This window comes from Rhyacophila brunnea, unplaced genomic scaffold, assembly GCF_057557595.1.
Source record: "Rhyacophila brunnea isolate RB1 unplaced genomic scaffold, BYU_Rbru_1.0 scaffold_16, whole genome shotgun sequence".
NCBI lineage: Eukaryota > Metazoa > Arthropoda > Insecta > Trichoptera > Rhyacophilidae > Rhyacophila > Rhyacophila brunnea.
The window spans coordinates 28,154,818-28,263,201 of NW_028232816.1; the positions used below are offsets into that span (position 1 = coordinate 28,154,818).

Below are 108,384 nucleotides of genomic sequence, written 5' to 3' on the forward strand. Positions count from 1 at the left end.
ATAGGCTAGGGATGGCGAACATATGGCACGCGTGCCACTGGTGGGATGATTTTTCATGGCACGCGAATGTTTCATATCGTCTGTTAATACAACCTCCACATTGTGGGGGGAGGCACATATGATCTTCTTAGGATCGAACATAGTAAAAAAATAATATATATAAATTTTGTAGGTATAAGTTCTTCTAATAATATGTTTTATGTGATTGTTTTCAGGCAAAGAGAATAATAGCAAGAGTTTATCACTATATGAAGTTTGAGTCAGATAATGGAGTATCGAACATCGATGATGTCATATTACGGACTTCCTTGGCGACTGACATACCAGTGACAAAACTGAAAAAAATTCTGGCAAGCAATAAAAAATTGGCAGCGTTGCCCCCTCCAGTTCTAAAGGAACAGACTGACGATGTCGACTCCAAAGCGAATGTCGAGAGCGTGGTTCGAAACACTCTTCGAAATTTCCAAACTGATTATCAAGAATTCCCAACCCCAAAAAGACTGATTCAAGTTTTGTCCGAGAAACACAATTTGACAATGTCTCGAACTCGCCTGTGGAGGCTGATTAATAAACTCGGATTCACTTGGCAGAAAACGGTGTACGGAAAAATATTAATAGAGGAATTTAATACTGATGCTGAAAATGTATTTGTGAAGTTTCCATTAGTTATGTCTGCCGATGAAGATCATGTTCCTGTTGTAGAATAACATTAAACTAAGACTATATTGTTAATAGTGATTATATTTTAATGAAGGCTGAACCATTTTCGTTGTATTTTTAATTTAGGAATTGAAGATTGAAGACATACAAGTGCACCGGTGACCATTTTGAAGAAATGTACTTCAAAGTTAAATACCTACCTATTTGAATGTAAATTCTACATAACTGTTTTTATATTTTGTAAATGAGGTCTTGTTTTCAAACAGGTGCGCCCGCACACAATGGTAAAATGGTGAAAACTGCTCTGACTCTTTGTCTTATAATATATTATTATAATATTACTTGTATTGATTTGTTATTATCGGTAACCGGACAAAACAGAACAGCCAGGGGAAAAATGAAACATTAATTTTTGTGGAATCTATTTAGGTTAGGTTAGGTTAGGTCATTATTTCGTTGTACCTAGTCACCCAATCATTTTGAACATATTATATTGATTGAGATGGGATATCCTAAGCTTGCCGGCAAAGTGCCGTTAATTTGAGGCTTTCTAGCGATTAAGAATGCAGAAATTAGGTATATAATTTGATTTATTATGGCGTATTGAAAATCTGTGCTATTAAAAATCTATCAACATAATAGAAATAGGTAGAGACAATTTCAATATTAAATTTATATTTTTCCTGAAAGGTCATAGTTATATTTATCGTTGTTCTGTTTTGTCATGGAACCCGTAGGTATTATGCAACAATAGACTGTTACATTTCTATTGTGATATAAGTTTTAACGGGTTTCTGTATATTTTGGAAAATTGTGTCTGAAATAATATCATATACTCGGTATTCTGATGAAATTAATAAATAACTTGACCAAACAACCTATTAACCTCATTGAATTTTTTTTTATTTGAAGTATTATGTTTTTGTTGAAAATTTTATTCTATCTGTTGCAATGACATTATTAATGGACAACGCACTCAGTACAGTAGCTATCAAGTAAATTCGCGCATGGCGACATTCGCACATGTATAGGTAGACGTCACGTGACAAAATTTTGCAATTTCCATTATGCGATAACACGCATTGGGAATTTATAACAATATCACCTTTATTGTAATGGCGTTAGAACGTGTTTCTAGTGTCAATGTTCATTTGAGCGAACGATATTGGTATTAAAATATGAACTATGCCATTCGGCAGACCCGACAAAAAGCATTGGGAATTTATAGCAATATCGCCTTTATTGTAATGGCGTTAGAACAGTGTTTCTGGTGTCAATGTTCATTTGAGCGAACGATATTGATATTAAAATATGAATTATGCCATTCGGCAGACCCGACAGAAAAGTGAGTCATTTTTATTTCCAGACGCTTCGTCCATATTAATGTCATTGATCTGCTGTAATCAAATATAAGTAATTACCGTAATTAAATATGAAACAGAAAAAAACATTTCAGATGTGGGTGTAAACAAAGCTGGATAATGTAAGATATTATGAAGACAAGACTATGAATAAATAATTTATATTAAAATTATTTTAATAAAAATATTTATATTTTATCAGTGCTATTAATACATTTCCTCGGTGGAGTAGTGATAGTGTTTACCTCTCAAGTCACGAGTGCGGCGTGGATTCTCGAGTCTGAGAAAAATCGTAAAATATTATTAATTATCAATATTTAATAATATCTATGTTTAATAATATTAATAAAAATGAATTTATGAATGTACCTAATATTATACCAACGTTACATATTTTAATGAAAAAATATATAGAGCTACAAAAGACCAGTGTGTCGATTTTCAAGCAAATCTTTTGTATTCTTATGTCCTTTTTATAAGAAATATGAAGTACCCAAGATCCACTATAATATAGTCAGTCCGTGACAGGAAACTTAAAATTTCGATTGCAGTGCTAGTAATTATTGTTCATAGTACTTCGAAGGAGACGATTGTTTCATATTGAAATAAAATAAATGGTACCTAATACGTTAATTTTATTGATTCGAACGAAATATACAATCGAAAATCTTCATTTTTTGCTTTGCATTCAAACGTAATCAATAGATAACTAGCACTACTATCGTAATTCGCAATTTAGTGTCACGACCTGAATATAGTCTGTCTTGATGTGCACCATACATAATTCACAAAATAAATTAACAATTCGTTAATTTTTCTCTACCTCCGTATATTTTAATATAATGTACCTATCAATTAGGTCCTCCCAGAGTAAATCTACAACTAAAATTCTAGATTCACCCTGTTTCCTTCCTACTTTTTCCGCGTACTTTGACAAGATAATAGTTAGGTATATTATACAATAAAAATTAATAATTGTAATATTGGTATTGTGTAATATGTTTGATTCATGAATTCGGTGCAGATTATTACGAAATTATATGTAAACGAAATTATATGTAAATAAATTTTAGCTAATTGATTCGACACAAACAGAAAATTCAGATGCACAAAACGTTGATCCGACCAAATTAAAATTTGGAGTGATTTGGGCATTGGTTAGTAATTAGGGCACTGATACCTACCTTGTTTTAAAACACAAAAATTGATAGCCAACATTAACGCAATTTGAGTGTATTTCATGTAAATACTACTAGGTAGTTAAATTCGTCGTAATTAAGCAAGACGCCCATAGCTTAATTATTGGTAAAGTACATTGTCGCGAATGCAGTATTGAAAAAAGAAGATTTTTGCTAGTAGGTATATAGGTATCTGAGGTGTTTCAAATTATGTATATTGATTATAATAATATAATATTCTATCAATAAATAATAAGGTAGGTATATTTTGTAATAATATAACAAAGATGACGTTTGTTTGAAAAATATATTATTTTATAGCACACTCTGAACAGGTAATTATTAAAAATTTTTGATAAATAACTAATCATTGGTATTTATCGTAACAAATATAATTATTTATATAAGATTTTTATCATAGTATGTGCTGTAGATTTAACTTAACAATATCTTGATTTGTAAATTAAAACTTAGAATTTATAAACAAACTCCTGGCCCACTAGGAGGTTGAGCTCGGATGCCTCGCTTGTTCATGCGGCAGTAGTGCTCTTCAAGACGATATCTTGCCTTAGAAACGTCGACGACATTCTCACTGGACCACAGTTTTTCGGCTGTGGCGCTGACTCTGGGGAAAATTCTGTAAAGCATTTGAATAAAAACAATTAAGTGAATTAAAACTTATTTAAATCTAAAAAATATCTCTATAAGACTACATAATAATAATTTGGTAGAGTATACGTTTTATAACTTTGCTCTTTTTTGCACATTTTACTACACTGATACACCACCTTCCCTGAAACGATATTATGATAATTAACGATAATAAATGGAAAAAAAAATATTTTTAGAATATATTACATCATTTTCATCCTAGAACCGGAGTGCAAAGTTATGAAGCATATAATTCAATTACCTAATTAAATCCCAAAGTATGGCTTGGGCCCAGAAGATTGACCTAATAGCTCGAGCAAGTGGCGTATATCCATTTCTCATTAAAATAAAAATCTGTTTATACAACCTCATACAAGGTAGGTATATATTATGTTCCGTTTAGGATTGAACATGGTGATGTAATGTCACTATAACTATATTGCCCTGCTAAGTAAAAAGACAGTATTTATGGTTTTAATGAAATGAGAACCCAAGTTATATTATGTAAAATTATTGGATTGTTTTGACATAATCTCTAAATATACAGTTGTTAGAAAACATCCCAATTTTTGGATGGTTCAGTTCTGGATTAGGTTCCAGTAAGTTAAAATTGAGGGACCCGACGATAGCAAGCGAGGTTTCACTGAGGATTGATTGCCATTCCCAACGAGCCGTATGATGACACTGCTTTGTAGCTGCGACTTGCCTTCTCGGAATTCTGTCAGGTCATACTACTTCAGGTAAAAGGTTTTTACATAAAATTACATCTAATTTTTTATGTTCAGAAACATAAATATTATGAAACTAAACTGCTAATCTCCTAGTTATGAGACTGCCAGAACTCGCTTCCAGGATAATCCTTAAAGAGGGGTTAATTTAGTAAATCCAGAAAAAAAATTATAACATAGTCTTACCTGGTGAGAACATTATCGTCATCTACAACTTCACTCCACATGCAAGCCTCACCACCTAGAACGAGCTGTTTTTGAGCATTGGTGCCAGGAAAATCATGAGGATCACAGTCGTAGAACTTCTCCCAATCTCCTCCGTTTGAGAGATGGTCGAGGTACCAACATGAACTCAGAAGAGCTGGAAGACCTTGGTCTGTTATCTATAAATTTTAATAACATCGATATTGGGAATTACTTCACAAATAATTCTACATTTTCAACCAGTAGTACATACATAAGAGGGAATATAAAAAAATCCATGTCTAATTTCTTATACAGTCGAACTTGGTTATTACGAGGAAGATGGGACCGACTGAATTTGCTACTTATAAGCGTTACTCGTTATATCAGAGAATAGGTATTTTTAAATGAGCGGTCACATAACACAAAAAGTCACAATTCAAATAAAAATACACGATTATTATAATTTTTCCCCGAAACAAGCACGGCATTCATAAACTACAAAAGAAGTTGTTTATTGTAATGAACGCTGGTAGGTACCTAATGACTTCACAAACCTTGGATTTTTTACATGAAATTTCAACCATATGCGTGTATACTTCTTCAATATTGTCAGTGGAAACACCAATTATGTAGGTACTTAGACACTTAACTAGTGTCATAAACGTAATCCGATCCCGGCGGCATCCTGTCCAGTCAGATTTTATTGCTTAGGGTCGAAATGTTTGTAAACGATCGACCCATTAACAGTTTTAAGAAAATTTTTGACGATATTTTAGCTCGGTATATCCGATAAGGAGCTCGTTATAAAAGTGAATAAATGTATGGAGAAAATCATAAACTAAAATGTCAATGAATGTTTCCTCATTACATCCGAGATCACGCTATATCCGTGATCGTAATAACCGAGTGCAACTGTTTATGATATCTAGCTGATTTCCTATGTGGCTATTGGAGGTGGCATCTGACAAAAGTCAACACCCATTTTGAGAATTGATATTTGCCGAATCTTAGGGGTACTCTGGCATAGTCGTGCCACGCAATGCTCCAGTTAGTTTTTATTGACAGATGCATGAATTATTGAAGACTTATTGGCCACGAGAAGATGAGTCACTTGGCTGGGACATTTGCAATCTTCTGCGCCATTTTATAACATCGTGAAAAAGCGTCCTTCACTATATAGAACCATCACCACTAGGGAATCCAATCCCGAGCCAAAATTCTGATCTCGGGATTTCGGGATTACAATTTGACAATCCCGGGATCCCGGGACTGTTCCCGGGATTGGCATTTTTTTCCATTGTTAATATAAAATTTTTATATTAACAAATAACATTGATAAAATCGGTCAAAAATAAATCTAGTATAATTTATACTATTTAAGACATTTATTGTGAATATTGTATACTTTCAATCTTGGAAATACACAAGTTTAATGGAGTAAATATTATTGTAATATAAATAATAATGTGAATTTAAAATGAGATTGCTGTTTCTGATAGTAAAGACATAATGAATGGATTAGCGAGATTTCAAATAATAGGGCAAATAATCATGGCGTACTTATGGCCTTTCCGCATCATAAATCTAATTAGTCAGCCAAATATGAAACTGCCGTAAAACGTATGATATCATGGTAGAATTACTTTGTTAAAAGTGCGAAGCATTGTTTTTTCCCAATCTTTCTCATTTTTAATAATTCATGTGAAAAAATAAAATGAATCGGCAACCTACACATGGGTATAAATCAAACTTCATTCGAACTCAGTTTATTTCTAATGTAGTTATTTTTTATTAAAAGTATTTTTTCTGTTTTATTTTCGCTTTTATTTTCCATAAAAATTGATAAAAAAATCAATCCCGAAATCCCGGGATTATGTTTATCAATCCCGGGATTCATAGGTATCGAAAATAGCTCGGGATCCCGGGATTGGAATCCCTAATCACCACCACTGTGCGTTATATGGTATCACAGCGACTGTTTCAATGCTTGGAATCCAAGATTATCGCTTTATAGCAAAGGTGGAATCAGATTATACTACATGGAAAAGCCACCTTCCTAAGCAAATGAAAATATATCACTTACATTGTATAGCAACTCCCGCTGGTCTCCGGTCCAAGCGTGCACGACCGTTCCTTCAGGCAAGTTGACTCCATTTATGAAGACTTCTTGCCACACGATAGACTTTGCCTTAAGACTATCTGCTATGTCCACTATCTTTTGGATGTATACCTCTTCTAACTTTGCGTATGTTTTTATATTATTCGCCAACATGTAGTCAGTGATATTTGGATTACTCTGCCTATAAAAAAATAGCATGCATAGATATTTGTTAGAAAATATCGGCATTAATATATTATTAGGTACCAAATTAAGAACATAAACAATGGAACATCTGTATTAACAACATTTTGAAAGAAACTCAGTTACGGTCTCACTTTGGAGGTTGAATATTATAAATATGAGGTTATCAGTATTCCGGAGTTCGGTTTCGGTTATATTTGCACCTCTTACATATACAGTATTCCACTTAATACAATAGTAAACAATTCTTAATTACCAGCAGTCAAAGTCAACTTCGTCACCTCCAAGGTGGATGTATGGTTCTGGGAAGACTTCCACCACTTCTTTGAGAAGAGTTCTCATGAATCCGTACACGTCATCTCTGATGGGGTTTATGGGACCAAGATCCCCATTTGGTTTTCCATCTTTCCCGTAGCATTTTGTCAAGATTTCTGGATATGCCACTCCCCAAGATCTTGTGTGACCTACATAAAGATTTTTGTTTTTACATTAACAATTCATTTCAATATTATTCTCTCTGCAAAGAAATATTTTCAATCGGTATTGAAAATCACAAATACATCCTTTGGTCACCATTTTATAAGGCGTTGCTTATATTATGAACACTCGTTCAGTGTCGATTGATGCAAATAATACATCCAATTCATCGCATAAACCAGTCATAAAATTATGAACTTATTTATACTGACAACTAAATATATGCCTATTTCTCACAAATTGGGTGTAAAATATTCTTCTTTTGCCATATCCGCCCCTTAACTGGAGCATATGGACACCATGCGGCGCCTCCAAGAATCCCTGTCGCTCGCCAGTCTTCTTGCTTCGTTCCAGGTCAAACCAGCATCCCGTAGCTCCGCCGTATACACTCTGTAGATTGTATTCTACAGAGTGGGGCCTTCCAGGACGCCGGAATCCGGTCAGCTTGAAGAACAGGCAAACCAGGTTGAAGTTCTCTTCTGGCATCCGCAGCACGTGACCGAGCCAGATCCAATGTTGCCTCTTCACTTTCAGTGTGATGAGAGGCTGCTTATTGCGTTCTCTTATCTCCTCGTTGCTCCTAAAATCATACCACCGCACACCCAGTATTCGTCGCAAACATCTGTTTTCGAAGCTCAGTATACGGTTGCTCTGAGCCTTCATAAGGTGCCACGATTCGCTACCGTAAAGCAGCACCATCAGAATGCAAGCGTCGAATAGGCGGCATTTGGTTTTGACCGAGTACAATCGTGAGTCCCAGATATTCCGCATCGAGTTGAATTTTGCTCCAGCCATTCCGTTTCCAACGTTTCATAATTTTTTTCCTTTAAAGTTGATTGTTATTTTTTCAGTCAGTGCATAAGAACTCTACGCTACTAAACCAGCGCTTAATTTTTCGAAAATATTATCATTTTTATGTGTATTTTTTAAAAAAAAGTGTGTTAGATTCTTTGTGCCCTGTCTAGCTCAGACGGTCATATTAATTTTTCCACGAGATGGAGTGATAATTTTGTGGATTTTATGAACCGGAACCCGATCCGGTCCATTTCGAACCCTGAAATAATCACGCCACTACCAGGGCTCGAAATGGACTGGAACGCACCGGAGCACCGTTCCGGTTCGTGAAATCCCCAAAATTATCGCTCCGTCTCGTTGAAATTAGATAACTATATTAATATTTTTGGCGAATTATTGAGCGTCCCAGTTCGTAAAATTTTCCATTTCGAGCACTGGCCACTAAACTAGTTATTATATTAATATCTAGTAGGTATAGTCAATGTGGTGGATTGGGTTTAATAGTAAGACCGTGTCACCTCTACAGGCAATGGTGTGTTTAATTTCATATTAAATTGCTTTATTCTTAATTACTCTTACCAGGTGTATCGAATTCTGGCAACACTCTTATTCCTCGAAGGCGTGCATATTCAATTATCCCGCCAATATCGCTAGGAGTATAGACAAGTTGTGGATCGTATGCGCCTCTTTCACTAAAATAATAATGATACATTCATTAAAATCAATATATAATTTATTGAACTAGGCACCATAGCAATATAGATCTCGCTGCAGCGCAGGAGTTATACCAATTAATACCGATCTATTATAAAGCCTACACAGAAAAACAACATGGCAGCCAGATTATATGCATACTGTACAGCATACTGTATGGAAAATGTGAAAGCATTTAATTTAATTTTAATATTACAATTTTATGTGTCATGTTTTATGTGTCAAGTTGAGATACCCGGGGTTCCAGCGGCTAGCTCAGGTGTCCATCGAACCCCGGATTCACAAAAAAAAAGAGTTAAACGATTGGAGTGTAAATAAAACACGGCCTTTCATGCTCGTAACGTGGTCTTCTTATATTTTCTTAATTTTTAGTTTTACAAATTATATTTGGGATTTTTACAGTTGTAGTCGTCAGGTCCGTACGATTTGAAAACCAGACGCTCACTAACTTTTTTTCTCTTTTTCAAATTTCGCGTACCCACGCCGTCCAGCAAAAATGACTCTCGTGATTGGCCAAATTTTATCGCGTGATGCTTTTGATTTGACGAATCACGAGGACCACCCCGGCGCAGGCGCGTGGAAATTTTAACGTTGCCGGCAAGCGCTGCAAAATTTATTATATATCAATACTTATATTTAGTCTTAAAATTATCTCTCTCATCCATCATCATTTATACTTTTTTAAGTCAAATTAAATTTATCTTAATTACACCTCCGCCCAGTATATGATTTTCACACACCGGACGAAGGCCTTTACTTATGAATAAAAAAAATTACGTAGTTGAGCAAGGAATCAGATTAGATGTTTTATGAAGCCGTTTCTAGAGATCAGGGTTACGTTTCGACTTATGACTACTAAATGATTATTTTACACCGGGAAAAGCCCGCCTGTAACAGGAGTGTATCAAAGTGACGTGATTATTCTGGATTCGAGGCCTACATGCAGGAGCGCACACAAGCGGGGGTTAGAATAATGGAATATTACTTTTTCTTATAATCATCATGAGTGAGGATCGTGACACGGATGATTTTCCTACCGTATTTCTGTAATCACTTGATTATTTCATATTCTTTAAAATAATCTGCAAAGATTTAAGAAAGATATACCACAGCGCGCCATCTGTCTTGACGTAAATAAATGTCGGATTATGTGTGAAGGAATTGTGAATTTTTTCCGAATGGACTTTACGTCACGTAATCTCAGTCAGTCTAATGAATTATATGAAATATGGTAGGCTCCTATCGCAGAGCCTAAAGCCTTCACGCATGTCATGACTGCACTTTGTCCAAAATAATTAATAATTAGATAACTCTCTATGGCGTTTAATCAATATTAATAAATATAGATTGTTTTTAAAAATTAAAATAAATTTTATCTAATGATTTAATATATAAATGTTTTGAAATATACGTAATTTAAACTCATCGCTCAATTTTAAGTCGACAGTGAGTTTTTGAAGTTTCATTGAATTAGTGTGTCGTTGTCATTAGTGTGCACCTATTCATTAGTAGTACTATCGTATTACCTATCTTGTTATTTTTCGTAAGTATACCTGGCAAGTGTGCTCTTTTTCTCAGATATCAACAGCCTACCTCTTTCCAAAAGTCACCTGCACTGCATTTGAAAGGGGAGCGACAATTTGAAATCGAAATCATATTATATTATCCTACCAATTAGTGTTAAACCGGAATTTAGCAGATGCGCGAGTATGTGGCATATGACAGAATAACCTCAATCTTACCTTAGAGGTGGGAACATCCTGCTTTCATATGGGAAACTCTGATCATCAACGATGTGCCAGTGGAAAACATTCAGTTTGTTAATGGCCATGCCGTCTAGGATGTCGCGAATGCTTGACACAGAAATGAAGTGGCGCGATGTGTCAAGTAGTAGACCACGGTGGGTGAATCGAGGATAGTCTTCAATGGATGTGGCGTTCAGCACCATGTCCTATTACAAGGTTTAAAATAATACACAATTAGATGAAAACATTAAGGCAATGTCTTTACCTACCAGAGGCACCTAGCGGAAAAACACGAAGCTTGCAATCTGAGACATTTTTTTTTGGATAATTTACAATTTCAACTGTAATAAATATGTATCTGAAAATATTAAAAAGAAACATATTTTTTATTTGAAATCAAAGATAAACTTAGGTACAATTATTGCAAAAAAATGTGAATTTGTTATATATTTTATTATGTAATATATTTTATGGTCATATTTATTATTAAAATATCTATCTCAGATATTTTTACTAATTCATAGTTTTAATGTTTTTATATTTCGTCGTCATACAAGAGAAAGTGACCAAGTGCATTTTTTACGAAATTGGTTTTATTGACTATTTGATATCTTACTAACATAATGGTTGTCTGGAAAAAATGACCAACTGAATTTCAGCCTGGAAACACTATCTCGAATTTATCAAAATGACTGCATTAAGGCACATTTTTTGCCAAGCAAAATTGACTATTAGACACATGGTCATTTCTTTTTGTAATCTTTTACAATAAGAAATGACCAAGTGACAGTTTTCCTTGTAGTAGTTATTCTGTAGTAGTGAAGTTAGTCATTTATTTCTTACGAAACGTTTGACGTATCAATTTTCTCTTATTGTAAAGTGATAAAGTTCATAAAATGATATGTAGAAGTAAATTCATGGTGGAAATGTGTCAAAAACCAATTCGGAGGTGAGTTGGATTCTATTTGTTTTCCATTGTATAAACATAAACATTTTTAGAGCAGCTCAATCCCAACGAAATAAAAATAAAAATAGTGATACCATATGCAGTGAATGAGTTAAGAACCAAATTTAATGCCGCCTATTTGACGCTTGCATTCTGATGGTGCTGCTTTAGCGAATCATGGCACCTTACGAAGGTTCAGAGCAACCGTATACTGAACTTAGAAAACAGATGTTTGCGAAGAATACTGGGTGTGCAGTGGTATGACTTTATGAGCAACGAGAAGATAAAAAATCGCACTAAGTAGCCTCTCATCACACGAGAGTGAAGAGGCAACGTTGGACCAGAATTTCAACCTGGCTTGCCCGTTCTTTAAGCCAACCATATTCCGGCGTCATGGAAGGCCGCTAAATACTATCTATAAAGTGTATACGACAGAGCTACGGGATGCTGGTTTGACCTGGAACAATGCAAGAAGACTGGCGAGCGACAGGGATTCTTGGAGGCGCCTGGTGTCCATATGCTCTAACTAAAGGGCTGATATGGTCGAAAAAGATCTTAAATTACTTGCTGCCAAAATAACGAAAAATCGGTATGAGCGTGTCAGACCAGGACACATTCTCCATAAAATATTCTTATAACGACGACGTTCAAACCCTGTCAGTGTTTGGGCGAGGTCGGCCACTTCTTGTTCCCCCATTAAAATACTTATTCAAAGAAGAACTCAATATAACCAGGCCATAGAAAGAGATATTTTGTAAAGCTGTGTGATACTGGAGCAATTCCTCGTGATTATCATGGATGGTACAGATAACGTATTTTTTTACATTAATTTATTTTAATGTACTTATATTTTTGTGACTTTTGTACTTTTTCGTGTAAAGCAACTGGGTATAGGTATTTTCCATAGAAAATTAAAAAATTGTATTCTATTTTCGCCATTCTATTCAGAATCCACTCAAAATAAAGTCAATTTAAAGAAAAATACCTATCCTTCATTTTTGTTTTACCTGTATTCCAAGAATGAAAAGTGACTATCTGCAATTTTTCCATTAATTCATGGGTGGTAAAACTGACCAACTTCATTTCGTATTTTTAAAAGCTAGAACAAAAGTGATTTTTTCAAATATTATAATTTCATTTTAAAAGTAAATATCATATCTACACCCACAAAAATAATCAGAAATGTGAATGCAATATAAGGATTTTTTAGATTGATTACAAATGTTAAAATGGCTCTCCTGAACAATTTACTATTTTGCACTTGGTCACTTTCTCTTGTATGACGATGATTTATTTTATAAACATCGATTTTTATAAAAATATAAATGTGTATAACTTGAAATTCTTTTTATTTATATGTTATGGCACTTGTATGATAGATAGCCCGGTAAGTAAGACGTGTTGTGCTTACGACAACTGAACGAAAATTGAAATGGGGGGGTAAGACCATGTTTGAACATGTACTGAACCGATATTTTTTCCGGTTAGGTTCCGGTTTTAGTTCTGACAAAAATAACGGTTTTTCCGGTTTTCGGTTCAGTTCCGGTTCGAAGCCCTGGTTGAAAGTGCTTACCTGCTACGTATTATCAGAAATTTAATTAAATAGTTAAATATGTGATAAATATCACAATATCAATGACATCTAACAGGGATTATTTATAACAGATTTTAATAAACATAATTATTATTATAATGTTATCGAACGTTCATAGATGCCTAATTAAATACGATTGTATGTCAGATTAATGTAAGTATATAATATACATATTGATTAAAAACATAGATTCTAACAATCATCTTAATCAAAATAACAAAAATATAATATGGTATTATTGAGAACTATGACTGATGTTTGATAAATGCTCGAGTGTTTAGTTATCGATATTAGTACAGATAGAATGGAAGATTAGCAGTAATTGAAATGATTTAGAAGCCCCATAGATAATATGGTGTGATTTCCTAAAGGTTTTTAGTATGGTTGGATTGGTAGCTACAGAAAAATTAATTTAAATACTTTGGCAGCATTGAAGCCCAGCCTCCACCCAGGTCAATTCAAAGCCGCTTCCCTCCAGTTTAGGATGCCGAAGATATTTAAATCTAACTCGACATTATCCCTACATCTTGTACGATATCGACCCGGTATTCATTTGCCTTCTAGCTTCCCAAATGTTAGTGTCTTTATCATGGGTGCCATGATATTTAAATTCAACTCGACACTATCCCTCCACATTATACATGGTCGAACAGGTCTTTGTTTGCCTTTCGGCTTCCCGAATATCAGTATCTTTGTCATGCGTAACAAGTCCATTCTGTGTACATGGCCAATTTACGGCTGTGTGTCATTGGTGGGTACGAATATATCACGCGGCACGGTCCGCTCAAATGAGCACAATGCATTTTCCGTGCTTTAGTCATGGACCTCCGAGCTATACATGAGAACTGGTCTTATTAGCGATTTGCACAAAATGCGTTCAAGGGTCGGTTCAATGCGTCAGAACATAGCACCCTCATTCGACCAAAGTGAGATATGTTCCATAGTTTGTAGTTATGTTAGCGAAACTGCAGATTTTCATACTGTTTATTAATTTAGATAATCTCCTATATATTATCGTCTCTGTTCTGGCAGAAAACACTAACTGGAGAATACTAGTTTTGAGTAATTTGACTTTGAAGTTGTTAAAATGTTTGAAATGGTCTATCATGTGAGTTTATTAAGTAATCATAAAAAGGATGACTTTAAAATAAAGACTGTTTATTTATTAAGAAGGCTTCCAGGCGGTAAAGTTTGAAATAAGGAACATTTTGGTATAGCTAACTCAATATGTCAGTTTTTCGAATTAGTGTCTTCTGCCAGAACAGTGACGTTATTATCCTACATCTTTTCCAGGTTTTGGTGAGCGATTGTGTGCCTTATTCGTCATGTCCGATGGGTTCAAAAAAATAATCGGTTCTCGGATCGCTTAAAATGGGTTTTCCATAGTTGACACCCGCATCGTTAATTTCCACACCAATTGAGTGATTTTTGTTCATTTCTCGATATATTTTCGATCGACACGTGACTTTATTGACAACTGATTATGTCGGGGAATTTATTTTTTCACAATGTTTGCAACACTCAAACCAACTCACCAAAGATGGCCGCTTTAAATTTAAAATGCGTTTTAACCGATGTACAATCAATTTTCACAAACTAATCATAATAAGATTAACCGATAAACATATTAAAACTGATTTATTTTATTTTTATGAATTAAGTTCTTTGTTTTAAGTTAAGTTTCTACACATCTGACGGAAAGAAAATCTTTTGACGCAATGTATTTATTACACTATGTATACTAAATTACATTATTTTAATTTACTCAACACATATTTACTTATCGGATGCATTCAAGTAGCTATAATTTGAATCCAGCACAATTTTATAAAACTCAACATAGTCACAAAAAAACGACTTTTAAAAACTACCATCTGTCATGTAAAAAATGAGAGCTGATATTATTTACGTCTTATAATGATTTTAAAGATGCACAGCACTATATAATAACTCACATTTATAACAAATACCTATAGATAACTATAATTATTCAAATAAACAATAATATTTATACAAATTCCCATTAAAACTGTTTATTTCATTTCATCCGCGGGCGCATGTATCGGCATTTTAACGATCACCAAGGAATAATATTTCAAATTTTGATAATGTCACTTTTTTTTTTTTTTATATGGCTGTTGAATGATAATTTTTTTGAACCAATGAAACTTATATATATTTAATTAGCTCATATAACTCAAAAATATTTAAAAGGTATTCAACAATAATTGGTGTTATAATATACATATTATTTAAATCATCATCAACCAGGATCAATCCACTGCTGGATGAAGGGTTCCGCAACCTGATTCTACTACTAGCGGTTAAACAAATTTGTGATATTATGCCTATTTCTATCATCGTTATCAACATCGACCTGAACCAATCCACTGCTGGATAAAGGCCTCCCTAGCCTGATTCTACTCCTTTCTGTCATTTGAATTGCTGTATTTATCAAAATCGGTGATATTATATTTTTCAACATATTCATATCGTTATCGTTATCATCATCATCATTAACCAAGATCAATCCACTGCTGGATGAAGTGTTCCGCCACCTGATTCTACTACCGCGTGATATTATACCTATTTCTATCATCCTTATCAACATCGACGTTAACCAATCCACTGCTGGATAAAGGCCTCCCTAGCCTGATTCTATTCCTTTCTATCATTTGAATTGCTATATTTATCAGTGACATTATTATCTACCTATCTATATATAATGCCATTATTATCACGAGTCTCAATAAATCCACTGCTGGATGAAGGCCTCTCTACATTGATTGTATTCTTGACAGTATTGAATTTCTATATTTATTAAAAATGCTAATGTTATTTATCTACATATTCATATCGTCATCATAATCATCATCATCATCAACCAGGATCAATCCACTGCTGGATGAAGGGTTCCGCAACCTGATTCTACTACTAGCGGTTAAACGATTGCTATATTTATCAAAATTGTTGATATTATATTTACCTATTCATAATATCGTCATTATCATCATCAACCAAGATCAATCCACTGCTGGATGAAGGTTATCCCAACCTAATTCTACTCTACTTGGTCATATAAATTGCTATATTTTTTAAATTTGTGATTTTATATACCTACCCATTTATATCGTCATTACTTATCGTCATCAACCTGTATCAATCCACTGCTGGATGAAGGCCTCTCTACGTTGATTGTATTCTTGACAGTATTGAATTTCTATATTTATTAAAAATGGTCATGTTATTTATCTACATATTTGAGGGTGGAAGGAGTCCGCAGACAGTGCAATGTGTAGATAGCAGTTAAGACAGTTAAGAAAATCTAAAAATTACAACATTTTAATAATCACAAAATTTTAATATATTTTATTCAATATTTTAATAATCAGCAAAACGCTGCCGTGCGAACGGACATATGATCGTTTTCCGCCGGCCGAAGAAATGCTTACGTGTCGGGTGTCATTCGCATCACAGGAATGAACGAGTAAATAGTGCATTCCTGTCATTGTGTCGTGAGAAATCCATTGTTGGATTGATAACGTTTGTATCTTAATCAAATTTCGCAGACAAAATTCCAGGAAGCGATCCGCAGTGTAGGAACAAAAACAATAATTTACCCACGCCGTGGATAGCATTTTCTTTGTCTACTTTCAATATAAAAACAGATGTTGCAATCCAACAATAGATCAGTACTTTAAATTCGTTCGTCTTAATCACACGCTTCTCGCTTCAACGTTAAAATAATTTTTATTACAAACACTATCGTCGTAAATCTAATTTATAAACTTTGTATTGTACAAGCTGTAATTTGAATTTGTAATTTGTGTTAAGGGATAATAAATTTGGGGAATTACTTTTATACGCATCAAACCTTCTGATTCTATTCATTACCTACCCCTCATCACACCATCCCTTGCCTCATATTCATAGCATCATCATAATCAACATCGTCATCAACCAGGATCCATCCACTGCTGGATGAAGGGTTCCGCAACCTGATTCTACTACTAGCGGTTAAACGATTGCTATATTTATCAAAATTGTTAATATTATATTTACCCATTCATAATATCGTCATTATCATCATCAACCAAGATCATTTCATTTCAAAACATATCTGTTTGGTGGTAATTATTGTATGCGACGATTATTGCTACTGTGATGTTCTGAGGGAATGAGTTAGCAATACTAGTAACTTGTAGTAATTAATAGTACCTACCAACGTGTGCTCTAATAACGTTTAGTAACGTCTGTCTACCTACCCTAAATCGCAGCGTTGCCAAACTGATTTGATCCAATTGCTTATTTGAAATAAATTTGTTAAAGTAGGTAACATCTTTGTTCTAAAATGGGTAAAAAATCGCCTGCCAAATCTGCCGAGGGCTCAACGATTAATTCCACTTGTCAAAAGACGCCTTCGTCTCTGACAACAGTGACCGTGACAGCAGTTACGTTTTTGGTGACCATCATCACAGAGGTTACGAAGGCTTCCGCAGAACTGGAAGCCCTCAAAAATGTCAGTCGGTCAGCGAAGGAGTCGATATCGAATAGTCTGGGCGTAATCAGGCTCGCGTGTCAGGCTGCAGAGCTGGAAAAACGCGAGCTTGAGAGCGCCCTCATCAAATCTAAGGCGCGTGCTGAGGCGACCAGAGATCTGCTCAATCAAGAAAAGCGTCACACAACGCAGCTCTCAGCTGATCGCCGACCTGTCACAAGAATCTTTAGTGAAGCACCTGCGCACACGAAGAGTGAACTGTCACCGCAAATCCTTACCCCTAAAAATTCGCGTAGTGCTGGCAACATTTCGCTGCGGCCAGCACAACCGCATTCAGCCAGTTCCGCAAGACCCGAAACTGTCATTCCCAATAGACCCGTACCGGCAAAGCGTTCCTTTGCGGAAGTTTCCGGGGCTACACGATCTTCTAGGAAGCCTGAGATTACACCTGTCTTGGAGTTCCCGGCTTCGACTGCAGCTGCATCGGGGAAAGTTCGTTCACGTCATGCTGTGATTTTGACAAGCAAAGACTGACAAAGATAGAAAGACAAAGATAAGACAAGCGAGGAGGTTGAAAAATGTATCAGAGAAACGGTGGACGTCTCCGGTCTAGGGATCGCTGTCGTGTCATTGGCGAGGGCGACTCACAACAAGTGCATCGTCAAAGTCATGAGCGAGGACGACTCCCGGAGACTGGTGGACGCTGTCAGCGGCTCGGAGGTTCTCACCGCATCGGTCAGCTCACTAAAAAGGCCGAGGGTTGTCCTAAAGGGTATTGAGGAAAATTTTGATGGGGAACAATTGATAACTGCACTACGTTATCAAAATGCCTTCATCAGAACGTCACCGAACGATTCCTTCAGGGTTGTGTTCAAAACAAAAGGTCGCATCCAGGGCAAATCCAATTACATTCTGGAGGTGGAGTCCTCCTTGTATCATCAGATGGTGGAAGTTGGTGGCCTGAACGTTGGTTTCCAGCGGGTTCGAGTGCAGCCATGCTCTAGTGTTGTGCATTGCACGAAATGCCTGGGGTATGGGCATACTGCTCATACTTGCAAGGAAGCCTTTGCGTGTCGGGGATGTGGGAGGGACCACAAAATTGCGGAGTGTCCCAAAAAGGGAAAGTTGACATGCGTCAACTGCGTCCGGAAAAATAGGCGGCTCCATCTGACGGCTCCGACGGGTCACAGCCCTCTATCGCGCGCATGCATATTGCACCGCCAACAAGAAGCCAAGTCTACTTCCGCAACTGACTTCGGAAACCAATAATGGCCATACACCTAAAAGTTGCACAAGCGAATCTTGCATGGTGCGAGGTTGCCACAGTCTCTTTCATCAGGTATATGGAATCTAATAACGTGGACCTGGCTTTAATCCAGGAACCGTACACTGGCAACACGGGTTAAATCCGTTCGTCGCTTTTTTCAGGTATCATTTTTCAGAAGCCGAGCAGTCTGTATCCAGTGAAGGCAGCTATTCTTGTGCGTCGAACGTCATCTCTAACCCACTGCATTTTACTTTCCGAGTTTAGCTCATATAGTTGCGCTGTTGTAGAACTCGACTACTTAGGAGAAACGCTACTGGTCGGATCACTGTACTGCGCGCCATCGGTGCACATCGATGAATCGCTGACCGGCATGAGCAGGCTAATGAACACTTCAAAGGGTCACAGGCTGTTACTCGGAGGCGACGTAAACGCAAAGAGCATCTGGTGGGGCAGTCGACGTACTGATAGCAGAGGCACAGCCGTGTCAGATTTTTTAGCACAGCACGACCTAAACGTATTAAACGAGGGTTCTGTCCCAACGTTTGAAACGATCAGAGGAACTCGTAAGCTGGAAAGCTATATTGATATTACGGCGTGTTCCAACGCTCTGCTCACCAGAGTTGAAAATTGGAGAGTATGTCGTGATGCAGCGTTGGGATCCGACCACAATGCGATTGTTTTTTCATTACAGGCCGCAGATAGCTACGCTGCAAACAAAACTTCAAATGTCAATCAACAGCGACCAGGTTTGTTTAAGACGTCCAAGGCTAACTGGATAGATTTTGGGCTTGCACTTATTTCCCAGATTCAGGATCGCGGTATCACTGTAGATAGTTTGGATAGCGTCACAGACGCACATGAGCTCGAAAACATTGTCAAAGAATGGTCATTGGCGAACGAGTCAGCATGCGAGAGCACGATGGTGCGCTCTTCGGGCGAAGGATTTCAAAGAAAAAGTAATCCATGGTGGAGTCCGAAACTGGATACACTGAAGACGGCTTTTAGAGTAGCAAGGACAAAATTTCGAAATTCAGGCGTGGTTCGACGGCCGTTCACTCGACAGATTTTTGAAGCCGCAAAGAATAAGTATGAAACTGCAATTGCGGAAGCGAAATTAGAAAGCTGGAAGAGCCATTGCTCGGCTCAGGGAAAAGAGAATGTATGGTCTAGTCTTCAGAGATTGCTCAAAAGTAAGGCGTTCAAACCGCCTGAAACTCTGACAATCAACGGTCGCATGACCTCTTCGGCTCTCGAATCTGCAGAGGCTCTTCTTGCGTATTTTTTTCCAGACGACAGTATTGCAAACGAAACGGAGCAACAGACATTGATCCAAAATGCGGCCTCGATTCCTTCAGAGGAAGATGACGACGAGAACTTCACTCTCGAGGAGGTCGAAAGAACAATGAGGCTGTTCAATCCAGCTAAAGCTCCGGGACACGACAGTTTCACGGCGGATATCTGTCTCAATTCATTCTTAACTGTTCCTAGCATAGTTGTCGCTCTTTATAATGCTTGTTTGCGAATTGGTCATTTTCCAAAAATCTGGAAAGTAGCTAGAGTGGTGGTCATTCCCAAACCGGGAAAGGATGACTACGCTAACGTCTCGTCATATCGGCCCATCGGATTGCTGCCCGTGTTCGGTAAAGTACTCGAAAAATTATTTATTAATCAAGTTTCCTGGAAACTTCAGACTAAACATCTGCTCAGCGAATACCAGTACGGTTTCACCCCTCAAAAGAGTACTGAAGACGCGCTTCATGCAGCAATTGATAGAATCAGGGGGGCTAACCGCGATGGTCAGCTCGTAGTGGCGGTATCTCTTGATATCAAAGGCGCGTTTGACAACGCATGGTGGCCATATCTTCTTCAACAGTTGAAATCTAAAAATTGTCCCGCTAACATTTTCAGGCTCATCAAAAACTATCTATCCGACCGAGAAGTCTTCGTCGAATATGCTGGAGCATCTGCTACCAAAGAGACATCATAGGGATGCATACAAGGTTCGTCTTGCGGCCCTGTACTGTGGAACATAGTTCTCGACGATCTTCTCTCTATGCCGTTTCCTGAAGGTGTACACGCACAGGCCTTTGCTGATGATGTATTGCTGATTATGGAATCCAAAGAACTTGGTTCTCTAGAATCCATGACTAACAGCGTGCTGGAGAGCGTCGAGGCCTGGGGAAGGAAGGTCAAACTGTCTTTCTCCGCGGAGAAAACGAAGGCCTTATTCTTTACTAGGAGGCGCGTCTCTCCGCCTTCGCTGGTGATGAATGGGCAACCTCTATCTTTTTCTAGGGATCTTAAACTTTTAGGGGTTGTAATCGATGAAAAACTAAATTGGTCAAAGCATGCGGACAGCATCTGCAAAAGAGCCGCGGTGACTTCGCTCAAACTAGCAAGAATGGCCAAACCCACATGGGGTGTATCTTCTGAAGCTCTTCGAATTCTCTACACTTGTGCTATTGAGCCTATGATCACGTATGCGGCCAGCATATGGCATGAAGCTGCCAAACGGAAAAACATAGCAAAAAAACTCAATACGGTTCAGCGAGCACTAGCGATACGAATATGCAGAGCTTACCGAACGGCTTCGCTCAATTCAACGCAAGCTCTAGCAGGACTTATGCCTCTAGATTTACGTTTAAAACAAATCGCTCTCATTTACAGAGCTAAGAAGGGCGAGGAGGGCCTCGCAGGTTTTCTGCCTGACGACAGGCTTTACGCAAAACTGGTGGACTATAGAAGGCTGCCACACCCGGCTAGACTATTTTCTGAAGTGGTTTCTTATCCTGCAACGTTGGAAAGCAACGAATGCAATAACATGCCGATTTTCACGGATGGGAGCAAAATTGATGGCGGTACTGGTGCAGGGTTTGTGGCATACATTAATGGCGGTGAGATAGCGGCTCGTAAGTACCGCCTTGCCAGCTATTGTACGGTAATGCAGGCCGAACTCTATGCCATCCGATGCGCTCTGGAGTGGGCAGGCTCAGATCCAATTCAGCGAAAGCTCACCGAAAACCATAGTATTTGTATTTATTCGGACTCCAAAAGCTCAATCCAAGCAATTGGAAATCCGTTGTCTACTAATCCGATTGTCTTTTCTATTCACAGCGAGTCCGCTCTACTGAGACGGCGCCACCCCGAGGTGCACTTCAAGTGGATAAGGGGACACACCGGGATAGAAGGAAATGAAAGAGCTGACAAATTGGCTCGGCATGGTGCCTCTGAACCCAAGACCGCGGTAGCTTATGACAAATTTCCTCTGAGCTACGCGAAAATTACAATTTCAGACATGGTGAAAAACGAATGGAACTCACGATACATAAACTCATCGACAGGGGAGTTGACCCGAAAGTTTTTACCTTCAATTTTAGCAGCACGAGACGTCAGGGTGCATAAGGGACTGTGTTTTGAGATGACTCAGATTCTTACAGGTCACGGAGTCATGCGAGCATACCTGCACCGGTTTAAAATAACATCTGATGGAAAGTGTCCATGCGACGACGGAAGCGACCAGGACGTCTTACATTTACTCCTAGATTGTCAAATCTTTAGCAAGGAGCGGCACAACCTGAACTTTTTATTACAGATGGCAGATGCGGACATTCGAGACCTTCCGGGGACCATGGCAAACGAGGCCGGAAGAGATGCCCTTTTTAATTTCTGTATTGATGTAATAAAAAGAATAAAAATAATAAATGGTGACATGTAAAGATGATTCAGATCCAGTGACTGCAATCATATAAGATAAGATAAGTATATACTTAGAACATTAGTCCAATGCGACATTTCTTTTACCACGGGAAAAAACTCGACTACAAATCGCAGTCCTCAGTTCCCAATGAATACGACAAAATATTCATCAGAATCACCTCCGCCTTGCGCTACTAAGAATTTTCCAGGGTTTTTGCAAGGCGGTATCATAGGCCCTGGCCGAATTCAAATCAGCAATACCCGATGCGGGTAGAAGAACAGTTTTCAATAAGGCATATTCTCTCAGCCGGCACAATTTTCATTTGACTAGCATCAAGTAGAGTAGTTTGCGTGCCAAAGTCCTTAAGAAACCTCGATAGTAAATGCGAGGTATCCATAAAGGCATCTAGAAAAAAAAAAAAAAAAAAAAAAAAGATCAATCCACTGCTGGATAAAGGTTATCCCAACCTAATTCTACTCTACTTGGTCATATAAATTGCTATATTTTTTAAATTTGTGATTTTTTATACCTACCCATTTATATCGTCATTACCTGTATCAATCCACTGCTGGATGAAGGCCTCTTTAAGCTGATTCCACATCTTTAGGTCTTATAAATTCATATTCTTATCAGAATTGTTCTATTCCTCTCAGATATAATACGTATTGCTTCATTGTTTATCAACATTTGTCTCGATATGAATGTCCCGCACCGGGAAACTATATTGTTTAAAGCGTCAATTATTTTGAGCGAATTTAAAAGCGGGCGATTCAGCTACTGCAATTTGATGATTACACACAAAACTTTCCATTCGCTGAGAAGCCACAAGCCAGCGACTATTTTGACAGAACGTAGTTCGTTTTTTTACCGGGAGGTTGCTACTGCGCAGATGCAGTAGGCCCACACGCCGGCGTGTAGCGTGTAAAGTTGACAGGCTTTCAACGTTTCTCGGTAGAGTGTTTACAACCTGCTTGTTAGCTTGTTCGATGATTACACTGGGCGACTTTACAGGCAGATTATAAATTCGCCAACAAACAGCTCGTAAAGAAGCTCAATGTAATTGACGCTTAAGGTTAATTTTTATTCAAATTTTGATTTTTTAAATATTATTCTATGGCTGCAAGCATTTATTTTTTATAGACAATGAAACAAAATAATGTTTAAATTTATTTTTTACACTGCTAACCTTCTTCTATTATCTCAATGGGACCCGAAGGAGATTAATATTACGTTATATTGGATCGCTATTTATGATAATCACATAATATATTGCTTTATATTCGAATGATTGAGATGTACCTATACTTATTTAGCATATTTAACTGCACATACCTACACATATATTGTATTAAAATTAAAATGTCAGTGGTAGCACTCGGCAATTGCCAGCTGTTCTGCTAGGCGTAGCAGCCTAAGGCGGTGTTAGACGATATTGTGAAGGCCAGACTCCTGAATAGACTACGCATATGAGTCCAAATTAATATTGGCAGTGACGATTTGCAAATCGTAAAAATGACAAATTAGCGAAATGTCAAACTATCTGACGTGAATAAAAAACCTATCCCGAAGGGAAAACTATGGCGCCATCTATGCATACTTCACAATTATATTAAAATCCAACACCGCCAGCTGGCTCAGCTAGTCTCCTATATATTATTATCCTAAGAGATTTTGGAAAACGCACCAATTTTTTTTATTTAAATACCATTTTGTTGATTTTTAAACTATTTCAATTCATTTTTTAGAGTCCCGAATCTACTTCCATTTGAATCCGGCACAATCTGATAAAACTCGACACAATCACAGATAAATCCATTTTTAAATCGCGTTTTATAGCCGTCACCATACATTTTCGCGTCTTGCTGTCCGTCTACCGCAAATTTATTATAATCTCGCTTAATACTTTCTATATAATCGATATTTCACAAATCACAATGATAATTCCACAAAACTATTCAAATCTGTAAGAGGCACATTGGTGTACTATTAGTTTTAACAAAAAATAAATGCATATTTCCTCACTAATTACTACGAAAATATAATCTAAAATCACTTCACTGTTTTTTATCTGTCAAACTAATAGACTAATGATTGTCATTTGTTTTCTTTCGCGAACCGCCTATGACAAGTTTATTTGACGTGTCAGAATTCAAATTTAGAATTTGCAGGAATAATCGAAAAAATGTGACATTTCTATTAGCAACCGTAAATAATCAATTTTAATCAAGACATTTATTGTAAGATGAAGATAATTTTAATACTGCTATCAATAAATTGAATAATTTCATACTTACGAGTAATATGTTACTTCCATATAAAATAGATAGGTAGTTATCGTGATTCAGTAATAATTTTGTATTATTTTTACATAATAATTATATATAAAACTACAGTAACCTTTCTTCTTCTTTTATATAATTAGTATCTATTAATACTCAATAAAAATTAAATTGCAATAATGTTTCTTTTAATAATGACATTATGCATGTTGTTTGCTATTTTATTTTTTATCAGTTCAGTGAAATATATACTTATAGTCAAATATAGTCGATTATGACCTTTTTACGACACAATTAGGTACAATAAGTAAGTATCTGCTACTTTTTCCATTTTTGTACATGATATATATTATTATATACATGTATAATTATTTTATTATTTCCCCACAGAGATAATTTGTTAAATAATTATTTTAGCATGTTGGAATTTATTCATTAGTATACACAATCGCCGCTGAAGTTCTAATTACATTTAATTACCACAGTTAAGGTGATGTCTCTAGGTAAAGTTGATATCGAAAAATAGCTAGAAAAGTTTATTAATCGGTAAATATATATTCAAAAGTAATGAGAAAAATAAAATAAAAAATTAAGATGTATCGTGGAGTTCTATATACCAAAAATACGTGTCAAATTCGGTACATTTCTATCGGGTGGTAAGAATGAATGACATAAGATTTATTATCAAAATTACGATAAAAATGTACGTAAATCTATTACCTAGGGAAACGCTAAACGTTAATTGGAATTTATTATATCCTTATATCTTTTTTTTCAAATTTAAAAAACATCGATTTGGAGGTTAGAAAGCATGCAATTAAAATCGAAACATCTCGGTTCAGACGTAATTTATCGCAAAAAACGATTAGCGTTTCTATTAAAAATATTATTTAATAATTTTTAGGCTAGTTATTTAAATTTAATCTTGTATTTTTGTATATTAACGAATCGATTGTAAATAAAATGAATATTTGACAAGACTTTATCGACATATGCTGCTAACGCGGAAATAAATCGAACTATTTTTGAAACAGTACTTGCATAGATTAAAAAATACATACACACACACATACATTGAAAATAAAGGTTCGCCAGGTACGAAGACAAAAACTGTGTTAATTCTGCTGTCAATAATTTTTGTTTGCGATATTGGAGCATATGTCAATGGACTACATATATCAACCTCCACTTTCTGAAATAGTGTTGTGTAATTATTTCAGATATTTATTACTGTTTTGACGTACCTACCTTTTATAAAGCGATTTTAAAATAAATATAGTTTCATAATAATATAAAGAAATCATACGAGCGAAAATGCCTAAGATACTTCTGACACACATCAAATTTAATCTTTGTCTAGTAACTGTACAATTTATCCATATAAATGTTAAGTGTTTAAAATGTTATAAGTAAAAAAAAATCGTCTATTCACGTGGTAGTCGCGAAAATTATGAACAATATACAATGTTAAAAATAATAAGAATTGTTAAAATTTCTAGTCACAATATTATTCAAAGACAAATTAACCCGATCAAAACAGCCTCGACAAACTTCCACTTCACTAACTTTTGTTCTATATGTTTATCCTGGATACAGCGGCAAACACATTTTGAAAATAGCCGATATACTGGATTATTTGTTAGTTTGGGTTAGTTTAAGTTAGATTAGGTAATCCTTACAAATAATCCAGTATATAGGCTATTTTCAAAATGTCTTTGCCGCTGTATCCAGGATAACCGACCTGTACCCTAACTTTAATTACATACATACTATTGTATTATATTTGGGCCATCAAACGTTCATTCCTGTCTACGGCCTTAAAATTATTATCTACGTGCATATATAACTGTATGCCGTCCTGTCAAAAAGTGGAGGTTGATAATTTAGTATGTAGAAAATAGAAGTTATTATTAGTCTCCATAAAATATAGGGTAAACAATTCAGTGAATGAACACATAAGAGGTGAATTTGAAAATAAATTAAATTAAAAACGATTAAATGAACTAAGAAAATTATAACAATAGGTAGGTACAATAAATTGTGTATAACCGTGGTATTACTAATTTTATGCCGTGATGCTTTGATAGTTGAACTTTTCATAATATTTGGATCACTATTTAGTTGCTCATTTATCTGCTACATCATAAAGTCGTAAATATTGTTTTTTTATGAAGCAATCATAAATACAAAAAATTAAGATCTACTTTTCAATCATAGTAGATGCCTAAGAATATGGTATAGGTGTTGATAATTTTTAATTATTTATTCGAGATCTTCAGGGAATTACAAAAGTCCACACCTAGAAACCACTGGGCCAATAAGGTTTCTTTTTATGTCTCCAAATCCATTTCACTTACACATTTATAGGTAAAATAAATAAAACTATCTTTTATTTTATCTTGCACTGTTCTTTAAAATCGACATTAGATTTTTTCAAAGAAATAACGTTCTGTCTTTTTCTTAGAATATTATGTAATCAGTGGTGCACTTACTTCAAATTCTAAATTTTTTTCTTACGTTTTACAATTTTTTTTTAATTTGTCACTTATATTGTCCTTGGGTTTGCTTATCAAGATTTGTTCGCATGTTTATTTACGTTTTTTCTTACCTCCAACTTCTTTTTTATTCAATTCGTTGCGTGTCTTACTTTATTCTTATCTCAGATATAGTTAGTTAGTTAATACAAACCGTCCACTCTGTGGAGGCCCATATGAACCCATTAGGATCGGACATGGTTGAAACGAAATGAATTGGGATGTCTATATAATATCGACATTGTCATAATTATAACTACAGTCGAACTCGGTTATTACAATCTCGGACATAGCGAGATCTCGGATGTAATGAGGAAACAGTCGTTGACATTTGGTATATGATTTTCTCCGTACATTTTTATTCACTGCTATAACGAGATACTTATCGGATATACCGAGCTAAAATACTGGTAATGTGTTGATCGTTTAAAGACATTTCGACCCTAAGCAATAAAATCCGTTCGGACAGGATGCCGCCGGGGACAGATTACGTTTATGACACTAGTTAAGTGTCTAATTGTTGTTTTCGCCGACAATAAAAATACCTATTCTCTGATATAACGAGTACCGCTTATAACGAGCACATTCAGCCGGTCCAACCTTCCTAGTAATAACCAAGTACAACTGTATATTCCTTATTTTGTTTAATAATAATTCGAATGGCATTTGTTTTGCTATTCATTTCATATCATTCTTTTATTCCACCTCTAGTAGAAATTCGATGTAATTGTCAATTGTACAAGATTAAACTCAATCTTATAAACATTTGTACTTAAATGTTCATTTACTACTATAAATGAATTTTACTGTAGAAAAATATTTATATTAATTCGTATTGACAACGTAAAAAAATCTGGTTCATTGACTGGACAGGATACCCTTGTATTGCCACTGTAAAAAAAACTACGGTAAACAAAATGTAAAAATCATAAACACTTTAAATCAAATCAAATAAGACATGTTAGAATTGTAAATATTTTATGGGGAAATATGAATTGTAAATATTTTTACATAGGTAAGTAAATATATAATAAATTTAAATGCATTTTTATCAAGCTTATGATTTTTAATATGTGGCGACACACAATATTTTATTTTATATTTTATTGCCATCTGGTTGCGATCGACGAAAGTTTTTAGTAACACATTTTTAGAAATTCATGGTAGATGCCTGTAGATGCCTTTAGATGGCGTTGAAGTCACATTTGATCGTAAATTGAGGCAAAGAATTCGCCTTAAATAACACGTTAAGTATATTTTTTAAAGGACAATTACTCCAAACGCGCCAGTCGCGGTGTTAAGACTTATGCCAAGACTTATTATGAGAAATAGTTTTTACATTTTTTCAATCTAATGGGATCTTCCCCCATTGAATAAATAAAACGTATTATAACGCAATAATCTAAATGCATGAAAAATAAGTCTATCCTGCAGTGGCTATGGGTGGAGGTAGGGTGGATCCACCATAGATAGTACAGACTAAACTTTGTCAGTTATACGTATTTGTTTATATTGAACTAAGACTATAATTTACAGATGGTGTTGGTTAGTTTTTAAAATTCAACTGGGAAAACCAAGCCATAATACGCATCTGTCTATAAAATATTTCAAATTATTGTGTTTTTAAACCATACATCATTTTAGATATTTAATAGATAGAAAAATATTATTTACTACTACTGCAATATATAAACATATTAGGTATATTTTATTAAAATGTCAGTGGTAGCAATCGGCGATTGCCAGCTGTTCTGCTAGGCATATCAGTCTGAAGTGGTGTCAGACGATATTGTGAAGGCCAGACTCCAGAATAGACTACGCATATGAACCCAAATTTATATTGGCAGTGACGACTTGCAGATCAGCGAAATGTCAAACTGTCTGAGGCGAATGAAAAGACATCCCGAAGGGAAAACTATGGCGCCGTCTATGCATACTTCACAATTATATTAATATCCAACACCGTCAACCCGTCGGCAGGACCTAGCAAGACAGACTGTCGACCGCTAGCTGGCTCTGGTAGTATATTATAATATTATACGGTTTAACTTACCCTTGATTCTCTATCAAAGTAAAGCAGGTGGACAAATGATTCAAGACCCCTCATTATTCCCCATATCGATTTACTTTGTAACACCTTGGAGTTGTCTCGTGATGGTCTGATGATTTTTAGGGAATCTGTAAAACAAAACATTGTTCTTTAATAATTATTGTTTATTTTTTTTTATTTTTTTTTCGACCATGTCCGATCCTGATAGGATCATATGGGCCTCCACAGAGTGGAGGTTTGTATTGACAGATTTTTGTTTTTTTACGAGAAATGGATGTCAGCCACTTGCTCAACCTATTAGGTCCATTAGGTACATACATAATAATATTATGTACATATTATACAAACATGAAACATCTTTTTTTCTAAAAGTATTTGCTTCATCTATTTTGTGACATGATTTGTGATCAGAAGGTCCATCCAACCATCCAAACATTGAACAGTTTTAATTATTTATATATATGACTCAATGGCGAAGGGTGGAGGTAGGCTGTTAAGATTCGACATAAATAGTGCACACTAAACTTTGTCAGTCATACTTATTTGTTTTCATTGAACTAATAATACAATTTGCTGATGGTGCTGGTTAGTTTTTAAAAATCAATTTAACCCTGCCTAAACCAAACCATAACCACTATTACTAATATGGCTTGGATTAGGCAGGGTTTAGTTAAATTTTAAAAACTAACAAATACTATCTACACATTGTAATCTTAATCCAATGAAAACAAATAGGACTGATTGACTCACAACGTTTTGTGTGCACTAGTTATGGCGGATCTTAACAGCCTACCTCGACTATTCGCGATTGGTTGATATCGACCCCGAAACGTCGAGGGAAGAAGAAGCAAGAACACAATGTGGTAACCCAAAAATCTATTACAGTAATAAACAACCATGAAAATCTCCACAGTATATAAAGGAATCATTTTATTAAACTGATTTTGAAGCTATTTCATGTATTTTTTACTGATTGTTGGAGGCAAAGAAAGATGTGAACTACATTTAATTAATGCATCAATAATAAAATTGGTTTCGCTTTACTTTTATGTAGTTACACATTTTCTTTAATTCTACCTAGTACATGTGTTTTTAATTAGCTAACTATATTGTTATTCAACGAATAAATCAAAATTGAATAAAATATAACGGCCCACGTGCTCGTCGTAGGTCAAAATTGAGTTTTTATTGTATTTTCAAACCATGATCCTGGACACTCCTTAAACGTTGTAGATAATCTATTTATATAATTTTGAAGCCTTATTATCCTTTATAGTTATTTTAAATATTTGATGACTGCATAAAGTATTTTTGTTACATAAAATAGTATTCTTTTAAACCTCTCGCTCTAATGTTTTAGAATATAGTCATATTTCGGTACATAACTGTGCAGTGGTGTTAAGATTTTTTACGTTTATTAATTTTTAAACGCATTTATAAAACCATTGTATTATTTATTACGAGATAATTTTTGTAAAATATTCACGATAAAAAATTATATTGATAATCTCTGTGATCCCAAATTTGACAAGAATTAGGCATTTTATTATTCAAAAAATCGGCAAGATTAACACATTTGAAGATGATTCTAAAGATATTTATTATAAACTATGTCTTTGACCATTCAAGTGTAATAAACATCTTATGAATAATGATTGCTTTATAATAATTATTGACCTAAGAATAAGGTAGTGTTTTTTTGAAATACGCCATTTTTTTTGTCATTCCCCAGTGGTTAAGCTACAACATACGGCCGTAGCCATAAGTTGACAAACTATAATTAAAGTAGGGAGTAAAATGATATTGACGCGCGTGTTTGAACATGTACCGTATAAAAAAAAAATAAAAAAAAAATCGATTAGGTACATGTTCAAACACGCGCGTCAATATCATTTTACTCCCTACTTTAATTATAGTTTGTCAACTTATGGCTACGGCCGTATGTTGTAGCTTAACTACTAGGGAATGACAAAAGAAATGGCGTATTTCAAAAAAATACTACCTTATTCTTAGGTCAATAATTATTATAAAAAAATCCTTATTCCTAAGATGTTTATCACACTTTGAATTGTCAAAGACATAGCTTATAATAAATATCTTTAGAATCATCTTCAAATGTGTTAATCTTGCCGATTTTTTGAATAGTAAAATGCCTAATTCTTGTCAAATTTGGGATCACAGAGATTATCAATATAATTTTTTATCGTGAATATTTTACAAAAATTATCTCGTAATAAATTATACTAATGGTTTTATAAATGCGTTTAAAAATTAATAAATGTAAAAAATCTTAACACCACTGCACAGTTATGTACCGAAATATGACTATATTCTAAAACATTAGAGCGAGAGGTTTAAAAGAATACTATTTTATGTAACAAAAATACTTTATGCAGTCATCAAATGTTTAAAATAACTATAAAAGATAATAAGGCTTCAAAATTATATAAATAGATTATCTACAACGTTTAAGGAGTGTCCAGGATCATGGTTTGAAAATACAATAAAAACTCAAATTTGACCTTCGACGAGCATGTCCCCCCTTAAGTTCAAGTAAGTTACAAACAAAAAAATTTGGAGTGATCCGTGACGTCGGTTACTTATAATAATAATATATAACATATGCAAAAAGAATGATTGACAAGTATTGAAGTAATACATTTTCTTACACTGCTCATCCATTCCGAATAGTGGCCAAAGCTCACATGGCTCCGTCAGGTTAACAGTGAGGATGTCCATGACATCCCTCGAAGATACAGGCTTCGCCTTCGGCTTGCTCAATCTCTGTTTATATTTGGCTTGTGACCTTCCATAGGCCCCGTTCTTATAGACCCTGTTCAGCCGTGATATAATTCTTTTGTATCGATTGAGAGTGTCGCTTAAAAGCGGACAGCTGACTCCGACATTCTGAAAAAAGAAGGATAATATTACCTACTTATCTTTTGTTCATGTTGTATATTCAAATAACGCGTGCCTCTTGAAAAGATTTATAGTCAAATACAGAGTTATCGCCGTTAAGTTAGCGGCCAGGGCTCGAAATGGACCGGAGCGCACCGGAGCGCCGTTCCTGTTCGTTAAATCGGTAAAATTATCGCTCCGTCTCGTGGAAAAAAAATTTACTTACTTAATAGAAATATACTTAATAAATAATAATAAATATAATAATACTTAATAGAAAATCGAACACACTTATTTTTATGAAATACACATAAAATTTGATAGATATGTAAATATCTTCAGAAAACTGTCGAGCGCTCCGGTTCGTAAACATTTCCATTTCTAGCACTGAGTTAGCTTAACTAAGATGTTAATGTTATAAACACATTGTTATGTTCATTTTGAACATAACTAACTTTCATACCGCGGGCAACCCCGACGATTATCCATGGTCACGTCGATGGAGCGTACGCGATTTGACAGATGTCGCTGATGGAATTTCCTTCCGCAACGGACGTCGCGAGGTGTGAAACAAGCAACTTGGCTTTTTGATTCTGACCGTCGTCTAGTATAGTCGTGCTCCGCTTGAGTTTTACCCAACATTTATAATGGACGTCACTTAACGGAGCACGATGCAGCCGCAGTGTTTGAAGCCTCTGATCGTTCCAGTTTGGTATTTTAAATCTATTATTTGATTCACCACTCTCCCAATGTTTCTTTTCAAACTTAGCTGCTTGCATTTATTTTAGTATTTCAAAATTTCAATATCGAGCCGCTTAATAACCTTTTAATGTATTTCTAATTTCTTGCTTTTGCTATAATATAGTTTCTGTCAAGTATATAAATTGCTCTTTTATTTATTGATCCCACTTTATTCCACACTGCTAACCGGTTAAGTGCCCAAAGCGTCTTTGGACGCCCTAATTACACCAACTCTTATGTTAATTACTATCAATTAACTAATTGCGGCATAGAAAGGATTAAATAATTATAATCTTTCACGGTCTCAAGATCGTGTGGCGCCCAGGACTTTATTATGTACATCTTAAATCATAGATTGCACGTGCCTTCAGCCGTGTAATCCTTCTTGTTTTCTAATTAAATTTTACAGTTGTCAGTTGCGAGGTTGCAGAAGTAATTATTGGTCGGCTTGAAAAAGATCAGGTAACTCACGGCCCTTCCTTTTGTTTCTCTTGTGTCTTATGCTCTCTTGCTATTTAACTATACTTTATTCTATTCTATCCTATCTAGAAACTCCCTTTTATTTTGTGATTGTGACGACAAAGATCACAATTACAAAATATTAATATATCAACATCGTTAGTTTTTCGCAGATTTTCACTGATTTGGCCAGCATAATGTTAAACGTTGTAAAAGGTAATTTAAGTATTATATGCATTCGACCATTAAGGACAATTTATTTACGCCGACTGTCTGGCCTGATGGATGTTATGGAAGACTTGACGGGAAATGAACAACCAAGAACTATTGTCCGACTAGAAGATCTCTTCAATAACAGGACGTCGCTGTAGTCACATATATAGAAGACTTCTCAGTGAGGTACCTGTCATGGCGGCAACACGTGTTTAAATAATTTGTCGGCTCTCTTTTTATCGGCTTTCTTTTCATTCGGCAATAAACCATAAGTTTACTAATAATAATTCTTACATCACTCCTGATCGTTTTAGACATATTTGGCTGCTACGGTGTTTTTTTTAAATCAGGGCGAGGATTGCTACCAATAATTGTCGATAAATGAAAGTATTGTATTATTTTTAGACACCTTACCACTCTAATTGATTCTGCGAAATTGAAATATTATGAAAACACGTTTCGTAATTAATTTATCGTTTTGAATAGATAATGAGACAATTAGATATCCCGCGCTGCGCGTACTGTTAAAAGTAATTGACATATCTCTTTCTCGCTCTATCATATGGGCGATCGCGAGAGCGAGCGAAATGCACGATCCGCGAACGGAGTTTTGATTTTTACCAGTTATTGGAAACAATCGGTTATCCCACACGAGGGATAATACAAAGTAGTGAAATTAGGAAACTACCCGGCCGAAAAGAATTCTTTTGCATGGTGACCTCGTTAAAAGATCGCGTAAAATATGCGTGATTTGTGAAAAAGGTCTTTATGGTGTTTGTTTATCGGAACATTTAAAATATGTATTGCAAATGATTTTATTTCATTATTTTTTATACTTAAATGAAACTGTTTTTATATAGCACAAATCCACTTTACTTTAAACACTGAGTTGAATAAAAGACTTTCCCATTGTTTCAAATGGATAAAATAAAATAAAACATTGTCCTTCCGCCAAGAATTTGACTGTAAACAAATTTTTACATTGTAAGCTGTAATTTTTATTTCGAATTATTGTTTTTATTATAAAAAGGGTGATGCAATGAAAGAAATACAATAGTTATAAGTTCTAAGCCTACCCAGTCACAAAACATATATGAATCGGGTTATATTACACAACAATACAACTAAATAGATGGTAAAACAATGTTTCATACCACTGGTGCAGTAGTATGTTCCCAAATCAACTTAACATTTCAGGCATGAAAAGCAAAACGACGATCGTTGTAAGCATTTCTGGCCATTATCAAAAACAACGATATATCGTTGCGTAGCATTCTAAGAGCATAAAAAGCATCAAATTATGTAAATAGATAGTACACCACGAAGCCGTAAAATGAAATTATAAATTTGGGGGCGTTCCTCATTTGAAAACGGAAGTGCGATTAACTACGCGGGGGAGGGGGCTTGTTAGTTCACAGTTTTAACACGTGGACAAGAAGTTCTTGTTCGACAGTACAGTGACGTCCCGAGGCAAAGTGCAGTCCTTAAGCAGCGTTAAAATGCGGCCATGTGTAGTGTCAAAAATTGTACCGTGTATTCATCTACTAACATATTAAATTATTTCCTGATTTCATCAAAAGCTATGTATAAATTAGAATGGAATGCTAATAAATTACCAAAACTGTGACTAACATGCCAATAAAATGGTTTATTGAAATCTTTTCAAAAATTCAGCGGTTACTTGGTGGAATGCTAATTAATAAATTGAGTTTATTACATGGGATTATTCACCATGTATACCTACAGTTTGCTTTACGACATGTATTTCGCTCACATGGCGAGCTTTGTCAAGCAAAAGTACCGAGTGTTACATTTAAGGCATCTAGCTTGGAAAAAACGCATCTGGCTTGTGGCGTTTTTACTAGCGTTTGTTGATGCGTCTAACAGCTTTAGGTGTGTTGAAAAAAGCTAGATACCTATTTAGTTTATTTATTTTCATGCGCATCAAATTTCTGACTATCGGATACTTAATGCAGGTAGGTCGGTACCTATTCTAGAGAGAAATAAAACACGGTGAAACAATTTCATGCATTAATGTTTTCGTATATTATTCCGAATCTCCGCGTATATAAAATAATAATTTAACAATTATTCATCTAAAGGTATGTTCTTTACAAGAAATGAAAATATAAATAATATTAAATTCTACAGGTTTTTAAAAAAAAGGTTTTGTTGATAGCTATTTCGGTTGTAACACCATTAAAAAACCTTAGTCTTTACAATGGTGTTACAACCGAAATAGTGACATACTCCTGGACTTCCCGTCTTTAATGGGGAGCCGGAATAAAGTTTTGTAGGCCTAAGCGTGCAGCTTGATAGCAGAAGCAATATTAAAGGCTTATGACGTATCACTTGGCTGTCTGGATCAGTGTTGCAAGGTCAAAATTTAAAATTTCAGTAGATTTTGACAAAAAATTCAGTAGATTTCATAAAATATCAGTAGATTTTGAAAAATGTGGTTTATTAGATATGATTTAAAACTAATAAGAATAACAATAACTAATAATATTAATTTATTGTAAACAATGATGATATTAATGGGTAAAATGGCGCTCTTGGGTAGAGTTACAATGCTTTTTATGTCAATTTAGAAGTGTATAACATCAAAAAAGGTCATGCGTAAATCATTTCAAGTTTATTATTAAAAGAATCATCAGTTAATTTACAATTATGGAGCAAACACAAATATCAGTAGATTTCTTGAATTTCGAAAAAAATCAAAAATTCAGTATATTGGCAAAAAATATCAGTTGATCTACTGAAATTTCAGTAGACATAGCAACACTGGTCTGGATAAAAAAGGAATAGTTTGTAATTATATGTACCTAAGATTTTGTTTTATGAGTTTGAAAGAGATGGGCGTAAAAGATGCAAGAGTAAAAGAGAGCTAGCATGTAATTTCTTTTGTAGCGACTGTACCACTCACTAACTTGTCAAGTGAGATTTTTTTCTTTTATTTAAAGACAGTCGGAAAAAAATACGAGTGGCGGGCGGACGCAAATTGGGTTCGCGAACTCGCGCGCCAAAAATAAAACTAATGTCGGCCATTAATAACTAGAATATAAGTGATATTATGATATAGTTAATTAAGGAAATATAGAAACGATAATAATAAATATCTATGTCACTGTTTAACATAAGTTTCTTTCTTGTAAAAAAAAAATAATCAATAAAAATACAAAGCCACATGCTTACCAAAGAAAACAAGGATTTTTATTTAATTAATTTTTGTGAATCCTGAGTTCGACACCAATCTGAGCTAGACCGGAACTCGGGATATCTCAATAGCTATCGACAAAACCTTTTTCAAAAAACCTGTAGAATTTTATATTACTTATTTATATTTTCATTTCTTGTAAAATGGAATTCTACCAAGTAAATTCTAACTCAATTAAGTATGTTCTTTAATTATCCATGTCTGTCCTATAAGAAAAGAGCTCTCGTCTTTAAACATGAAACGAAACTTGAACGCCGTTGACACAATATAGGTATTTATTGTAAATTTTGAAATATATTTCTGTTAAAATGTGTGGTTTTTACACAGTGTATCGATATTGACTTCGTTCTCGGTAGAATGAGTAAATTTATTTGCAATTTTATTTTCACAAAATCTAGCGTTTTTTTCCTGCCAAATAGCTTGTTTTCGTACCCCGTCTGGCACGTTTTTATCATTGGCACTTGGCAACACTGTTTGCCATGCACACGAGCTTACGTTGGACATTTCTAATGATTATTTTGAATAATAATGTTATTGACCTGTATTCAGTAATAAACACGATTTTGTTGGTGATTCCCCGATATTGATAAACATGCTTATTTTAAGTCTATGTAGTTAAATATTTTACAAAATAGTAAGCGTGTAGGTATAATATTGTTCAAATCAATTAACACGGGGAATTTGCGTAAGTTGGCAAGTGATTCCCAACCGAGGTTGCGCGCGATTTGTCAGAGGCTCCCCGAGAAATTGATAAACCTCACCCAAAAGGTATGTACTGATAGGTATGGGTTTACGTAGGGTTTTGATTTATACTTTTCACTTATTAAAAACACTGATTCAGGGACATTACGTTACGTAAGTATATTTCGCTTGACAAGTAACAATTAATTATTAACAACATTTTTTGTAAACGCACGACTCGGCGCAAAAAAGTTAGGTAGCAAATCGTATTTAGAGGCGATGTTCAAGACTCAAGGGTGGGAACCGACTGGCCGTACCTGCCCTCGACCCTTCGTTCGCCCAGAAACAGAAACAGATAACGGTAACTTTCTTTTTCTTTGTTTAGCTGTGCGTGTATCCTGGTCTAGCTTTGACTCATTTACAGTTACAATAATATCAGTATATTCCCAACTCTGTCGATTGGAGGATTTTTGATGGGGGATTTAGGCATTATGATAATATAATAAATATTATTTGGTATCAGTACTAAACATCTCACCCTTTTTGCTAATAGGCTAAAAGTAAGCACGTGGCCTGCATTTTAAGCAATGTAGTGAGTATTAGAAAGTTGAGCTTGTTTAGGTTTAAATATCGCATCATATGCTTCAAATACACTCTATGACGATTGGTCATATATATGTCGAAAAACCCGTTTCTTATGTTGGCGTCCTGTGTCATAGGGTGTCACAGAGTGTAAATACGATGTCATAGCTGTCATACAATATGTATGTATAAATGTTGGAATGGCATAGATTTGATCATAGACACTAAAACGCTCTTAGCATATATGTGCCCGATCGTCATATAGTCTATTTGAACCTTTTGTTAATATTGAACTAGAGCGAATTCTACTCGGGAAGAAAATTTTTGGAAGGAATTCAGCTGTATTAAAAACTGTTATAATATATTTTTAATACGTAGGTACCAGTGGCGAAGGGTGGAGGTAGACTGTTAAGATCTACCATACATAGTGATCATTTAACTTTGTCAGTCATACGTATTAGTTTTAATTGAAATAAGACTACAATTTACAGATGGTGTTGGTTAGTTTTTAAAATTCAATTAAACCCTACGAAAACCAAGCTATAATATATTATAATAGTCAAAAGATACTCGTCTATCTAGAAAATATAATATAAAAAATGAAACAACAATATGCGTAATATGTATTTTTAATCCAACGAAAACAAATAATTATGAATGAAAAAGTGTGCACAATTTTGTCGTATCGGTCATTGAATATTATCTATTATGGTTTGGTGAGGCACGGTTTAATTGATTTTTGAAAACTATCTACCACCATCTGTAAATTGTAGTCATAGTTCAATAAAAACAAATATGTATGACTAACAAAGTTTAATGTGCACTATTTATGGTGGATCTTAATGGCCTACCTCCACCCTTCGCTACTGGTAGGTACCTATTAATATTATTGTTTGTGGTGGGTTAACGAATAATACAAATTTTCATGCTGTGCTAACTTTATTATTAATGTCCTGTGAATGTTTCTAGAAGTTTTAATCACAATTTTAAAGATTTTCTATGCATATTATATTTATTTAAAACGACATAGAAATATCAATCGGTAATGAATTAAGATAATATTTGAGACTAAAATTATAGGGTCTGCTTATAGTCGACAACGAGCCATTTTACAACGTTTTTATTAGCTCGTATTCTTGTTTGTCCGGTGGTTGTTTATCCAGTACAAATCTTGCAATCGATTTTTAACTAACTTCCCGACTAGTTAGACATTTTAAACTTTTAGAATATATCAGAACACGATGCCAATGCATTCTTTTAATACTTTTAGCCATCTTTAAGTAGAATTGAATTAATTTTCAGTTAATTCTGTTTTGTATGAAAAATTATTTCGGAAGAAATCCATAATCCAATCCACTATTATTGGTTGCTAGGGGTCTGGGGTCCTAGCAACTAAATTATTAATATATACGTGCGTTACTATTGAAATCAAAATGACATTTCAGTATTCTATATTTGTTTGTTTGTTTGTTTATTTGTTGCAAAATAGTAAAAAAATGATTTGTTGACAATTGCCTTATTTGTCCTAAATTATTAATACATAGAATTGTCAAGTTTATACGATTCAACAGAAAATTTAAAAATGTGGTAAGTATATAAAAAGTTCTTTTTATTGTCTTGTGAGTATCTTTATTTTAATTTATCACCCTGGATCGTATCATGTTTCAGACAAGTAGGGGTTCCGCTAGATTTAAAAAAATGTCTCAATGGTTCCGCCAAACAAAAATATTGGGAATCACTGGAGTAGGTAGAGATGTAAAGCATTTTTTTTCCTTGGCAAAGGTCATCTTTATAATAATAATATGAAACATGCTCAAGTGTGCGAATTATTATCTGCCAATAAGTTAGGTTAGTAGGTAAGTATATATGATTAGATAAACAAATATTTGTGTTCTTGTTTAAATATTATATGTTTTACGATAATATCACTTGAACTGGCATTTGAATCCCATAGATACTGTCAGCAACAAACACGGTTCGGTTTTTGAAGTTTAAAATACTGAAAACTAAATCCAAATCGTGGAAAATAAATAGCCTTTGCCATGGATAGCAAACCTGCGCCCTTAGAAGCGATTTCACAAAAAGGATTCACGTATCCGATCAGTGGCGCACCCAGGGGGGCAAGGGGCCCTGGCAACCCCCAAACATGAAAATTATCAGAATGATTTTAAACATTGAAATTGAAAGCCAATAAACTATACCTTGGGCTTAGACAAATAAAAACACGGCAAAAAATGATTTGTAATTCTCCAGCACCCTTTTTACAAAAATTTCGAAACACTAATGTCGGGTTTTTGCTGTCACTATGAAAAAATTCTCGGTATCCACCCGAATTTCGGAGTGGTGTAGGTCATGGCTGGGGAGGGCTGACAGGGCTCTAGCCTGGGGGCCCGGCGTATCCGGTTGACCAGATAAGTGAGATAAACACTTTAATAGTAAAAAAGTCGCCTACGGCGCTATTATACTCCATGGCCATGAACATTTTAAATTATATAATTGTGCAATATATTTTCTGATTATTATGTGTCGATACTTCACAGCTCCATTATTAAAGTAGATTTATTAAAAATCGCCAATAATTCACTGTATAAATACCCTTAATTTGAACTAAAACACAATTTGAAAAACGTTAATGTAGTGTTTCACAGTGCCTTCAATCTTAGCGGTAGGTAGGGGGCCCGAAAAATATCCTAGCCTGAGGGCCCGTTTCAGAATGTGGGGGCCATAGTGTAGGTACACCGAGTGCAATAAGCAAAAGACCGATAAACGACAAATTAGGCTGTGTTGTGTTGAGTAGGTTTGTGTATAAGTTAAATGCACTAATACTTGTTTTTATCCATTTTCAATTAATATTTTAGAACCTCAATATTAAAAAACCAAAAATCGACGATAAACATTCGGCGAAAAGAACGACCAAACCCACTAGTCGGTGGTGGTGTAAATCAAAAGAACATTTTTTTCAGTGGAATTCGGCATAAATATTGTAGCTCTCTAGACCAAGCGGGTAGCATAGCCGATAATATTTGAGTAATGTTTTAGCATACTAGGCGCACATGTCCAGCATGGTCGCTATTAGTCACTTCCAATCCGCCAGTCGCTGATGATACGCTCAACGGTTACCGCCGTTATACCTCCAATTTAATAAGAGAAACTGTATCGCCGTGTATTAATACCGCCGTGTATTGTGAAAATATGTAAAAATAATTATATGAAGAAGAAAAGGAGCCTATGGGACTAATTTACATTCTCCTCCTTGCCCCCCCCAATATAAAATCCTGAGTGCGCCACTGTATCAGATACAGATAATATTATGATGGATATAGATTTTACATTTAAATACCTACTTAGGGTTTTTCACTCGGCGATTTGATTCAGAATTCGAGTCGCCTAGAAACATCGGTCGCCGATGAGTATCCGGTATCCAGCAGGGCTCTTCTAACACAATGTCACTGGTTACATCTAAATTGTACGTATTACATTTCACCGTAGCACAGTTCACCGTGAGATATCTTAACGGAAAGAGATGACCATATAGTATACCGTAACATCGAAATGAAAAAAATACGCGTTGTTCATGGAGCATTTTCCTAGCCGATTTTGGCCAAATTCGTGAATTCGAGAATGAAAACCTAACCCAACCAAACTAAACAAATAATCCAGTACATCGGCTATTTTAAAAATGTATACCTTTGCCGATGGCTTCCTGTAAAGTGTAAACCGACAAGAACCGTATTTTAGCTAGACATGAATTTTATCTCAGAACTATACGACCCAAAGAGGTTGGACGGTTTTTAATATATCTACGACCATTTATATTTCCGATATAACATTTCACGATGAAGTGTAAAACGGCGAACTGCATACGTACAAATTTCCGGACCACGAATATCACTTAACTGCAGAATAAAAGTAGTATTCAGGCAGTGAATTATCCCGAGAACTAAACTGTCAGGCGTGATTTTTTTAATTTAACCGCAACTGCCAAATAATGTAGTTGAGCAGTACTGCAACATATTTTTAACACGTTACACTTGATTCCAAATGCATCAGATTAGAATTAAGTTAGACGCAGTGCCATGTGTGGGCGCTACAAATGTTGGGCTTCGTCTTGTGTACTTCCCGGGTCTTTTCGGATGTTACTGTATTAAAAATTCTTTATAATTCCTTAGTGAGAAGCCGGCTTGAGAGTGGGTCGATTTTTTGGGCCCCGCATCAGTTGAAATATGACCTTATGGTGGAGCGAGTTCAAAAAAAAATTTTGAGACTCCTTTATTTGAGGTTATATGGATACTATCCGTGGCTTTATCCAACTGACTTTCTCTTAGGTATAATTACATACTGTAGTTTAAGTGCTAGAAGATATCAATATTTGGCCACGTATTTTTTTCGACTAATACGTGGTGTGAATGAGAACTCTTGGTAATATTGACTTGTGTGTCCCTGATAACTATCTTAGAAATCGGGAGCATCAGTTGTTTGTTCTCCCGAGGAGCAGAACTAACCTGCCATTGGTGATGCCAATTGGGAGGGCAATAACTCTGTTCGGATGTTGATATATTCCGTCTACGTGAGAATGAGTATAGGTGGACGTTATTTTATAAATTCTTAAAATGGGGTCTGCTTAACTCATCCGGTGTACTTCCTTGTACCTATATACTTCATATTTTTTGTATTTACACATTTATACTGTAGAATAACTTAATATTGCATAATTACAGTATTACATAATACTGTTTTAATAATATTTATTTGTTTCTAAATATCATGTTGTGAACGTCTTAAACTTATAATTTGTAATGTCCACAATATGTGAAATAAAATAAAATTGAAATTTAAATTGAAATTGAGTTACCAATAATTAGTGTAGATAACCGCCTATACGGAATTGCCCCGAGTGATATCCGTGTTATTTTGGATTAAGAAAAATAATGAGAACGTGTTACCGTTTTAAATGGTAAGAGTATACCTGCATTGTCGTGGAATTCTGGGAAGAACTTTGGTATGGCGTGGCTGAGAAAAGGTTGCGGAGCACTAGCGTATAGGACTAGTTAGCTACGTCTCAACCATTTTCAAAGACTTACAATGAAACTTAATATAATGCAATATTTGCTAATTTGAAAGTAGAAGCAAAACAGGAATATAATGGTGCGATTCGGCGTCACCTAAGTGGACACCGGACATATGAATGACATACGCAAACGTGCATTACGATTTCATACAGAAAGTCGACAAGAAAGTTGACTACTATTAAATTTCCTTGTCTACTTTATGTATCAAATCGTAAAGTAAGTCTATTTCTTTGCATATTTTTCATTCATCTGTGTCGCGCCCACTTGTCCCGGTGCCCACTCGGCGGCGCCGAATCGTCCTATACCCTTATTTTCAATGTGTTTTTTCACCCTATTATTAATGCATGTTTATGCATTACGGTTGAGAATCAACGCTGTATGTACACGCTTCCAACGAACTACAAAATGTCAAAAATGCATTAATAAAAATATGAGATAAACTGTTCGTAGAATTAATATAATAATGTTATATACCTATCTACTAAAGCAAATATTTTTAATTGTGTCAACATATTATTTATATTTGTATACGTTTATGCACTTAGCAAAATCGCATTTACAGCAAAATAAAAATATTTGTTTCACTTCAAATAATATATGAAGCGGTAGGAATACATTTCTTCCGGAAACCAGTGCAGGGGCACTGAAATATTATCATTAGCATCATAAATTATATATGATTACTAGCTGACCAGGCAAACGTTGTTCTGCCATATAAATAATTTCTAGTGAATATTTTGGTTGTTAAATAAAAAGTAACGAATGTATCGTAAGTGTGTGGGGATGGGATCTATGACAGAAAGAGGAATAGAGCGCTGTAGACGATGACCGCCGATAAAAACAAAAAAACATCAACCATTCATTTTCTCAATTCAAAATGAGTAATGATGTTCATAATGAATGAATTACCTGTGACAGGATCTCGTTGTTTAATGTTTATGCAATATCCGTCTTGTCCCTTCCAGAAAATTAGCGGATATTGGAGAGCGTCGTATAAACGGTGTGTGTCAGCGATGAACTCCAGATTATTGTTTCTTCTTCGAATCACGATTTCTCGCGTCGATGTGCGGTCGCCAACCATGATTCCAGCAATGTCGTCAACAACAGTCGCATTGAATTGACGTACGTACTCTCCAGCTGGTGTTTTATCAGGATTGATGACAATAGCGTGATTGTCACTTTGCAATTCGTGCATGTGTGCTTTGAAGAATTTTAATAATTCATTGTGCTCATTCAACAGGGCGTCCAGTTCGCCGACGATGCGCCTGGCATTAGGCGAATTGAGGCTATTGTAGCCGCAACGTGCATCCACATGATTGATGTCCTCACCGCCGCGCCCATGAAGTAGATTTGTAAAAATGTATGTGATTCGTTTGGCATTAGCAGCAATGAGCCTACTTTGTGGTATACTTGACCTTTGATTTTGAACGTAGAATGGAATTGTTGACCATTTGCCGCAGTATTGTGAACTATTTATGTTGCTCCGGACGAAGTCATTTGGAAGCATGAATTGAATGTGCGAATGGACTTCAGGAACAGGTTTGAATCTGGAACCGTGCCAATGAGCAAGCTGTTCAATAGTTCTGTTGTTTCTCAATTTCTGGTAGTAGCAATTTTCCTGATGCGCAACACATCCCGGCTGACTCATGTTTGAATTTGAGCTCATGACAATGGGGACATTCTTTGTCCATAGCACAAATCAGCACTTTCGGATGAGCGGAATATTCAATATCTGGCTCGTACTCGAATGCGAGACGAAGGAACGAAGCGGATGTAAATGTTCGATGTACTTGTTGGTGTTGTCGGTCATTTGCTCTGCGTGTGTTAACTACGAACCGGCGCGCTTGGCTCCGTTCCAATTGTCGTTGTTGATTTCGTTCAGCTCGTGCCTCTTGTGATTGAGATGCACGCAATTGCGACATGCTTACACGCACGTTTTTGTTATCTTGTTGGATTTGTTCGTCTGTTCTTTCTACTCTACTATTTCGCATGTTTGTTGCTTTATTCGTTCGACGGCCCAAATGGCCCCCCTTGCGTCTTGCTGGCATTGTGCACTGTAATACACGCACATAAAAATAGATAAATTAAAATAAATCGTACAAAATTTTGCACGCACTGCGTTGTGATTTGGCGAATGACATGTCAAAATGACGCGACGCTTCTCTTGAATTCTTCTCGGACGTAGTGCCATCTGTTATTCAACCACATAAATAATTTCGTTCTGTTTGAAATACGAACGACGGTTAAATTTGTTCATACAAAAATAATAAAATCGCGATTAAAAAATGGGAGGATAAGGGTAGGAAAGTGAAAATTTGAGGTTATAAGTATTTTTTTATGCCAAATAATAAAAAAAATACAAAAAAAAAATTGTCAAAAAAATAAAAGAAAAATTTTCTGGATAGAGATACCCTAATCACCTAGCGGTATGAAATATACTTGTTGACCTATTCTCATACCTAACAAATATACATAAAAAAATTCATAAAAATCGGTCGAGCCATTTCGGAGGAGTTCGACCACAAACATCGTGACACGAGATTTTTATATATATAGAGATATCTAATGAATATGTTCTATTGTGATTTTTTTCGTTAGGTATGACATACTTGCGAGAATTTCTTCGATAACTATATATCAATAACAGGCAAAATAAATAAAATTATTGTTGTTTTCGATAAAACGCGCAGTGATCGTTAATCGGTCATTGTTCTATTTTTTAAATGCATACATATTAGATATTATGTATATACTTAGAAACCGGAAACTCTTATTTTTTCAAATAAAGAATCACAACAAAGAAATGTTGCAAGACGAATAAAAATAATATAATTCCTTTGTAATTTTGAAAATAAATAAATACCTAAAATCATAACCAAAATCATATCACCACATACTTACGTATTTATGCATAACACGAAATTCAAACATATAATAATTATATTATTAACTTGGCAATTATTATTGGTTTGCAGGCGCGCATAATGATATTAGAGGGGGATCCATTTCCAAGGACCCGACAAATTATGTACAATTTACAATCGCACTTGCATTCGTTGAATCCTCAGAACCTCAATTTTCTATAGCTTCAACTGTTTTCAGCACTCTATAAATGACGTATTATTCTCAAATGACCCCATGTTTCTCTATCTCTTTATGTTTATGGTGGTTGAAGGTGTACGAGTCAGTTAAAAACAATTGCTATAAAAATAATAGATATTATATTTTATAGATATAAGTTCGTGGAGTGTAATACAATCCAATATGAAGTACTTAAGTACAATATTCTTTGGAGTTACAATAATATGTTGAAATTTTTGATTTCACGAAGAAATACGTAGATACTAGGGATTGCAATCGCGGGATCCCGAACTAGTTTCGATACCCATGAATCCCGGGATTGGTAAACATAAACCCGAAACTTACGGGATTGATTTTTTTTATCAATTTTATGGAAAATAAAATAAATATAACAGAAAAAATACTTTTAATTAGATACATATAACTACATTAGAAAAAAACTGAGTTTGAACGAAGTTTGATTTATTGTGTTGCCAATTCATTTTATTTTTTAACATAAATCAATAAAAATGAGAAGGTTGGAAAAAAACAATGCTTCGCGCTTTTAACAAAGTGATTCCACCATGATCTCATACGTTTTACGATAGTTTCAAACTTAGATTGATGAAGCGAAAAGGCCATATATCATGATTTACTTTACTATTTTAAATCTCGTTCATTCATAAAACACGTTCATTAAGTCTTTACTATCAGTAGCAGCAATTTCATATAATATAACATTAAACACTTAACACAATACTAATTCTACGAAAATAAACGAAAATCGTTTAGATTTGTAAACAGTTTAACATACATTAAAAAAGCCACATATGTACGATGCAAGTAACATCCGCGAAGTGAATTTGAGAAATAGAATAAATAAATCAAGAAACATTTAGTTTAGACGTTTCAGCCATTTACCTACACCTAAACTGTCTTCTTTTTATAGAAAGTAAACGATTGCGCACTACCAGAAATGCTATTCTGGAGACCCACTGGTCCATGTGGAATCACCGGATAATAAATAACCATTTTTTGCTGCATTATCGTAACAGAAAAATAATAAATCCGTTTATTTAAATAAATTTAGAGGCCGAAAAATATTAAATAGAAAAAGTAGAGTTAGTAGAGAGTAAAAAGTAGAGAGCTAGAGTAAATTATACTAGATTTATTTTTGACCAATTTTACCAATGTTAATTGTATAATATAAAAAAAATTAATAACTATCGAAAAAATGCCAATCCCGGGATCGTCGAATTGTAATCCCAAAATCCCGGGATCAAAATTTTGACTCGGGATTGGATTCCCTAGTAGATACTATCATATTGATGTAACAACTGCTCCAAAGACATTTTTTCACTTATATAATAATATATGAAACATACATAATTTTGAAAAACACTTTTGAGAAAATATATTAACATAATATTATGTAGGTAAAAATCAAAGGTATTCCTATAAATTTAATAGTAGTCATCTGCCAAAATTAACTATAATATAGTATGGTGGATGTTGCTGTTATTAAATTCACTTTTGCCGGATATCCAGTCATTTTGTGTAATATTTTTATTTTTTTCTGCTTTCTTAAAACTGAAAATATCGATGAAAAAACCGGTATTTCGACATCGATCAATACCGGGATCCCCGTTATAAATTTATGATTACAACTGGTATTGCAATACGTGCTACTATTAGGTATATTATGCGAAATATGGACTCTCAGTACCTAAGCAAAATAGGGGTATAGAAAGATTATAACCACAGACGTGTCATGGAGTACCTATAATAATGTTGTTACTTTTTCTAGAATTTTATTATTATTTACTTGGAGAAATATTATATTGAAATGTTTATATAGGTATTTATTTATTTGTTTTGCTTTTTGAACCTTCTATGCACACAGTGCTTCGCACACAGTAAGAGCTTGTGATACGAGGGTGGGTCAATAATTCCTTAGAAAAAAGCATTAAAACAGGTTTTATTTTTGTATTTTTTTTTTATTTCTCAACATAATTTCCTTGAAGCTCAATAGACTTGGTTAGACGTTTCTCAATTTTTTTTAGTCCGTCAGAAAAATAAGTTTTCGGAAGGTCCTCAAAATAAGCATTTGTCCGATCGATGACTTCTTCATTTGAAAAAAAACGTTGTCCACTTAGCCATTTTTTTAAGTTTGGGAAAAGGAAAAAGTCACTGGGGGCTAAATCTGGCGAATACGGTGGGTGGTCGACCAATTCGAACTTCAATTCTTCAATTTTAGCCATTGATCGTAAACATGTGTGAACACGGGCATTGTCCTGATGAAAGAGGATTTTTTTCCTGTTTAAATGAGGCCGTTTTTCTTCAATTTAGTTTTTTAGCTGGTCCAATAAAGATGCATAATTATCCCCTATTATTGTTTTTCCTTTTTCCAAATAGTCAACGAAAATAATTTCACGCGCATCCCAAAATACAGTAGCCATAACCTTACCAGCTGATTTTACGGTTTTCGCCTTCTTTGGACATGGTTTGCCTTCGCAATCCACTGCTTTGACTGTTCTTTCGTCTCGGGAGTATAGTGGTGTATCCATGTTTCATCTACAGTCACAAAGCGACGAAAAAATTCATCCGGATTGCGTTGCATGAGCGACAACAGAGCTTTAGAGGCCACCACCCTACTGCGTTTATTGTCGACTGTGAGCAAATGCGGCACCCATCTTGCAGAAATATTTTTCATGCCCAATTTGTCATGTAAAATAGAAATGACGCTACCTTTTGAGATCCCTGTAACCTCAATTATCTCACTCAACTTTAATCTTCGGTCACTTAACACCATATCGTGGATTTTATTGATCATTTCTGGTGTAGTCACCTCTACAGGACGTCCTGAGCGTGGTTTATCCTTTGTTGATGTACGACCACGTTTAAATTCATTTAACCAGTTATAAATAGTTGCAAGTGAAGGAGCAGATATGCCGTGAACTAAATCCAACTCATTTTTTATTTCCTTTGCTGTTAACCCTTTTATATTAAAATGTTTAATAACAACTCTAAACTCAATTTTCTCCATTTTCCATTTTTCCATTTTCCACAAGCAAATTTTTTTTTTAAATGTACGAGAAACACACAACAACCCGACCAATCTGATTGAAACTTCGCAGCATACTGAATCGGTAGTGCCGCTGCATGAAAACAAACCGCTTGCAGTACTAGTCGCGCCACCTGTCGGCTTTTCTAAGGACTTATTGACCCACCCTCGTATCTTCAAGATTCAAGTCTCGAAATCAAGAATATTTGCTTTCTCGTGAATTCGGAGTTGGTTTTGTTGATTTCTCTATTATTCTCGAGGTTCTCGAGAAATCAATATTATTATTCTTGCTGATTTTTTTTAATTTTTTTTTGCTCTTGTTGCTTTTTTTACGCAAAATCATTTTTTACGTCCTTATTTCTCGAAAAATCATCAATGAGATTTTTCTCGACATTTTGGAAAATTAATCTTTCGAGAATCGATATTGGCCTTTTCTGATTATTTCTCGAGATGAGATTTTTCGACCGCAACCTCTACACACGGCATTCAATAATTTTTGATTTAATTCTTATTTTTTCACCTAGAATCTACGTTTATACTAGACGCCTGTTTCCATGGACTTACCGAGAAATTCTACAATTTTGTGATAAACGAGGTTTCTATAATTTTAATTATTGATTGTAAAAAAAAATGTTAAAAACTGTAAACTTTAAAATTAAAAAAAATGTGCTGTTTTATTAGCTGATAAACCGTTTATTGCGATACACATAAGCGGAATAAATCGTGTCCGGAAATTTATACGTATGCAGTCGTATCACAGTTTACCGTGAGCTGTTGTGCCGGAAATCCTAGATCAAATTCGTGTCAAAATAAAACACTTAACAAATAAGTAATAAAAACCACCGAAATACAAGAGGAAGACAAGAAAATATGTAGGTACCTATGTACATATATACGATATGAATAATTGTTAGATCCTATGTTGTTTCGTTAAAAATAATATTTTATCATTTATGTATTATTTCGTTAAATGTCTAATATTGTTTTTATATTTATACGTAACGTATCAGCCGTAAACAATACTGAAATCACTCACCTCAAAATCAAATTGCTTGGGGTCAACAGTCAGCTGTTCGTCATATTTAATTTCAATCCGCGGTTTTGGCCACACTTCTCCTTTGGTCGGTGGATACCTCGATCCAGGATGTTCAATATAGCACACACAGGACTCAATAAAAACGGCAAAAATCACGAACACACTCAAAAAACTAAAAAGGGACTTCATGTTAATTTGTAATAACTAATATTCTATTTTAGATTTAAATCTGCATGCTCTGTTGTGTTTTAATTTTAACGTATCACACTGCCGTAGCAGACCACTGCCAACTAATAATTATTAATAATTTTAAATTATCAGCACAGCACGTATATTGTAATATTAAATATTATCTATCGTTTGAATCACTTCTTGTTTATATTATCCTGTGATCCGAAACGAGAACATCTTCACTTAAATTAAATCAAATATAAAAAAATTTGCCGGCCGTAAAATATGTTATCTATACTTATGATTTATTATTATTTTATAATATATTAGTGTGAATATAAATTTTTAAATAGATGACGGTATTGTGATAATTTGTCAATTTATTTCGTGGACTGCAAACACGCGACGCGTAGCTTTTTACCGTCGACAGAATTTAAATATTATTAAACCTATCAACCGATCAGCATTGGTTTTACTGAGTAAGTGGCATTATATTATGTGCAGTGTAGTTTAACTCTACGTTGGTATAAAATATGTAACAGTGCACTGATGGCGAACCTTTTAATGCCAATGTGCACTAAAAACTAGAAGAATATTGAACGTACATAATTTTGAAAACACTTCTGAGAAAATATTATATTATAACCAATAGAAAAAATCTTTTTGACAAAGGTAAGACAAGAATCGAAGCTGAATACCTCGGGTATCGCGCCCACGCACATATTCCACTATGCTAAATGAGTCTTACTTAAGGGGGGACATGCTCAGCGTAGGTCAAAATGGAGCTTTTATTGCATTTTCAAAGCACAATCTTGGACATTCCTTAAACGTTGTAGATAATCTTTTTATATAATTTGAAGCCTTATTATCCTTTATATTTATTTTAAACATTTGATGACTGCGTAAAGTATTTTTATTGCATAAAATAATATTCTTTTAAACCTCTCGCTCTAATGTTTTAGAATATAGTCATATTTCAGTACATAAATGTGCAGTGGTATTAAGATTTTTTACATTTATTAATTTTTAAACGCATTTATAAAACCATCAGTATAATTTATGCTGACATTATTATAGTGAAATATTTACGATAAAAAATTATATTGATAATCTCTGTGATCCCAAATTTGACAAGAATTAGGCATTTTATTATTCAAAAAATGGGCAAGGTTAACACATTTGAAGATAATTCTAAAGATACTGGTTATAAGCTATGTCTTTTACCATTCAAATGTGATAAACATCCTACGAATAATGATTGCTTTATAATAATTATTGACCTAAGAATAAGGTAGTGTTTTTTTGAAATACGCCATTTCTTTTGGCATTCCCCGGTAGTTATGCTACAACATACGGTCGTAGCCATAAATTGACAAACTAAAACTGAAGTAGGGAGTAAGAACATGTTAACGCACGTGTTTGAACATGTACATAACCGAAAAAAAATCTTTTTTTTTAAACGGTACATGTTCAAATACGCGCGTTATCATGATGTCGTCAAATGTTTAAAATAAATATAAAGGATAATAAGGCTTCAAAATTATATAAATAGATTATCTACAACGTTTAAGGAAAGGCTTTGAAAATACAATAAAAGCTCCATTTTGACCTACGCTGAGCATGTCCGCCCTTAACTTTGACAAATTTTAACTATTGGCCGTTTAATACTCACTGAAGCGCTTTCCAAATTGAGCTACTATTAAATTTGGCGATCGGCTAAATGGGACGCCAAAATGTCCCGTTTTCAAAAAGAAAGAAACTTGTGACCAAGATACAGAAATATTTGATGAGTATTCACTTTTTTCTAAATACTTACATTACACCGCAAAAAGAATCTGAATGAAAAACTGGGAATGTTTTAACCGAAAGTCGTTGGGTGGAGTTATTCAAACACTTTCGCGCCAATAATTTGGTATAATTATTGAATATATTTTATGCTTTCCCGGCACTAATGCACCAGCAGAAAGGGTCCTCTCTCTTATGAATAAGTTGTAGACGAGTGAAAAAACACAGCAATGTTATTTATAAAAGTAAATACGAAAAAATCCTGCTAAGAATTTCATTCATTTTTTAAATCAACACCAAGATATAGGTAGGTATTTACTAAATTTGTTCTTCGGAAAAATATAACATCAGATAAATTTTCATATATTCATACCTGTGTGTAATTTTCATCAATAAATAAAATAATATATTGTATACTATTAAAAAATATGTAGGAACCAGGGACCTCAGAAATAATGGGAACTGAAATACCCAACGGGTAAGGCGATAGCAGGTAACCGTCTCGAGTAAGGAAGAATCCGTGTTAAACTTACACAGATGTCAAGAATACGTTGTACGTCTAATACTGAAAACTGCTCTCGGTTTATGCATTTACGCTCATTTAATGTTGGTGTATTACATACACTATTGCACGTGAGTAATGTGTGCTTCATTTTCGTAGGACACTCACACATTCAAAAACCCTGCTTCAACGTGAGGCGTATTGAATATAGCCAATCGGTATTCTATTTATTATCTGTTCTGTGGTAGGAACCTTAGACAATAGATGTAGGAACTCAAGCGTTGTATGCGTCTACTCAAACATACTTACCGATAATCAAATAAATAAATAAAATAGATAACCTAATATGACATGAAAAACATTATTATCTTGTCAATTGTATTGTATGAAAGTGTCATCATCATCATCAGGGGCGCGACAACCCAGTGTGGGTCCTGGCCTCCTCCAACAGCTCCCTCCACCTGTCCCTATCCAGTGTGGCCGCTTTCCAATTTGGTACCCCCAGAATACGGCAGTCACTGGCAGCTCCATCCAACCAGCGATCTTTGGCCTGCCTCTTCTTGTACGTCCTATTGGATTGCTGGACATCACTCTCTTTTCCGGTTCACTGTCATTCATACGGTGCACATGACCTAGCTATCGCAGTCTCCCAATCTTAATTGATTGAACTGCGCTACAATCTTCGTACAGCCCGTAGAGCTCATCATTATATCTTCTGAAAGTGTGAGGCGCCTAAAATAGATAAGTACCTCCCTTTTTTAGGTGTCCCAGTTTGGGGGGAAAATAAATGGTCACGTCAGTTATAATAATATTACACCCAGTAGGGTAAAGCCAGTTCCCATTACCATTACTTAACACGAGTAAAATTGCCAGACGTCAAAAATTTATTCCCTGCCATAACTAGATTGGTAGTGATGGGGTGACAAATTGTTTATATATATTTTTTTGTTTATTTATTAAACACCACAACAGGCCGTGAAGCCCAATAATAGTGGTAAAACTCCCAGGCTTGAGGAATTAGATTATGTAAATATATTTTGACCTCACTGGGAATCAAACACAGAACTCCGTGATGGAAGGCCTGCGCCTTGCGCACCACGACAGCCGCCAAATATATCAATAAATAATAATGCATACGAAGTGATTTATGTTTATTTTATTTAAGGATTATATATTTTACTCAGCAATTTTTGACACTACAATCTTATCTTATACAGTAGGAATCAGTGGCGAAGGGTGGAGGTAGACTGTTAAGATCCGCCATAAATAGAGCATAATTAAACTTTGTCAGTCATACGTATTTGTTTTCATTAAAATAAGAATACAATATTCAGACGGTGTTGGTTAGTTTTAAAATTCAAATCCCTGCGAAACCAAGCCATGGTATAAATAGTCAAAAATACTCGTCTATCTATAAAATATCTAAAAGTATGCAATACTTTGGGGTATTTTATAGATAGAATAATTTTTGTTATCTATTATAGTTTGGTTTAGGCAGGGCTTAACAAATTAAAAAAAATGAACAAACAATAATATGTGTAATATGTATTCTTAAACCAAGGAAAACAAATAAGGATTACTGAAAAAGTGTGCAAAATTCTGTCGTATCGCCCAAAATATAATAAAAATTATTATGGTTTGGTTTAGGCAGGCTTTAATTGATTTTTAAAAACTGACTAACACCATCTGTAAATTGTAGCCATAGTTCAATAAAAACAAAAACGTATGACTAACAAAGTTTTATCTGCACTATTTATGGTGGATCTTAACAGCCTACCTCCACCCTTCACTACTGGTAGGTATACAATATTCAGTCTCCATCCCAAACAGTAAAATTCTGTAAAGGAAATCAGTATTGCCCAAGTTAATTCACCGCTGACCTGTCTATCTCAGCAGCAATTTTAAAAAAGCAAAATAAAAAAGCGAAAACTAAATAGTCGAACATTTTAAAATATTATTTTAAAAACCCGGCTGGACAAAAGTTTAAGGTAAATATTTAAAATAACATGTCTATGGAAAATTACGTGTGCCGTATGGTAACACTAGTTAATTTAATAGACAATAATTATATAACTTTTATAAACAGACTCCTGGACCGCTGGGAGGTTGTGCTCGGATGCCTCGTTTATTCATGCGACAGTAGTGTTCTTCAAGGCGGAATCTTGCTACAGTTGCATTGTTCACATTTTCACTAGACCATAATTTTTCTGCAGTGGCGCTGACTCTGGGGAAAATTCTGTAAAGGAATCAAATAAAAATAATTTAAAAAGTATACGCACGCCTTTAGAAGGCTGTACGATATTAAATTTATCTAATTACCTAATTTGTCATACTTCGGTTTAGAGTTGCCTTTATGAATCAGTGGCATAGCTACAAAGAGATTGAGTCCAATCTCTTTGCATAGCTAGAGTCCAATCTCTTTGCATAGCTACCTTATCGCAAGAGTACCTATGTAAAGCATTGGAGCAAAGCCAGATAAGGGGACGTAAATCTCAGTCCGATATTAAAGTTTTAATGAATTTTATGGCTTATAGTACCTACCTATTCTGTTCACGAAAAAATAAGTACATAAAAGCGACGGAGGGTGGAGGTAGGCTGTTGAGATACGATGTAAATATTGTACATTAAACATTGTCAGTCATATTTATTTGTTTTCGTTCAGTACAATACAAATTGAAGATGGTATTGGTTAGTTTTTAAAATTCAATTAAACCCTGCGTAACCAAGCCATAATAGATAATATACAACAAATATTCGTCTATTTAGAATATGTTTTATCTATTATGGTTTGGTTGTGGCAGGGTAACATCAATTTTTTAAAAAATAATCGAAATCATCTGTAATTTGTACTTACTCTTAATTCAATGACAATTAATATGGCTGAGAAAGTGTACTTACAATATTTTTGTTGGATCTCCTCAGCCTACCTCCACCCTTCGCCACTACTACCTAGGTAGGTATATTAAAAATAAATTGATTTTTATAATGGAAGCTAAAAAAAATCGTACTGTGGATCCAGCCGAATGGATCAGTGTGATCAAAAATGATAGAATGGGCAAAAAAGCTCTCAATTTTGATTTTGGACGGTTTGTTTGTAGGAAAACTGAGGATCTGGGCCAAGTATTTCTAACTATTCGGCCACTGTTTAGTATAATTATGTATGCCTAATTACCCTAATTTAACCCGTTATTACAATCAATCAAAGTGCCACACCTCACAAAATTTGACTTAATATCAACAACAAAAAAATCCTCTAACTGCTTCGGCCCGGTTTTTTTTTCACCGACGCTATGTGAGCCATTACATTAAGTAAAATGTGATTTATGAATGACAACAAAATCACTTTGACAAATTCGACGTGTTGCAGTCGGACGAGTTTGTATGTGTGACCGGGTTAAAATTAATCTACTTCTTTCCACTTTTGTTGTTGAATATTGTAGTCCTTACCTGGTGACGATATTATCGTCATCGATAACTTCTCCCCACATGCAAGCCTCTCCGCCAATGACGAGTTTTTTCTGATCTGCGGTGCCAGTAAAATTGTGTGGATCGCAGTCGTAGAACTTCTCCCAGTCTCCACCATTTGAGAGTTGGTCGAGGTACCAACACGAACTCAGAAGAGCTGGGCGACCCTTTTCTGTAATCTATAACATTATGTAATATTAATCGGGTGATTTCGGAAACAGCACATGCGGATTTTAAGCCGGATAGGCCGAATACCTTTTCCCCCGGAACCGGAAGTGAATAAGGGATTAATTGGTAGGTAATTAATAATTATGATTTATTAAATTGTCACGGTGACTTCGTCTTTGAGCATCATAAAGCGGACATTGTCAAAAAACGTGATTTATAATATCTTCATAGTCACTTCAGGATCATTGATTATAGAGAAGCGAGCTAAGGATCATGCAAGAATATACCACATGTAATTAGCGTTGCCAGCCTACAACACAACAGCCTTCGGTTATTGAAGTTATCACGAAGAGACGCTTTACGTGGCTGGGATACGTATTCCGGATTCCACCAAAGAGTGCGGCACTTCGTACCTTTGTGGCACAGCCTCAAGGGTTTCGTCGCCGTGGCCGGCCCTCCCTTACCCTGCACCTGACCTACGTGCTGCAAGTCTGATATGGCGGGAGTCGCAAGAGTTGGCGATGGACCAAGGGAAGTGGCGCCAACTTGTGCTTTCCCTATGCCCCAATGTTGGGTTGTGACAGGGTGGAAGAAGAAGAAGAAGAAGAATTAGCGTTGCCAACTTAGAATTTTTCTTACCAGTTCTAGCATTTTTCAAGAGCTTTCAAAAAATTCATCTAGCTTGTGGCATTTTTATTAGCGTTTTTTGATGCCTTTGACAGCTTTAAATATGCTGAAAATACATAAGGCTAGATATTTAGTTTATTTATTCAGATATTTCATGAGGGTAGGTTGGTACTTGAGAAATAAAAGAACACAATGAAACAATATGAGCATTCTTGGCGTTATAGTGATATAAAAGTAGGTATCAGATATTATAACTTAATGTGTGCCTAGGTATATGGCATCGGATTGATGATTATCGGGGAGCCGGAGTCCTTTCTCAGTGGGTCTATTATATTATACATATCGACCGCTAAAGTGATAAAGTGATAAATATTATCAAACTTACGATAGATTTGTATAAGTGCTACATTTTAATAACACCTCTCTTGCTGCTGTTAAAATATACATAATAATATTACATGCAGTGTTGCCGACTATCGTTGACAGAACATGCCAGACGGTGTACGAAAAACAAGCTATTTGGCAGGAAAAAACACCTCTCTTGCTGCTGTTAAAATATACTACCTACTTATTGGAACAATTACATCCAACTTATTGTAATTGTTACAATAAGTGCTAATACTTTGATACAAACCTACCCTAAGTTTGATAATATTTATCACTTTAGCGGTCGATAAGTATAGAATAGACCCACTACCAAATTATTATTACTTATCATCGGTTGTTAGATTAATTAATTATTTTTTGTCAATTTTGAAATGAGTTTCTTGGAAAATGTGGTGTGATTTTTTTGCACTTTTTTTCGATATTAAAGTTAGAAGTATTGAAATTTTATTTTCACAAAATCTAGTGTTTTTTCCTGCCAAATAGCTTGTTCTTCGTACACCTTCTGGCATGTTTTGTCAACGTCAGTCGGCAATACTGCATGTAATATATTATGTACCATGTATGTTGTACAGTCGTACTTGGTTATTACGAGGAAGATGGGACCGACTGAATTTGCTCGTTATAAGCATTACTCGTTATATCATTATATTATAACATTTGTCGCGCCACGTTCTATTTAATACTTTGGACGCTGAAGACGCACCTGGCGCGTAATGACCAGGCGGCCGATCGGTGTAATTAACGCGCATTTTAAATGTGGTAATTAAAAAATAATTATCTAGTCAGCAGCGAATGAGCATAGAACATTAAAAAAAATCTGAAAACCATCGTACAAATCCACGAAACAAACATGGAATTCATGAACTACAAAATAAGTTGTTTATTGTAATGAAGTGCTGAGCCGCCGGCGCTGGTGGGTACTTACTGACTTCATAAAGCTTGGACTTTTTACATGCAATTTCAACCATATGCGTGGATTCTTTTTCAATGTTATCAGCGAAAACACCAATTAGGTACTTAGATACTTAACTAGTGTCATAAACGTAATCCGATCCCGGCGGCATCGGTCTAGTTAACTGCCCGGTCGGACTTTATTGCTTAATGTCGAAAATGTTTTTAAACGATCGACACATCACCAGTTTTGCTCGAAGTAGCTCGTTATAAAAGTGAATAAATGTATGGAGAAAATCATAAACTATAATGTCAACGAATGTTTCCTCATTACATCCGAGATCTCGCTATATCCGTGATCGTAATAACCAAGGTCTACTGTATTTGCCTTACGTAAGCAGAATAGGAAAAAAAATCCGTAAATAATACCTGGACACGATTTAGCAATATGGTTGCAATATTGGTAAGAGCAGTTCCAGTTACGTTTACGAGAGTAATTTATTCTTCAGATGCTACATGAGTCAATGTGCTGATCACTTACATTTTGCAGTAACTCCTGCTGGTCTCCAGTCCATGCATGCACGACCGTTCCTTCCGGCAAGTTGACTCCGTTTACGAAAACTTCTTGCCACACGATGGACTTTGCCTTCAGACTATCTGTTATGTCCACTATCTTCTGTATGTACACATCTTCTAGGCGTTCGTATGTTTCTATGTTGTTATCCGCCATGTAGACAGTGATATTTGGATTGCTCTCCCTGTAAGAATATTGAATTGAACAAATACATACATAATATGTGATTTAGGTTAGGTTAGGTTAGGTTATGATATCATGACTGAGAATCCTGACCCAGATGATTTGGTTGCCGAACAGCCTTCTAAACTGATTGAGCCCTCTCTTTTTGGCAGTCTACGACACGCAAGACCTGTGAACTCACAAACTAGTGCAACTATCTGAAGCATCCAATGTTTGCTCCAATATTATAATTAGGCATCTCTAAAAGACTTGACTGTGCGATCGACATAAGTGAACAGTAATAATCCTAATAATTATAACCATTAGGTCATGTTCATTTGATAACCACTTATGGATGCGACCGGTCGTAATAACTCGCAGGTAAGCACGCTTAGGTATAGCTGCAACATAGGTGTTCAGCGCAAACTTAAAGTTCGTATGTTGAATTGTAATTTAGCCCAAAAGTTCTTTAGTACCTAAGCTTCCGAAGTGAAAAGGTTGTTATGACATCATATTAAAGACCTCAATTATTACTTGCAGAACATATAAAATACGGCAGCGTTTTTTGAACTATACAACAGTTGTTGATCAAATTGCTGACCACCTAGATGAGTAAACTTGAATCAAAGTTTTGTTAAATGTATAAAGAAGCATTTAGGGATATACGGGACAAAGCACACTGAGAGTGGCCATACGACGCGCGCGTAAAAAGCAAGTGCCGTTTAGGCCCCTGCGACGTGCGACGGTTTCTTGTAGTGTGCTCCGCCACTACATGTTAGATTATCATACAAGCTATATTAATATGGTCATACTATTACTGAAGCGCACATAATTATGGTCTAGCACAGGGGTCGGCAGAAGCGGCTCTTCAGACATAAACTCCAATTTCACCTCATCTCAAGCAGCCTTATAACTTATGAGTTTATAAGATAGAGCCGCCAAACAAACTTAGACTCGTACCGCATACTCTCTACCACTCTTTTCTTCTTATTGTGCCATCCCCTAGCGCAGGTCGGCCACCATCAAGGCGATCTTATATTTGTCGTCTGCTACACGGAACAGTTCGGTGGAGCTGCACTCGTACCAATGCGGCGCCGTCCTCTGCTACGCTTCCCATTGATCTTTCCTTGAATGACAAGTTGGGGAATGCTGTATTTTTGCCACTCTTTACCTACTCATATTCTTTACCTGCGTTAAGGAGAAGAATTGACAATGACATTCTTACGTTCCACTGCGTAATACATCAAGAAGCGCTTTGCGCCCAAACATTTCCCGAAGAAATTGTTACGGTAATGAACTTCTTTATCAAAATAACTAACAGCATCTCGGCCAAACCACCTTATCATTGGCAATCTACATATATATGCGAACTCTCTGTTCTGGCAGAATACACTAACTGGAGAATACTAGTTTTGAGTAATTTGACTTTGAAGTTGTCTAAATGTTTGAAATGGTCTATCATGTGAGTTTATTAAGTAATCGTAAAAAGGATGACTTTAAAATAAAGACTGTTTATTTATTAAGAAGGTTTCCAGGCGGTAAAGTTTGAAATAAGGAACATTTTGGTATAACTAACTCAATATCTCATTTTTTCGAATTAGTGTCTTCTGCCAGAACAGTCACGAAACATTCTCATCTATGAACCAAATAAAAAATAAACTTAGAAGCAGAATAACATACGAAAATTTACAATCATGTATTCAATTAAAAATAAGTAGCTATTTCCTTATCAAAAGCGATGCATGGACGCCGTTCTAATTATTTTTTTTATTAAAAAATCTTGAACTTTCCCCCCCCTAAAAATCCATATCTATATACATTATGTATATTGGCTCCCTGGTACCTTTGTCATTCTGTTTCCTTGACAATTTGGCTCTTCTCACTTGACAAACTGCCGACCCCTGGTCTAGCATGATGCTGTATGCAAGACCTAGCAGAATAGTTGGCAATCGCCCATTGTTGCTAGCCTGTTTGTTATAATTTAACATTAAAATTTTATTAAAAAATATTTTTTTTTATTACGCAATCAATTATACGATTACAGCGGTGCCGTTAAGCGAATATTACTTATCAACAGAAACCATTTATTTTGAGATAATACCTACTCTTTCAAAGTTTATAGGTGTATGAAAATAATGTTTTTTTTATATGCATTGCTTGGTCTTTGATTTAGTGAGTTTGTCTCGTTTACGTACACGGTATATTTCTCCGTGTCCGGAAATTTGTACATATGCAGTTCTCCGTATCACACTTCACGGTGAAATGTTGTATCGGAAATATAAATGGTCCTACATTAAAGACCGTCCAACCTCTTTGGGTCGTATCAGTGGCGAAGGGTGACTTTTGGAAAGAGGTAGGCTGTGGAGATCTGATAAAAAGAACACACTTGTCAGGTATACTTACGAGAAATAAGATGATAATACGATATTATTACTAATGAATAGAATAATGACAAGGACACACTAATAATTTAATGAAACTTCAAAAACTCACTGACGACATAAAATTAAGCGATCAGTTTAAATTACGTATTCTTTCAAAACATTTATACACATCAAAAATCATTAGATAATTTAAAAACAGTCTATATTTATTAATATTCGATTGAACACCATAGAAATCATTTTTTTTTCGGTTTTAGGCTCTGTGATCGGAGCTTTTTAGTTCATACAATTCGATAGACTGGGCGGGGCTACGTGAGGTAAAGTCCATATGAAAAAAGTTGAGAATTATATGAAACATAATCCGACCTTTATTTACGTCAAGACAGGTGGCGCGCTGTGGTATATTTTTAAAACCTTTGCAGATTGTCTGATAAGATATCTGTGTAATACATTCCTACACATACGGCATCTCTCGTTGGCAAAATAAATTATTTCATAGAATATAATCAAGTGGTTATATAAATAAGTCAATATCCAATAAAAAATATTTTTCTTTAGAAGGTAGGCTTCAAATAATCGCCTAGTATGGAGTCTTCGCCACTGGGTCGTATAGTACTGAGATAAAATTCATATCTAAATAAAACACGTTTTTTGACAGCTTACACTTTACAGGAAGCCAGCGGCAAACAAATTTTGAAAATAGCTGATATACTAGATTACTTGAAAGCAAAAAATCTAGCTCTATAAGTCGCCGGAATTCCATTGTAAAATTCAGTAGTCCGTTGTACAAGTATACATCGCAGATGAGACGGGTTTCTTTTGGAAACTTCTCCTTCGTTAAACGTACGTTCATCGCGAAGAAAGTACCTAATGTACCAGGGAGGAAATTGCCCAAAGCGCATCACAATTATGCCGTGCTCCAATGCAACCGGGACACAGAAACTGAAGCTATTGGTCATAGGGAAAGCCAGGAATCCAGCGCTCGAAATGGAAAAGTTAACGAACCGGAGCAATTGACAATTTTCTGAAGATATTAACATGCTCGTAGTTATCAAATTATATATAAATTAATTAGAGTACTATATAAAAAAAAGTGTTAGATTTTTTTGGTTTATTATGACTTATCTAGCTCAGACGGAGCGATAATTTTACCGATTTCACGAACTGGAACGGCGTTCCGGTGCGCTCCGGTCCATTTCGAGCCCTGCAGGAATCCTAAGCCATTCAAGAATATCTGCCTCAATGGACAACTGGTTGTGTCAAGTGATTTACTGTTTAATATTTAGTTTATAAATATGTAGAATTTAGTAAATACTTGATTTTTATTATAAATAAAACCGTAATTTACTAGTACAAATTTCTCAAACAAACTATTTTTACGAAATACCTGTTTTAATGTTTACTATATTTTGTATGTATGTGCTATAATCTGCCGCTTTCACTAATTGGATGCTTGTCTGGTTTTTGGGGTGGCGGATTACTGAGAGAGTACTGTATTTGTTAGGTTAGGTTTTCATTTTGCCAAACTCGGCTATGAAAGTGCTCCACGAACAACGCGTAATTTCGCGTAATCACGGTGCTATAGAGATGACCGTATAATATACGGTCATCTTTTTCCGATAAGAAAGCTCCAGTGCTTCAGTGAAATGTAATACGTACAATTTACATGTAGCTATATTTTTCAGATTTTATTAGAAAACCACCCTTTCTGTTGTGACTTTTACCTGAACGGTGACGATAAGCTGTGGACATAGTCTACCGTATTTATCATAAATATTCAATAAATTGTTGCAGATCATATTATCGTCGCTGTAGGATTGGTTTATCGAATAGACCAAATTTCAAATGTTCAGGAGACGAAAAACAAATTTCATTATCCTATATAAGATAAAGATAATGGAACGGCTCTCGACGATATGTCTGAGAAGCATTCTGCAGTTTTTTGGACATATTGTCAGGCGCGGACCGGACAACCTGGAGAGACTGGTAGTTTTGGGTAGCCTCCAGGGAAGGCGAAGCAGAGGAAGAGCGTCTGCGCGATGGAGCGACCAAGTGAAAGAGCTGACGGGGGGCACCATCCATTCTGCCCTGAGAGAAGCGGAAGATCGAGAAGGATGGAAAGTCTTGGTCGCTCAAAGGATGGCGAAATTTAAATGTGGTAACGATCCTAGGCCATGAGTGCACGACCAAGAAGAAGATATTTAAATACATGGAGGTATTTAAATTGTTGTTTTTACAGCATATGAATGCTGTTTTCATTACAAAGCAATTCAAAGAAAAAGATGGTTCTGATCCATTTAGATAGGTACGAAAATCATTCTGCATTAAAAAGGTCGATTTCGACAAAACCGGATATTCGACAAACCAATCTATAGTGACGTTATTTAGGTATAAGATAGATTTTTCGAAAAATCGAATTTGAATGAAACTTCTAAAACCGTATAATATGGTGTACAGTCGACCCTAATGCACCGAGCAAGGAAATAACCCTCACGTATAACGATAATAGATTAATCACTCATTATTTTTATGGTTAAACTATATTAGTCGTTTATTCGATGAGTAAAAAATTGACCCGTGATTGTTTCCGAGTACTTAGCCGGATCGCACATCTAAATTCGTCTAACGTCTCAATTGGAACACGTCGAATATGTCGATATGATTTTATTGGTATTCACAAAACACATGTAACCTAATATAACTACGTACACTGCTCGAATGCGACATTTTAGTTTGAAAAAAAAACAGCTGATGTCGCAAGCAAAAATATCGCACAGGTACACGTGCAGAAGTGGGTTTTTTATATATTCGTTTCGGCATGCCGCGTGACGTCAGAATCCCGGCATGGCCTCGCCTATGCGCGCGGAAGACAGTTAAAATTTTTCTCCCAATTTTGATTTATGGCTTCCCAGACGAGACGATTTTCAATGACATAATTTTTTCTTCTGTCGAAAGAAACAATTTGAAGTGATATGAAAAATCATATTTTATTTTTTACTTAGATCGCAGTACTTAGCAGAACTAACCTGCCATTGGCGATGCCAATTGGGAAGGCAATAACTCTGTTCAACCAAATCGCTTCGGATGTTGATATATTCCACCTACGTGAGGATGAGTATAGGTAGACGTTGTTATATAAATTCTTAAAATAGGGTCTGCTTAGCTCATTCAGTGTACTTCCTTGTAAGTACTTATCTAATTTATATTTTTTTTTGTATTTACACATTTCTACTGTTTAATAACTATTAATATTGATCTTTTTTATACTATTTCTTTGTTTCTAAATATCATGTTGCGAACGTCTTAAATTAATAATTTGCAATATTCACTATAATATGTAAAAAAATAATGTATATACTGTTTAAATCCTCAGTACCTTAATTAATAATAATTTAAATGTATCGTCACAGGTCAAATAAATACCGTACAGTTTTTTAATTTATAAAATCTTTAGCAGTTAGAATACCCATCTAAAAATGCATAAAACAAAAATAGTTTTTTCTTATCAGAGTGAAATGACATGTTTTACTTTCTTTATCACTATCGAAGTGCTGTGCTGTTATAAAGTATAATAACAGTCAATACATGAGTACATAATATAATCATTTTCCATGACATAGGTAATTATTAGCACCTGTGTATTTTCAAATCAGGAGACGTGCTTAGAATAAAAAAAAATACGCCTGGTTTCAATTCAATTGACACCTAAAAACCAGTAAACAATACAAACGAATATTTTACTATACAGTGTTACTTGTGTAAAACTGTTATTAAAATATTATATCGTATAACACGGATGGTGAACCTATGGCACGCGAGACGATTTTACATGGCACGCGAATGTTTCATTTTGAAAAGAAAAGAAATTACTATTTTATTTATTACCTATACCTATTTAAAAGATGTTTTTTTATAAAAAGTTTTATAAATAAATATATAAGTACATACTTAAGTACTTACTTATATTATATAGATAATATTTAAAAATAATGACGACATAGCAATGCGTATTTTCTTCGGTTTTTCATATCATGTTTACCAATCGATACGCAAACGGAAACGACGAAATTCATGCATAAATGACAAATCGTATTGTACAAAAAATAGAAGACAAATCCTTTTCAAGATAATCATTACGTTTAATGTAAATATACAATTAATTTCATAGGTCGGTCCTTAGGATCGGGCAATTAAAAATAAAAATATTCAATCAACAAACCTTATGAAAGTAATTATCGGCAGTCATTCAAATATAATTAAGTACTGCTTGTTATTTTGACTCAAACATTATCTCTATAAATGAAAAACCGTTCAGTTATGGAGAATATAATATGAAAGAAGAGTGGTTCAAATATTTTCACGATCGCTTTGAGAAGTTTGAAAACAAGACAAAATATTCAAAGAATAAAAGATATGCCTTCGGCCAGAAATACGGTGAAAGATAGAATCTCAAGAACTCAATTGTAATTTTGAAAACTTTTAAATACTTTTTTTTTCGCCATGAAAAACTTCTTGGCAGGTCAGACAGTCGAAAAATATTATTTGGGAAATTTCGGCACGCGTTCGTAAAAAGGTTCGCCATCCCTGTCATATAAGATGAACACATAGAACGTTTCGATAGTGATTAAATAGGTGAATGTTCTCAACGTATGTGAGACACTGGTTTTTAAGATTAATATACATACTATCTAAATGTGGGATCCGATTATAGATAATGAGGTACTAAACATTCTTATCCCATCTATGTTCCACATCTTAGAGTTAATTTCGTTGTTATGCAGGGCTGGGAATGGGACCGGAATCTATTACACTAATTATTGAGTTTATGATGTAATTTCAGTAATCACCATTCTCAATAATGAGATAAGGATGTGAAGAGTGTGGACTACTTCACTTATAAATCCATCAATAAATAATTCTTAATTACCAGCAGTCAAATGGAACTTCGTCACCTCCAAGGTGGATGTACGGTTCTGGGAAGACTTCCACCACCTCTTTGAACAGGTCTCTTATGAATGTATACGCGTATTCGTTGGTGGGGTCAATGGGACCAAGATCCCCATTTGGTTTACCATCTTTACCGTAGCATTTCGTCAATAGTTCTGGATACGCCACTCCCCAGGATCTCGTGTGACCTACATACAAACAAATTTAGTTTATTTTTAGATTTTTTAATATACTCCGTAGGTAGGTATATTGTTTTCTCTGCGCAGAAGTACCTTTTTAAACTCCAGCATGGCCCTCACATCCTGAAGCGGGCCCTCAGGCTAGGTTTTTTAGCGGCCCCCCCTACCTATCGTTATGGTTAAAGGCAGTGTGGCACTCACGGTGGTGTTTTGTAAATGGTGTTTAAGTTTAAAAAATATAAGAGTATTTAGTGTATTATTAGCGATTTTTGGATTTTCTCATCTTATCTTGAATTGTGGAGTTGTCGAGCATCAACGCACAATAATCAAAAATTATACCGCACCGTCACGTAATTATTTGAACAATTTATTACTCAAGAAGTAAAGTAGCGTTAAGTAAAAAGTAGTTTTTTTTACTATTAGAGCAAATTTGTGATGTATGTTTATCTCAGTTATCTGGTCTACCCGCCACGCCGGGCCCCCAGGCTAGAGCCCTGTCAGCCCCCCCCCCCCCTTGTGGGGGCCATGCACTCCAGTATTCACCAAGCTTTAAATAGTAAATTCCTTTCTAATCATTGCAATTTTTGAGTAGCTAGGTTTAATATTCGTATTATTGCGTCAGAATTTTACGGTAATAATATGATTGTGTTAATATATTATATTCAGCGCTCAAAATGAACCGGAGAGATCGGTGCGCTCTACCGAGAGACTACCGCTCCGTCTCGTGTAAAAATTGAAAACAACGTTCCATGTATTTATTTAAGATGTTTAAAACAAAACTTGTTGGATGCATGGTAAAAAATACAACTATTTATGTGATGTCATAAACCCATATTTTTACAATGCAAGGTAATTCTGTGTTGTTTTGATATAAGTAACAAGTTTTTAGTCGAAATCAATTTTTATTCAATCTGGAATAGACTTATTTTTTTTTTAATTTGGGTTTCCTCATAAAAAAATGCCATCCTGCTAAGATTAATATACGATGTGCCTACTGCTTATGGGCGATAGATAAAAAGAATATAAGAGAGTAATTCAATTTTTGACAGTATAATTCGTAGAAATTAGGTATTCGTTGGTAGTGCTGATAAACGTTGCCGGTTTAATTATTGAGTAGTTGTGGGTGTTAGGACGTGTTATAAAACTATTTTATTGTACGTTGTCTCTCCGAGATAGGTTTGTATAAATAAAAACGAGTGCACTTTAAAATGGTCGTACACTCAGCGCTCGAAATGGAAAATTGTACGAACCGAAGCGCTTGATAATTTTACGAAAATATTAACATACCTAGTTATTTAATTTTATATGTATTTTATGAAAATATAGTGAGTTAGATTTTTTGTTATATCGCCTATCTAGAGCAGATAATGAAATAATTTGTTCCACGAGACGGAGCGATAGTTTTGGGAATTTCATGAATTCGGCGCTCCAGTGCGCTCCGGTCCATTTCCAACCCTGCGTTTTATTGTTGCTGAACAATTATTGCTCAAGTTCGTAAAGTTGGCTGGATGCAATTTAATTTTAAGACAGTTTTGCTCATGTAAGAAGTAGGGATTGTAATACCGATATTTCGGTATTTCCTTTTGAATTGCGGTATTCGTGAAATATATGGAAAAAACAGAAGTATCTACCAATATTAATATTTTATATCACGTGCCATTGCTGGTCTCCAATGGCGTTGGGGGGGTAACGGAAGTAAACCAGACATCGCGTAACCCGACGAAAAAATGCATTCATGTTAAACCTTCCATGTTAATTAATACATTTTGTTTCCACTTTCAATACCGAATATATCGGTATCCTCTGATTTAAAAGACCGGTATTTCGGTATGGAAAAATACTGGGATACCAGTTTTGAAATACCGGTATTCCTAGTAAGAAGTAATTTGTATACCTACATTGTGATTTTTAATTAATTCTTGAAATGTTTATTTTTAATAATTATTAGTCTTACCGGGTGTATCAAATTCTGGCAAAACTCTTATTCCACGAACGCGTGCATATTCAATTATCTCGGTAATCTCGCTTAGCGTGTAGACAAGATGTGGAGCGTATGCACCCTTTTCACTGAAAAAACACATAGATATTATAAATATGTGACTAGCTGAAGAAGCTAATTTATAAAAAACACGAAAGTGCAAGAAAAAAAAACAAAAAAAAAAAAAACTAAAACTAAAAGTAAACCATTGCCTTATAAGTAATATAAGATTCAGTGTGTCACACAAAAATGTATAAATTGATAAAGGTGAGATCAAAGTCAAATGACACGTGTTTTTTTTAATGAAAGAACGAAGGTTACATGTAAATTGTACGTAAAACATTTCACCGTGGCACAGTTCGCCGTGAGCTTTCTTATGGGAAAGAGATAACAGTATACTATACGGTCTCCAATTTTATTAGATTCAATATGAACATTAATTCAATTTTCATAGTTGATTTTGGCAAAATTCATGAATTCAAGAATGAAAACCTAACCTAACCTAACAAATAATCCAGTATATCGGCTATTTTCAAAATTTGTTTGCTGCTGGCTTCCTGTAAAGTGTAAACCGACAAGAACCGTATTTTATTTAGACATGAATATTATGTCAATACTATACGACCCAAAGAGGTTGGATGGTCTTTAATATACGGCCATATATTTCCGAGACTTACAACATTTATTTTTATGGAGAAATGTGATACGGCGAACTGCATAATGTATAAGTTTCCGGACCCGAAATGTAATATGGGCAATTACTGTTTGGTGTCGAAATTTCTGATGGAGATCTAGTGCAATGTTTCTTAACCTTTTTACATCCGCGGACCACAAAAAAATCAAAAAATGTTTAGCGGACCATCAACATTGTAATAAAGTAATAAATATTTATATTTGTGTTGCTAAATTTCAAAATCAGCCAAGTCCATAATAGATGAATAGGAGAAAAACAGCTTTTTGTTTTCTCAAATACACAGTCACAAGGGTGAAAGTTTATATTATTTCGAGTATAGAATACTTAAAATTAATAAATTCCACATTTTGATAATGCAGAAATGTTAGAAAGCAATTCTTGCAATCAAATTCAAGCAATCTTCAGCAATTCACAAAAAAGTCAAAAATACCTAAAGGTGGACTTGCCTGATTTTAAAATGTAGCGACACATTTACACTATTTTTGTAACAATTGTCGATATATAATCCAACCCCACTTCAAATGTTCAGTTTCTAGGTAACTATTTTTGAACTGCAGAAAAATTTTGCGGCTCACACAAAAATCTTCGCGGACCACCGGTTGAGAAACTATGATCTAGTGTGTTCTGTGATACATAATATATTATAACCTCAATCTCACCTTAGCGATGGGAACACCTTGCTTTCATATGGGAAACTCTGATCATCGACGATGTGCCAGTGGAAAACATTCAGTTTGTTAATGGCCAAGCCGTCAATGACGTCGCGAATACTCGACAGGGATATAAAATGGCGCGACGTGTCAAGGAGTAGACCACGATGAGTGAATCGAGGCTCGTCTTGAATGGACGTAGCGTTTAGCACCAACTCCTATAACACAAAAAAAATCGTGAAGGTTAGTTTAGGTGAGGTTAACATTTAAATAACAATATAATTAACAATTCTTATTCAGTATTCAGAATCTATCTTTCCATTTTTGAAACGAGTGAGGAAGGAAATAAGCCTTACAATAATTCTAATGGATTTAAGTTTTGTACTATTATTTGAGTCGTTTTTTGCGACCCGGGTTTCGCCTTTCGGCATCTTCAGGCGCTGTGTATACTCGCCAAAAGGCAAACACACACTGACAACGAACACTATTATTAACTCTAACTTATATAATAAATCAATACTTACAATAAATTAGGTAAAAACCTATCACCTACCTATTAAGTCAAGGATCCAATACCTTATCATTATCAATAATATTAATAAAATAATACACTCGATACGCGCATAATAAATCGTCAAACCTAATAGATCATTAGTAATTATAAACAATAATAATTACAAGATAAAAAGAACTTTTTATATACAATCTTTTTAAATTTTCTGTTGAATCATATAAACTTGACTTGATTAGCTTAAACGCCTTAAACGATCAAAAAATTTTATACTTTATAGAAATACTGAATAATGTAATAATAATACCTAATTATTTTTTTTTTAAACGGTACTTTTCGGTAATTTTACTCCCTACTTCAATTATGATTTGTCAATTTATGGCTACGGCCGTATGTTGTAGCTTAACCACTGGGGAATGCCAAAAGAAATGGCGTGTTTCAAAAAACACTACCTTATTCTTAGGTCAATAATTATTATAAAGCAATCATTATTCGTAGAATGTTTATCACAATTTAATGGTCAAAGACATAGCTAATAATTAGTATCTTTAGAATTATCTTCAAATGTGTTAATCTTGCCCATTTTTTGAATAATAAAATGCCTAATTCTTGTCAAATTTGGGATCACAGAGATTATCAATATAATTTTTTATCGTAAATATTTCACTATAATAATGTCGACATAAATTATACCTACTAATGGTTTTATAAATGCGTTTAAAAATTAATAAATGTAAAAAATCTTAACACCACTGCACATTTATGTACTGAAATATGACTATATTCTAAAACATTAGAGCGAGAGGTTTAAAAGAATGGTATTCTATGTAATAAAAATACTTTATGCAGTCATCAAATGTTTAAAATAAATATAAAGGATAATAAGGCTTCAAAATTATATAAATAGATTATCTACAACGTTTAAGGAATGCAATAAAAGCTCCATTTTGACCTACGCTGAGCATGCCCCCCTTAAAGATGGCTAAAAGTATTAAAAAAATGCATTGGCATCGTGTTCTGATATATTCTAAAAGTTTCAAATGTCTAGCTAGTCGGGAAGTTAGTTAAAAATCGATTGCAAGATTTGTATCGGACAAACAACCACCGGACAAATAAGAATACGAGCTAAGAAAAACGATGTAAAAATACAAAACTCAAGAGGTGTAAAATCGTCCATTCTGGGAACAATGTAAATTAATGGAGTTAACTAATGAATGAGATATACCATATACCTATCTATGATATCACTAATATCAGTCTTTACAAGTTATTAGTTCAACCCAGTGCTCGAAATAGAAAATCTTACGAACCGGAGCGCTGAATAATCATTCTAAAATATGAAAGTGGGTTAAATATTTTTCGGATATTATAAGGGCGATATGCCTAGTAATCAGGGTTTCATTTATACTTGAAGGAGCCCTCAGCTAATACACATTACCCCCCCCCCCCTCAGCAATACAACATTAAAATATAGTTTTTTTTTTTAAAAGTACCTACTCATTTTTTGCAAAATCACTTTATCAATTTTCTTAGAATTGGGCTCTTATCTTCAACATTCTAGAAGGTCGTATATTTGTGTATTCCTTCGCTGCAAGGTTCTTTTGTGATTTCACATTATTTTTCGGGTTCTGTAGACCTACTAATTTTGGGTCCCGGACCTGTAACCCTTTTTGTAAATTCAGCCCTGCTTGTAAGGGTAAATAATTACAAATTTGGAGCACATCTGAAATCCGAACAGCCTATATTATATTATAGACCTTGTAGGACTAATTGTTAATAAATAACATAACATATTCTCACGAATCAGTTCTTACAACTTTAAAAACTATATACCTACATGCAATATTATCTCAATAACACGAAACGGAACGCAATTTTCAAAGAATCCACGAGCCGGAACGGTACCTTTTAGAATTTCACGAACAGGAACGGCGCTCCGGTGCGTTCCGGTCTATTTCGAGCCCTGGTTCAACCATTATTATTCAATAATATTCTTAATGATATGTACCTACTTTTTATTAATACTCATTACAATAATTATTATCGTCATAACGTGGCAATAGCGAATATCGTCACTTTCGTTCAATATACTTTTAACATTGTTGTTATGCGACAAAATAACATTGAATTTTACGACATAATTCTACAATTTTCCAATAAAAAAAATCATAAATTGAACAATAACTACTTCAATGTTTTTGAACCACACACTTTTAGCACCGCAAATTTCGATAACCTTAGCTTTCCTACGTATGTAATAATCAGTGACGTCCCGTGGGGGTAGGCAGATTGAGCGTCGCTTGGGGGCGGCAGTTACTCGAAGGGCGGCAAATCGAGGAGAATCATTGGGTATATATAGAAATCGCTAAAATTATTTTGTTTATGCGTTGTACATAATAGCATAGTAAAAATGCTGTGATAATAATAAACCTGTGTATTGCTGAAAATAGTGCAAACCAAATGTGTCAGAAATATCAACCAAATAAGGCCTCAGCTCTGGTGATTTGGGTAAATGTCTAACTTATGTTTACTCGCTCTCTATATTTAAATTTAACTTTGTATGTTTTAGTGATATATATTTTTTAGTATTGTATCCACACAACACATTTCTTATGCCGGCGCTCCATTGGCACGCAAGTCATACGATTTAACAGTCTTCGGACTCTTTTTTCACGTGGAGCACCCCAGATCTGCGGACTTTTTAATCCGCAGACCAGGCTCATTGGATTTCAAACATGTTTGATATTTTACTCTCCGAGTTTCCAGACTTCGTTCGTCGATCACTATGCAAATTCAATTTGACATTAAAATACGCGATCATTCGGACCCAAAAAAATCTGTAATTGTTTTAAACATTTTCATTGATTAATTTGTTAAGTTGCCACATCAGAAAATGAGAGATTTATCAATTATTTTTCTATTTGTATTTATGAAATTCGTAAACGAAAACGTAAAACTTGTGTTGTTTTCACTGCTATATTGTTTTATGCAAATCTACATATTATAAATAACACAAAATCAAAGGATTATCGGAAGACATTAATCGCAACTTTTGACTTTTGACAGCTCGACTTTTTTATTCGTTCCTTGATCAGTAGCAGAGCATAGACAAATCGGACGATTTATTGTCCTCGGAATTTTGGCTCGCCAACGGAGCGCTGGCATTAAACATTGGAGCCATGAAAGAATGATAAAAAATACTGTATAAAAATGGGGTACGCTGCCTAAGGGCGGCATTTTGTCTTGGGATGTCACTGGTAATAATAATAATAAATAATAATATCTACTATATTTATAATAATGTATTGTATAATCTATTTATCTATGTTATAAATTCCTAATTGAAAATATTATTGGTTATTTAATTAATCACATAAATCTGATATCAAGATAGCAGTGATATCTATAATGGTAATATAAATAATTATATAACACACTAATCATAAGTAGTATAATAATGTTATCGAACTTTCATAGATTCACAGTTAAATTAATAACAATCGCATATAATCAGATATTTTATAAAATACATAATATCGTGATTGAAACGATTATTGATTTAGATAAAAATAAAAAAATTGATAATATTGTGTAATATTATTAAAAACACTGATTGAGGGTACCTATTTGATGCACATGTGCGTTTCAATAACGCAACATGACGCAACTGATTCGTGGGAAAAATTTAAAAGAAGGCCTCTGAAGATTTAAAACCTATCAGTCATTAAATTATATTGAAATTTGAAAAAAGATACACATTTCTCACAAACTGAGTGGAAAATTTGTATTGCCCAAAGCATAACCAAATCCTTCCATAAAAGTAGGTGTTTTAATAGCTCTTGGTTAGAAGTGAAAATATGTTAATTAAGTATGTAGATACATACAGTGACGTCCCATGGGGGTAGGCAGATTGAGCGTCGCTTGGGGGCGGCAGTCACTCAAAGGGCGGCAAATAGAGGAGAATATATTATATAGAAAGCTACCTTAACTTAGTAATAACGGAAATATATTTCCATTAAAAAAATCAGCTCACTTGTAGGACTGTACAGTCCTACAAACTTATCTAACGATCTAAGAACGGTCAAAAATCGAGCTACGAACTACCATATGGACGCCATTTTGAAACGTCATTCGAATGTCAAATTTTGTCCAGTCGTGAGTCTTGATTGGGTAGTTTTCGACAGTGGCTCCCCCATCCATTCTTAGATCTTTAGATAAGTTTGTAGGTCTGTACAGTCCTACAAACTTATCTAAAGATCTAAGAACGGTCAAAAATGGAACTACGAACTACCATATGGACGCAATTTTGAAAACGTCATTCGAATGTCAGATTCTGTCCAGTAGCGAGTCTTGATTGTGACGATAATTATCATAATTTATCAGTGGCGAAGGGTGGAGGTAGGCTGTTAAGATTCGCTATAAATAGTGCACACTAAACTTTTTTAGTCATATGTATTTTTTTTTAATGAACTAAGACTACAATTTACAGATGGTGTTAGTTAGTTTTTAAAAATCGATTAAGCCATGCCTAAACGAAACCATAATAGTTTTGGTCTAATTTGGGGAATACGACATAATTGTGCACACTTTTTCATTCATACTTATTTGTTTTCGTTGGATTAAAAATACATATTACACATATTGTTGGTTATTTTTTTTTAATTCATTAAGCCCTGACTAAACCAAACTATAATAAATAAAAAATATTATTTTATCTATAAAATATTCAAAGTTATGTATGATTTAATTGCATAACTTTAGATATTTCGTAGATAGACGAGTATTTTATGACTATTATCTATTATGGCTTGGTTTCTCAGGGTTTAATTGAATTTTGAAAACTAACCAACACTATCTGTAAATTGTAATCTTATTTCAATGAAAACAAATATGTATGTCTGAAAAAGTTTAATGTGCACTATTTATGGCGGATCTTAACAGCCTACCTCCACCCTTCGCCACTGTAATTTATATGACCATGCATTATTTTAATCGAAATTTAATGAGGTTGCCAGCAACGTGTTGCCAATGTGGACACCGCGTAATGAACCGTGCTGACTACAATAGAAAGTTCATTTGACTCGATGAGTATTTGAATCAGTTTCAAACTTGAACGTAGGTATAATATAGCATTTTAATGCGGGATTTTGTTGTTTAATCTTCATCATTCATGAGGTATCACTATTCGCGAAGAAACAATCATACCATCAAGTCATAAATCATGAAGACTTGCTAATGACATATTAAACTATATTTTGCATTCACATAAAAACAAACAGTCTGATTATGGAAACGTAACTTTTTGAAATGTGTAGAAATGTGAAAAGTGTAGAAAATGGCGCACGACCGATTAGCGAGTTGATTCTGACTCGTGTAGTTTTAATCTTAATCAGCCGTACACGATCAACATAACAACAAGTTCAAGTGAGTTGCCTATAGTAGTGCTTCTCAAACTTTTTCATACCGCGGCTCCCGAAATCAGAAAAAAAATCCAAGGCTCACCTCCTAAAAAAGTTTAGTCTTTAGTGACCAACAGTACTTTATTTACAAATAATCATTATTATTAAAAATAGAACATTTCATTTCAAAGCAAAAATATAAAAAAAAAAAAAAAATAACTTTACTTAACTACAGCCAAAAAACAATTTAAAGAGTGATTATATATTATGTTTACATAATAAATCAATATCCGGTAGGTACAATGTCTGAAATTCTAATTCACAGGGTTTGTTCCAAAGTCTCCGTTGAAAGACACGACCTGTGTTTATTTTTTTATTACCAATAATGATGAAAATGCTGTGCTGCATACAGTGGCGGTGGCTCTAATATTATGCAGGTGCACAGCACCTCCTTTTAATTTTTAAAACATCATTCGATGTGTTTAATCGTTATTAATAAGAATCAAAAGTTATCATTCAGTTTTTGAAATATATACCGTATACTGGCCATGTATATTTGAACAAACAGTACGTATGTTAACATCGTCACTTCTTAGTTATCAAAATATGCGGAACCCAGTGTAGCATTGAGTTTTTGTATCGTGGAAATCGAAACGTGTTTTCACAATTATTTTGAGAAAGTTTTAGAGGTTTTTGATAAGCAGAAACAACGCCAAACATATGTTATTTTCAAATAAAGTAAGCACTCCTACAAATAAAAAAATTTGGAGATCGCCGGCCGCCACTGGTTGCATAGGTATGTTGTCGCAAAAGTAACTATGACTAACAATGCTGCTTTTGTGATTGACATTGATATTTTTGCTGTCGCCTTATCCAAATTTCGAAAAATCGAGACGAAAAATAGTTGTGATTCGGCAATGTGACCTAGTATGTACCTATAACGTTTTTAATTGAAGTTGAGAGTGAAATTTCACTGGTGGTAAGAAACTCATTCAAGCATGAAAACATGTATGTGCATCAGGTTGATTGTTGATTAATACCTTTTAGATTATTTATCCATATCGCATAAATTATTGTGATCGTGTGAAAATTCGACCTCGAGATGTTTATTGTTTTGTATCAGGTATCGTCCAGTGATCACGTTTTTATGATTTTTGTTTTTTCAAATACTGAAATATTTCGCGGCTCTCTGGCAAGAGCTCCAGGGCCCCCTTGGGGGCCGCGCCCCCCAGTTTGAGAAGTAAGGTGAGTCGGGGTAAGTGTAACTTTGGGGTAAGTGTAGCTACTAAGATATCTCAGTATCTACTACAAATTGGATGATGCCATCTATGGGAAGGTGATAGCAAAGTCATCGATTTATAAAAATAATCAAAAATGGTGTCGATACCATGTTTTTTGATGTGACTACATGGATTATTCTCCAGACGACATTTTGAAGTCGACGAGTGAGATGGTAGCTGTTACTAAACTATTTTTTAAAACACGGAAATCTGCACATTATGGTTGTAAAATTTGGTGAGTATATGTGTTTTGATACCCTGCTTCACGTGTTGTTATCGTTTTACTTATTGATAATCATTTTAAAGCTTTAATCGAGTAGACACACTTTCCCACGAAAGTAAACGCGTGGGGTAAGTGTGCCTTTGTTTTGTGTCACACTGCCCCCATATATTTTCTATGAATTCGAATAGTCATTATTTTAACTAGTGATGGGACACGACGCATTATTTATATCGATCGAAAAAATGTTCGCAATTGAAATAAAATGTTTATAATTTTATTGTTATAGTTTTATGTTAGCTAAGTAAATAGGTACTCGGAAGAGTGCATATGTTTCAATTTAATACACAAGTTTTTAAAATAAGTGCTTATCTAACATACAATAATAATTAATGTGCATTTTTTCCACATGTAAATATAAACGAAAGACAGATAAAGGAGCTTACGACCAAGGAAAATTACAAAAAACAGTTTAATATGTAAATAACAGGATATGTCATATGGATATGTATAATCATGCTTACGAAAGAAGGGAAGACAGTTTTAGCAGAAGTACAATATTACCCAAAGAGATTGAAACATCTTTTGCAGAAAGTTTGCATACGTTGGAAAAGCATGTCTCACAAAAAAGTAGTCCTCGAATTAATTGGACAGTATATTAAAGAAAATAATATTAACACACCGTTTAAAAACGAAGTACCCGGACACAATTGGTTTACAGGTTTTATTAAAAGAAATAAGTTATTATTTAAAGATGATGGTTACTTAAACCCTAACCACTAAAACTATTAAACATGGAACATGCTTTGCCAACTGATTCTCTGAATGCTGGTTGTCCAAATTCGAAGGAAAATAAAATAAATTGCGGTGCACGGATCACACGTTATTCCCGAAGCGCCGTTCGCGGCCGACTGAAACCACTTCAGCCCGCGCCGCGCTACTTTCGTGACTTTATTTTTTGTTTTCGTTACCGCTGCCTGTGCGATGTTTTCGTAACGAATGCGGCCGGGTGGTCAAGACAAAAGCATATTCCATGCTAAAAACCGCAAGCCGCAGAGTATGTTTGAAAAAAAGTTTGCGATCCTTTTGTAATCAATTGGTACTATAACTTGTCTTATTAAACAGTACAATCATCAAACTGTGTTTAAAGGATTTTTCACAATGGATATATAATGTTGACTGTCAACTTGACATAACAAGTTTTTCCCATGATCCTTCAAAAAGTAAACTCGTTAGTGTCATCGGATTTCCTTCAACTACCTACGTTAATTAATAAAAAATACGGCGTTTTTCTTTAAAGTTTTCAACTGTTTAAAACACACCTATTCATCATGAACCAGGTTGAAATTCATCTCATTGAATTATATGTCACACTTACCCCGACTCACCTTACTTGCCTAGAGTCATAACTCACATATTCTAAAAATCGAGTTTTGAAGTAATCGCAACAGCACTGTTTTATGTAATTAGAACAAAAGTATTGAACTCTATTGAATATTAATGAGTTAGTGAGTCGATTTACCTACATTATTTTTTTTATTTATTATAATAGGAACCTACTCCAAAGGCTGCAGATACAGCACACTATGAGAAATAGAGCTCCCTGATTGGTCAGAAAGGCCTTGATGACATAACTCAAATCATTATTCAAAATAACAACAGTCAAGTTTATTAACTTTTTTCACATGGTTTAAAGTGACTTTTGATAGCCAACTATGTTTCATTATATAGATTAATGCTAGAATTACTTGGTATATTTAACTAAAAAATGACAAAATTGCAAAATGTGAGTTATGACTTTAGGCAACTCAAGTGGTTACTGACAAAAACGTTGGGCACCGTCAATATCGGTATACTGAATGAGCCCCATAATGGCAAAGAGCCCGCAAATTTCAAAAAAATCCAAAAAAGCTGTTATCCATAATATAAAAATCAATATTTGTTTGTTTGTTTGTTCGTATTTTATGCGCTGCCATACCGTTCATCCGATTGCGATAAAACTTTGTCAACTTATTGCTTGCACTTGCGCGAAGAGTATAGGCTATAATTATTTTATATATAAAAATGAATGTCTGTCTGTCTGTATGCCTGTCTGTCTGTCTGTCTTTCTGTCTGTCTTTCCGTCTGTACCCTATGCGTTTCTATACCATTCATCCGATTGAGATGAAATTTTGGTAAGTGGTTGTATGCACACCCGTGAAGGTTTCTGAATTAGAAAAATCATCATCTTCTCCTTCTTCTTCATTCTATTTTCTTTTATTCGTATGGTTCCTATACCATTCATCCGATTGCGATGAAACTTTTGTCAGTTGCTGTGCGCACACCTGCGTAGGTTTCTAAATTAGTATTATATAAAATACATAGTTTGTTGTTTGTTTGTTCCATCTAATTTTGATTTTTTTTTTACTACATACCTATTGATAACATTAATAACGTTTGCATATTTTGAATTCGATTTTAATTTAGTGGTCTTTTGTTTGACCTTTACTCCTATTAGAATTATTTTCATATTGCCATACTGTATTACACAGATATTTCAATAATAAAAAAATAATTACCTCTCATTATTTTTTAAATATCTAAGATAAATATAACCACGAAGCGACCCTGTCCGAAGCCGGGTATTTCAGCTAGTACTTAATAAAATTCGACGTGTACGTGTACTATGTATTCTTATTGTAATCCAGATTTTTTTACATTATATAGAAGAATGTCAAAATTACAAATGAATTCTAAATATAAGAAAATGATAATAATTATAAACATTATGCACAATTTATAATTCATTATGACATGCAGTTTTCAAAATGTTCTTATTCTACTTTAAAAAAATCTATGTGGACTGTAGAGGGCAAAATTAATTGCCGCTGTGATTTGGATTTATACAGAATTAGTTATTGTAATTGCTCATTTTATTTTACTATTTTTAACTACCAATAACCTGTATTTTACGTATTTACTGTGAAAATCTGTTTTATACTTATTTTATGATTAGTTTTTTTCTTGTTTATGGTAATAGTCCGTTGCAGAGTGGATTTGAGTACTTATACCTACATAATGTATGTATACATAATATGAGGGATGCAGTTTCATTTGTGATTCACCTACCTGAGGTGATGGTATACACGAAAAGCCATGATGCCAGTCACTGAAGTGGTCGTGGCTTCCACACCTCACCTCCGTGCCTTGATATTTTCAAAGGCACCTTGCGCAAGCCTCGTTTCGTATGGATAATATGAGTGACACATTTTTTTCTAATTCTTCTACCTGAGACGGTAGTTTATGTAGAGACCCGGAAGTTGTCGTGTGTAGAATTACTCACCGTACTAAATTGAAATTTGTAAAATTATATTATTATAATTTTCACACGATGTCTTCTATTCGTCTTAGAGCCTTCCCAGATGGCGCGATTTGACTCGCGCGCTATTGAGGTACAGGTTACCTCATTGAAACGTCCATATGCACTCGCGGCGTATCGCCTCTCATGCGTATAAACACGTGCCGTCTAGGAAAACTCGTTGGTAGACGAATCACAAAACAAACTGTGTCGCTCATATTATGTACCTATAGGCACTCAACTACCCGAAGCACCCGATCTATTAGCTAAATCCGTAAAACTAAAATATACATAAATTATATTCCAAGGTGCATGCACGCGTGTAGTGCTCGAAATGGAAAAGCTTACGAACCGGAGCATTCGACAATTTTCTGAAGATATTTACTGTACTATTTGTATTTTCTTGTACTGAACGTTTTTCTAGTAGACGGCGTTAATGACTATTTTTTACTATTATTTAGGTTGGTTCTTCAATGCCGTTAGATAACATTTCTCTTAAAAAACATTAGACCAACGAATAACAATCTTCGCTCCTAAGGGGACCATAATATTATGTGCATCCACATTATAGTCGAGGTAAGATGATCATCTTTTTTTTCTTAAACATGACGTGATTTCTGCTAGACGCGAAATTAAAACTCGTAAATTATGTATACGGGTTCAGAGACGGTCATTCAGTTTCCAATTCAAAAGTGTGTCGACATAAATATACACATATTAAAAAAAACTAATAAAAAGAAGACATTGAAATATGAAACTGGACTTTTGTTCAATTAAACTATTTTTATTTTGAATGAATAATAATATACAAGATTGAATATTGTAAATATCTTTATTCACATCACCCATTAGAAGAAAAAAACTATTTGCACCCATAACAATCTGGGCACTGTGTTACCACTGTTTAAAAACGTCAAAATTTCCTAACAATACGATAATTATGTGTTATTTCTAATTCCGTTAATATTTGCGACCATTTATTGTAATTTAAATGTGACTTAGATGCAGTTTTAACATCCTTACTTTTACTATATATTTTTCCGATGGTTATGGGTCCAAGTACCATTCAGCAGGATTTTTTCTATTAGACGTACCTACTTGTAGAGGTTATGACGAATTATCTTTAAAATATTGTGGTAGGTATATACGAAATTTGTATAATTCAACTCGATTTACTACACAATTTCCGGTATTCGATCTCAGTTTACAAATCCGGTCTTGTTTCTGCCGGATCCGAATGTAGAACTGAACATCAGAATAATACCTACAGTTGTATAGCATTCCATACCGATCATTGGCAGACTGGGTATTACTTTATTTCAATAGAAAACTTGACTTACATTTGATTCTATGTCGAAGTAAAGCAAGTGGACAAAGGATTCAAGACCCCTCATGATCCCCCATATCGATTTACTTTCCAACGCCTTGGAGTTTGCCTGTGATGGGCTGTCAATTTGTAGGGAATCTGTAAAATAAAAGATAATTGATAAAATTGTTCGATCGGTTGCAATAAGTACATAATTCTAAATGAACACAAGAGGCGTCGAATTCCAAAAAGCGATAAGTCCACATTTGGTCGAAATTGAGAAAAAAAATACGCACGTATTCTTTGTATAATTTTACACAATATGTATTGATCTATAAATTCCAAAACGCGACATAACCCACGAAAAAAAATATTTTAAGTCTCGATTTATTACAAAAAGCGCCAAGTCCGTTTTTCATATTATTTAAAGCTTGGTTGATTACGCGCATGTTTATGTCAACCAATAAGGGAACGTTCAATATTGAAAAGGGCGTCTCCCATGCTGTAGCACCTAGTAAACTTATGACAGTGCCACGGACATATGTGCCTTATGCGGGATAAATTAAAAAGTGAAGTACAAGTAGCGCTAAGTCCAATTTTATGTTGCCTATATTTATTACATTTAAGAGTTTATCGGCTGAAACAAATTGCCATTTGGTTCTAATTTCGACATAGAATACAACGGAAAAAAATCTCACGTTAAAACAAATAATTGAAGCTAAAAACATAAAAACGTTGTTTCCCGAAAATATTGAATTGTGGACTTGTCGCTTTTTGTAATTAGATGCCTCACAAGGTATCCATCGCAGACATTCAATTGTTTTAATTATTCATATTTGTATTTAACATAACTTTTTGAATATTGGTTAGGTATGTTTAAAATTGTTCATTTAATTTTTGGATTCCTCGAAATCTTGAATATGAACAATTTTTGTGTCACCTTGACATACGACGCATAATACACATTTCGCATTGATTTTTATACTTATTAAACATTTTGGAGTACCTACATATGAATTTTTATTAAGTAGGTTCTATATTGTTTTACACAATGAAGTCTTTAAATAACTATTTCAGTGATAAAAAAAACTGCCAAAATCGTTTTTCGCGGTTTTCTCAAAAAGAACAAAAATGCAATGAGGCGGATTTTGAAACTGGACGCCTCATTTCAATACATTCTTCAATACCTAGAAATCATTCTCTATCTAATGGTTTGGTTATTGACGTGTTCAATCCTTCTCATACATTCAACTCATTTTTTATATATTTTATTCGGATTTACTACATTTTTCTAATTGCTTATTTTTTATTGCTAACTTATAACTACTTGTATTTGGCATATTTACCCGCGTAATCTATTATAATAAGGGCTCAAAATGAACCGGAGCGCCATTCCAGTTCGTGAAATCGGTCAAATTACCTAATTTGACCGTCTGAGCTAGATAGGTACATAATATAACAAAAAATCTAGCACACTAATTTTTATAAAATAGGTACTCATAAAATTTGATAACTAGAGACCGAAATCTTTAACGTGAGGTCTGGCAGCGTTCGTGTCGTATCTTGTCTATGGTTTTCGATTTCGAAGTATTGTAAGTACTGAAACGCGAGAGGAGGGGATCTAGTTCTTCGAGCCGCCGCCCATCACCGTAAACTTTTCGCACTGTACGCGTATGATAATATCTTCAGAAAATTATCGAGCCCTCCGGTTTGTCAGCTTTTACATTTCGAGCGCGCTGATTATGATATCTAATTGTAATATTGTCTTTTATTATATTCAAAGATGTTGAACCTTCTTCCACGTGGAGTCTTCCGTGATTTCCTGAAATAGCAGAATGCACTTTCAGTTTGATGTAATTGTCGAAAAAATATAAATTCTCTCTTCTCTTTTCATGGCTTGTAAGAAAGTTAGTGATTCCAGTGGTCCCTTTTTACTATTCCTTTCATATTATGTTTAGATACCTACCATATCTATACAAGAATTTCAATGATTGTATATTTTTTACCGTTTCGATAATTATTCATAATTTTATTATTTTCTATGTCATACACGTCCACCTTCAAATAGGAGGTGATCTACCAACGACTATCAAAAGCGGTAAAGGGAAACTATGCTTTATTTTAAAGAACGGAAATTAACATATTATCTTTCTTTCACTCCTGTGGCAAGCAGTGGCGAAGGGTGGAGGTAGGCTGTTTAGATCCGACATAAATAATCCACAATAAACTTTGTGAGTCTAAGTCAAACTAAGTCTACAATTTACAGATAGTGATGGTTAGTTTTTTTTTTAATTTAATTAAACACTGCAATGCCAAGACATATATATGTGTAATAGTCAAAAAAAAAATCGTTTATCTATAAAATATCTTAAATTTTACCACTAAACCATACATATTTTTGGATATAATAATATTTTTATCTAGTATGGTTTGGTCTAGACATGGCTTAATGAATTAAAATAAAACTTACCATCACGCCATGTCTGATAATATGTATTAATTATTAATTCAGCGAAAACAAATAAGTGTAAATGAAAGTGTGCATTATTTTTTCGAATCATTCATATCATACCAAAACTACAATGGTTTGATTTAGGGACGGTTTAATTTATTTTTTTCTTCTGTAAATTATTGTACCTAGTCTTAGTTCAATAAAAACAAATATGAATGACTGACAAAGTTTAATGTGCAATATTTATGACAAATTTTAACAGCCTACCTCCACTCTTCGCCACTGGTGGCTAGTCATGAGTCATGCGATATGAATCGAGTGATACTACGAGGTCCCGGTGACTTACTCGTGGTGAGTTTTGAAAAATTAAATCAAAATAGAAATTTTAAATGCTTCCCCTTCCAAATGTTTTCAAAACAACTGAATGAATTTTCTTTTTACATTTGCATGACTCATTGCGATCGATGTTTTGAGCCAGGTGTATTCCAATCTCATTACCGATATATTTTAATTCTAAAAAAATCCAAGTTGTAAATAAGTAAATAAATTATTAAGATAAATTACACATAAGTAGTAATATTATTACATTGTTCATCCATTCCGTAGAATGGCCAAACCTCACACGGCTGCGTGAGGTTAACAGTGAGGATGTCCATGACAACCCGTGAAGATACGGTCTTCGCTTTTGGCTTGCTCAATTCCTGTTTCTGTTTGGATTCTGACTTTTTATAGGCCTCGCTCTTATATACCCCATTGATTTGTGATAGGATTTCTTTGTACCGGTTGAAAGTGTCGCTTAGAAGTGCACAGCTGACTCCAACATTCTGAAAAAAGAAGCATAATAATATTATGTAACAACATTTTGAAATTTTAAATGAGAATATGTGGGTTGGATAGTTTGGACACGAGGCCTGACCTCCGTATTTCCTCGCTTTAAATCCTCATGTCCAGCACCGCGATTTCCTAACTATCGACTCGTTTGTCAGCCGACGACATGACGTAATTGTGACGTCAGCCAATATACGCTCGAGGCATGCCGCCCAGCACACAGTGCTCACCATAGATATTATTATGATGAAACACCTATATGTGTATGGTGACAATGAATAACGCCACTGTCTGACCAGCGTTATTTTCTCGAGTGCTATTATCACTCCGGTAGTACGTCACAATGATGTCATATGACGTTATGTCGACCGGGCGGCTTGCACTCGCAAGTTCTAACATAGGGCCCCAGACCGTCTGTGTAGTAAACACGGCGAGCATCCTGTTACATTACAACGATACGCAGTTGAGCGTGTACGCGCGGGCTTATATTCTGCGTTAGTAAGTACATTCATGGTTCTGCTACCTAATTTATTAGTTGTATGGTGTTGTTGAATTATGTACGTTGGAAATATTCAAATATTTTATTCAATTTTGATGAAGGGCGCTTTCAAATAACTTTCTGGGCTACTAAGCGCCCGAAAGCTGCAGGTTGGACATCAATGATATAAATCATAGTATTCTTATTATTATTTGACCATGTACACCCCTTCGTTGACGCATATATTATGAGGCGTCTATTTCCAATACCCGCCAAATCCACACGCAAGAAATTTTGGCAAATGGACATTTTCTGTATAAGGAAATTACATGCTTAAATTTAACAAATAAAAATGTACGTATGTTAAAAAGTATGAATCTTTAGGATTAAACAATAAATTGCCGAAATATTTTTGTTTTATAGTATAAAAAATGCAAAACCCGTTTGGAGGTAGCGGAGTTTGATTGTTATCACAGGATTTGGCGGAGTTAGTAAATAATCACTATTGGATTTGGCGTCGTAAGATGGTAATAAGTTAACATTTTTTTCAGCATGCTACAGGGTTACCAGCAATAATTATGCAAATGCAAGTTTTAGTTTTAAATATTTTTATTGAATAAAATTGATTCCATAATAAAAATAATGACATAAAATAATAAAAACTATAGAGTAGAGCTATAGCTACAGGGGTTCTCAACTGGAAAACAGGGAAATTGTTACCGCCTTTTTGAAAATGTATACAAAATAGCAGTTAATTCGAAAAAAACAGGTTTTCACAAAAATAAAAAAAGAATATTATACTAATTTTATTAGATTCCTTATCATTTTTCATTGCGCACACGAATGTGTCCGCTGCCGCACTTGCGCGCGCGATCAATCGCGAGAAATCTCTGCTATAGACAATACTAGCATGCAGGTAGAATATTTAGTAGGTATATAATATTAATTTATAGGTGCATATTATTTAAAAACCGTTCATTATTTTAAAAAACAATGCAATATTAAGTAGGTACTTAGTAGGTAATTTTCAAACAGATAGTTAGGTAAATTAATTATACGCCAGTCTACTTTAAACTTTAAGCTACTTGATGTTCACATATTTACAGGTTTATTGTTTAAAACTTTTTATCTGCATAGGTTCCACAAATAGGTAGTTGTCTAAAGTAAAAATTTGCGTAGGTATATTCTTTCATTACGTAATTAATTCGATATGCGGTCACCAATAATAAAAAAATACCTAGGTAACTGCATATTACGTTTTGTAGGCATTCGTTAAAATTTTAAATAAAAAAAAAATTTAAATAAAGATACCTACCATTAAAAATACTGTTTGACTGTGTTACACATTAAAATGATCAACAAAACATAATAAAAATGTCAAGGAAGCACGCCGTCGCAATAAACAATGGGTTTCTTTATCACCAACCAATTATTAACAATCAATATTGCTGTCAACTTGACTCTACAGAAGCAGCAGAATATTCGCGCCGTAAACGTGTATTATTTCTTACTTTTAAAGCTTACAAAAAATCGTAATACAATCACATAATATATAATAAAAAAAAACTACAGCATTTTAACAATATAACATAACGTCGCTATAGGATTTGTTTCCCGAATAGACCAAATGCCAATTTTACAGGAGACGAAAACAAATTTCATTATCGTATATTTTAATATCAGTAGATGTATCAATCATTCTTTCAAAACTGTATGATTGCAAAATTATCTAAGAATAGATTCCAAGAGTAATATACTGGTATAAATCATTAAATGCACAGAAAATGCGTTTTATTTACAAGTATTCACTGTGGATATTCGGGAAATTTTTAGCGCTCTCTCAGAATAATGGATATTCGGGACAAAACATGGACGTTCGGGATTTAAGACCGTAGCGTATTGCTGCACGGCCCACAGATTACTGAGTGGTCAAAAAGTACGCGCCTCAAATGTTATATTTATTTACACGATAATTGTTAATAATTACCTCTACTATTTAAATACTTAATGATCGTAATTACCCAAGTTTGTATGTAATAATAACATGCGGTAATCGCTTTTTCGGTTTTTTTTCGAATTAAGTAATAAAATAGTTTTTAAGTAATTAGCTATTTTTTTATTGAACGAATAATTCACAAGATTTAAGAATGTACCATTCTAATAATTGAACATACTTACATAATTTTTTAAAATAACTTCTGAGAAAATATATTATAAGGTATCTACTACTTCAATTATTAACCGCCGTCACGGTCATTTCTCCAATATTTTATGATGGTACTTACTCGTACTTGCTAACAATTTTATATTAATACTTTTTCTAAAAAAAAAAAATCTATTTATATATATATGTATATTATTATATCTATATATTTCTATAATTGACAATTAAACTTATTATAAACCACCAAATAAATATTATATATTTACTATTGTAAGGAATAACAACACAAAATAATAGCATGTATAAATTAATTACCATTAGCTGCTAATATTAGGTAGGTACCAATATCCTTAGTATATAATATCCACCAAATAAATAGTTACTAACATACATTTTAAATTAAATTAACTATCAGCGCATTCAAAAATAAATAATAGCATCGCCTTTATTTTCATAGAAATACCTAGATTAAAAGTAAAATAAAGACAAACAATGTTTGATTAATAATAATTTGAAATAATAATTATTTTTTACGTCATAGTAGTTGCCGGGTCATACTGTAGAATTCATATAACCGTTGGGATTTTGTGTCATTTATCAAAACAAAATGCAGTTATTTAGGTCAAAATAGTCACTTCCACAACTCTACTGTAAGTTCAAGGCGAACTGGTGATGTATCAGCTATAAATGATCTCTTCAAATTTGATGAATTCACTATTAAAACAATAGTAACGTTAAAAACAATATCAATAAGACGAAATTTGAAAGAAGTCTCCGGACGGCCGAAACATATGAAAGTGGGCGTGATTGTTTTAGAGCTAGACAGCGTGAATGTGGGAGCGAGATGCACGGCGTGAGCGCGGTTTGATTGGCTAAAGTCATATTCGGGAAATAAACACTCAGCCAGAGATATATTTCGACCAAAATTAACTTGGATATTCAGGTACGAATAGTTGGATATTCGGGAGAACACCACGGAGTAATTGTAACTTAACATGGCGTATTCGGGTTTTTTAAAAAAATATCTCTGTTCCTAGATAAAAATATATCATTTTTATAAATGATTTCGGTAGAGTTCGATAAAAGAAATTGAACTGCATTAAAATGTCGATTTTGACAAAAATGGATATTCGGGAAACAAATCCTATAGCGACGATAAGTAAAAAAAATCAACACAAAATAATTGTCGCGTGTGCTAAAATTAGGACCTCTTAAATGTTTATGTTCACCAACATCGTTTCTTAAATATTTTATAAGTAAATTAAACAAACTTTATGTAAGAAACAAAACCATTTAACATAGTTACGGGAGAGTACCTATAATTATTTTCATACAAGCATTTCGTTTCAATCATACATTTTATTACTCTATTGGAAAAAAAACCTTTGTTTTGATTCACATTTACATGGTGTTATTTTAATACTTTCGTTTTAGTCGACGGGACCAACATTTATTTTGAATCGGCGATAAATTCTTATAGGAATTTGTTATACCAAATATACCTATTCAAATTTGAAATACTTTTTATGACAAACGTGCGTCACGAGCATTAGCACCTGAATACTTCTACATATAATATAAGACAGTGTTTGCATGTTATTTTATTAGGTATGTCCTTTGTAATTTAAAATTTATTTTTGTAAAATTAAAACCTACTTAAATATAATTTACATGATAACACCAAAAGCACCAGGTACCTACATAATAATTGACCGAAAAATAGGCACTGTCTACACTTAAATTATTATGTAGTTTATTATTTGAAGATGAATAGTGTGTTAAGGGGGGACATGCTCGTTGAAGGTCAAAATTGAGTTTTTATTGTATTTTCAAACCATGATACTGGACACTCCTTAAATGTTGTAGATAATCTATTTATATAATTTTGAAGCCTTATTATCCTTTATAATTATTTTAAACATTTGATGACTGCATAAAGTATTTTTGTTACATAAAATAGTATTCTTTTAAACCTCTCGCTCTAATGTTTTAGAATATAGTCATATTTCGGTACATAACTGTGCAGTGGTGTTAAGATTTTTTACATTTATTAATTTTTAAACGCATTTATAAAACCATTAGCATAATTTATTGTGAGATAATTTTTGTAAAATATTCACGATAAAAAATTATATTGATAATCTCTGTGATCGCAAATTTGACAAGAATTAGGCATTTTATTATTCAAAAAATCGGCAAGATTAACACATTTGAAGATGATTCTAAAGATATTAATTATAAGCTATGTTTTTGATTATTCAAGTGTGATAAACATCTTATGAATAATGATTGCTTTATAATAATTATTGACTTAAGAATAAGGTAGTGTTTTTTTGAAATACGCCATTTCTTTTGTCATTCCCCAGTGGTTAAGCTACAACATACGGCCGTAGCCATAAATTGACAAACTATAATTAAAGTAGGGAGTAAAATGATATTGACGCGCGTGTTTGAACATGTACCGTTTAAAAAAAAATAAAAAAAAATTCGGTTAGGTACATGTTCAAACACGCGCGTTAACATAATTTTACTCCCTACTTTAATTATAGTTTGTCAATTTATGGCTACGGCCGTATGTTGTAGCTTAACCACTGGGGAATGACAAAAAAAATGGCGTATTTCAAAAAAACACTACCTTATTCTTAGGTCAATAATTATTATAAAGCAATCATTATTCATAAGATGTTTATCACACTTGAATGGTCAAAGACATATCTTATAATAAATATCTTTAGAATCATCTTCAAATTTGTTAATCTTGCCGATTTTTTGAATAATAAAATGCCTAATTCTTGTCAAATTTGGGATCACAGAGATTATCAATATAATTTTTTATCGTGAATATTTTACAAAAATTATCTCGTAATAAATTATGCTTATGGTTTTATAAATGCGTTTAAAAATTAATAAATGTAAAAAATCTTAACACCACTGCACAGTTATGTACCGAAATATGACTATATTCTAAAACATTAGAGCGAGAGGTTTAAAAGAATACTATTTTATGTAACAAAAATACTTTATGCAGTCATCAAATGTTTAAAATAATTATAAAAGATAATAAGGCTTCAAAATTATATAAATAGATTATCTACAACATTTAAGGAGTGTCCAGGATCATGGTTTAAAAATACAATAAAAACTCAATTTTGACCTTCGACGAGCATGTCCCCCCTTAATAACATTTTTCACTGGCTTGTGGATTTGCTACAAGTAATATTTATATTTTGCCCACGGTGGCCGCGCGGCATAAGCGTTGGACTACAAAGCCGTGGGTCCCAGGTTCGAATCCTGGGTCTGGCAAGTACAAAAATTGTTTTTCAATTTGTGTGTGTCAGGGTATGGACCTAATAGGTTGAGCAAGTGGCTGACATCCATTTCTCGTAAAAAACAAAATCTGTCAATACAAACCTCCACTCTGTGGAGGCCCATATGATCCTATCAGGATCGGACATGGTCGAAAAAAAAAAAAAAAATATTTATATTTAAAAAAAAAAAAAAAAATTACCTAATTATTAGTAGGTACCTAGTTACACACTCAAGAAACTCAAGATAGTTATGTGTAAAAATCTTTTGGGGAAACGCTTTTATATTAATATTGTTTTCCGCCAGTGAGATGAATGATGATTGGTGGAACTTAAAATTATTAATTTGTTTGTTTATGTCACTTCATTCGACAAAAATTTAAAATGACTTTACTTTTTAAATAATGTCATTAAATGGACGTGATTATGTTTCTATTTAGTATAGCGCAGTTTGAACAATACCATTATTCTATCGATGTTGTTATCTAAAAAAAATCTAAATCGATGATTGATTGCACCGTTGGTTAAAATCTGAATATTTTGTCTATAAATAGTTGAAATATTAAACAATGTACCTATTTAATATTAAAATCGTCCACGGAGGTGACCGTGGCCCCCTTTCCCCTCATCAGATCCGCCTATGATTCTTAAGTCTATGCAAACATCGAAATAAAAAGTAAGCAGGTATAATATTATATTTTACTAAACCAGTTGGTGCAGGAGATTTGCGTAAACCCATCTAAAAATTAGGTAAAGCACTTTTAACCTTGTTATACTTTCAAAGGTCATCTCTGTAATTTATCTGAAACGTGCTAAAAATATGAGAATTAGTTAACAAGACTTTAGGTTAGTAGGTAAGTAGGTGATTGGAAATATTTGCATTTTATTTTCTAAATACGCCGTGTGCATATCGTGTGATAATATCGATAGGTTAAATTCGATACTCTGAAAAACAAACTGTTGTTTTTAGACATCCTATTAACAAAATCAATGGTGTATTGTTTGATACAAAGTTCACTTTCAATCACCAAATTCTTGATATCAGTAGGTCATGACCCCACATCCTGAAACAGCCCCCCAGGCCAGGATCTATGACGGCCCCGCTACACATCGTAAAGATGAGCATTGTGATACTTTAAAACAGCGATTCTCAACTGATATTCTACAGCACCCCAGGGTTCGCGGAAGTTAAAATGAAGGGTATGCTGTCTATGTTTACAGATTTTTTGTGTTTTTAGATAAACCCACTTGAATAGTTTTATTGGGTCGTTAGCACTGCGCATTATCCTTAGCACTGGTCGCAACCCCTTTTTATAGTAGCCAAGTAACCTGCCTCATATTTTCAGTAAGTATACATAATTAATTAGTTTTATGATCCAGTAATATGATAACGTGAAAAGACTACAAAAAACTATGAACAAGGGAACATATAAGAAGATTTCGCAATGTAATAGTTGTCAAACCAGTTTTTTTCAAATAAGTATAATAATATTATAATGTTGAATTTTTCACTAATTAGAGACCTAAAATTTTCTGTTTAAATCAAAAATTACGGAAGCTCACAATTACCATATTTTTTTGACCGACGCATGATATTTAAAAATACATATTATTATGTATATCGTGCCGGATGCAACTTTTTTACTCTTCATGGAACAAATTTGTGGTGTACAAAAACAACAGTTATTAAATTTTAAAAAAAACCGTTCGTCTTCTTTTAATCTTACTTATCTCCCCTACTCGACCCGCCATGCCGGGCCTCTCCTAAGACCGGGCACTCAGGCTACACCCAGCGCTCGAAATGGAAAAATTTACGAACCGGAGCGCTTAATAATTTTACGAAAATATTATTACTGTGACTTATCTAATTCTATACATATATGTATTTAAAAAAACCATTGTGTTAAATATTTTATAATATGGCATATCTCGCTCAGACGGTCAAATTAATATTTACACGAGACGGAGCGATAATTTTGGGGATTGTATGAACCCGAACGGCGCTCCGGTGCGTTCCGGTCCATTTCGAGCCCTGGCTACACCCCTGTCAGCCCCACCCTTGTGGGGGCCATGCAGTAGGTATCAGAACTAGCAACATTCTTTGGTTTGTTTGGGGTTTCAAGATTTTTTTTAAATGTCCATTATACGTAGGCATCATTGGTGTTGAGTATTCTCGAGTATGCCAATACTATTTTGGAGTCTTCACGTCGAGTCAACGATGGTTTTTTTTGGTTTTTCTACTTAAAGAAGTACGAACGGATGCGATATTAATTTCATGATGCTATATTGCACGATAAGCCTATTTGATAAACATCACAAAGGGTTTTTTTTACTATATAATGTAAATTGTATGCTCCAGAAACAACACGTCATTTTTTTTATCTCAATGCTATCCTACGGCTTACAACAACTTACGGGGAACTGTGCTAGTATGGCGAACTACATAGATGTACAATTTACATGTAACCCGGGGATGGGGTTTTCCCGGGATCCGGGGCATTTGGGACGATCCCGACAAAACTGGGACGGATGGCGGCTCTAAGTAAATACCTATTCTTGGCTGTATAACAAAACTGCCGAATATAAGCAAAATATGTAAAAATGGAAAAGTCTAAAAAATAAAAAGCGTTATACCTAAATGAAAATATGTAGGTAGGTATATAGATATTGTCATATCTTATAAAATAGATTGTTTTTACTTTCATATTAGGTATCTATAGGATTATTAATGATTTAATTACCTACCTTGACAATGTGTGAAATAATAATATTTTCATAAATAATTACGTTATGTTGTATATACATATGTTGTATTTACATGTGGTGTATAGGTATACATATGGTGTATGTGTAACAATATGCAATTAATAATGAAATCAGTCACCTCAAATTCGAAATTATTGGGGTCGATGGTCAGTTGTTCGTTGGATTTAATTTCAATCCGCGGCTTTGGCCAAACTTCTCCTTTGGTCGGTGGATACCTCGGTCCAGGATATTCGATATGCCTGTAGCACACGCTGGACTTGATCAATACGGTGATCAAAATAGAAGACAAGAGTGTCATTTTAATTTTTAATAAAGTCATTTTTTATAAACACTATATTTTTAATTCTAATATGTTATTGTTATACTGCAAAAATAATTATATTATTAATAATTTAATGTCATCACTACAGCACACACATTTCAATATTAAACTTTATCGCCTGTGCCGCCTCTTATTTATATTACCTGTGATCCGAAACGCGACACATCTTCACCAAAATGATTTCACAGATATACCTTGCTCGGTGTTATGCAGGTGATCCACCGACGAGCGAAAAGTTCGCGGATCAAAATATTATTGGTATTGCCAAATCAAAGTTACCGAATTAGACTACGCTCTGCGACAATCAACTAACAAAAGTAGAATAATCCTGTTTTGAAAGTAAAATTGTGGTAAACATGCCGTATTAATTAATGACCGTAGATATCTTCTAATGTGTTCCGACAATCTTACAATATTGGTTAGGTGTAGATTCATATCAACTATTCTAAACAGTTAACACGGTTACAGTCCTACAAACGTATCATTCTAAAGAACGGTCAAAAATGGAAATACGTACTACCATATGGACGCCATATTGGAAACGTCATTCGAATGTCAGATTCTGTCAAGTTACGAGTCTTGATTGGGTAGTTTTCGACTGTGGCTTCCCCATCCATTTTTTAGATAGTTTGTAGGTCTGTAAAGGTAATTTTTTAAACTGCGGGACCTACTTAATTTGTATACTACGTCATTATTGGTTTTCCTCCTTGTTCCTCAATGCATCTATTCGACTCCTACATTGCGAACATGTACCTAGTAATGAAGGAAGACAATGCTTCATATTTCATTATTTTTTTTATAGTATTTAAAAATAATTATGTACCTACTCATTTTAATTCTTTGCAACTTATGCAGAACTTTCGACAGCCTTGGTTTTCCGTCCAACCCAAAGAGGAGGAGTCCAATCTCTTTGATCCAACCTCTATTTTACTACAGGTCCAATCTCTTTGGATTTTACTGTGTTTATTTTCACTTTTTCCAGTTTTAAAATTGGGTTAATAATTGAACCGTATCTGGCAATTTGTTAGCAAAAGTAAATTTAGCAAACTGACAGTTCGAAAATCCAAACATGGCGGCGCGCGTTGCGAGAAGAGCATCCAAAGTTTGTAATGTATATTTGGGACAATGCGTCCCATGTGTAAAAGAAAATGCATCTAAAATCAAAATAAAACAATCGTAATCGCTTTTTCGGTTTTTTTTCGAATTAAGTAATAAAATAGTTTTTAAGTAATTAGCTATTTTTTTATTGAACGAATAATTCACAAGATTTAAGAATGTACCATTCTAATAATTGAACATACTTACATAATTTTTTAAAATAACTTCTGAGAAAATATATTATAAGGTATCTACTACTTCAATTATTAACCGCCGTCACGGTCATTTCTCCAATATTTTATGATGGTACTTACTCGTACTTGCTAACAATTTTATATTAATACTTTTTCTAAAAAAAAAAAATCTATTTATATATATATGTATATTATTATATCTATATATTTCTATAATTGACAATTAAACTTATTATAAACCACCAAATAAATATTATATATTTACTATTGTAAGGAATAACAACACAAAATAATAGCATGTATAAATTAATTACCATTAGCTGCTAATATTAGGTAGGTACCAATATCCTTAGTATATAATATCCACCAAATAAATAGTTACTAACATACATTTTAAATTAAATTAACTATCAGCGCATTCAAAAATAAATAATAGCATCGCCTTTATTTTCATAGAAATACCTAGATTAAAAGTAAAATAAAGACAAACAATGTTTGATTAATAATAATTTGAAATAATAATTATTTTTTACGTCATAGTAGTTGCCGGGTCATACTGTAGAATTCATATAACCGTTGGGATTTTGTGTCATTTATCAAAACAAAATGCAGTTATTTAGGTCAAAATAGTCACTTCCACAACTCTACTGTAAGTTCAAGGCGAACTGGTGATGTATCAGCTATAAATGATCTCTTCAAATTTGATGAATTCACTATTAAAACAATAGTAACGTTAAAAACAATATCAATAAGACGAAATTTGAAAGAAGTCTCCGGACGGCCGAAACATATGAAAGTGGGCGTGATTGTTTTAGAGCTAGACAGCGTGAATGTGGGAGCGAGATGCACGGCGTGAGCGCGGTTTGATTGGCTAAAGTCATATTCGGGAAATAAACACTCAGCCAGAGATATATTTCGACCAAAATTAACTTGGATATTCAGGTACGAATAGTTGGATATTCGGGAGAACACCACGGAGTAATTGTAACTTAACATGGCGTATTCGGGTTTTTTAAAAAAATATCTCTGTTCCTAGATAAAAATATATCATTTTTATAAATGATTTCGGTAGAGTTCGATAAAAGAAATTGAACTGCATTAAAATGTCGATTTTGACAAAAATGGATATTCGGGAAACAAATCCTATAGCGACGATAAGTAAAAAAAATCAACACAAAATAATTGTCGCGTGTGCTAAAATTAGGACCTCTTAAATGTTTATGTTCACCAACATCGTTTCTTAAATATTTTATAAGTAAATTAAACAAACTTTATGTAAGAAACAAAACCATTTAACATAGTTACGGGAGAGTACCTATAATTATTTTCATACAAGCATTTCGTTTCAATCATACATTTTATTACTCTATTGGAAAAAAAACCTTTGTTTTGATTCACATTTACATGGTGTTATTTTAATACTTTCGTTTTAGTCGACGGGACCAACATTTATTTTGAATCGGCGATAAATTCTTATAGGAATTTGTTATACCAAATATACCTATTCAAATTTGAAATACTTTTTATGACAAACGTGCGTCACGAGCATTAGCACCTGAATACTTCTACATATAATATAAGACAGTGTTTGCATGTTATTTTATTAGGTATGTCCTTTGTAATTTAAAATTTATTTTTGTAAAATTAAAACCTACTTAAATATAATTTACATGATAACACCAAAAGCACCAGGTACCTACATAATAATTGACCGAAAAATAGGCACTGTCTACACTTAAATTATTATGTAGTTTATTATTTGAAGATGAATAGTGTGTTAATAACATTTTTCACTGGCTTGTGGATTTGCTACAAGTAATATTTATATTTTGCCCACGGTGGCCGCGCGGCATAAGCGTTGGACTACAAAGCCGTGGGTCCCAGGTTCGAATCCTGGGTCTGGCAAGTACAAAAATTGTTTTTCAATTTGTGTGTGTCAGGGTATGGACCTAATAGGTTGAGCAAGTGGCTGACATCCATTTCTCGTAAAAAACAAAATCTGTCAATACAAACCTCCACTCTGTGGAGGCCCATATGATCCTATCAGGATCGGACATGGTCGAAAAAAAAAAAAAAAAAAAAAATATTTATATTTAAAAAAAAAAAAAAAAATTACCTAATTATTAGTAGGTACCTAGTTACACACTCAAGAAACTCAAGATAGTTATGTGTAAAAATCTTTTGGGGAAACGCTTTTATATTAATATTGTTTTCCGCCAGTGAGATGAATGATGATTGGTGGAACTTAAAATTATTAATTTGTTTGTTTATGTCACTTCATTCGACAAAAATTTAAAATGACTTTACTTTTTAAATAATGTCATTAAATGGACGTGATTATGTTTCTATTTAGTATAGCGCAGTTTGAACAATACCATTATTCTATCGATGTTGTTATCTAAAAAAAATCTAAATCGATGATTGATTGCACCGTTGGTTAAAATCTGAATATTTTGTCTATAAATAGTTGAAATATTAAACAATGTACCTATTTAATATTAAAATCGTCCACGGAGGTGACCGTGGCCCCCTTTCCCCTCATCAGATCCGCCTATGATTCTTAAGTCTATGCAAACATCGAAATAAAAAGTAAGCAGGTATAATATTATATTTTACTAAACCAGTTGGTGCAGGAGATTTGCGTAAACCCATCTAAAAATTAGGTAAAGCACTTTTAACCTTGTTATACTTTCAAAGGTCATCTCTGTAATTTATCTGAAACGTGCTAAAAATATGAGAATTAGTTAACAAGACTTTAGGTTAGTAGGTAAGTAGGTGATTGGAAATATTTGCATTTTATTTTCTAAATACGCCGTGTGCATATCGTGTGATAATATCGATAGGTTAAATTCGATACTCTGAAAAACAAACTGTTGTTTTTAGACATCCTATTAACAAAATCAATGGTGTATTGTTTGATACAAAGTTCACTTTCAATCACCAAATTCTTGATATCAGTAGGTCATGACCCCACATCCTGAAACAGCCCCCCAGGCCAGGATCTATGACGGCCCCGCTACACATCGTAAAGATGAGCATTGTGATACTTTAAAACAGCGATTCTCAACTGATATTCTACAGCACCCCAGGGTTCGCGGAAGTTAAAATGAAGGGTATGCTGTCTATGTTTACAGATTTTTTGTGTTTTTAGATAAACCCACTTGAATAGTTTTATTGGGTCGTTAGCACTGCGCATTATCCTTAGCACTGGTCGCAACCCCTTTTTATAGTAGCCAAGTAACCTGCCTCATATTTTCAGTAAGTATACATAATTAATTAGTTTTATGATCCAGTAATATGATAACGTGAAAAGACTACAAAAAACTATGAACAAGGGAACATATAAGAAGATTTCGCAATGTAATAGTTGTCAAACCAGTTTTTTTCAAATAAGTATAATAATATTATAATGTTGAATTTTTCACTAATTAGAGACCTAAAATTTTCTGTTTAAATCAAAAATTACGGAAGCTCACAATTACCATATTTTTTTGACCGACGCATGATATTTAAAAATACATATTATTATGTATATCGTGCCGGATGCAACTTTTTTACTCTTCATGGAACAAATTTGTGGTGTACAAAAACAACAGTTATTAAATTTTAAAAAAAACCGTTCGTCTTCTTTTAATCTTACTTATCTCCCCTACTCGACCCGCCATGCCGGGCCTCTCCTAAGACCGGGCACTCAGGCTACACCCAGCGCTCGAAATGGAAAAATTTACGAACCGGAGCGCTTAATAATTTTACGAAAATATTATTACTGTGACTTATCTAATTCTATACATATATGTATTTAAAAAAACCATTGTGTTAAATATTTTATAATATGGCATATCTCGCTCAGACGGTCAAATTAATATTTACACGAGACGGAGCGATAATTTTGGGGATTGTATGAACCCGAACGGCGCTCCGGTGCGTTCCGGTCCATTTCGAGCCCTGGCTACACCCCTGTCAGCCCCACCCTTGTGGGGGCCATGCAGTAGGTATCAGAACTAGCAACATTCTTTGGTTTGTTTGGGGTTTCAAGATTTTTTTTAAATGTCCATTATACGTAGGCATCATTGGTGTTGAGTATTCTCGAGTATGCCAATACTATTTTGGAGTCTTCACGTCGAGTCAACGATGGTTTTTTTTGGTTTTTCTACTTAAAGAAGTACGAACGGATGCGATATTAATTTCATGATGCTATATTGCACGATAAGCCTATTTGATAAACATCACAAAGGGTTTTTTTTACTATATAATGTAAATTGTATGCTCCAGAAACAACACGTCATTTTTTTTATCTCAATGCTATCCTACGGCTTACAACAACTTACGGGGAACTGTGCTAGTATGGCGAACTACATAGATGTACAATTTACATGTAACCCGGGGATGGGGTTTTCCCGGGATCCGGGGCATTTGGGACGATCCCGACAAAACTGGGACGGATGGCGGCTCTAAGTAAATACCTATTCTTGGCTGTATAACAAAACTGCCGAATATAAGCAAAATATGTAAAAATGGAAAAGTCTAAAAAATAAAAAGCGTTATACCTAAATGAAAATATGTAGGTAGGTATATAGATATTGTCATATCTTATAAAATAGATTGTTTTTACTTTCATATTAGGTATCTATAGGATTATTAATGATTTAATTACCTACCTTGACAATGTGTGAAATAATAATATTTTCATAAATAATTACGTTATGTTGTATATACATATGTTGTATTTACATGTGGTGTATAGGTATACATATGGTGTATGTGTAACAATATGCAATTAATAATGAAATCAGTCACCTCAAATTCGAAATTATTGGGGTCGATGGTCAGTTGTTCGTTGGATTTAATTTCAATCCGCGGCTTTGGCCAAACTTCTCCTTTGGTCGGTGGATACCTCGGTCCAGGATATTCGATATGCCTGTAGCACACGCTGGACTTGATCAATACGGTGATCAAAATAGAAGACAAGAGTGTCATTTTAATTTTTAATAAAGTCATTTTTTATAAACACTATATTTTTAATTCTAATATGTTATTGTTATACTGCAAAAATAATTATATTATTAATAATTTAATGTCATCACTACAGCACACACATTTCAATATTAAACTTTATCGCCTGTGCCGCCTCTTATTTATATTACCTGTGATCCGAAACGCGACACATCTTCACCAAAATGATTTCACAGATATACCTTGCTCGGTGTTATGCAGGTGATCCACCGACGAGCGAAAAGTTCGCGGATCAAAATATTATTGGTATTGCCAAATCAAAGTTACCGAATTAGACTACGCTCTGCGACAATCAACTAACAAAAGTAGAATAATCCTGTTTTGAAAGTAAAATTGTGGTAAACATGCCGTATTAATTAATGACCGTAGATATCTTCTAATGTGTTCCGACAATCTTACAATATTGGTTAGGTGTAGATTCATATCAACTATTCTAAACAGTTAACACGGTTACAGTCCTACAAACGTATCATTCTAAAGAACGGTCAAAAATGGAAATACGTACTACCATATGGACGCCATATTGGAAACGTCATTCGAATGTCAGATTCTGTCAAGTTACGAGTCTTGATTGGGTAGTTTTCGACTGTGGCTTCCCCATCCATTTTTTAGATAGTTTGTAGGTCTGTAAAGGTAATTTTTTAAACTGCGGGACCTACTTAATTTGTATACTACGTCATTATTGGTTTTCCTCCTTGTTCCTCAATGCATCTATTCGACTCCTACATTGCGAACATGTACCTAGTAATGAAGGAAGACAATGCTTCATATTTCATTATTTTTTTTATAGTATTTAAAAATAATTATGTACCTACTCATTTTAATTCTTTGCAACTTATGCAGAACTTTCGACAGCCTTGGTTTTCCGTCCAACCCAAAGAGGAGGAGTCCAATCTCTTTGATCCAACCTCTATTTTACTACAGGTCCAATCTCTTTGGATTTTACTGTGTTTATTTTCACTTTTTCCAGTTTTAAAATTGGGTTAATAATTGAACCGTATCTGGCAATTTGTTAGCAAAAGTAAATTTAGCAAACTGACAGTTCGAAAATCCAAACATGGCGGCGCGCGTTGCGAGAAGAGCATCCAAAGTTTGTAATGTATATTTGGGACAATGCGTCCCATGTGTAAAAGAAAATGCATCTAAAATCAAAATAAAACACTTAAAATTGGATACTAATTTATTAATGGTATGTATTCTCGTTGATTGTTGTGTGGGTCAGGAAGACATAGTTAGTCTTATTTTTAACCTATATTCTTTTTCAGTATTTCAAGAAAGACCGCTTTGTGTATGTCACTGATCCTAAGAAGTTATGCAAGACCGGAGATGTCGTTCTTATCCAAGAGCTGCCCGAAAAGATGACGACGTTAATAACTCACAAGGTACTGGACATAGTCTATGCTTATGGAGACATTACAGATCCTATTACTGGTAAAAAAGTTGTCGTATCGAAGTACCGAGCTTCCATTGAAACTGAAACTGATACGTACGGAAGACTGGATTCTACGTTTGATTATGAGAATGCTCCTCCGAGAGGATGGCAGGAAGGTAAAATGGACTTCACTGATCAAGAAACTTACGTCAAATTCCATGAATATCCCGATAAAGATCAGCCTTACTCTTATTAATTTTGTTACGTGTATTAAGTGGACCGAGTAACATGAATATCGTCTCATATTTGATTAAGCTCTGCACAGTATAAATTATATTTAAGTTACCTGAGTTCGTACAAATAGTCCTGGGTATTTGACTATTTGCAGGTGAGCGGTTGCGTAAGTAGAATGTGAGGGGTCAACAGGGACACCTTCAGCGATACGTTTACATGACCGTTTGCCCACAGACATCGAACAAAGCCAATGAATCAGGACTATTTGTTCAAGCTCTACCAACCATAGTAAATTGCACATAAGTATAGTGCTTTAATGCAATCAGTATTTTTATTGGAAATAAAATCAAAATTGGATTGGAATGTATACCTATTGCAAATAGTTTTCAAACAAAATTTCGATTAATATTTGAGATTCAATATCTGTGTAAATTATCGTTTCCGATGGAGTATGTGACCATCGCAGAGTGGAGATTATAAGATAGATTTTTAGTCATTAACTTGATTCCTTGTTCAGGATCACACGCACATTGAAAAACGGTTGAATATGCCAGATCTGAGTTCGACTTTGTCATCGTTAGGTACATTTTGCCATTACTCCATTGCAGGTGATGCTAGTGCTAAAACCGTGGCAATCCTATTTGTAGGTGTAAAACTAAATATAACTGTGCGAAAGTAAGAGGGAGATAAGTCTATAATCATAACTTTCCAAAAGATTAAATTGTGCGTAACTTTGTATGGAAATTCTGTCTGTGTGAAATTTACTCAATCAATGGTCTCATGATACGACTTGTCTTTCTTTGCCTTTACGCATCGTATAATATGCATTATGATTAATTTGTTTATTCAACAAATTTTTCGGACTTACCCCCCTTTTCCGTTCGCATCCAGAATTATATTACAGTAGAACCTCAGTTATCCGGATTTCTTTTTGATCATCAGTTTTGTATGATTATAAAAAGGGTACAATTTAAAATATATAGTTAATAAAAAGGTTATTTACTTATTCATAAAATGCTATTAAAAAAAGGCTTGTTCTGGAAGTAAAATAGATGTTTATTATTTTTCAATTATCCAGACTGTCCCCATCCTGTTATCGAGGTTCTATTGTAGTTACAGTCGGCTTAAGCGTCATGGGTCCCAGGTTCGAATACTGGGTCTAGCAAGTATACATATTGTTTTTCAATTTGTGAATGAGTCAGAGTATGGATCTAATAAGTTGAGCAAGTGGCTGACATCCATTTCTCGTAAAAATAAAAATCTGTTAATACAAACCTCCACTCTGCGGAGGCCATATTATGATCGAACATGGACAGAAAAAAAAATTGTAGTTTGACCAACATGTTACTTGGTCTATCTAGTGTATTCTGCCAATGAATTGTATTTGGGAAAATAACACCAATTCACTGTAGAATAATATTACATCTATGAACAATTATTATTTATTGTTCATAGTTCTAATACTGAGTAGATAATATTGTCAGCTTAGTGCAAGAAGTCTTTAACTAACAAAATCATAATGATGATTTCGTCAACAACGGCATAATTCTTTAATATGTGAATGATTTTTAAAGTATCTGTATTAAAAAATTGGTCAACATTCGACACGATATAATTTCTTTTATTCGTAGACTGTCATAGATAGTAATGAAAAACCACCCAGAAAGTAAAAATTCTGATTTAATAAAATTGTCACTTGGTGACTTCTTACACTAATCCGACGAATTATACCAAAATATTTTTTTATATTTGGTTGGTACCTACTCAAATATAGGCACTTTTCAATTATAATAAAATGATAGTTTGTTGAATTAGTTTGTATGATTATAATAAATAAAAATCTTCAAAATTAGCTATCGTTTTATTTTCACAATGACCTATTTATGTCCCACCTTTTTCGATTTCAATGTCCATTTCTTTCCAAGTTAATCATAATTTTGATATTGTAATAAGTATTCACACTTCGCGAGTGGAGAACTACAAGGTTCCAAGTGTTTGTCCTTGGAGAAACAAAAGTAACAATGAGGCAGCTTAGAATACTACTTCATTGTTGGGTTTGTTTTTTCAAGGACGAACACTTAGAACCTTGAAGTATTAGGCTCGCGACTTGTTTACAAAATCTCAAGACACATTTTGCAAAACAGGTTGACACTGACAAAAATATTGTACCTAATCATCGTGATTGAAATGTAAGTAAGTTTAATTTAAAACTAGATATCATCATCAGCCGGGATCGATCCACAGCTAGAGGAAGAGCTTCCCTAGCTTATTCCACTCTTCTCGGTCCCTTGTTCTTTGCTGCCATGTAGAATTTTATAAGTCTGTCAATCCAGTGTGTTTTGGAAGGGCCCTGCGGTCATGTAGTATCCCGTGGGTGTCCTCACCACTTTCAATGTTTGTTTACAAAGGGACACTTAGCGGTATGCCCTTCAACATCATTCATACATCTACCTGTTTAATACAAACAATTCATTCCGCAAATACCTTGTATATATTATAAAATCCAATCAATAATCAATCCATTCTATCAACCAACTCAAACATACTGTCAGTCATTAGTCACCTCATTCAATACTATAAATATTACAAACTCTACTCAATTTTGCGAGTACCAGACTGTCCATCCCATGGCCCCCACAAGGGGGGGGAGGGACTGACAGGGCTCTAGCCTGGGGTGACAGGTTGACCTAATAAGTGAGATAAACACATCACATATTTGCTCTGATGGGAAAAAAATCACCTATTTTGCTTGCAGAATAATATTGACATTTTAAAATGTCTAGTTGTGTGATGCGATTTTTGTGTGTCGATATTCGACAACTCAAGTGGATTTATTCAATACAAAAAAAATGGCTAAAAATACCTGGAACACCCTTAATTTTACCTGTAAAAACATTTAGAAAACCATTCTGTAGAGCAGTGGTTCCCAAAGTTGACTGGGCTCCTACCCATCTAACAAAAATTTCCAATCTTGGGACCCACCTCTTAGCTAGCTGTCTTAGAGAAAAGAGGGCATACATATTGGTAATGCTCAGATTCCCTAGTGGCGAGTCGTGGAACTACTTAATGCTGTCTTATTTGTTCTAATTGAAATTAAAAAAAATATTTTTTATAAGTGTTACCAATATGAATGAAAGACTGTTGAAATAAGAAACACAACTTAAATAAAAAAAATTACTACTTAAAAACCTACACCTGAAAGGTTTTTTTACAAAGTTATTTCAATGGGAAGGATGTATTTGTTTCTTATTTTTCTTCATTACAGTTTTAGCATCAACTTCAACATTAGTTACTTTTAATCGCAGTGAGTTTGATATATCCAATTTATTTCGGTATTTAGTTTTAATGTTAACCATAGCCGAAAATCCTACCTCACATAGATATGAGGTAGTAAAGAGGAGGAGGACTTTCATAGCTTCATCGAACAGGCAAGGATAATTATCAGCAACTGAGAGCCAGAATTTCGTTAACGACGTATCTTCTGATAAATCAATGAGTTCTTCACTTGCTTTTGTTGACATACTAGTTGGTAAGTCGTCTTGAATTGGGTTACAAATCCAACGCAACGAATCAAACTTTTTCATCTCTTCCCCAAAATAATTATTAACGAAATGGGAAACAATATTTGTTGAAGATTTCATATTCAACAATTTACGTTGAAAAAAGTCTACTGGCTTGTTTTTATCGTTGGAATGCTTTGTTTCTATATGACGCGTCAACTTACCTGGGCGCATACTTTTGTTCGTTAATATATCATAGCAAACCACGCATTGAGGACGCGGATCTATCGTATCATGATTCCAAGTGAATCCTAGTTTTAGATATGCAGGGTCATATTTTCTCACAACTTTCCGTCGCTTGGTTTCATGCGAACTCGTTGAGGGAGTTCAGACTCCTTGCCACTTTTGTCACATAAAAGATATTCCATATTTTCATCACTTTGTTCACAATTCAACCACTTTTCCATTGCTTTATAGATTGCAATGACGTACGCGTACGCTGTCCAACACAACACAATGCGAAATGAACTTCGCAAAAACAATAAGCTGAATGAAATATCAAATTTATCACTTCCTATTTTTTTTAATTCATATATACAGTGGCGAGGGCCCACTCAATATTCGCTCGCGACCCATAGTTTGGGAAACCATGCTGTAGAGTGTAGACCATCCCACTACCTATAACCATAGCGATGGGTAGGGGGGCCCGGCAAAGATTCTGACCTGGGGGCCCGCTTCAAGATGTGGGGCCCATGGTCCACCCAGCTCACCCTTACCCACCGGCTCTGGATTTGTATGAAAATTGTCTTTTAAAGAATATTTTCAAATTTGAAAGCTGAGCAGCTATTATTGTTTAGCGGCATGTATTTTTAAAGGATATTTAAAGTATTTTTAAAGGATATTTTTTCACACAAAATGAAAAGACTTTGAAGTTTTGAAAACTTTTATTTCAACGAATGTTTCGTATTTTTTACATTAGTTAAAACAGATGTTTACTTAGGGAATAGAAGATTTAACTTGAGCATCAATAGTAAACACTTTTAATCACAATATGTCAATATCGTTAAGCTAAATCACTAAAATAACATAAATAAAAGTGTAACTGGTTTCAAAAAAGCAATGTATTTTGTCAATAAATTGTAGATTCACCCCATTGCTATGATAGCAGACAGATGGAAATACGAAGGTAGTCGTTACCCACAGCAGTTTGAAGTGTCAGAGACTTGTAAAAGACATAGTACAAGTGACGTCATAATGTATGTAGGTATAAAAAAAAATGTTATGAAAAGTTTTCACATCACCCATTATGAAACAAAATGCAAGCTTACAAGTAATAATTTATTCCTAATGCTCAAATTACATTGGCAGATTGCGTCTGGCCCAATCGTTTCCCACGATTTCCAAAATCTGTTGAACCAATCCTATTTCCCTCTGCCATGATTCTCGAAGATTGCCGAGAATGTACAAAAATATCCGAAGCTACTGCCCGCTTGCAAGGTTAGGTTTGACAGCTGATGTAAAATTGCGAGGGAAAACTGTTCAGTGTAGCCATCAATCTAACGAAGAAATAGTTTTCGGTCAACCTATATTTTTAATAATAGCAACACTATGTTTATTTTAAACCAATCAAAAGTAAGGACCAATGCGATCGAATCATTGCACGTAATTGCTTATAGTGTAAAGACGTTGGTCACAACGGTCGGCGTGAATCGTAGGATCTGCGCATCTGCCAACGTAATTAATCCTTAAAATTGGACTACACTTCATGAACTCCAACGTATAACATATTGTTATTTTGATAGAAGGTATCTAATTTCAATATTTTGCTTGGACTTGTCCTCCTTCAACCATAGAGATATATTATCTTTATATATTATTTCTTGTAATAATAATGATGAATCATTTGAGAACAATATCTAATATAATGAATGTTTTGTTAACAGTTATGTAGAATTCACAATAAGCTAACTCAAATTGGTCAGCGGTGCACTTGTACTCTTAGAATCTTCAGCTCTAATTATTGTAGAAGTTTTTCTAAAACAAACCAGATTAAACGATTTGCTCGATTGATAACTGTGCTAAACAGTGTTGCTAACTTTTTCAAGGTTAATTATAGTATGAAGATGTAAAAATTATAATATACGAGGGTGGGTCAATAAGTCCTTAGAAAAGCCGACAGGTGGCGCGACTAGTACTGTAAGCGGTTTGTTTTCATGCAGCGGCACTACCGATTCAGTATGCTGCGAAGTTTCAATCAGATTGGTCGGGTTGTTGTGTGTTTCTCGTACATTTAAAAAAAAATTTGCTTGTTTACAAAAATGGAGAAAATTGAGTTTAGAGCTGTTATTAAACATTTTAA

The 108,384-nt window shown here is 34.3% G+C and overlaps 3 protein-coding genes across 5 annotated transcripts; 1 reads left to right on the forward strand and 2 right to left on the reverse strand.

The window, feature by feature from the left end:
* Window positions 1–3,487: 3,487 nt before the first annotated feature.
* LOC147074588 (beta-hexosaminidase subunit beta-like) lies at window positions 3,488–50,981 on the reverse strand. Its single transcript, XM_085944078.1, has 9 exons — window positions 50,683–50,981; window positions 32,332–32,569; window positions 29,666–29,790; window positions 10,795–11,003; window positions 8,918–9,030; window positions 7,323–7,530; window positions 6,848–7,064; window positions 4,765–4,961; window positions 3,488–3,836 (listed from the first exon to the last, which is right to left on the reverse strand). Exons 1-9 carry the CDS (start codon window positions 50,869–50,871, stop codon window positions 3,677–3,679), a joined length of 1,656 nt encoding a protein of 551 aa, XP_085800204.1. The 5' UTR covers window positions 50,872–50,981; the 3' UTR covers window positions 3,488–3,676.
* Window positions 50,982–54,278: 3,297 nt separating this feature from the next.
* LOC147074589 (beta-hexosaminidase subunit beta-like) lies at window positions 54,279–94,720 on the reverse strand. Of its 3 annotated transcripts, none has more exons than XR_015070320.1 (10): window positions 94,411–94,720; window positions 85,338–85,575; window positions 82,334–82,458; window positions 70,256–70,464; window positions 68,879–68,991; window positions 66,726–66,933; window positions 59,220–59,436; window positions 56,588–56,784; window positions 55,118–55,376; window positions 54,279–54,387 (listed from the first exon to the last, which is right to left on the reverse strand). XR_015070320.1 is itself a non-coding variant. In XM_085944079.1 (9 exons), exons 1-9 carry the CDS (start codon window positions 94,609–94,611, stop codon window positions 55,217–55,219), a joined length of 1,668 nt encoding a protein of 555 aa, XP_085800205.1. In that variant the 5' UTR covers window positions 94,612–94,720; the 3' UTR covers window positions 54,279–55,216. The 3 variants fall into 3 exon arrangements, 1 of the variants encoding a protein (XP_085800205.1); XR_015070319.1 differs by having other exon boundaries at window positions 54,946–55,376; XM_085944079.1 differs by having other exon boundaries at window positions 54,279–55,376.
* Window positions 94,721–101,959: 7,239 nt separating this feature from the next.
* Window positions 101,960–104,377, forward strand: mRpS17 (mitochondrial ribosomal protein S17). Its single transcript, XM_085944081.1, has 2 exons — window positions 101,960–102,108; window positions 102,185–104,377. The coding sequence occupies exons 1-2, from the start codon at window positions 101,977–101,979 to the stop codon at window positions 102,545–102,547; spliced, it is 495 nt and encodes a 164-aa protein (XP_085800207.1). The 5' UTR covers window positions 101,960–101,976; the 3' UTR covers window positions 102,548–104,377.
* Window positions 104,378–108,384: the final 4,007 nt, after the last annotated feature.

Excerpts from the sequence above, each read along its gene's own strand:
- LOC147074589 (XM_085944079.1), bottom strand. The coding sequence starts at position 94,611 with ATGACTTTATTAAAAATTAAAATGACACTCTTGTCTTCTATTTTGATC. Across the intron at positions 59,437-66,725 it reads GAAGTTCCATTTGACTGCTG|GGAGAGCAATCCAAATATCA; the intron begins GTAATTAAGAAT and ends ATATTCTTACAG. Across the intron at positions 56,785-59,219 it reads AGCAGGAGTTACTGCAAAAT|ATTACAGAAAAGGGTCGCCC; the intron begins GTAAGTGATCAG and ends ATAATGTTATAG.
- LOC147074588 (XM_085944078.1), bottom strand. The coding sequence starts at position 50,871 with ATGAAGTCCCTTTTTAGTTTTTTGAGTGTGTTCGTGATTTTTGCCGTT. Across the intron at positions 29,791-32,331 it reads ATTCGGAATGGATGAGCAGT|ATTCCCTAAAAATCATCAGA; the intron begins GTAAGAAAATGT and ends TTTGTTTTACAG. Across the intron at positions 9,031-10,794 it reads AGGATGTTCCCACCTCTAAG|TGAAAGAGGCGCATACGATC; the intron begins GTAAGATTGAGG and ends TTATTATTTTAG.
- mRpS17 (XM_085944081.1), top strand. The coding sequence starts at position 101,977 with ATGGCGGCGCGCGTTGCGAGAAGAGCATCCAAAGTTTGTAATGTATAT. Across the intron at positions 102,109-102,184 it reads TGGATACTAATTTATTAATG|TATTTCAAGAAAGACCGCTT; the intron begins GTATGTATTCTC and ends ATTCTTTTTCAG.